The sequence below is a fragment of the Balaenoptera borealis genome (genome assembly GCF_965194805.1).
Source record: "Balaenoptera borealis genome assembly, chromosome: 20".
NCBI classification, from domain to species: domain Eukaryota; kingdom Metazoa; phylum Chordata; class Mammalia; order Artiodactyla; family Balaenopteridae; genus Balaenoptera; species Balaenoptera borealis.
The window spans coordinates 20,723,901-20,828,751 of NC_138879.1; the positions used below are offsets into that span (position 1 = coordinate 20,723,901).

General features: G+C 47.2%; 5 protein-coding genes and 1 pseudogene across 24 annotated transcripts; 5 read left to right on the forward strand and 1 right to left on the reverse strand.

Annotated features, from left to right (window-relative positions):
- The first annotated feature begins 12,927 nt into the window (after positions 1 to 12,927).
- ATP6V0A1 (ATPase H+ transporting V0 subunit a1) lies at positions 12,928 to 68,608 on the forward strand. Of its 9 annotated transcripts, none has more exons than XR_014238318.1 (23): positions 12,928 to 13,083; positions 14,977 to 15,140; positions 26,165 to 26,243; positions 27,712 to 27,809; positions 28,764 to 28,892; positions 34,619 to 34,722; positions 35,037 to 35,163; positions 37,031 to 37,113; positions 37,737 to 37,830; positions 40,052 to 40,264; positions 42,699 to 42,849; positions 43,754 to 43,893; positions 44,721 to 44,878; positions 45,991 to 46,081; positions 48,169 to 48,287; positions 48,826 to 49,042; positions 49,992 to 50,099; positions 55,345 to 55,452; positions 56,417 to 56,434; positions 60,792 to 60,909; positions 61,206 to 61,377; positions 66,974 to 67,119; positions 68,514 to 68,608. XR_014238318.1 is itself a non-coding variant. In XM_082371367.1 (23 exons), the coding sequence occupies exons 2-23, from the start codon at positions 15,024 to 15,026 to the stop codon at positions 67,065 to 67,067; spliced, it is 2,592 nt and encodes an 863-aa protein (XP_082227493.1). In that variant the 5' UTR covers positions 12,928 to 13,083; positions 14,977 to 15,023; the 3' UTR covers positions 67,068 to 68,608. The 9 variants fall into 9 exon arrangements, 8 of the variants coding, with proteins under 8 accessions (XP_082227493.1, XP_082227486.1, XP_082227488.1 ...); XM_082371367.1 differs by adding an exon at positions 50,935 to 51,009 and having other exon boundaries at positions 34,640 to 34,722; positions 66,974 to 68,608; XM_082371360.1 differs by having other exon boundaries at positions 66,974 to 68,608.
- LOC309618127 (large ribosomal subunit protein uL15 pseudogene) lies at positions 51,159 to 54,049 on the reverse strand (annotated as a pseudogene). Its single transcript has one exon. The product of its transcript is annotated as a large ribosomal subunit protein uL15 pseudogene (transcript).
- Positions 68,609 to 73,469: 4,861 nt separating the features above from the next.
- On the forward strand, positions 73,470 to 81,230 carry NAGLU (N-acetyl-alpha-glucosaminidase). Of its 5 annotated transcripts, XM_082371379.1 has the most exons (6): positions 73,491 to 74,858; positions 75,708 to 75,855; positions 77,117 to 77,263; positions 77,449 to 77,534; positions 78,542 to 78,798; positions 79,786 to 81,230. In XM_082371379.1, the coding sequence occupies exons 1-6, from the start codon at positions 74,473 to 74,475 to the stop codon at positions 80,994 to 80,996; spliced, it is 2,235 nt and encodes a 744-aa protein (XP_082227505.1). In that variant the 5' UTR covers positions 73,491 to 74,472; the 3' UTR covers positions 80,997 to 81,230. The 5 variants fall into 5 exon arrangements, with proteins under 5 accessions (XP_082227506.1, XP_082227505.1, XP_082227509.1 ...); XM_082371381.1 differs by lacking the exon at positions 75,708 to 75,855 and having other exon boundaries at positions 74,737 to 74,858; XM_082371383.1 differs by lacking the exons at positions 75,708 to 75,855; positions 77,449 to 77,534 and having other exon boundaries at positions 74,731 to 74,858.
- Positions 81,231 to 81,369: 139 nt separating this feature from the next.
- Positions 81,370 to 85,345, forward strand: HSD17B1 (hydroxysteroid 17-beta dehydrogenase 1). 2 transcript variants are annotated; one of them, XM_082371429.1, is made up of 6 exons: positions 81,370 to 83,496; positions 83,606 to 83,773; positions 83,918 to 84,097; positions 84,265 to 84,358; positions 84,823 to 85,000; positions 85,089 to 85,345. In XM_082371429.1, exons 1-6 carry the CDS (start codon positions 83,400 to 83,402, stop codon positions 85,326 to 85,328), a joined length of 957 nt encoding a protein of 318 aa, XP_082227555.1. In that variant the 5' UTR covers positions 81,370 to 83,399; the 3' UTR covers positions 85,329 to 85,345. The 2 variants fall into 2 exon arrangements, with proteins under 2 accessions (XP_082227555.1, XP_082227554.1); XM_082371428.1 differs by having other exon boundaries at positions 84,823 to 85,345.
- Positions 85,346 to 93,202: 7,857 nt separating this feature from the next.
- Positions 93,203 to 97,332, forward strand: COASY (Coenzyme A synthase). 3 transcript variants are annotated; one of them, XM_082371470.1, is made up of 10 exons: positions 93,203 to 93,341; positions 93,733 to 94,440; positions 94,999 to 95,213; positions 95,459 to 95,590; positions 95,734 to 95,923; positions 96,008 to 96,072; positions 96,264 to 96,348; positions 96,509 to 96,606; positions 96,695 to 96,841; positions 96,943 to 97,332. In XM_082371470.1, exons 2-10 carry the CDS (start codon positions 93,744 to 93,746, stop codon positions 97,000 to 97,002), a joined length of 1,689 nt encoding a protein of 562 aa, XP_082227596.1. In that variant the 5' UTR covers positions 93,203 to 93,341; positions 93,733 to 93,743; the 3' UTR covers positions 97,003 to 97,332. The 3 variants fall into 3 exon arrangements, with proteins under 3 accessions (XP_082227596.1, XP_082227598.1, XP_082227597.1); XM_082371471.1 differs by having other exon boundaries at positions 93,259 to 93,341; positions 94,046 to 94,440; XM_082371472.1 differs by lacking the exons at positions 96,509 to 96,606; positions 96,943 to 97,332 and having other exon boundaries at positions 96,645 to 96,796.
- Positions 97,333 to 98,026: 694 nt separating this feature from the next.
- On the forward strand, positions 98,027 to 101,729 carry MLX (MAX dimerization protein MLX). Of its 4 annotated transcripts, none has more exons than XM_082371476.1 (7): positions 98,027 to 98,183; positions 98,594 to 98,630; positions 99,125 to 99,214; positions 99,495 to 99,601; positions 99,853 to 99,952; positions 100,140 to 100,239; positions 100,609 to 101,716. In XM_082371476.1, exons 1-7 carry the CDS (start codon positions 98,142 to 98,144, stop codon positions 100,904 to 100,906), a joined length of 774 nt encoding a protein of 257 aa, XP_082227602.1. In that variant the 5' UTR covers positions 98,027 to 98,141; the 3' UTR covers positions 100,907 to 101,716. The 4 variants fall into 4 exon arrangements, with proteins under 4 accessions (XP_082227602.1, XP_082227600.1, XP_082227601.1 ...); XM_082371475.1 differs by having other exon boundaries at positions 98,060 to 98,345; positions 100,609 to 101,723; XM_082371474.1 differs by lacking the exon at positions 99,125 to 99,214 and having other exon boundaries at positions 98,040 to 98,183; positions 100,609 to 101,722.
- The last annotated feature ends 3,122 nt before the right edge of the window (positions 101,730 to 104,851 follow it).

Genomic DNA, 104,851 nt, shown 5'->3' on the forward strand with positions numbered 1-104,851 from the left:
CGGGGAAAAAGATCCCACATGCCGTGGGGTAGCCAAGCCCGCACGCCACAACTAGAGAGAAACCCACGCTCCACAATGGAGAGTAGCCCCCGCTCGCCGCACTAGCGAAAGCCCACCTGCAGCAACGAAGACCCAACACAGTCAATAAATAAATTAATTTAAAAACATGCTGAGAGAGGAGTGGCCAAGATGGCAGAGTAGGAAGACCCTGAGTTCACCTCTTCTCATGGGTGGACCAAAATTATAAAGATTTACAGAACAACTATTGATGAGAAAGACCAGAAGACTAGTAGAAAAGATCTTCTACAATTAAAGATATAAAGAAAGAATCACAGTGAGACGGGTAGGAGGGGCAGAGACACAGTATAGTCAAGACCCATACACCTGGGTGGGTGACCCACAAACGGGAGGATAGTTACAATTGCAGAGGTTCTCTCCAAGGAGCGAGGGGTCCAGGCCCCACATTGTGCTCCCCAGTCCAGGGTTCCTGCACTGGGAAGATGAGCCCCTGGAACTTTTCGCTTTGAAGACCAACGGGGTTTACTTTTGGGAGAGCCAGAGGACTGTAGGAAATAGAGTCGCCACTCTTAAAGGGTGCACACAAAATCTTACACCCTCCAAGACACAGGGAAGAAGCAGTAATTTGAAAGGAGCCTGGGTCAGAACCACCTACTGATCCTGGAGAGCCTCCCAGAGAAGCAGGAGGCATCTGTAACTCACCCCATGGACATAGACACTGGCGGCAGCCATTTGGGGAACTCATTCTCCCATGAGGACCCCAGTGCTGGCAAGATCCATTTTGGAATCCTCTCTCTAGCTTATTAGCACTAAAACCTCGACCCACCCATCAGTGTGTCCGCACCAGTACTGGGACAACTCAGACCAAACAGCTAGCCAGAAGACATAGACCCACCCACCAGCAGGCCAGCTTCCTTAAGACCCTCTGACCCCCATATGCCCCAGAACCCAGCCCTGACCCCGGTGGGCCGGCACTAGCCCCAGGACCAGCCTCATCCACCAATGAGCAGGCATCAGCCCCAGGACCCCTGGGCCCTGGCCCCGCCCACCAGTGGGCCAACACCAACTCTGGGACCCACAGGACCCTGCAGTCAGAGACCCCAGGACCAGCTCCACACACCAGCAGGCTGGCAGTAGCCCAGTACCCCCGGGCTGATGCTCAAAGATGCTCAAATAACTCAGGAAGGGGACTTCCCTGATGGTCCAGTGGCTAAGACTCCGAGCTCCCAATGCAGGGGGCCCGGGTTTGATCCTGGGTCAGGGAACTAGATCCCACATGCATGCCGTAACTAAGAGTTCACATGCCACAACTAAAGATCCCACACTCAGCAACAAAGATCCCACGTGCTGCAGCTAAGACCTCGCACAGCCAAATAAGTAAAACAAAACAAAACAAACTCAGGAGAAGTAAGAATGAACAGAGTGAGAAGTTAGAAATTTTTAACAAAGAGTTAGAAAATATAAAGAAGAACCAAATAGAGATGAAGAAGATAATATAAAGAAGAACCAAATAGAGATGAAGAAAACAATAGCTGAAATTTTAAAAATACGCCAGAAGGAATCAACAGTAGGTTAGATGATACAGAGGAATGAATCAGCGAACTGGAAGACAGAGTACTGGAAGTCACTTAAACTGAACAGAAAAAAGAATTTTTAATAAATGAGGGCAGATTAAGAGATCTCTGGGACCATAGCAAGCCTACTAACATTCACATTATAGGAGTCCCAGAAAGAGAAGAGAGAGAGAAAGGGTCAGAGAACATATTTGTTCAACGTTACTAATCATCAGGGAAATGCAAAGCAAAACCACAATGAAATATCATGTCACACCTGTGAGAATGGCTATTATCAAAAAGGCAACAGATAACAAGTGTTGGTGAGGATGTGAAGAAAAGAGAACCCTCATGCACTGCTGGTGGAAATGTAAATGTAAATGCAACCACTATGAAAAACAGTATGGAGATTCCTCAAAAAGTTAAAAAATAGGGACTTCCCTGGCCGTCCAGTGGTTAAGACTCCACACTTCCACTGCAGGGGGCACAGGTTCAATCTCTGGTCAGGGAAATAAGATCCCACATGCCGCACAGTGCGGCCAAAAAAAAAAAAAAAAAAAAAGGGACTACCACACAATCCAGCAATTCCTCTCCTGGATATTTATTTGAAAAAAATGAAAACACTAATTAGCAAAGATCACACCCCCTACATTCATTGTAGCATTATTTACAATAGCCAAGATATGGAAGTGCCCATCAACAGATGAATGGATAAAGAAGATGTGAGATATATATATATGTCAATCATATATGTTATATCTATATAGATATATATAGATACATAGCTCAGCCATAAAAAAGAATGAAACCTTGCCAGTTTGCCACAGCATGGATGGACATAGAGGGTATTATGCAAGTGAAATAAATCAGACAGAGAAAGACAAATACTGTATGATTTCACTGATATGTGGAATCTGAAAAACAAAACAAATGAACAAACATAATATAACGGAAGCAGAGTCACAGATACAGAGAACAAACAGGTGGTTTCCAGAGGGGAAGAGGGTATGGGGAGGAAAGAAATAGGTGAGGGAGATTAAGAGGAACAAACTTTCAGTTGCAAAATAAATGAGTCACGGGTATGAAATGTAGTGTGGGGAACATAGTCAATAATGATGTGATATATTTGTATGGTGACAGATCCTAACTAGACTTATCGTGGTGATCATTTTGAAATATACTAAACTATTGAGCCATTATGTTGTGTAACAGGAACTAACATAGTGTTGTAGGTCAGTTATATTTCAAAAACAAACAAACTTATAGAACCACAAAAATAATTTGTGGTTACCAGAGGTGGGGGCTGAAAGGAGGGGGAATTGGATGAAGGCAGTCAAAAGTATAAACTTTCAGTTATAAGATAAATAAGTGCTAGGGATGTAATGTACAACAGGATAAATATAGTTAACACTGCTGTATGCTATATATGAAAGTTGTTGAGAGTATATCCTGAGTTCTCATCACAAGGAAAAAATTTTTTTCTATTTCTTTAATTTTGTATCTATATGAGATGTTCACTAAACTTATTGTGATAATCATTTCATGGTGTATGTAAGTAAATCATCATGCTATATACCTTAAAGTTATACAGTGCTGTATGTCAATTATATCTCAATAAAACTGCAAGGAAAAAGCATGTTGAGTTATGCTTATTTAATTTACTTTAATTTGTTCTTGTTTAATAAGCACGCTTAAAGCTATAATTATTTTTCTCGTTCTCTGAGTGCAACTTTAGTGATATCTCATGCAATTTCATATGTAGTGTTGTCATTATTGAAAGATTGATCTTTAACTCAGTCTTGAAGGAAACGATTTGCAGAGAAGTGGTGGAATCACTCCCAATGCAGGCAGAGAACAGACCAGGTTCATAGTCTGTTCACAGGCAAACACCTGCTCATCCTTTAAGACAACTCAAATTTCATCTCCTCTGTAAAGGTTTCAAAGCATACTTAGTGATACCTTTATCAGTGCATCCATAGGACTATCTATATATTACTAATAAAATCTGTATTGTATTATAGATTATGAGCTCCTTCAGGTTAGGGCCCTTGTCCAATTTCCTATATCTAGGCCTGGGTCATATCAAGCACAAAACCTTGTACTGAATGAAAGAATAGAAGAGAGGCATATAGAAGTTGACTGGAAAGCTCCTAAACTTCACTTACCTTGAAGATTTTACTCAAATGCAGTGTTGTCAATAGCTATTCATATTGCCAGAATATTTTAAGGGCCCAAAGTATATTTTTTTAAACAGGAATAATTGTTCACTTGTATTCAGAATCTCTAAAACTCTAAGCAAAAAGAAACTTGTAATGAAAATACAGCTCAAGGCAATATCCAACTGAAGGTTCCCTCTTGGATAACTTTCTGCTTCCCCTAAAAAGACTTTCTCCTCTGAAGATGACTCCTTTATACATCCTCCCTACAAGTTTCCTGCAGGCTCCCTTCCTCACCATTCTCCCTCCTTGAAAATACCACAAAAGCCTGGTAAGCTGCTTTTATAAAACAAAAACAACTGAAGTGTAAAGCATAGCAATCTCCAGCCTTAAATAAGTACATGATTGCAAATAACCTACATCAGTTTGTCACAAGTTAAGAAAAGAAATTCCACAGTATGGAGGTTCCTTAAAAAACTAAAAATAGAACTACCATACGACCCAGCAATCCCACTACTGGGCATATACCCTGAGAAAACCATGATTCAAAAAGAGTCATGTACCACAATGTTCATTGCAGCTCTATTTACAATAGCCAGGACATGGAAGCAACCTGTGTCCATCGACAGATGAATGGACAAAGAAGATGTAGCACATATATACAACGGAATATTACTCATCCATAAAAAGAAAAGAAATTGAGTTATTTGTAGTGAGGTGGATGGAACTAGAGTCTGTCATACAGAGTGAAGTAAGTCAGAAAGAGAAAGGGAAATACCGTATGCTAACACATATATATGGAATCTAAAAAAAAAAAAAAAAAAGGTTCTGAAGAACCTAGGGGCAGGACAGGAATAAAGACGCAGACGTAGAGAATGAACTTGAGGACATGGGGAGGAGGAAGGGTAAACTGGGACGAACTGAGAGAGTGGCATGGATATATATACACTACCAAATGTAAAATAGATAGCTAGTGGGAAGCAGCCGCATAGCACAGGGAGACCAACTTGGTGCTTTGTGACCACCTAGAGGGGTGGGATAGGGAGGGTGGGAGGGAGACGCAAGAGGGAGGGGATATGGGGATATATGTATACGTATAGCTGATTCACTTTGTTATGCAGCAGAAACTAACACACCATTGTAAAGCAATTATCCTCCAATAAAGATATTAAAAAAATAAATTAAAAATAAATAAATAAATTAATAGAAAAATTCCCAGTTTTGCTTTCTTTCAAAAATATTAAGTGTAGGGGCTTCCTGGTGGGGCAGTGGTTAAGACCCCGCCTGCCAATGCAGGGGACACAGGTTCGAGCCCTGCTCCGGGAAGATCCCACATGCCACGGAGCAGCTAAGCCTGTGTGCCACAACTACTGAGCCTGCACTCTAGAGCCCACGGCCACAACTGCTGAACCAGCGTGCCACAACTACTGAAGCCCGTGTGCCTAGAGCCCGTGCTCTGCAACAGGAGAAGCCACCGCAATGAAGCCCGTGCACCCCAAGGAACAGTAGCCCCCGCGAGCCACAACTAGAGAAAGCCCACGGGCAGCAACGAAGACCCAACGCAGCCAAAAATAAATAAATAAATAAATTTATTTATTTTTTAAAATCTCATTTATAAAAAAATATATTAAGTGTATATTGAATGCCATGCACCAAGATAAGCAGTGGGAATACAAAAGTTCAAGGTGAATCTTTCCCTTGACCATTAAATCAACCAGATTCAATGAACCTACTGGAATTTTCCCATGTATTTCTTTACTACAGATCTCACCTCCTATCTCCGAATCACTAGAAACTCAATACAGAAGCATTTGCTAGATTCTCCGCTTCAGCAATCTTGAGCCTGTTTCTTGTTTACCTGGGCAAATACTTCAGGTCTAATGTCACAGAGAGGTGTCTCTGCTCTCTGTCACTCAATCCTTCCCCTCCTTCCCATCTCCAGTTTTCTCAATTTGATTTCTTTAAGAAGACTCTTTCCATGGCATTCTTAACTCCCACAAGTTAAGAGGCTTTTTGCCTCGTGTTGGTCACAAGAGTCTTAAGGGTTGCATAAAATGTCACATGCCTTAGGCTCATTCATATCCCCTTGTGGATGTAATCATTACCAGAGCTAAAGGAAGCTGACATTGCCTGAGCTTCAAAGGGAGCCTCAAGATCTATTATGAATAGATTTTTACTTAAAGACTTTTATTTGAAACATTGACAGGCTTTGCAAGTAAAAGCACAGTGTTATGTTGAGGAACTCAGAGTGAAACTGCAAAAGTAATTACATGTTTCTGTGGAGACAAAATGCTAATCAGTATTTCAAGAACAATAGTCAAGGTCATGCCAGGTCACCTAAAGGTTGTGCAGGAGAAATCTCTCATCCAACACTCAAATCAGATCTTTGGTAGAATAGTTTAAGAATTAGAGTTCATTTTTATGTAAAAGGGAAAAACAAAAAATTATTTGACTGGACACATACAATCATTACACTGCACTGCTGTCACCTCAATGGATGAAGACAAGCAGAATTAACTTTTATTTATTTATTTTTATTTTTAATTTTTAAAATAAATTAATTTTATTTATTTATTTTTGGCTGTGTTGGGTCTTCGTTGCTGCGCGCGGGCCTTCTCTAGTTGCAGCAAATGGGGGCTACTCTTTGTTGCGGTGCGCAGGCTTCTCATTGCAGTGGCTTCTCTTGTTGTGGAGCACGGGCTCTAGGCACGTGGGCTTCAGTAGCTGTGGCTTGCAGGCTCTAGAGCACAGGCTCAGTAGTTGTGGCACATGGGCTTCGTTGCTCCTCAGCATGTGGGATCTTCCTGGACCAAGGGTCGAACCCATGTCTCCTGCAATGGCAGACGGACTCTTAACCACTGCACCACCAGGGAAGCCCAGAATTAACTTTTAAATCAAAATTTTAGCTGCTAACTGCTTGCACTATTATGCAGAGCAAAATTTCCTTCCCCAAATTGGTAAGGGAAGTGTACTGGGTTGAATAGTGCTCCCCCCAAATTTATGTCCACCTGGAACAGGTGAATATGTCCTTATTTGGAAACAGTATATTTGCAGATGTGGCCAAGTTAAGATGAAGTCATACTGGATTAAGGTGGGCACTGATCCAATGACTGGTGTCCTTATCAGAAGAGGGAAATGTGGATGCAGATACAGACACACAGAAGGAAAAATGCCATGTGAAGATGAAGGCAGCCATTGGAGTGATGTATCCCTAAGCCAAAGAATGCCGGGAATTTTGGACAACCACCAGAAGCTAGATAGAGGGAATGAAGGATTCTTCCCTAGAGCCTTTAGAAATATCATGGCCCTGTGGACACCTTGATTTCAGACTGCTGTCCTCCAGAACTATGAGAGAATAAATTTCTGTTGTTTTAGGCCACTCGGTTTGTGGTAATTTGTATGGCAGTTCTAGGAAATTAATTAATTAATTAATTAATTAATTAAGCATATGGCAGAAAGAGACACGAGCAAATATGTTTTTCAACACACTTTGTTTAACTTTAACACTCCCATCTAGGAATCTAAGTTGGATGAGCCACCATGAGCTGACCTTTCACGGGTGGAAATTTAGACAATTGCTGTGCATTCATTCGAACTAAAAAAGGAAGGAAGAAAAAGGAGAAAAAACCATTTGTTTTAGTCATTTCACTACAGTGACAATTCTTGTAACTTTTTGAGACTCGGTTAGATCATTGCCTCTGTTCTCTCTTTTGTCTTGGTAGTAGAACTGATTTTTGTAACTATTGTTTAGACATTTTCACAGATGCTAAGAGATAGCTCAGTTTAGACACCCAGAATTGCATTAGTGGCTACGCCTCATATGGAATTTCTCACGTCTTCTAAGGCTGTGTGGCAACAACCTGTTTATACTGGATCTTGTTGGACATATGCTGTACTTGTTCAAATTACAGAAAGGCATAAGCACAACTTATTTCTTCCCTAGAGAAGCAAACAGGTAACTCTAGATAAAATCAACATAAATGCCTGATTATTCTGTATCAAAATATTTTAGTCAGTTTTGGGCTAAGTTGTTGTATTTGCTGACTGTGATGAAAACAAAATCTGAATTTAGTTTGATATTAGTACTATTTCTGTTCTGTTAGCCTTTGCCTCCTCCTCCGACCAAACTTCTATTAATCCTTTAATACCCATTGCAAATGTCATGTCTTCTTAAAGCCTCCTGCAAGGCCAAACAGGATTAATAACTCTTTTCTCTGGGCTTACATAGACTTCTACTTCAATTGCTGCTATATCATGTATGTTATATCACAGTTAGCTGTTTGTCTCTCTCTCCTGATGGACTGTGAGCTCCTTGCTCCTCTTTGCATTTCCAGTTTCTAACATTATGCCTGGTATAAAGTGTGCACTTAATAGATATTTGCTGAAGGAATGATGGATTTTTGATGACTAAAAGCTATTTATTAAAGTACCCATCATTGGGGAATTCCCTGGTGGTCCAGTGGTTAAGACTTGGCACTTTCACTGCCGTGGATCTGGGTTCGATCCCTGATCGGGGAACTAAGATCCCGCATGCCACAGGGTGAGGCCTCCCCGCCCCCCAAAAAAAGTACTCATCATTGAAGTTAGAGTATTTTCCTTATAGGAATGTTCCAATGTAGAATAACTTTGAGAACTGTACATGGAATACAAGCATCGGCACTATTAGTGTACTGAACTTGATGACTCTGCAAAGTTTTCACTGACTTCACACAGTTTCTGATTCTAGCTTCTGCTTGGAACCTTTCCCTCATATCTCTGTTACAAGAATACAAGCATCTGTCACAAACTCTCTTGCCCACAGATAATGAAGTCCATAAAACGAAGGGGACAGAAAAAAGGCAGGATGTGATCATATTCCTTTTTGTCTGATAGCTGTGTTCTTTTGTTGATAGTAGATTTCTATTAGGAGGTCCCTGTTTATTTCAGGATCATCTACCCATTCACCCATTCATTCAAGAAATGGTACTTACCATTGAATGAGTAGGCTCAGTGCTAGGGGAGAAAAATCAGGTAGAAACTACTGTGTTTGGGGGAATCCCCTGGCAGTCCAGTGGTTAGGACTCTGCGCTTCTACTGCAGGGGGCACGGGTTCGATCCCTGGATGGGGAACTAAGATCCCGCATGCTGCAGGGCACGGCCAAAACAAAACAAAACCAAAAAAGCTCAGTGCTCTGTAGTGACCTAAAGGGAAGCAAACCCCAAACAGAGGGGATATATGTATACATATGGCTGATTCACTTTGCTGTACAGCAGAAACTGACACAGCAGTGTAAAGCAACTATACTCCAATTTTTTTAAAAAAAAGGAGAACACACTGCCACGAGGACCCCACTACTGACCCTGTACAAACCTTCTAGGCCTCTGTACAAACCTCAGAAGACAGACTTAGGGCAGATTTATTTATTTATTTATTTATTAAAATTTTTATTTATTTATTTTTATATTTATGGCTGTGCTGGGTCTTCGTTTCTGTGCGAGGGCTTTCTCCAGTTGCGGCAAGCGGGGGGGCCACTCTTCACCGCGGTGCGCGGGCCTCCCACTGTCGCGGCCTCTCTTGTTGCGGAGCACAGGCTCCAGACGCGCTGGCTCAGTAATTGTGGCTCACGGGCCTACTTGCTCCGCGGCATGTGGGATCTTCCCAGATCAGGGCTCGAACCCGTGTCCCCTGAATTGGCAGGCAGACTCTCAACCACTGCGCCACCAGGGAAGCCCTAGGGCAGATTTATTTTTAAGCTTAATATCTATTCATACTTATTTAAAGTTTTATACTCTCTATACAAATTTTGTTCAAGAGAAAACTTAAGGGCTTCCCTGTGGCACAGTGCTTAAGAATCCACCTGCCAATGCAGGGGACACAGTTTTGAGCCCTGGTCCAGGAAGATCCCACATGCCGCGGAGCAACTAAGCCTGTGTGCCACAACTACTGAGCCTGTGCTCTAGACGTCGCAAGCCACAACTTCTGAGCCCGCGTGCCTAGAGTCCGTGCTCCGCAACAAGAGAAGCCACCGCAATGAGAAGCCTGCGCACCGCAACGAAGAGTAGCCCCCGCTCGCCGCGGCTATAGAAAGCCGCGTGCAGCAACGAAGACCCAACGCAGCCAAAAATAAATAAATAAAATAAATAAATTTTTTTTTTTAAAAAGAGAAAACTCAATACATAATGTTGACCAATTAGACATTCTTAGACAATTATTAGAAGAAAACATTAAACTGAAAGTGAAATTTTTACAAATTATAGAGTGGTTGCTTGATTTTTCACAATATAAATAGTAGAAATTGTTCTCAGAGATATTTTAATATCCAACTTGTGTTAATTTAGCTTGTGTTAAGTAAACAATGTTAGATAGAAAAAAAAGGAAAAAAAAGGATGGCTTAAGCTTGGAGCCTGGGTAACTAGGAAAACAATATGATGCCATTAGCAGGATTAAGGATCTCAGAGGAAGAGACAGTTTTTATTCAGTGAGAACTCTAAGTCTTCAAAACTCGTGTCACCACCTCAATGTAAACTTTTTGGACATCCTCAGGTCCAATACTGAGATATAGTATTTCGTATCTCAACAATAATAATGATGATGTTGATGGCTAACAGTTTTTGAATGCAGACTGAGTGCCAAGCATGTGCTAAGTTCCTTTTCTTCCTTACAATAAACATATAAGGCAAGTACTATTATTAACCCTATTTTATAGAGGAGGAAACTAGGGCTTAGAGAGTCGTAAAGTGAGAGATATTAAATGACAGATCAAGATTTGAATTCAGGTTGGACTCAGAGACAGCACTCTTAACAGAGTCAGAACAGTGCAACACTCAAGAGCACAAGAAATGGGGCCAAACTGGCTGAGTTTGAATCCTGCTCTGCTATTTATTAGCTGAGTGACTTTTGGCAAATTATTGTACCTCAATTTCACCATAACATCTGTTAAATGAAGACAATAATAGTGTCTGCCTCCTAGTATCGTTGTGAGGATTAAATGAGTTCATATTTATAAAGCACTTAGAAAAGTGCCTGGCACATGGGAAGTATTAATCTCATCTCACCTTTCTCTCTCTCTCTCTCTCATAATTGTTGGAACTTTATTTCTCACTGAGCTGTGAGCTCCTCTAGGATAGGAAGAGTGTCTGTTTCATTTTACTATCTCCAGCACCTAGCACCATGTCTCCGATATAGCAGACTGCCTCAGCAAACGTTTATTGCCTGAATAGCATTATTCAGGCAGCTTGAAATTCCATTTCTGAGCCTTGGAGGAATGAGGTGGATGGAAAAATAGGTATGTCTTACACATAGACATTTAAGCCTAACAATAGGCAAGACTTCCAAGGAAGAGAGCATGGAGGGAAAAGAAATAGAACACTGGAGAAAGATTGATGGCAGGAGATGAAAGGAGACAGAAAAGGAGCTCCGAGAGAATATACTTTCAAGGAAGCTGTGAAAAAAAGGTAATTCAAGGGAATTGATATGAGTCCAGATGAAAGGCTGTCTTAAAGGTAAGAGTATGAAAATTTGTGGTTAGTGAGCAGCTGACCCTGAGGTTAAAAAAATAACTTTTTTTTAAGTCTCAAAGGAAGGAAATGAGTCATTGTGTAATAGTTTATAAAACTTGGCAGGCTTTCAAATGTGGGTCCTTATCCGCCTTGCGGGGAAAGTTGAGAGAACTAGGGAGCAATTAAGCTCACAGGGAAAGGGAGGGCCTGGGGCTCTCCAAGGTGCTACTTCTCAACAAAATCGTAACGAAGTCTTTATATCTTCATTCACAATGTGAGATGAAAAATGCAAATTAAACGTTGGTATTTGCCCTTCATTATTTCCTTTAGGCTGGTAAAGCAAGATTAATGATGTTTTTGCCAGGTAGACATATCTCCGTCATTACATTTGAATCTCAATAGGGTTCCACCACCCACGAAGTATGAATAACCAGTTTTCTGAGTTTTCTAGATACGGTTCTGGTTATGACAAACAATTTGGGATCCCCACTCTTCCTTAAAAGAAGGGCAAGAAAAGGGAATCGACATCAATAGTTGAGAAAGGCGTTTTTATAAATAATAGGTAGACGTCACTTAACGCGTTTTTTAAAACTTATTCTTTTACAAATTTTGAGGAATAGAAAACTTTTAAGTGGTCAAATGGGCACACAGGAATCCATCAAACAAGATTCGAAATTAACTTTCACAACACCTGGTCTAATAAGGTTTCTGTCGAGGTCCGAACGCGGGTTGGAAAAGAATTTCCAGACACAAGCCAGACTGTAAAGAAGATAGAATTTATTAGAGGGAAGGGTCACTGCCAGAACAGCGGGCCAACTTCCTAATGGCCTGGGAGAGTCAAGCCCGAACATGTGCTATTGATCAGTTTTTATAGCCAGAAAACAAAGGAAATGGTCCGAGGTGAAAATTTCCTTTACTGATTGGTCAAGGCACATATACCTTCCTTCTTAGGGTGGGAGTGGGACAGGTCCTGTTGCCCAGGTGGGCATCGCCCAGGTGGTCTCACAAATTTCGTAACCATCGCAACATGGTGGGGAGGGCGATTAGGAGTCCGGTAGGGAGTGTAACGCTGAAACTTTTTCAGGCAGGGTCGTTCTTTGTCTTTGAAGCACCAGTTTCTCCCACTGTTAACTGGAGAAAAGTAGAACCTGGACAGTTGCTGGAAGGACTGAAGCAAATACCTTTTTAAAGAGGGGTTCTCTATTCTTAAATGAATGAGCCCCCTGATCAAGACTCCTCTACAGGATCTAGCACCTTTAGCAAGTCGCTCCCCACTCTAGGGCTCAAATTTTTTCCCCTGCATAATAAGGAAAAAGCATGTGTGTGTGCGTGCGCGCAGAATAGACTGGGGCTGGAAGCCCTTTAAAGCTCCGCTCGAGCTCTCCAGTCATTTCATGATAATCTCTCCTTCATGCTACTTCCCTCGAGGAGGAAGAAGTTGTGAATTAATTCTTTGGGTATGAAAATAAGGAAAGCAGGCAGCCTGGCCTCAAGGAAACATATTAGTGAGAAGGGATTCTGAAGGGCTCAAGGATTTAAGGCTTCGAGCACCTGCGCCGCCCGCCCCACACAACCGCCCTCCCGGGGCCGGCAGCGGAGGCTGCGGGAACAAGATGGCGTCAGCACGCAGGGTCTCGCCCACGCCCCCGCGACTCCGCAATGCGGCCTCCGGCCGAGGCCTCACCCCATTGGCCAACGGCAATGAGGTCATCGTGGGGGCGGAGGCCGGCGGCGGCGCGGGGGCGGGGCTTTGCGGACGCACGCACGTCGAGGTGCTGCTGCCGGGAGCTGCGGAGGCTGCGGGTTTGAGCTTCGGAGGCTGTGGGGTTGGTCTGCGGCGGCTGCATTGGCTGCGGCTGGCCCGCCCGCGGCTGGAGGTGAGCTGGGGCTGTAGGTACAGCGCGGCAGGGAGCGGCCTCCGAGGGGCACAGCAAACCCTTCTAACGGCCCCCTCGGTTGTCAAAGAAATTAGCAGGGGCTTCAGGTCTCAGAGGAGATGGGGGTTCACCCCTCTTCGGGCACCCCTCCTCTGGGCAGAGAAACAGGAGGTGTACTCCCTTTTGGAGGCCCCGATCCCTTCCCCCATTTAAGTGGAAGGAGGAGGAACTGAAGGTTATTGGGTAGGCTGAAGAATTGGGGGGCTTCTTAAAGGGGCTCTCCATTTGAGGATTATCCCCTTTTATTCCCCACTCCAGGAGGTAGGTGTGCCTGGGCTCAGAGAATTCCTCCTTCTCACTAGGTAGACAGGAAATGAGGCAGGTGAATTTGAACACCTCGTTAGGAGGCGAGGACTGGATGACAGTCGTGAGGCAGGGCTCGGGAGCACCTTATTTGTACTCCTCTTGCGCAGGATTACTGTTTCTTCATATTTTTTTTGCGACCCCCACGCGCCCGAATTGATGTGGCCTTTTTAGTTTTCTCTTTGGTTCCAGTGGGATAGAGATGTTCTAGGGAGACTTGTAATCATTAAAGAACAGAAACAGGGAGGCAACTCATTGGAGGCTGTCATTATCGGCAGCCTGTGAACTATGCTGATCTGGCATAATTTTATGTGTTTAGAGGTTGTGGAATCTATTCTTGTTGAGGGTAGTGTGGAATCTGATAACAGCTGTTTTGGATGATTCAGGTGTAGGCAGTCTTAAAGTCAAGCTACATGATCTCTTGAGAAATTCTTGCTTATATCTGAATGCGTGGTTTTGCTGCCTTGAACGTCAAATGCACAAAGGTTTTGTCATTCACATTTCTCAAAATGTCTCCCAGGCTTCCGGAAGAATAGCTCTTCCTTTGATGCCAGTTTCACCTATCATTAGGGATGCCCTCATGATACTAAAAATACCGTACATTTTGTTGAGTTTAGATTCTGTACAGCCTGTGCCTTACAATAGCTGATTGAGAATAAATAATTGCAGTTTCAGGACCACTGATAGCGCCAATTGTCTTTCCTACCCGGTAACGGTAAGACCGACTGAAAAGGAAATCTTTATTGGCTCATTCACGCGAAGCTTTAACAGATGGAAGAATGTAGTTAATCTTGACGGTGGGGATAAGAAACAGAAAGCTGCGGAGGTCCAAAGCTTATTCTCTGTGACTTAAAATTGCTTTGTCATTACCACGTATTCCTGTCATGCTTGACTTGAAATTGAGCTTAATGTGTAAGCTGTTTCTGTGTTTTTCTGTTTTTGTTTTTTAAGTTAATGCTTATGTGTTTAGATTCTTTTGGGAGAAAATGGTGTTTTCTGAGGAGTTTGGAAAGTTAAACCCTTTAAGGTAGCCGTACCTTTAGGGCAGTGCTGGCTGTTAGAAATTAGCAGTAGAGGATAGAAAACTAGATGCAACAGAGACATGCTTTATGACAGGGTAACCGAGGTCTCTTCTGTTTGTTTCCTGACACAGGAAAAAAAAAAAATGTCAGCTGCCTCATAATATTGTGTCCAAGGTATTTAAAGAGCTGATTCGGATTGCCAGTTCCTGTTTTTAATCTGAATACGTTCTTATGTATTGAGATGTCCCAAATTATTGTCATTCAATCCTGACGTCGACTGCAAAGGAAGTGACTGTTCATCAGACAGTCTTTGGGAGAAGATTCCGTAACAGCAGTTGCAATTTCTCCTTTCTGTCTTTCTAAGAAGGATGTCAAAACAGTTGTTAAAGACCTGTCAGCATGGAGTGGAAGAAATGAAATGCAAAACGGAAGAGGCTTCCTGGGGTGTTGTTTGCTCTCAGTCCTCTTGATAATTCCAAGGTCATATAATTTTCTCTTTTTGCCTTAGGTTGGAGAGAAATCCAGGTACTCAGTTGACCGGTCCTTTCTGCTGCCATGGGGGAGCTTTTCCGGAGTGAGGAGATGACACTGGCCCAGCTTTTTCTACAGTCAGAAGCTGCTTATTGTTGTGTCAGTGAGTTAGGAGAACTCGGAAAGGTTCAGTTTCGTGATGTAAGTAGTTATGGGGCTGCTTTTTTTTGTTTCGTTTTGTTTTTTATTTATTTTTGGCTGTGTTGGGTCTCCGTTTCTGTGCGAGGGCTTTCTCTAGTTTCGGCAAGCGGGGGCCACCCTCCATCGCGGTGCGCGGGCCACCCACCACCGCGGCCTCTCCCGTTGCAGAGCACAGGCTCCAGACGCGCAGACTCAGCAGTTGTGGCTCACGGGCCCAGCCGCTCCGCGGCATGTGGGATCTTCCCAGACCAGGGCCTGAACCCGCGTCCCCTGCATTGGCAGGCAGACTCCCAACCACTGCACCACCAGGGAAGCCCCCGAAACTCTTTTCTTTGCTCTCTCTGGCTAAGCTTCTCCGTACCCACATCTTCCCTATCACTTTTTTTTTTTTTCTTTTGGTGATCTCATCTGTCCTCAAATCTTCCATCTTTACTCAGTGAGTCCCAAATCTGTGTCTCTGGTCCTGACCTCCGAAACACCATCCCTGAATTAACAACTCTCTAAGATTTCTGTCTAACACTACATTGTAAATTAACTGTACTTCAATTAAAAAAAAATAAAATAAAATAGCTCAGAAGGCCTTTGTCCCCCCATCCCACCTCCCCCCGAAAAAGATTTTTGTCATCTCTGCTTCTCAAGCTGGTTATGTCTAAATCCCAGCACCTTGCCTTTTTAACAAACTATTTCTTCATCCTGACTTTCTAAAGATGAGCTAATGCATCAATATTCTTCCAGTTTTCTAGACTTGAAACCTAAATCAAACCGAAGTCATCCTTAATTTGCAATCCTTTATCTGGTACTATGGTGTCTCCCTACCTAACACCCATTGTGTCTATTCAGTGTTCTTAACTTTTACTTATGTTGTATTTCAATCATACAAAACATTATAGGGACTAATACAATGAATATTTATTTTTGTTCCAGACCACTACAGTAAAGTGAGTATCTCAATAAAGCGAGTCACACAAATTTTTTGGTTTCCAGTGCATATAAAAGTTATGTTGGGAATTCCCTGGTGGTGCAGTGGTTAGGACTCCACGCTTTCACTGCCGAGGGCACAGGTTCAATCCCTGGTCGGGGAACTAAGATTCCCACAAGTTATGTTTATACTGTAGGCTATAGACTATACTATAGTCTATTAAGTGTGCAGTAGCCTTATGTCTAAAAAAAAAATGTGCATATATTAATTAAAAAATAGTTTGTTGCTAAAAAATGCTAACCATCATCTGAGACTTCAGCAAGTCGTAATCTTTTTGCAATAAAAAGATCACTGATCACCGTAACAGATATAATACTGGAAAAGTTTGAAATACTCAGAGAATTACCAAAATGTGACACAGAGACACGAAGTGAGCAAATGCTGTTGGAATAATGGTGCTGATCAACCCTTCCTCAGTGCAGGGTTGCCACAAACCTTCAATTTGTAAAACAAAGTGATAGCTGCAAAGTGCAATAATGTGAAATACAGTAAAACGAGTTATGCCTGTAACTATGTTTCTACTATCTAATTAAGAGAAACATTCCACAAATAATTGAAAGCTCCTGTGTATCCTTCTTCCCTGCCATTCATTTCTCTCTCCTCCCCCACAAAGGTAATCTCTTCAATGATCTTTGCTTTTATCATTCCCTTGGGTTTTTTTTTCCACTTTTGCTGTGTATGTATGTATGTATCACTAAATAATATATAGTATAATTTTATATGTTTTAAAACTATGTATATGGTTTCATGTTGTGTGTATCCTTCAGCAAGTACTTTTTAAATTTAATGTTTGTAAGATTTAACCATGTTGATACAGATAGTGCTAGTTCATTCCTTTAAATTGCTATATAGTTATTGTAAGAATATACAGTTTATCATTTTTTCCTTTTGATGAACATTTTGGTTGATTGCAGTTCTTTGCTCTACAGTGGTGCAAGGAAGATTCATATATATGTCTTGTGGTATACATGTGTGATAGTTTCTCCAGGGCAGTGGTTCTCAAACTTTTTGGTCTAAGGACCTCTTTAGACTCTTGAAACATTGAGGACCCCAGACGGCTTTTATAAGAGTTACAGTTAGCGATATTATTGTACTGGAAATTAAAACTGAGAAATGTTTGGAGTATTTACTTATTAAATCATTTAAAAATTATAATAATAAACCTACTACGTGTTATCATAACATTTTTATGAAAAATAGCTATGTTTTCCAAAACAAAAAAATAGTTTCGAGAAGAGGGATATTGCTTTTACACTTTTGAAAATCTTTTAGTGTCTGAATTAGCAGAAAGCTGGATTCTCATTTGCTTCTGCAGTCGGTCTGCTGTGATGTATCTCATGAGCCTCTGGAAAGCTTCACTGAACACTCATGAGAGAATGAGAATGAAAAAGGCAAATGATGTCCTAGTGTTACAAGAAAATGGTGTTGATCTCATGGACCTGCTGCTGCTCCAGGGATTATAACCAGGAGGCGCGTTGCTGAGCGTCGTGTGCATCCCTAACTGTTAGATGTTATCCGAGTGAACTTCAGGGTGAATGCACCTGTTCGTGCTCCCATCGCTGGTTGAGAGTACCTGTCGTTCCACAATTGTGTCAACGCCTCTGTGCTCAGACAGAAAGAAATTGGCCAGTCTGATGGTTACCAAGTGGTATCTTGTTGTTTTAATTTGCATTTTCTAGATTAGTACATTTAGTATCTTCTTATTTGTTTATCGGACATAATGGGTTTCATTTTCCATGAATGTCTGTCCATATTATCTGCCTGTTTTTCTATTGGGTTTGCATATCTTCTGTATTGACTTGTAGGATTTTTTTTTCAAGTTCTTCATGTACTCTGGAAGCTAATCTTTTTTCTAATCCTCTACTGATAACTTCTTCCAGGCTGTGGCTTGTCTTTTCCCTCTGTTTTTGGTATATTTTGTCATATATATAAAGTTTATTTTTCTTTTTTTGTTATCAGTATTTTCTGTTTTCCTAAATTTTTTTTTTTTAATTTATTTTTGGCTGTGTTGGGTCTTTGTTGCTGTGCACAGGCTTTCTCTAGTTGCGGCGAGCAGGGGCTACTCTTTGTTGCAGTACGCAGGCTTCTCATTGTGGTGGCTTCTCTTGGTGCAGAGCACAGGCTCTAGATGCACGGGCTTCAGTAGTTGTGGCATGTGGGCTCAGTAGTTGTGGCTCGCGGGCTCTAGAGCGCAGGCTCAGTAGTTGGGGCTCATGGGCTTAGTTGCTCTGCGGCATGTGGGATCTTCCTGGACGAGGGATCGAACCCACGTCCCCTGCATTGGCAGGTGGATTCTTAACCACTGTGCCACCAGGGAAGTCCCTCCTAAATTTTTATCTTGAAAAATTTCAAGCCTGAATACTCTAATGTAGATTCACCAGTTGTTAACATTTTGCTACATTTGATATAATCTTTTTTACTGCACTGTCAGAGAGTGAACTGTTTCTTTCAAATCCTTTTCCTTTTCTTTCTCTTATTTTACTGTATCCATTGGGACCTTTAATAACATAACTTTTTTTAAATTTATTTTTTAATATTTATTTATTTGTTTATTTTGTCTGCGCCAGGTCTCAGTTGTGGCATGCAGCGGGATCTTCCTTGTGGCATGCGGGATTTTTAGTTGTGACATGTAGGCTCATAGTTGCAGCATGCAGCCTTCTTAGTTGCGGCATGCAGACTCTTAGTTGTGGCACGCATGTGGGATCCAGTTCCCCGACCAGGGATTGAACCTGGGCCCCCTGCAGTGGGAGCTCGGAGTCCTACCCACTAGACCACCAGAGAAGTCCCAGTAACATAACGTGTTGATGAAGAGTAAGAGCAAGCTAATACTGTTTAGGATTGTGTTTAGCTGTATGTAACCGAAAACCCAAATGTTAGGGGTGTACTTTTCTCATGTAACATGAAGCCCAGCTTCACACTGTCATCAGTGTCCTAAGATCATTCTATGTTTCTTTTTGGCCATCCTTGAGCATTTGGCTTTTGTCCTTATAGACGACCACCACAGCTCCCAGCATTTCTTCCATATTCTAGGCAGGAAGAAAGAAGTGCAAGGAGGAGGGGGAAGTACTTACATATGGAGGAAAACAACTTTCCCAGAAACCCTCAGCAGACTTTGCTAATTTATCATTGGCCAAAATTATGGCATACTCTAGCTGCAAGGGAGTCTGGGAAATGTGGTGGTTTTCTTTTTTTTTCAGCTGAGCAGTTGCTTCCCTAAACAAAATTGGGATTATTGTTAATAAGGAAATAGGGCAAAATGCTTTGTATCTATCATGTAGTATGCCTGTCTTGCTTCTAACTTTAAGGGGAATCTTTTAAATTTTTTATAATTTAAATAAGATGTTTATTCTTAATTTTTTGGAAAATTCTATTAGATTATGCAGATTCCTTTCAATTTCTGATTTTCTGAAGTTACTGTCACAAATGGTTGTGGAATTCTATTGAATGTCTTTCCTTATTGAGGTTGCCATGTTTTTTTCTCCTTTAATCCGTTAATTTGGTGAATTACATAGTCATATTTTTTCCTACTAATTTTTTTTAACAGCTTTACTGAGATATAATTCACATACCGTACAATTTATCCATTTAAAGTGTACAATTTAATGACTTATAGTATATTCACAGAATTGTACAACCATCACCACAGTCAATTTTAGAACATTTTCATCACCCCAGTAAGAAACCCTGTAGCCATTAACAGTCACTCCCCATTTCCTCCCAACCCCACTCCCCACCCCCAGCCCCTGGTAACCACTAATCTTCATTGTTGTTTCTGTGGATTTGCCTATTCTTGGACATTTCATGTGAGTGGAGTCATACAATATGTAGTCTTTTGTGTCTGGCTTCTTTCATTTAACATAATGTTTTCAAGGTTCATCTATATTGTAGCATGTATCTGTACTTTGCTTTCTATCTTTTTTTAAGTACGAAAATATGCAGCATATTAAAATGAGTGGTTTCAGTATAAGAAGTGGTTTCAGTATAGAGCTAGTTGTTACTTATCTTCTATACAAAAGATATTGCCCTGGGTTTTAGAGAGACAAGACATGTTTCGTTGCTCGACTTGTTCAAAATCTTCTGTGGCTTATCTGTCCCCTCATTCATTCTTCTCTTTGACATACTTCTTGTCTATTCTTCAGTCCCTTACTGTCTAACATGTAGGATCATAAGGACAATTTACATTTTTTGAATAGATGTCATGTTGAACATTTTACATTATTACTGCAGGCATTCCTACAGCAACCTGAGAAGTAGAACCTCCTTTTGAATAGTGGAACCTACCACTGTCATTTTACAGTTTAGGAACCTGCAGCACAGATGAAAATACCCCAGGGATACACAGATTTGAATCCAGGATTGTCTGATTCCACTGCCTATGTTTTTTTCAATTGAGATATACCAAAAAAGTCACCCTTTTACAGTGTACAGTTCAGTGGTATTTAGTGCATTCACATGGTTGTGTAACCATCACCACCATCTAATTCCGGAACATTTAATCGCCCCTGCAAAGAAACCCTGTACCCATAGCAGTCACTCCCCATCTCTCCCTCGCCCCAGCTCTTGGCAATCACTTAATCTACCGCTGTCTTTCTGGATTTCCCTATTCTGGATGGACATTATATATGAATGGAATCATATGATACATTGCCTTTTGTATCTTGCTTCTTTTGCTTAACCTGTTGTTTTCAGGATTCATCCTGTTGTAGCATGTATCAGTGCTCACTCCATTTTGTGGCTGAATATTTTCCATTGTATGTATATACCAACTTTTGTTTATTCATTCATTAGTTGCTGAACATATTTGAGTTGTTTTCACATTTTGGCTATTGTGAATAATGTTGCTATATAAACATTCATGTACAGGTATTTGTTTGAGTGCCTATTTTCACTTCTTTTGGGTATATACCCGAAGAAGTATATACTGGAGTATACTGGAGTATATATACTCCGGTACCCAAGAGTATGTACCCGGAATTGCTGGGTCATCTGGTAATGCTAACACTTTGAAAAACCTCCACACTGCTTTCCACAGCAGCCACACCACTTTACATTCCTACCAGCAATGTATGAGGGTTCCAGTTCCTTCACATCCTCACCAACACTTGTTATTTTCCTTTTTTTTTTTATTACAGCCATCCTAATGGGTGTGAAGTGGTATCTCACAGTGGTTTTTATTTGCATTTCCCTCATGGCTAATGATGTGGAGTCTTTTTCATATCCTTACAGACCATTTGTATAGATTTTTTTAAACGTAAAATCATCCTTGTAAGCCTGGGAAACTCGGTCATGAGGTGTATTCAGAAGAATTTTAGGGTTCAATTTCCTAATAATTTTATTAGGACTTTTTCATTTATATTTATAAATGATATTGGTCTGTAATTATCCTTTCTCAAACTATTCTTATCTTATTTTGGTATAAAGATTATACTGGCCAATCTCACTTACTGGTTGAGGAATGTTCCTTTCATTTGTCTCCTCATTGGAATAGTTTTTCTAAGCTTTGGGCTTATCTAGTCTTTGAAAGAACCTATCTTTAAACCTTCTAGGCCTGGTGTTTCTAGATGGGTATATTTTAACTGTTGAAATTTCTATCTGTAGTGAACTTTTTTTATTCTTATGTTTATTTATGCCTTCTCTCAGTCTTACAAAAATTTGGTCCATTTTGTCTTTTCAAATAACCAGCTTTTAGGAAAAAATGATAACAAATAAAATGATAAAGAAGAATAAAAGAAAAAAATCAGCTTTTGACTTTGTTTTGTTCAGGAACTTTTATTCATTTCTGCTCTTTTTTTTTTTTCTTTAAGTCTTTTTATTGAATTTGTTACAATATTGCTTCTGTTTTATGTTTTTTGGTTTTTTGGCCCAAGGCATGTGGGATCTTAGCTCCCCAACCAGGGATCAAATCTGCACCCCCTGCATTGGAAGGCGGAGTCTTAACCACTGGACCACCAGGGAAGTCCCAATTTCTGCTCTTTGTTGTTTTCTACTTCCTGTTATCTCTTTTTTAACTTCTTGAACACTTGACACATTAATTTTTTAGTCTTTTCTATTTGCATTTAAGTCTATAAAGTTCCCTTTAAATACCACTTTAACAGCATCCTACAAAGTTTGATCTTTAGCATTTTCATTATCATTCCATTCTAAATATTTTAAGATATTTCAGGGAATTCCCTGGCAGTCCAGTGATTAGGACTGTGTGCTCTCACTGCCGAGGGCCTGGGTTTGATCCCCGGCTGGGGAACTGAGATCCCGCAAGCCACGTGGCATGGCCACAGGAAAAAAAAAAAGAGAGAGAGAGATTTTCATTATGACTTTTTCTTTGTGCTGTGAATTACTTAGGGCTATTTTAGAATTTCCAAATATGTTAAGTTGTATTTTTGATATGGATTTCTAACTTAATTGCATGATAGAGAACATTTTATGGTACCAATTCTGTACTGAGACTTGCTGTGTGACCTATTTTGTGGTCAGTTTTTATAAATGAACTCTTGAAGAGAGAACTATTGGATGCAGTGTTAGAAAATGTGTGTGAGTGTTAGATTAAGCTGATTATGTTGTTCAAATGTTCTCTGTCCTTTATAATATTTGGTGGACTTGATGTATCAATAGTTTTAAAATTATATTAAAATTTCCCACTACGTAGACAGATTTGTCAGTTTTTTCTTGTAGTTCTGTTAATGTTTGTTTGAAATATTTTGAGAATGCCTTGCCCACATATTTCAGGACTCCTTACCCAAAGCAGGCCATGGTGTGGCTGCAGTTGAACCTTGACTCCTGATTATGAAACCAGTAAAGTTACCATGAGTCTTGTGGCTACTTTCACTTCAGAATGTCTTGTTTATTGAAGTGGAAATTTCTGAATGAGAGGCTGAGTACTGCCTGCTCAGTGAAAAAAAACAAAACAAAAGAAAAACAAATAAGCATTTTATTAGGGACACACAAGTTTGGAATTGTTTCATTTTCCTGGGAATTGTTCTTATTATCATTATGTAGTGATTCTCTTAATCTCTAATCATGGTTTTTACTATAGATTCCATCTGTCTAATATTAATGTAATACATAATGCCAATAATTTCCTTACTAGGTTCTCTGTTACCAGTCTCTCTCTCTCTCACAGTTCATTCTTTTTTAAAAAATTTATTTATTTATTTATTTATTTATGGCTGCATTGTGATTTTTTTGAATTTTTAAACTTTATTTAATCTATTTTTTAATAAATTTATTTATTTTATTTATTTATTTTTGGCTGTGTTGGGTCCTCGTTGCTGCTCATGGGTTCTCCCCAGCTGCAGCGAGCGGGGGCCACTCCTCACTGCGGTGCGCGGGCCTCCCACTGCAGTGGCCTCTCCCGTTGCAGAGCACGGGCGCTAGGCGTGTGTGCTCAGTAGTTGTGGCACATGGGCTCAGCAGTTGTGGCTCACGGGCTCTAGAGCACAGGCTCAGTAGTTGTGGCGCACGGGCTCAGCCGCTCTGTGGCATGTGGGATCCTCCTGGACCAGGGCTTGAACCCGTGTCCCCTGCATTGGCAGGTGGACTCTCCACCACTGCGCCACCGGGGAAGCCCTATTTATTTTTTTATACAGCAGGTTCTTATTAGTCATCCATTTTATACACATCAGTGTATACATGTCAATCCCAGTCTCCCAATTCATCCCACCACCACCATCACCCACTGCTGCTTTTCCCCCTTGGTGTCCATATGTTTGTTCTCTACTTCTGTGTCTCAATTTCTGCCCTGCAAACCGGTCCATCTGTACCATTTTTTTAGGTTCCACATATATGCATTAATATGCGATATTTGTTTTTCTCTTTCTGACTTACTTCATTCTATATGACAGTCTCTAGACTCATCCACGTCTCTACAAATGACCCAATTTCGTTCCTTTTTATGGCTGGGTAATATTCCATTGTGTATATATACCACATCTTCTTTATCCATTTGTGTGTCGATGGGCATTTAGGTTGCTCCATGACCTGGCTATTGTAAATAGTGCTGCAATGAACATTGGGGTGCATGTGTCTTTTTGAATTATGGTTTTCTCTGGGTATATGCCCAGTAGTGGGATTGCTGGGTCATATGGTAATTCTAATTCTAATTCTAATTCTTCATTGCTGCGCTCAGCTTTCTCTAGTTGCAGTGAGCGGGGGCTACTCTTTGTTGCTGTGTGTGGGCTTCTCATTGTGGTGGCTTCCCTTGCTGCAGAGCACAGGCTCAAGAGCGCAGGCTCAGTAGTTGTGGCTCATAGGCTTAGTTGCTCCACAGCATGTGGTATCTTCCCGGACCAGGGCTTGAACCCATGTCTCTTGCATTGGCAGGCAGGTTCTTAACCACTGCGCCACCAGGGAAGCCCCCCTCTTCTTTTTTATGGAGGTAAACTTTATCTTCAGTGAAATACATAGATCTTAGGAGTACAGGTTGATGATTTTGGTAAATTTATATACCCTTATAACCACCACCCCAGTCAAGATACAGAATATTTCCAGCAGCCCAGAAAGTTATCTCGAACACACATCTGGTCAGTCCCTACCCATCATAGGTAACCACTGTTTTGATTTCTACCATCATAGATTAGTTTTGCCTGTTTTTGAACTTTAGGTAAATGAATGATACATTACAGACTCTTATGTCTGACTTCTTTCACTCAACCTCGTATTTTTGAGATTTAATCTCATTTTGTGCATATCTGTAGTTGATTCTTTTTTATTACTGAATAGCATTCTATGGTACGAACATATCACAGTGTCTTTATCCAGTCTCCTGTTGATGGCATTTGGATCATTGCCATTCGGGGTCGATTATGAATAAAGCTGCTGTAAACATTCTTTTACAAATTTCTGTGGACATGTTTTCATTCCTCTTAAGCAGGTGCCTAGCAGTAGAATGCTCAGTCATGAGGTAGGTAGCTATATGTTTAACTGTATAGGAAACTGCCAACAATATTTTGCTTACTCTTTTTTTTTTTTTTTTTTAATTTTTATTTATTTATTTTTATTTATTTATGGCTGTGTCGGGTCTTCGTTTCTGTGCGAGGGCTTTTTCTAGTTGTGGCAAGCGGGGGCCACTCTTCATCGCGGTGCGCGGGCCTCTCACTATCGCGGCCTCTCTTGTTGCGGAGCACAGGCTCCAGACGCGCAGGCTCAGTAGTTGTGGCTCACGGGCCCAGTTGCTCCGCGGCATGTGGGATCTTCCCAGACCAGGGCTCGAACCCGTGTCCCCTGCATTGGCAGGCAGATTCTCAACCACTGCGCCACCAGGGAAGCCCTTGCTTACTCTTTAATAACGTTTATCACAAAAGTTGTATTGATTGGTTTGTGTCTCTCTTCTGTGGGGCTGATAGCTCTTCAAAGCTAGGATATCTCGTATTCTTTATATTTATGCCAGTGCCTAATACAGTGTCTGGGACATATTTGGTGCTCCGCAAATGTTGAGTAACTATAATTCTTTCTTTGTATTGCTTTTATGGAATTTATCACATGCTCTCTTATTGGTTGTATTCATCTTTCTTCTCTATTAGTTTGCAGGCGTCTTAATGAGTAGGAACTTGTTTTATTCTTATTTGCATTTCCCGGAATATCTGTCACATTGCTTTGAAAATTACTTGTGATGTATGATTGAATAAACCAGCCTATCACCTAGAAGGTGAAGACCCTGGGGCAAAAGAACAAGAGAAGTTTGCCTTCTGTCTCTTCTGATTGGGAAGAAGGAGAGAAGGAAAACCAGGCAGAGCTTCTATTATATCCATTGCCCAAATGTGGGAGGTGGTTGTGCTCACTGAGACTTTTGACCCGGGAAGAACATTTTGTGCCACTGTGCTTTGTCTAATTTGCCTCCATTCCAGGAATATGTTGCAGCAGTGAGGGAGGGGATTTTACTTTTCGTTGGTGTGACTGGTCCCAAAGCAGGTTGTGTGGATCAGTAGAAAGTTTTTATTAGTGTCGCATCATACATTGACAGTAAATTAGGTTTTCACTTTGCAGATGTGTTGCTTATGAAAGAGGGGAAATGTAGTATTTGAATATTTGGTATTCTGTTCTTATTTTGCAGTTAAATCCAGATGTGAACGTTTTCCAGCGGAAATTTGTGAATGAAGTTAGAAGATGTGAAGAAATGGATCGAAAGCTTCGTATGTGCATTTTGGCCTTGTCTGATGTTCCTCTAGTGAGCCATTTGTCTTAAATTAGAGTCCTCTTAATAAAGGAAGAAAATACTACAGGAGGAAAAGAAGAGAGGAAAAATCTTGCAATCTGATGTAAAGATGAATTTCTTGTGCATGAGTAGACGTGTGGTGTTTGGGCTAGGTGGTGCTTAATAGAAACTTTGTTTGAGATGACAAGGCTGCAAGCTGAAAAATACTGGTTGTTTTTTTATGGGAAGGGTTTTATGGCAGTACTACACTGTAGAATTCTGAGAGGTAGGACCCAGAGCACCATCAATTTTAGATCTCAGCATAGCCACCTTTTAATTTGAGCTATTTATGAGGGAAGAATCTAACATTTATTAAGGTCCTGTTGAGCGTTAGGGTGTTCATATACTTTATTTTGTTCATTCCCCACAACATTCCTTCAAGATGGGTGATTTAGTACCCATATTTAGTAAACGAAGAAACCAAAGATCAGAGAGGTTAAGTGACTTGCCCAAGAACGTAAGCTGTCATGATGGGATCAGTGTTTGAATCCAGGTTGTCTGTCTTCAAAATCCAAGATCTTGCTACTATACTATGCCAGCTTTCAGTTAGCTGTTAGGTGAATTTAGTCCCCGTGCTAAAAACTAAGTCAGTAGTTATCACCTGAAACACTTTTCTCTTCTGGTGTTTTGGGGCCTTATTCTGTGCGTTGTTTTTTGTATTTTTTAAGTCAAAACTGACCTGTTTTCACATTTAATGAAACCCATGTAGGCTGGAGTTGTCTCACTAGTGTGCTAAGTTTCAAATATTCTACTGAATCGCACTCTTCTGTAGCTCTTCTCTGCCAACAGTATCTGTGACCAGAACCGTCATACAGTAGAAGTCACAAAGGGTAGAGAGCTGACACAGATGAGGACCAGTTTTAATATCAGAAGAGGGAAAGAAGACAGTAGTGGGATGATAAGCCAGTTTGGGGTAGCTATGCTTTAGAGAACTAGGGTAGGAGGAAGAGGAATGTGGAGAAAAAAGGATTTACACGATCTGCCTTTTTTATGTAAAAGTGGCTTTCTTAGAACGAAGCTCTTTTTAGCCAGGTTTGGGGTCTTATTATTTTTTTCCTCAAGTATTTTTTTTTTTTGGCTGTGTTGGGTCTTCGTTTCTGTGCGAGGGCTTCCTCTAGTTGCGGCAAGCGGGGGCCACTTTTCATCGCGGTGCACAGGCCTCTCACTATCGCAGCCTCTCTTGTTGCCGAGCACAGGCTCTAGACGCGCAGGCTCAGTAGTTGTGGCTCACGGGCCTAGTTGCTCCGCGGCATGTGGGATCCTCCCAGACCAGGGCTCAAACCCGTGTCCCCTGCATTAGCAGGCAGATTCTCAACCACTGCGCCACCAGGGAAGCCCTTTCCTCAAGTATTGGCAATTCCAGACATGTGCAGCTAGACATGAATGTTTTGATTCTGTCGTTCTAGGATTTGTTGAGAAAGAGATAAGGAAAGCCAATATCCCAATTATGGACACTGGCGAAAACCCAGAGGTGCCCTTCCCCCGGGACATGATTGACTTAGAGGTAAACAATTCTTCTGAGGAAGCAGATAAGTTTCTTTCTATTTAAATGCATAAAGTAATTTCCTGAGTAGTTGGAGAGTAGAATAATTCTTGCTGTCCTTGTCTGTTGATTGCAACAGCATTGTCTATTAATTGCAAGTTTCTTGTGGATGGGATTAAAATGAATTTGCTTTTATATGGTATAAAAAACACTGTGGTATCTCAAATACTATCGCATGTGACTAAATAAATGTTTATTGGCTTATTGAAACTTTATTGGATCAATGTTAATTTATCCAGTAATTTATTAATCTCATAGGCTAAATGAATAGCCTTTCATTAACTTTTCAATAATTATTTTATCTATCCGAAGTCCCCTGAGGAATTTAACCAAGTGTACAACAGAATCTATAGACAAAGACGGTTTTAAGCAAAAAAGTTTTCATAAAGAAAATTGCCCTGGTAAAAACACAATACAGTTGTCCCTCAGTATCTGAGGGGGATTGGTTCCAGGCCTTCCCTCGGATACCAAAATCTGCCGATGCTCAAGTCCCTTATATAAAATAGCTGTAGTATTTGCATATAACCTATGCACATCCTCTCGTATACTTTAAATCATCTCTGGATTACTTATAATACCTAATACAATGTAAATGCTATGTAAGTAGTTGTAAATACAATGTAGATGCTGGGTAAATAGTTGCTGGTGGGCAGCAGATTCAAGTTTTGCTCTTTGGAACTTTCTGGAAAATTTTTTTCCCCAAATATTTTCGAACCATGGTTAGTTGAATCCGCAGGTATGGAACCCAAGGATACGGAGGGCTGACTGTACTTGCTGTGTTGTTCAAAGATACCTTTGAACCGTTTGGGTGGCGAGCGTTCCCTGGGATGGATGAATTCATCTGTCTTTCAGAGCAAGCATTTTGAGCTTCCTTTGAGTAAATTCGTTTTTTTGTTGTTGTTGTTGTTTCTGTAGGCCAATTTTGAGAAGATTGAAAATGAACTGAAGGAAATCAACACAAACCAGGAAGCTCTGAAGAGAAATTTCCTGGAACTGACTGAATTAAAATTTATACTTCGCAAAACTCAACAGTTTTTCGATGAGGTCAGACTATTGTTTCTTTTAATATTTGAGCAGCTGATATTACACCAGCACAAGTGGGCCATATTTTTATTCCAATAATTATTTTAATTTGCTAGTTTGAAAGCAATACCATTTCTACACCCTGTTTTAGTTGAAGAAATGTCAGATTATGTTCCATTTTTCATGCAGTACACAGCCAGCCATGGTTTTGTATATTTTCGCATTTTCAGCAATTTTTCATCTCAAGATGGGGAAAGGAACCCTAAAGTAGTTGTATAAACATAGTTAGATGAAATTTTTACATTTTAAGGTAAGTATATGCTTAAAGTTGAAGCAACAGGAAACAGTTAAACATGAAATTATAACAAAGGTTTAATCTCCAAACCTTTTATCGTTAAATTTTAATTTTTATCCTCTATGTTTGCTTGTCAACCTTTGAGCACATTTTTAAGTACTCCAGATTGCACATCACACTTAATTTTTCAAGAGCTTTTCTTTATGTTGTTTGGAAAATTGGTAGGATGCCTGTTTGAAATTCCTGGATTTTCATATAAACTCAACTTTATTACCTTGTAGGGAAAAAATGTTAATAAGTTCCTGGATTAAAAATGTAGGTGACTAAGTTGCCAGGTGACAGCTTGCTGAGGTGATCCCATGGAAAGGATTGGAATAAGGCTTTCAGAAGGCTTCCTTCTCCTAATTAAACCTGGGGAGGAGTCTTAGCTTTCAGCCTGGACATGCTTTTTCTGATGGCCTAAAATAAGGGTAACTCTCTTTTCAGTAGGCGTCTTTGCCACCAGATTAACAACATCAGACATTTCAGAGATTGTCGCAGTCACTCTTCAGTGTACCTTCCCCTAAGTTCTTTATTTCCTTTGCTCAACAACAACAAAAATTAGCAAAGCTTTTGAAAAATAGAAGGCCCATTTTAGTTAGCATCTTATATGTCCTCAGTTTTACTTTTAATTTCTGTCTTTTGAGGAAAGAATAACTCTCACTAGTTCTTTAGCCTGGAGCAGGGGGTTGCCAACTAGCAACGTCAGCCTCACCTGGGAACTTGTCAGAATACAAATTTTCAGTCCTCACGCGAGACTTTTTCAATCAGAAACTCTGAGGGTGGTACCCAGCCCAGCAGTCTGTTTTCACAAGGTGATTCTGAAGCATGCTAGTGTGAGAACCACGGGGCTAGAGAAAGTCAGCTGAAATGTGATACATTCCTTAGTAACTAAGGATTTGACTCAGAGAAGCCATGCTAATTAAAAGGCTCTGTTGGAGCCAGGGGAAGGAGAAAAGCTCATAGGAATTTAATTGCCCAGTCTTCCTGAGAATCAGGATCTGGCTACATACCAGGAGAGGGTTGGTGTGAATATTCAGTTTGCTCACTGAGTTGAGAATTTTGAGACTGATGGTAACTTCTTTCACCAGTCCCCGATATCACATTAAAGGGTGTGGGACGGTGTGATTAACTCTTTCCAGGTGTTTCAGGTCTTTTGCAACAGGCATGGCCACTTATGCCCAATGGTTTTGATGAACAAATAATCTGGAATTCCAGTGTACTCACTGTGAAAACATTATTGTGTTTATACTCATTAATTCACAGAGCATTTGAGGAGCACCTACTGTTTGTAAAGCATAAGATGGGTAAGACATGGTCCCTGTGTTCAAGAAATATGTCACTTACTCGTATAAGGAAACATCCCTGAACACAGTGCCTCCCTATGCACACAGATGTGTGCTTTTCTATACATGTCCGAGCTGCTGCCCACAGATCCAAAGTAAATCTGGCCTCAAGGTCAAAGCTCAGTTACTTTTATCATTATTTGGGACTTAATTCTTTTACCCTCTCCCCTCTTTCTTTCCCTTTTGATATAGCCTTTAGTTTACTGCCGGGTTTTTGCTGAGATGTATGAAAATGTTTTTCATAACCTCCTGAGTTTAAGGATTGGGATAGGCTTCCTAGTCTAGTTCATTCTGGTAGAAATTCTGAATAAAGACTGACAAATGGACTCCCTTAATGGAAATAGTTTTTTAAACTGTTAATTTTATAATTAAAAAAATAGTAAAGACAAAATAAGAGGATATATAAAATAGATAACTAATAAGGACCTACTGTATTGCACAGGGAACTCTTCTCAGTACTCTGTAATGACCTGTATGGGAAAAGAATCTTAAAAAGAGTGGATACATGTATGTGTATAACTGATACACTTTGCTGTACAGCAGAAACTAACACAACATTGTAAATCAACTATACTCCAATAAAAATTTTTTTAAAAAATAAGAGGAACCACTTGGAAAGATGATATAAGATTTTTTTTTTTTTTTTTTAAGATTTTTAAATTGTAGCTATGGGTTTAGGAATTTTCTTTGTGATTAATAGGTCTAAACATGAAATAGCCATCCTGAGAAGGCAGACATGACCTTCACGCCCTATCCATTTTGCATTGTTTTCCCCCTCCTACTCATGCAGAACATTTGTTTTTAATCTCTGGAAGTACTTTTGAGCACGAGGCCTTGGCTGTGAGCGGTTCTTCTGTTGCTTTCGTCATCAGTCCCTGCCACTCCCCTGTGAGGAGTCTTCCGGCAAGCACCACTCCTCCTCTTCTCTACTAGTGCCCAGTCAGTGTCTTGCCCACTCTTACCATTAGCTCTTAGTCTCAGCCAGGTCCCTTTCACTAGCCCCTGCCCTGCTGTGGCCATACAGCAGGCTCAGCTGTCACTGCCATGATAGGAGACAAGGCCTCACAGAGTTAAGCACGTCTGCACATGCGAGTGCACGCTTTACTTAATGCAAGAGATAAGGAAACTTGGGGCCCTCAAATCTCAGAGATGTAGAATTTCATGAGACTTTCTTCCATGCCTGAGATTATAATGTTTGCAAATGGCCTGAAACACTACCAATTTTAAACCCTTCTTTTTAATGTAATTTGGTGAATATGATCAGTAATTTACAATAATGAATTAGCAGAAAATGGCTAAATCAGAAGATGATTCTTTGCATCTCCAGGCATAGGGGTTATGATTGGCCAAGTGTGTAGAAAGGGAGAAGTAAACATATATTGAATATTCTTATGATTTACAATAATTACAAATTTGATTTAGCCATTTCTTATCCAGAGCATTTAAAATGACTTGTTAATGATTATCCTTTTCTCAGTCTTCTTGCTTATGAAGAACTGTAAGAGCTGGAGAGATTTCTCTGCATCTTTTACCATAAGCACCATAACATATGAGAGCGTAAAGAAGACTGGAAAAGTAATGGTTAATGGCATGCAGATCCCTGCCTTCCTTTCCTTCTGAGTTTTCCATCCATCTGCTTTCTTTACTTTTCTTTCCCATCTGCCATCTCCTTTGGGGCTCGAGTGAATACCTTAGGTGAAGAAATGTAATTTCTTTCTCAATGTAGATGGAAACGGAAGTGTTTGCTCTTGGTAATGTAGCTTGAACTGGATGTGCTGCTTATACTGAAGTGTAGAAATAGAACTACTGAAGTTCTGCTACTTCCTTTTTCAAGGCATGGTTTTAGTATTCTGATTGGGGGAAGGGGTAAATCAGAGGGCATAGCAAGTAATTTAGAAGAACCTTGGCAGTACTTTTATTAGAGAACCCAGATTAGTATTTAGATACTTGATAACATGGTTTTCAATATTGCTTTAAAGGCCCTCAGTTATTGGTTGTGGACATCTAGTTTCTCATCAGGCACAATTATTTCATTTGAAAAATTTTAACTTTCATCTCTAAGACTTAGGATTCTTAAGTATGAAATAGTGAAATTATTAATTAGAATATTATTGCAAATTTCTATTTAATTTTAATTCTGCTGGGTTTTTTTTTTGTTTTTTTAATTCCCAGAGAATTCTGGATATACTCTTTGGAGTAGTCTAGTTGCTAAACACTACTTGCTGTTCCATCAGTTTTCCCCTTTAGAGCACATATGTTTGCACCGAGTCTGATCTTTATGGTTTACGTAAACCAGGTCTTGTGAATCATGTAGGGAAGTAGACAGGAGGCTTGTGGGTAGTAGTCAGTTTCACTGGTTTTTGGCAAGGGACATCCTAAGAGCAAGTTGAAATGCAGTAGTCACCTGGATCCTCAAAACAAGTTGCCTGTGGCTTGCAGTCAGCTGATCTGATTTTAAGTAGAAACAAAAAGAGCCCCCTAAGCTTCCATTTGAGAGCAAGTGGTAACCTGTGCCCCCATTATCTCATCTTAAAGTTTTCCAAATCTCATGACAGTATTTCTCTGCACTTCTGGTGTACCCAGTGCCTATCCTTCCTTTTTTTTTTTTTTTTTTCCTTTTGGTTGTTGAGAGTAGATCCTGCTTCTAGAATTTACTTCCCAAACAATTGCTTTCACTTGTTTAGACTTTCAGACTTATCATCTGGTTTATACTCAGTTCCCCACCCCCCCACCCTTTGACTTTACATTTATGGTCCTATGACTTCATCAAGAGGGGTTCCCACGTGGCATTTTTTTTGATAGTGGGGTTGACAGAAATAGAATCAAATTGAAATTTAGAGTGAAAATGATAGAGAAAAATTCTCCTGATTTTTTGTTTAGTTTTGCTTTTGAAAAGGAAGATTATTCTGGCTTACTTCTAATCTTTGGTCAAACACGTAGTGCATGGATATTGAAGTTGGGGAGGTCAGTCAGCGAAGTCAGTTGGCCTTCATTTTTTAGGGTAGCTTCTCCTTCCTGATGAGAGGAAAGGTGGTAAGATGTATTATGAAGAGAGAGGCTAGGAAATGTAGACCTACATCTGAGAAGGTCCTGCTCCTCCTTCATTTTATTGTATAAACTGTCATGGTGGAAATCATTTTAAATCTAAACAGTCAAACTAGTCCACGTGCTCTATATTGGCTTATTGTCTGTCACTTTTTCTTCACTTGATTTAGATTGTTGGCTTAAGCTATGTTCTCAAGAATCCTTAAACTGTAAAGCCTACGTGAACTTTTTAATATTCCTAGATTCCTGGTCAGAAACTAGGACATTCAGATATGTTTTCACTTTTCCTTCCCTTTATTGATGCAATGGAGGCTCATGCCTGCCCAGCTGTTGTGCTTCTTATCCTTTTGGACAAAGAAATACTCTTTAAATCCCATGGTTTGGAGCATTTTTTACAGTGGTCATGCTGAAAGTTCTCATGTTCTGAATTTTTAAGAGCATAGAAGACTTAGAAATCTGGAGATGCCCCTTCTATCTTTCTCCTGTTCAAGACGGTGACAACGCCTTGCTTTCTTCCTTAGAAAGAGAGTCTCCATCTTTTGCATTCTTACCCAGAGAAAATTCTAGCTTGTAGCTGCCTGGAAAGTTAGTGTTGAATGTATCTGCAGAGCTGCCTTGTTTTTGCTCAAAAGGAAGAAACACTTCAGCTCCTATCCATATGCAAAGGTATTTCTTGGTACTTTCATGGCTCATTCAGGGAAACATAAGAGAAAAAATGGTTTCCACCAAGTAACAGATTTATACAGGTGTTACCATCATTGAATGTTTTTTCCTTTATTCCTTATTTCTAAAACCATTTCCCCAGATGCTTTACTGGGGCAATTCTGCTTCCTTTACCTCTTGTTTCTTTCGTTTGTTTTCTTCCCCTGTTCTTTTTGTCTTCTTTTTGTAGGTATGTCTTCTCTTTTGGTGTTTTTTTTTTTTTTTTTTTCATCTTTATTTTCTGAACTTATCTCCTGGTTCCTCGTTCCCTGCATGCCACTAACTATTTTCATTAGATATTAATTGATTTGTGAATTCAGGCTGAATTGCATCATCAGCAGATGGCGGATCCAGACCTGTTGGAAGAATCCTCATCCCTCTTGGAGCCAAGTGAGATGGGAAGAGGCACGCCTTTAAGACTTGGGTATGTACCACTTCAATCCTCTGTACTCAGTGGGGTCATGTTCATTTTTGCTTTTCAAAAGAGCAGTGAGGCTGGGCATTCACTGCTTCCAGGATGCCCTCTCTTCTGAACCCATTGCGAAATGTTGCTGAGTCGCTTTGGATTCGGTTCCTGAGTTGTTCTGTGAACCCTCTGCTGAGTCCAGGAATCAGACTTTGGCAGCCCTTTTGACATAGCAATGCATATTCTCCTGTTTGGCGTCTTTGCCCCCTGCTCTCACTTTCCTCCCATACCGTGGCGTGGAATAGTTCCCAATCTGGCTCTTCTCCCCACAGCTTCGTGGCTGGTGTGATTAACCGGGAGCGCATCCCTACTTTTGAGCGCATGCTTTGGCGGGTGTGCCGGGGGAATGTGTTCCTGCGGCAGGCTGAAATCGAGAACCCCCTGGAGGATCCTGTGACTGTAAGACAAGGAAATTGCATCTCATGGAGTAGGTCTTGTAAAGGGAGCTCAGAGTAGTAATGCAGCAGGTGCCACCTGAATCTGACCCTCCCATGGAGGAGCCCTTAGGTTTACTCTGCTTTGATCTATGAATTTGAAGGACTGCTCTTTTCCTCTTTACCTCCATCATATGTGTACATACAATGTATATGTGACGTGTACATATATATTTTCAAGCTTTACCCATGTAGGTATTATTTTGATTAGAAGTATGTTTTTTCCAGTTATTTTAAACTTTAGCTTTATATGTTTTCTGTTACTTATCTGGGACCAAAAGAAATTTAACTTTCTATGAAAATTAACTTAAAGCAAGACATCTAGTTCCAAGTCTGGTAACATCTATATGTAAAAAGAGGAGAGATTTCCTAAACTGTGATCTTTATAAGTTGATGAAACTTTAATTGGTAAGGTTTTTTGTCTACTTGTTTGTTGGGAGTTTTAGGAACTTAGTTTAAAGATTTATATTGTACAAGATGGGATGATCTTCCCCACCCAATGCTTTGGAAAGTAGGAATAGCTTAGCATCTTGGCATTTGACATAATGGGACAGAGTTCTTAGCATAAACCTACATTTAGAATGGTGAGTCCTAATTTCAGGGGTGACAAGCAAAGAAGATTAAATGTTCTGCAAAAAATTTATTTCACTTTGGTATTAGTATTATTTAGAAACCTGGAGTTGGTTTTTATGTTCTCAAGTGTCTTTTGGGTTTCTTAAATTAGTATTCTTTTTTCTACCTAAGAAGAGAGGTTGAATTATGAGGCTTCTCAGAGTCGGTGGGTCATACAACTAGAAATGATCCTGGTAAATGGATCTTCTCCTCGGTACCGAGTAGGAGTGTGGTGACACTTAGGTTACGGTGAGTGTCTCCTTACACTGAGGAGCAGTGTTATAGTCTTACTGAAGGCTGTCCTTGGGTTGTAGAGACATTGTAGTCAGCAATCACACCTAGTGTGGAGCTGTTCTCAGGAATATTCAGCCAAGTTCCTGGGCAACAGAAACATTATTTTATCAACAAATTGAGTAAGGGAGGGTCTGGATATCTACAGCAGAGCAGCTGCACAAAGAATGTGCTCCAGTTTATTCCTAGAGAACTTAGGAATTTCAGACTCTTGAGCCTTACTTTCTTCACTCCTTCACTCTTCTTCCCTCTTTATCCTTCTGTAATTTTGTTTGTTTTCCTGTAATAAAAGCTCTATAGGAATAGGAGAAAATACAGGCAACCAGAGACAATCCTGGCTGACACCCACTATAGCTTATTTTCCTGATCTTTCCTTCTAGTCTTTGCCTCATACTTCAGGTATAAACTTGGTATTTGGAATGGATTGCCTTCCTCCCTGCCCCCTAAGGTGTAAATTGGCATGAATCATGAGATTCTACATCAACATTCTTCCCAACTACTCAGTTCCTTGTAGTTATTCAGTCCCCTTTATCTGGAGTTTCTAAGCATGGGAATAGGCAGGAATGGCTTCCTTCTCTTTCCTCTTCTCTGTACTTACGTCATTTAGGCAATATAAGATTTATTCAGTTTAAAGTTGAATTGGTAAGTAGGGCTAAATTCTGCTAAGAGGAGAATCATCTTTGCATCCGTGTCAGTCTCCTGGTTGAGTTGAAAAACAAGTACAGAAAGATTTTTGCGAATCAGAGATTACAGGGCAAATGTTCTCGTAGTGGAGCTTAAGAAATGGTTTGAGGATAATGGTTAAAATACACAGTTGCCATACCCTTAAAAGATGCCAGTTGTTTCTATATCACCAAGAAAGTAAGTTACTTAAGAAGTTTTCTTCTGGATTATAAGTCTGAATTCTTGGTTTTTGGTTTGGGGCCTAGGGAGACTACGTGCACAAGTCTGTGTTCATCATTTTCTTCCAAGGCGATCAGCTGAAAAACAGAGTCAAGAAGATCTGTGAAGGGTAAGAGGAAGGCGCCTCCCCCGAGGGTGCATCCAAGCCACCTAACTATTGTTAAGCCTAGAGAATAGAGAAACACAAACCCTGTTAGTCCACCTTGACACGGTGAATATATCTTTTAATAATGTTAAGGTTATTTTAAACAATGAGAAATGGCCTAAGTTTATTTTTTTAGGCTGTCAAAATCACAATTTCCTTTTCTTAGAAAAAGTAATTAGGACTCATGATTTATAAATTCTACATTGTTCTGGGACAATGGGTCTTCATACCTAGCAGTGTACCATAGGCACTGTGCCCTTAAACTCTTCTGAAATTCTGCCCATGAGATCTTTTTTCCATGCCATTTTTCTCCAGCAATTTATAATGTAATTTGTATCACCGTTTCTTTTTCTTTTTTTTTTTTTAATCTAAAGGAATTTAATAGCTACACAGAATGTCAAAACAGTTCAAATGTTGCTGCTCTATCTGTAGGCTCCTTCCCATAAATAATTATTATTGATTAGTGCATCAGTCTGAACTAATCCGGTTTGGGTCCTTCTAGTAAGTTAACATTACTTTCTGAGATTACTTAAATTGGCTACGTTAAGGAATTTCAGTGTTTCTCAGGCTGTGTCTGCACATTCCAGGTTCCGGGCCTCACTCTATCCCTGTCCTGAGACGCCACAGGAGAGGAAGGAGATGGCTTCTGGAGTTAATACCAGGATTGACGATCTCCAAATGGTACACAGAGGCCTGGAGGGAATTTGTTTTTGTGAAATACTACGGTAGAAGACCATTCTTCTTCCTTGAAACACGAACAGTTAGTTTTTTAGGCACCTGCAGCAGCCCAGGATACATTTCTTTTTTTGCTATTTTTAATTCATTCCCTGAAACTTTTCCCCAGCTCTCATGGGGAATGACTTAAAAATGGCATGAATCATCTTCAAATAAGACAGGGGTGCTATGCATCTGAAATCGTTGTTGCCTAGAGTATTCAGTCCCCCTCCTCATGAGTCTGAGATATTTCTATAGTAAAGTATGCTTAGTTAAGAAAAAAATCAAATAACATAGGAGTACATATCAAGTCAATTCTGCCTCACACACACTGTCTCCAGAGCAGCCACTCTTAACAGCTTGGTGTGTATCCTTCTGGTCACCTTGAATCTGAACCACAGAGTCTAGCCAGTGAGTCCTGGTATAAGTCTTGTACCCAAGAAGAAACGTTTACCAAATTGCAGTGTGTGTGGTTTGCACACACCATGGTTGTCACGGGGTTCTAAGTAGGGAGTCGTGATTTATGCACACATGGAAGGAAAAGGGTGCCCAGTTGGAGCTTTGCTCCCTATTGAAAGGATGTGATGATTGCCCCCTTGAAACATTAGTAAACATACTTAATCCCAAAGGCAGTTCTTTCCAGCAGTGGCAAATTGTCAAGAGATACGTTGTAACTTCCATTTCAGCATCCTTTCTCATCTTTTCCTCCGACCCCCTTTGTACATGACCCACCGACTTGACCTGTTGCCAGCTCCTTTCAGATACACTTACCTGTTTAACCAAGGGAAGAGATTTTTTAGAACTGCTGGTGGGTGATAAACCATACTAGTACATTCTGGGTTCTAGGACTGTTCTACCCCCGCCTTATGAGGTAGGCTTGTGGTAGATTTTGAAGAGCATGTGCAATAGTCGTTATAAATGACTAGAATCTGATTTTTAAAACACCAAACTGTGTGAAGTAAAATTTTAAAAGGGATTGAATACCAAGGAATGAGATGTGTGGGCGTGGGCTGGTGGGGAAAGAGAAAAGCAAATAGAACATTGCTTGCAAGTCTATTTAGCATCCTTCCAGAAGTTTAAATAGTAATTGTGAAATTGTCAACAACCAGGAAAGAAAGTAGCTTTGTTCCTTTATTCTCAAGTGATACAAGAGTTTCCCTAGCATAACATGGCTTTTTTTTTTTTTTAAAAAAAAACCTCTCCTGGAAGTTACTTTCTACGGCCCAAGACAGTTTCTCAGGGAGCAGTGGCGACTTCTTTCCCATACTGACTTGAAAAGCCAGCTATGATGGAGACTTGAGCTAAAATGATTAACGTATAGTTTTTTCCTCTTCAAACAAATGTGGAGATTTAAGGTAGATTCTCATGCGCAAGTGTGAATGGTGGGGTGCTTGCCCAATTTTGGCTTAGCCCCTCTTCTGCTATAGAAATCTTAAATACTTGGTGATAAACAAGGCAGTGGAATGTAAAGTGTTTGTTCCTGGCCCTTCCTCCCACTCTATTCTTGGCAATGTGATTCCTCCGAGGGAACTCTGTACTGGTTTCCAAAGGATCAGGCTTCTTGGGGGGAAAAGAAGCCTGACAGAAGAATCAAGCCTTATCTGCTCCGTGCCGACTGTGGTATGTGGCGGTGTAAATCCCCTCTAAAGGCCGTGGTGTCTCCTCCCCCCGGCAGGCAGCCTCTCTCAGCAGAGGCAAATGCTGGTGTTCAGCAGTGCCTCTGTCCCCCCAGTCCCTGAGGCTGGCTCATGTTCAGGGCGTTCTGCAGCTTGCTGTTCTTAAGTAGGGATTTGACAGCTTGGTCAGCTCCTGGGCCTGTGATGCTGACTTCTTTGACAGGCTCCACATGGAAGGTCATTGCTCTTTCGTGAGCCAGATAAAAGCCGGTGACCTACATTGTTCTGCTGTGGATTTCGTGGTAAGATTAAATTTAGAGAGAAAAGCTAAAAACCATTTTCTCAGGTTTCGCTTCAGCTTGAAGCTAAATGAATATGAATGTTAGTCATTGGAACTCTAATTTCTTATAATTTGGCCAAAAAAAAAAAAAAAGAGAAAATTCTAGCCAGAGGAAGAAAAAACCCAGATCCCCACCTGCCCTTCTCAGAAAGCTGTGCCTCTTTGCCTTCATATCCTGAAATCTAAGACTGGTGTTAGAAGGGTCCCTGTCTGCTCCTTTCTCTCCCAAAAGGTTCTGAATCAAACGGAGGATCACCGCCAGAGGGTTCTGCAGGCAGCTGCTAAGAACATCCGCGTCTGGTTCATCAAAGTGCGGAAGATGAAGGCCATCTACCACACTTTGAACCTGTGCAACATAGATGTGACCCAGAAGTGCCTGATTGCGGAGGTCTGGTGCCCCGTCACTGACCTTGACTCCATCCAGTTTGCGCTCAGAAGGGGCACGGTGAGTCCCCCACAGCTAGCAGTGCAGCCTACGGCCAGGAAGAGCGGTTCCCGTCCATAGTAACATGAACCAATTACATTTTTAGTCTCAGAGTTCTTTAATATACTCATCTTGTATCCTGACAATACATTTCGTATATGCTTATTTTCCAAATGTAGAAATTGCAGTTGAAAAAGAGATTAAATGATTTGGTCACATACCCATGATCCTTCAGGGTGGCTCAACATCAGAACATCAATTTCCTGATCCACTCTCTCTGTCCATTAGACTAGTTCCATAATATATCCCTCGCAGTTCCATTTAGTAGTTAATTAGAGCTACTGCCCTATCCAAAGCACTGATCTAGGGTCCAGGAGGTACAGAGATGTAAAAAATAGGCCTTCAAGTATCTTACGACTTATTCTAAGAGGCTGATGTGCATACAACACAGTCTGGGCTAAGAGTAGTTTATGTGTGTGGAGGGAAGGAAGGCGCTAGCTTTTCCAACTAGGATGATCAGAAAAAGCTTCAAGAAGGTGGCATTTACTCAGGGCTTTGAAGAATGGGTAAGATGTCGACTGGCAACAATGAGAAGAAAACAGTATGGACAAAGGCAGGAAATACAGTGTGACCATGTGTGGTTGGGCCAGAACAGGGATCGTAATGGGTGAGCCGAAAGAGCAGGAGGCAAACCTAGATCAGGGAGACTGGAACCTAATTGTCAAGGGTTGTTTTTTTCTGTTTTGTTTTTTTAATAAATTTATTTATTCATTTATTTTTTGGCTCTGTTGAGTCTTCGTTGCTGCGTGCGGGCTTTTCTCTAGTTGCGGCGAGCAGGGTCTACTCTTCGTGTGGTGCGTGGGCTTCTCACTGCGGTGGCTTCTCTTGTTGCGGAGCACGGGCTCTAGGCGCGTGGGCTTCAGTACTTGTGGCACACGGGCTCAGTAGTTGTGGCTCGCGGGCTCTAGAGCGCAGGCTCAGTAGTTGTGGCGCACAGGCTTAGTTGCTCCGCGGCATGTGGGATCTTCCCGGACCAGGGCTCGAATCCGTGTCCCCTGCATTGGCAGGCGGATTCTTAACCACTGCGCCACCAGGAAAGTCCCATGAAGGGTTTTTAATACCAGGTTAGTGGGTTTAAATTTTATCCCAGAGGGAGTGGAGAGACATTGGAAGTTATTTAGCAGTGAAGGGACATGATCAAAACGGTTTTAAAAGAGTAATCCAGGGACTTCCCTGGCGGTCCAGTGGTTAGGACTCTATGCTTCCACTGCAGGGGGCCCAGGTTTGATTCCTGGTCAGGGAACTAAGATACCATATCCCACATGCCTCGAGGCATGGCCAAATAAATAAATAAATAAAATAAAATGAGTAATCCATTGATAGCATCTGGGTTGGATTGGGGAGTAGAGGGAGTCTACAAGTGGGGGTTCAGTTAGGAGGTTATTGTAAACACAGAGCAGTAAGTGATAATGACCCCTGCCGTAAGACTTGGCAATGGGCAAAGCAAATAATGATGAATTTGCGAGATACTCTGAAGGAGGTATCAATTGGTATATTTGGTATTTAGCAATATGCGGGAGAAATACAAGGAGAAAAAATTAAAAATGTTTCTGAGGCATCAAAGCTGGGTGGCTGGTAGAATAATAGTTTCATTGATGGAAGTAAAAGTTCAGCAAGAGAAACTTATTGATAGGAGAAAGATGATAAGTTCAGTTTCAGTCACATTGAGGGGCTGGACAGAAATCCACATGGAAATCTCAAGCAGAAAATGGGATAGGTTCTCAAAAGAAAAGGCAACATGAAAGAAATGGGATGCATGAGGTTGGAAGGGCATGAGACCTCCAAGAGAGAAAATAAGGAGCTAATAATAGAAGGTTGGGGGCCCTGCAGTGTTACAGGCAGGGGAGGAAGAGCCAGCAAAGAGACAGGAAAGGCATGGTTGGTAAGCAGAAGAGGTAGCTCTCCAGTGTCAGGGGCTTGCATATAAGAGAAAAGACCTTTGGATCCGGTGATGAGCCAGCCACTTTGGCTAAGCGTGCTCTGCTAGACTACAAGGATTAGGGAGTTAAGAGTAGGTGGCGAAGGAAGAAAGTCAGAGAATAACTTTGCTTCCTCCATAAAAGGAGAAGAGAACAATGACACTTGTAGACAGGCAGATAAGGATGTCTCCAGAGGAGGTACCACATTTTCTTTGGTTACATATTTTAGAATTAATTTTTTTTTCATGGTGAGGATAGTTTTCCCGAGACTTCATTTAAATCCTTCATTGTAAATTTTATAGCTAGTTCCAGTTTCCCCAAAGACCGGAAAGCTTGAGATGTAATTTACATAAAAGAAAATACACATATTTTATGTGTACTGTTCGATGAGTTTTGGTAAATACATATGCCTGTGTAACCACCATCACAATTAGGAGGGTGACCTGATTCTGAAATATGTGCTTTATGTTTCCCAGGAACACAGTGGCTCCACCGTGCCCTCCATCCTGAACAGGATGCAGACAAACCAGACTCCCCCAACCTACAACAAAACCAACAAGTTCACATGTGGCTTTCAGAACATAGTGGATGCTTATGGAATTGGAACTTACCGAGAGATAAATCCAGGTAGAAAAGCTTGAATCTTTTCCCTCTTAGAGGTTTTATCCTTTGTTATTTCTTTCAGTGCCTCACTCTGAATGCAATTGAACACAATTGGCTTAAAACTAAAGATGTCGTCAAGGCCTCAGCTGTTGTGTATTTCCTGTGAGGAGGTGCCTGTTTGGACGCAGGGAGTGAGGTTTATCGCTGGGTGGCACCCCTTTAGGAGGTGGTTTTATAGGAGTTTTATAGGAATGAGCTCCATGGATTGGGTTCCTCTCTTTGCCCTCGCGGCTGTACAGCACCTGGCTTTCTCTTGCACACCATTTGCTGGAACTGCTTTAAGCAAAAAGTTTTTTCCAAGGTAATTGATATTTTAAAATAGCTTCCCTGTTCCGGGTTAGACAGAGAAAATATAGCAGTTGTTGACCATTTTAGGCACAAGGCAGATTTCTCCTCCGTTCAGAGAGCTAATGATTAAATCCAGAGTCTGAGAATTCATTTTCAGTGGGAGCCTTCTGCAGGACCTGCTTTGCTCCAGGTTCTGGGCTTTCTCCCACTCACCCAGTGGCTTTTTTCAGCTGGTTACTATACAAGGGAGGAAAGCTGGCCTGCCCCAGGAGCAGTGTCCCAGGGGTGAGAGAAAGGAATCAAAGAACAAACCACACTGGTGCCAAGGCTAGAGACAGAACTTTCATTTCCTGTGTGGTTCTTTGTTGAAAATGCTGGCAGTAGCTGGGATGCCACCAGAGCTGCTTTGTGAGGCTGTGCAGATCCTGCTGTGAAAGTTATCCCCTGCGAGTCCCTCTGACCAGCAGCTTGGGAATAAGTCACCTTATATTGATCTTAGATGATGGAGAGGGATGTGATATGTTCGGAATTGCTGCGGTTTTCTGTACTTGGTCTTTTTCCTTCTTCGGTTTCTTTATAGCTCCATATACCATCATCACTTTCCCTTTCCTATTTGCTGTGATGTTTGGGGACTTTGGCCACGGCATTTTGATGACCCTTTTTGCTGTATGGATGGTGTTAAGGGAGAGCCGGATCCTCTCCCAGAAGAATGAGAATGAGGTAATGTTTTGTTTATTTTTGATAGAAACTCAGAAACGTAAGATAATTTTATTATTTTCTTGACATATTTCTAATATTTTTCTCCTATAATCTTTGGCTGCTTACTATCATCATCTCTTCCTAGGGCAACACATTTATAATAATTTTGTACAGACAGAAGGATAATTCAGTCTTTCCTCTAGCATGATTGATGGAAGTGTATTTATTATATTTTTATTTTTTATTTATTGAGATATAGTTGATTTGCAATATCATATTAGTTTCAGGTGTACAACATAGTGATTCAAAAATTTTATAGATTATACTCCACTTATAATTATTATAAAATATTGGCTCTGTTCCCTGTGCTGTACAATATATCCTTGTAGCTTATTTATTTTATACATAATAGTTTGTACCTCTTAATCCCTTACCCCTATCGTGTCCCTCCCCCCTTGCCTCTCCCCACTGGTGACCACTAGTTTAATTCAAGAACGAGGTAATGTTTAAGTTACATCTGTGTTGGTCTGAAACTTTATAATTTCTCAAGCATTCATTATGAAAATTATGATCTGGAAATCTTTGATCCATGAATTTATAGAGAAGTTATAGAGACTATTTAGAGAATAGAGAAGTTATTTTCATTTTAACACTAAAGAGGTCACGTGCTGTGAAAGTAAATTTCTTGTTAGCGTTGTATTTTGGTCTTTACTTCAAGCTCTCTGATGACCCAGAATGGGGTAAGAGCGGTGTGAGAGGAAGGGTCTAGTATGTTCTAAATAACACTGTCATGACATTAGCTGCAGCTAATGAGTACATTTCATTGACCTCTTTCTCCTGGCTCCCAGATGTTTAGCACTGTGTTCAGCGGACGGTACATTATTCTGCTGATGGGAGTGTTCTCCATCTACACTGGCCTCATCTACAATGATTGCTTTTCCAAGTCTCTTAATATCTTCGGGTCATCCTGGAGTGTGCGGCCAATGTTTACTTTATACAATTGGACGTAAGTTGCAAAGAAGCTGAAAGTCTAAGCTTATTCCTTTTGTGTTCAGCTCTGGTTTTCCAGACAAGTGGTAAACTAACACTTCTTTAGGAAGCTGTTGACACTGTCTCTATTCCAAAAGAATGTAGTGTCTCCTCTTATTTATGCTGCAGCCTGGGAAGTGCTTTGTGATTTGTTCAGCAGTGTTAAGGAACTGAAACTGTAAATTAGGCACATTGATTCTTTTTGTAAGTTAAAAGCGGGTTCCCCGATTTCCCTATCTGGTCTTGTATGTGTGTTTTTTTTTTGTTTTTTTTTTTTAAAGATTAGTTGTTGTTGTTTTTTTTAATACTTTATTTATTTATTTATTTATTTATTTATGGCTGTGTTGGGTCTCTTATTTTTCGTGTGAGGGCTTTCTCTAGTTGCGGCAAGTGGGGGCCACTCTTCATCGCGGTGCGCGGGCCTTTCACTATTGCGGCCCCTCCCGTTGCGGGGCACAGGCTCCAGATGCGCAGGCTCAGTAGTTGTGGCTCACGGGCCCAGTTGCTCTGCGGCATGTGGGATCTTCCCAGACCAGGGCTCGAACCCGTGTCCCCTGCATTAGCAGGCAGATTCTCAACCACTGCGCCACCAGGGAAGCCCATGTTTTTTTTTTTTTTTTAATTTTATTTATTTATTTATGGCCGGGTTGGGTCTTCGTTTCTGTGAGAGGGCTTTCTCTAGTTGCGGCAAGTGGGGGCCACTCTTCATCGCGGTGCGCGGGCCTCTCACCATCGCGGCCTCTCTTGTTGCGGAGCACAGGCTCCGGACGCGCTCAGTAATTGTGGCTCACCGGCCTAGTTGCTCCGTGGCATGTGGGATCCTCCCAGACCAGGGCTCGAACCCGTGTCCCCTGCATTGGCAGGCAGATTCTCAACCACTGCGCCACCAGGGAAGCCCTGTACGTGTGTTTAATTTTTCTTTTTGTTATCTCTGATCCCTTCTCACTCTGTGATGCTAATCCCTCCTCTTTTATTGAAGAGACAAAATAGCTATAGTATCAGTGGTTTCTTTGGGAATCAGTTTCTGGACCCCAGTAATTTCCCTCTCTTGAATAAAAACTAAATGCAGCTTTTCTCCTAACGTGGTAGGGAAGAGACGGTTCGGGGGAACCCTGTCCTCCAGCTGAACCCAGCTGTCCGTGGAGTTTTCGGTGGACCATATCCTTTTGGCATCGATCCAGTAAGAGCACTTCTTTTCTGTATGTCTGACACCAAATGTTTTAACTGAAACCCAAAAGTGAGAGAATGAAAATGAAGATAAATAGTTATTTGGGTTTTAGTTAACATATTTTTAGAAAGCCTCAGTGTATCTGTCCAGAGCACTTTCAAGCCGCAAGAGATCCAGATGCCTTGGGGAGCCAAGTAATTTTTCCTGCACTACTTATTTTAGAAGTGGCTAATAATACTGACTCTGGGAAGATTGATTTTCAAGACTCCTTCCCAGTTTATTTTTGTTTAACTTAGTTTGGTTTTTATTTTTAGCAGATGTTTTAACAGAAAAATAGCTCTTTTCTATGGATTTTAGATTTCCATTCTTATCTTTACATACTTAGACAAAAACTTATCCCAGAATTTTATTGTTTTTCAAATACTTAGGCAAGTAAAGTGTGATCAAGTCTTTTGTGTTATGTGCTTAAACAGGGGAGGAGGGGGCGGGGGTGTGTGTGGAATTTAAGCCTAAACGTTAGATTGTAAGGATTACAAAATTCCAGAGGAAAAGCAGATCATTATGGACCAGAAAGATTAAAGTTTCTTGTAAAAAAATGGGAATTAATCTAGCCTTTGAAAAATATTTCAGATTGTTACAGGTGAAGAGAAGTGTGTGCAAAAGCATAGACATAGGGAGATACAAAGTTAATTATTTTTATTATTATAGAAATTAATGTTACTGAAATGCTTACTGTGGCTCAGAGACTGTACTGAGCCCTCAGCATGTCTGATTTATACCCAAACAATTCTATCAGGTAGGTACTGCTATCTGTATTATACAGATAAGGAAACTAAGGCTTGGAGATACTTAATAAGATTTCATATGTGCATTTAACAGATGTTTACTGAATCCCTATTGTCTGCAAGGCATAGCGCCTGCTGGGGGAAACACATAATTCTAACACACAGCCCCTGCCCTCAAGTAACTTGGAATCTAATAATAATATTATCTCACATGCAGTGTTCTGTAGTTACAGAGTTTTTTTTGCAGACATCTCATTTGGTGCTTACAGGGTAGATACTGAGTTTAAAGTGCCTGTGGGACACCCGGGTATAAATGTCCATCAGGCAGTTGGAGTTGCAGAACGTCAGGCAAGACTGGGGGCTGCAGAGAGAACCAGCCACAAGTTGTCAGGTTACAGGTCACCGAGGATGAGCTCTTCATGAGGAGGCCAGTTCAGAAAAAAAGATGCCGGGCTAGATGGTGGAAGATCTGGCTTATCAGGGTACAGAGTTTGCACTTTATCGTAGAGATGACAGTAGGGGTTCTGGGAGGTTTTAGCACAGGGAATGACTGCCTCGGAGTCACGATTTAGGAAACATAATCTGATGGCCAAGTGGAGGCAGAACTGTCAGGAAAATTTTACAGGCATCCAAGCCTTAGGTGACAAAGCATAAGGCAATTAATGTTTAAAAATAGATGGAAGGACAGCACCACTGGATTTCAGTCAGCAAAATACAGATTGTGGGAGCATCTACAAGATAAACGTCCCAATTTCTTCAACAAATCTTTTGTAATGAATAAAAAAGGAGAGCTGGAGGGAGAACCTATAGAGACTTAAAAGCTGTATCAAGCAATCATGGTGTATAGACCTTGTCTGGACCCCACTTTGAATAAATGAATTATTTTAAAAAGTATGGATACAACTGGGGAAATTTGAATACTAACGATTCCGTGGTATTACAGAAACATTGTTAATGCTTTGGGGTATGATAACAGTATTGTGGTCATGTTTTAAAAATGAGTTCTTACCTTTTAGAGATCCATACTGAAATATTTACAGGTAAAATGACATAGTATCTGGACTTTGCCTCAAAATAATATGGAGGTGGGGAGTGGGTTGGGGATATGATGAACATGATTGACGAGGAGTCAACAAATAATCGTTGAAGCTGGGCCATAGGCACACGGGAGTTTGTTGTGTTATTCTCTCTGCTTACGTATATGTTTAGAATTTTCCGTAATTAAAAAAAACACAACTATTTTTTAGAATAGGTGAATATTTTTCCATTTGAGAACTCTTTGTAATGCCTTTTTGTTTTCTTGGGTTGTGACAGATTTGGAACATTGCTACCAATAAACTGACCTTCCTCAACTCCTTTAAGATGAAGATGTCTGTTATCCTTGGTATCATCCACATGATGTTTGGAGTCAGCCTGAGCCTTTTCAACCATACGTGAGTCACTCTGTTTCATCATAAGAATGCACTTAGTTCAGACAGTGTTTTGCCTAAAGAAATCATAACACCTCTAAGGAGGGATTAATAACTCAGAACACTGTTCTGTGTTAAAGAAATGCTTTTATAAAAATCTCATGTGTTTGAATGAAGCTTGCTTAATATTAGTCCCTTAACAACGTACAGTCATACTCAAGATCTTTAAAAAAACCTTGTGTAATTTTCATCAAAATGAGAGTTATGTTCTTTTCGCTTGACGTGTAACTCACATAAACTTATGAACTGTGGTCTCAGAATGTATTAGATTTTCCCATCTCTTCCTCATGAGAGATTGATAGGGGAGCTGTTCACGGTCCAAAAGTTTGGTAGTCATAGTTAATCCTGCTTGTTTCTGTTGCCTCCAGTTCTTCTGGCTTTTGCTTCTTCACATGATAAACGTAGAGTTGAGGGCGCATTAGGTAGAAAATCTAGTATACTTGGTATAGGGGTGACCCTGGGTCTGTTCACCTTTAACATTTTTTTCTCTCTTACTTTTTAGCTATTTCAAGAAGCCCCTGAATATCTACTTTGGATTTATTCCGGAAATAATCTTCATGACCTCTTTGTTTGGCTACTTGGTCATCCTTATTTTTTACAAGTGGACGGCCTATGATGCTCACACATCTGAGAAAGCGCCAAGCCTTCTGATCCATTTCATAAACATGTTCCTCTTTTCCTACGGGGACTCTGGTAATTCGATGCTGTATTCTGGACAGGTGCGTCAACCCAGAGGTAGACTGTCTTAGGTGGTTTTCCTAGGTCAGGAAGCCAGATGTTTCTGTGACCCTGAAAAAGCCTTAGGGACTTCCCTGGCGGTCCAGTGGTTAAGACTTTGCCTTCCAGTGCAGGGGGGTTGTGGGTTCGACGCCTGGTCGGGGAGCTGAGATGCCACGTGCCTCACGGCCAAAAAACCAAAACATAAAACAGAAGCAATATTGTAACAAATTCAATAAAGACTTTAAAAATTGTCCACATCAGGGCTTCCCTGGTGGCGCAGCGGTTGAGAATCTGCCTGCCGATGCAGGGGACACGGGTTGGAGCCCTGGTCTGGGAAGATCCCACATGCCGCAGAGCAGCTAGGCCCGTGAGCCACAACTACTGAGCCTGCGTGTCTGGAGCCTGTGCTCCGCAACGGGAGAGGCCGTGATAGTGAGAGGCCCGCGCATCGCGATGAAGAGTGGCCCCCGCTTGCCCCAACTAGAGAAAGCCCTCGCACAGAAACGAAGACCCAACATGGCCAAAAATAAATAATAAATAAATAATTAAAAAATTGCACCTCAGAATGACAATCAGCCAAAAAAATGTATTAAAAAAAGAAAAAATTGTCCACATCAAAAAAAAAAAAAAAAAAACCTTTAAAAAAAAAAAAAAAGCCTTAAAAAAAAATCCCCATCAGCCCACACATCCAAATCTAAATTCAGCCCATCCTCCTCCTTTGGGAGGGTGAACTGTAACTTGTGTATGTAGAAAGGGTAGAATTTATAACTCTCATCCTATGGGACGGTCCTGGGCTTTGCCACAACATCTGCTAATTATTTTGAGGAACTGGATTGTGTTATTTATTCATAAATTGGCAGGAAAGTACTATTTTAGAGGGAATTTGTGCCGGAGTTGGAAACTGCACATTTGATTAATGTGATGTGCCTTGTCCTTCTTACTTTGCAGAAAGGAATTCAGTGTTTCCTGGTAGTGGTTGCACTGCTGTGTGTCCCTTGGATGCTGCTGTTTAAACCACTGGTCCTTCGCCATCAATATTTGAGGAGGAAGCATTTGGTGGGTGTATTTCTGTTGCTGAAAGTTACTAGATTTTTTTTTAAGATCAAGGCAATTCCTCATGGGATATAATGAGTTGTGCATAACCTGTATTCTCTTAAAATGCATTTGTGTTGTATCCCAGCATGAACACTAGACCTGCTGAAATGAAAAAAATGAAAAACAAACATGTAATTGCTGCTCAGACATCCAGATTCAGTTTTGAGTAGCCCAGGTAGCGAGAACAAGTCATAAGTTTTTACCTTTCCTGATCACGCTTTGCTCATGTTGTGCTCAGCAAAATCCAGGTCTGGGCCTGTCTCGATGCAGCATCAGCCAAAGCAAGGCTGCAAGAGCTGCAGACAGGTGAACCCACTCATGTGGTTTGCCTAGGCAACCACAGGGCTGACGCTGAGACATTTTCTTTTAAAAGGAGACCGTGATACTTTCACCAACCAAAACATCCGGGGCGGGGAAAGATTTGGTTTAAAGCACATTAACTTTTTTTCTTTTTAAGAAACAGCATACATACTTGTGTTTACTTAATGTATGTATGTGTGCATCTGAATTACACACACACATACACACACACACACTTAAGATGCCAGATGTCCATTTCTGGCTATGCAATAATGCTTACTTATTACATTGCCTGGTAAAGACCAAAAGATCTTGTTGCATGACTCATGCGGCTGTTAGATTGTTACTCCTGTTGGAGAGCAGCTGAGTTACAAGACCTGCCTTCTCCCTTTTCTGACCATCTTCATCCTTCCATGTGCCCTCATTCAGTCTCCCCTTTCACTCCCTCCCTCCTTTGTTTCCTTCTCCCTTCCTCTTTTCTTCCATTCACTATCAGGAAGGGCAACCTGTGGAGGCCCCAGTCAGCCCAACCCCAAGCCAATGGGGACTAGTGGCAGCAGCGGCTGCAACAGTGAGTGAATTAAAACCAGCAAACCATCACGTTTTGTTTAAAGAGGTGGCAAACAGTGCAGCAGAATTCTTTTTAACTGTATCGAGAGCATGGGACATGTGTGCTCTTGGGAAGTATGTCCTTGTTACTCATTGAGAGGATGACAGAAAAGATTTCCACCTCTTAGGAATAGATTCTGATATCATCTTTACCATTGGTCCACTAAGTTTCCATTCAGTATGTAAGTACAGGCCTGTCTATGTAAGTACAGGCCTGTCTATGGAAGCAGGGCGGTTGTTGTACCCTCTCCAAGTCCCATCATCTTAATCCAAGAAGGCAGCTCTTGGACGCATCCACTTTCATGTCTGTATTTTGTGACCATGTATTGGATGGGTTTTTTTTAGCATGGAGTGAGAACATCTCTGTGATTCTTGAATTGATTTCCCTGCACTTTAAAGTTCTGCTTCAGAGTGATGCTTGGACATTTGGTCCATTTTAGCTGTAATTTACTCTCTTTCCAGTGGAAGCTTATATGTGTCTACTTTTATGTGAGAGACTCAGAAGCCCTCATGTCCTCAGCTGTTCATTGAGACCTCCACCCTGCCATGTGTCTCGTGTGTACTCTGCATCTGGTGTAATAACCAAAGTCATCTTCTGTTTTGATCTTTCCTTCTTCCAGTACTAGCTCATGATTCGGTAACAGCACTTTGAATGTTAAGCATTTCAATATTTGTCCTTAAAACATCTCTTAACCAAAATCTTATAATGCACTAATATCAGATTAGCCCAATCTATTCTAGGTAATGAATCTATGAAATTTTTTAAATCTCACCAGTAGTGATTACTCATATACTATTGTGTTCTGGTAGCATCATACTCCTTTAGATAAATGAAATGTTTAGATGATGACTGTTTCCTTCATTAGGTGTTCCTGATCATTTTAACTCAGAAAATTGCTATAATTATCCTTCTAGGACTAGTCTAAAAAGGCTGATATTTTGGATCAGAAGATACTTAAATGTTGCTACTTAAAATTATTTTCAAATGGGGACTTACTCTCTTCTTTCTAATGAGAGGAAAAAAAAAAAAAACCCCTTAAAGCATATACTGTCCACATATTGGCGTTCTTTCCATGTGCTCTTCTTTCTGCTAGTCTTAGTTTATTTAAGATGTGCTTCTGCTGCATCAGTCTTGATGCTTTTAAGTCTGGCATCCTCTTTTATGATACTATCCAAGTTAAAAGTCCCTGGTCTGGAAACCTGCACATTCAGAGGGACTTCTTAGCGCCCTGGTTCTTTAGCCAAACATCTGTTTCTGGAGGGCAGCCCGAAGGCATCAGGATGATCATTCTACCACGGGGGTCCTAGATTCCTGACCCCAAGGGCTGAGGACATGAACACTGATCTGTTTTTGTTCTGTTTTCTGTCCTCTTGGTTGTCTGTAAGCAGTGTATCACAATTGAATATTTTCTTTTCTTCTTCCTGCTGATGTGTGTCTCATCCCCCTTCCTGTAACTCACATCCCCTCTGTTCTGAAGGGACACTTATTCGTGTCTGGCTGGGAGGTTTAACCTGTCTGCCCCTCACTTCATCTGCTGATTGGGGAAAGCTTCAGAAATGGCTTTCTGCTTTAGGCCTTAAAGCCTAAAGCCTGCCTCCTCGACCCTGGGATCCATCCCAAGATACTCTGGAGTCCTCTCCTGTCACCAGTGTGGTGCAGAAAGTGCTGCAGAAAAGTGCACCTGTGTTGCACCTTTAGTCCACCTTTTGTGGGTTGTCAGGTGTAATATTTGCATGACCTGGAGGTGCCAGGCGCTTCAGTGGTTCCCAGATCTGACTATACATCAGAATCACCTGGTGAACTTTAAATCTGTTTCTTAGGGCATTAAGACAGAACAGACAAGTGGAGGAAGACATAAAGATTGCCTGTAATGCCATGATCCAGACAACCCCCTACTGACATTAAAAACTAAAATCAAAGCAATAGGTGCACTTGGTTAGAGATGCAAATAGTACTGACAGTGAAAGCCTCCCCATCCCCAGCCCTTCTCCCCCACCTTCTCCTCCAGGGTATTGTTAACAGGTGGGGAAGTTTGCCTTAAAAATTTTTTCTGCAGATATCAGCATATATCTATCATCTATTGATAAAAATATGTATATGTGTATGTACATATATATTTAAAACACATTAGCAATTGTATATTAAATTGTAGCACTCTGCTGTCCCTTGATTAGGTTTTTTAAAATTTAGTGTCCTTAGAGATTGTTTCGTAGTGATACTCTTATAGTTGCCTAGCATTCCATAGAACATTCTGTTGGATGTGCTTAAATCATGTAATTGTTCTCTTGTTGATGGCTCTGTTGGTTGTTCCCAGTTCTTTGCTATTCCAGATAACACAGGGCACGTCCTTGTCCTTGTATCTTGATAAAACTTCACAGGCAAAGATGTTCCCAGCAGTGGACTTGCTGTCTCAAAGGGTGCATGCATTTTTTTGTGCGTGCCTTTTTTTTTTTTTCTACTTGTTATCATTTAATGAATCTCCCACCATGTGGCTTCAAGCTACCAGGACACAAGCCCCACCGACACCCTTAATCTTCTCCTCAGCTCTTCTGCTGAAGAATTTGGCCTTCACGATGACAGCCTGCCGTGGGAGCTTTCCCTTCCTCAGAACTTTGTAGTAGCCTGATGGAACCACATCAGTGATAGGAGCAGCTCCAGTCTTGTTCTTGGCGGCATTTACCCGTGTCTGCTCACTGACCAAGGTCCACAATTTATCCAGGTTGACAGCTGGGCAGAAGCTCTGGTCCCTCTTGAAGTGGTAATGCCTCATACCAACTTTCCCAAAGTATCCTGGGTGATATTTGTCGAAGTTGATCCTGTGGTGATGCATGCCACCAGCATTACCACGGCCTCCCGGGTGCTTCCGGTGTTTGCCGATGCGGCCGTGGCCGTGGCTCACGTGGCCCCTAAGTTTCCGGGTCTTCCTTAGTCTGGGTGGCATGTCGGCGGCCGAGACCAAAGAGCTGTGCATGCCTTTTCCATTTTGATAGACCCTCGAAATGATCATACAGTTTGTACTTGGGGAAATATTTTTTAAAATACAGATTTTCTAGGCCCCACCCCAGACCTACTAAATTTACAACTTCTGGGGGTGGTATTTGAGAATCTCTGCTTAATGAAATGCAACTTTCAACGTGATTCTGATGCAGCTGATTCTCTGACCACTGCTAGAAGAAGAGAGAGAATCTGCCCAAACCCTGAGGGTTGATGGTCGCAGGCTGCGGCCATAGGTGCACACCAGAGGTGAAGCTGCGAGTAGGGACCTTGGGGCAATTGACCGAAGCTGCGTGCACGTTCTGTGTGCTGCTGCTCAGGGGCCATTTTGCAGGAGAGCAGTCTTTGAACTCTTGCCTTGTTTGACTCCCCTGACAGAAACCACACGAAGTGGGTCTTGGAGCTGTTTCTTCAGCTCCTTTTCACTCTGTGGCAGGTTAGCACTAAGTGGTATCCGTCAGACTTAACCCCAGTTCTGCCTGGTTTTCGTACCCAAAAAGTCCTTTTGCCTCAGTAAACCCAAACTTTTCCACATCAGGTTGACTTAGAAATCCTGGTCCTGGGGACCCTGCTGAAAACTGCTTGGGGAGTGAGAGACAGCAAGCACGCAGTCAGCACCTGCCCACCTGCCTGTGGAAGAGTTGTGCTAACACTCCAGAATCCTCCACGGAAGGATAGGATCAGGTGTTTTTTTGTTTTTGTTTTATTTTAAGTCAGTATTCTCTAGCTACAAGCTAATGTACATTAAGTTTTTTTTTCTTCTGTGACCTGGGAAGTCCTTTGTTCCTGGGCAGGGACCCGGTACGTTTCGGGGAGAGGTTGCTGGAAGTCTCGGGCTCCTGTTGAAATCTTAACAGACTGGGTTGCAATCACCATGTCATTTGGCTCTCCTCCCTCTTAGAAAGTCTAATCTTTAGTTCCAGAAAAACTTAGGCCATTGAACTCTTTACAGGTAGAGCTGCGCTTGTTAGGAGACTTTGTCCGTATTAAGCTTTTCACTCAAGCAGGACTCTGTCGGCGTTGGCCAAGGCAAGGTTGGTGTCTCTTGGTGCAGCAGGAACTGCCTGTTGCCTCTGATCAGGATGAGGTGGTAAATGTAGTTCGGGCTGGGCCTGGGCGGTGGTAGTTGGGCTGGGAACAGTGGCTTGGTTTTACTTAGCTGTTCGATCAGTGGGTTTTGTTTTTGTTGTTAGAATATATGCTTTTCTGAGGTTTGTATGTACTAACCATCGCCCTTCCCCACGTCACAGAATGTCACATTAAAGCCCAGGCAAATTCTACTCTTTCTGTTCATCTGTGTAGGGAACTCTCAACTTTGGTGGGATCAGGGTGGGCAACGGACCGACAGAGGAGGATGCTGAGATTATTCAGCATGACCAGCTCTCCACCCATTCAGAGGACGCAGAGGAGGTAAGATCAGTGGTGCGGGCTTCCTCTCCTCCCACCTCGGGTCAGCCCTAGTCTTGTGTCCCTAAGTGGCCTCACTCCTGTCCGCTCCTCGAAAAAATGAAAAGACTAATACTGAGGATCAGCTTGCTTTCTGGACCTCTTAGGGCACTACAGCTTTTTCCAGTGGTCCCTGCTCTAAACTCCAGGTGTTGCCTGCAGAGCCCGCAGCAGTTTTGTTCTGTTGTCCGGCTTCCTGAGTTCCAAGCGGCCCACAGTACCCTGCACGCAGATCTCAGTTATTGACTGCTCTCCTCGGGGCCGAGGCAGAGCTGGCCTCAGCGCCCCAGCTCTTACTACCAGAAACCCAGGCCTCTTACAGCGGCTCCTTCATCCCTTGCCCCTCCCCAGAATGGTTCCCGTTGGAACTTTAATCACTGGGACTTTTGAAGTCCTGTTCCACTAATGTGCTCTTGTTGCAGACATTTTATTGAGCCTTTAAAAAATGTGACTTGCCTACTTTTTAGCCAAGTTTAGTCTAGTTTAGCCAAGCTAGACTTTTCCTTAAACCACCATTGGATTTTTTAAAATCCAATCTCCTTGCCTGACCGTTCGTACCACAAAGCCTCTGAGCTGAACTTTTGAACCTCATCTATTCAGTATATTCTTTTTAAAACAAACAGAAAAGGAGTTGAGGACCCAGGGGACTGGACTTTGCATTCTGACTGACCGCGTCTGCTATGTGTATGACTTTAAAAAAAAAATTGCAAGGCCTGGGATGCCTTTTAAAGATTAAGTATCAACACTCTTGGCCCTGCTGACTTTGCTCTCCGTTTATGCTGAGGAGGCTTGCCTCCAATGTCAGACCATTTAACATTCACAGTCCCCACGCCCCCGCCCCCAAGAAGCAACCAGTAGCTTTGTGCTCATGACTTGTGACCTTGTGTGTGGCATGGCTTCCCACTAAGTGTAAATTTGTGTTTTCAAGCCTACCGAGGATGAAGTGGTAAGAAACAAGCTGGCTTTAGCTTCATGTTTATCTGGGGCTTCTCTTCCCGTCCTTGTGATCACTCTGCTGTCCCTGCTGCATCCTGGGGCCACACATGACACCCATGTATTCTGCATCTCACTGGCCATTTCTAACCAGTTTGTGAACCCGTGTTCTGAGAAAGCTCATCTCCATTAACTGCATCTCATGTCAGTCACCTCTGTCTTTGTTTCATTGACTTTGCTGATCTAATGCCTTGAGAATGGCTTTAAAGGAGCTACAAGTAATGTCTGCATTGGCATTCTTGAAGTGACTCCCCTTGGGAGTTAAATCCCATTGGCCCCTGCCTTCCTCTCCTGTGTTGTTATGTATGGTCGCTCTGCCCCCTGGGAATAACTGTTTCCTCCCTGCTCCTCTGAGTGCTTATGGGAAAGCTCGCCCTTCCTCCCTGTCTGAGATGCAGCCAACCTCTTCCTGCTGCCCTCATCGGCTTGATGATGCTTGGAGTGAGAATGCTGGACGTTCGCTTGGGGTCAGCTTTACCTCCACGTGACCCAGTTGGGAGGTAGACAGTTTTCAAAAGGAGGCTTTGCCTCTCAGATGCATCCCAGAAAAAACAATCCATCTGTGTGAAAGGAGTTCATATTATACTAGTCACACATAGAGGACAACAGAGAGTAGAAAGAAAGTTGGCTAAATATTCTGGCCACAGCCAGAGTAGAAGGCCTTCTAGCTCAGCAGCAGTTCATTTAGCAATATACAAGTTTTGAATTGGGTTTTTAATAGGCCTTGCTGCACTGTTTGCATCTTCCCCCCAAATTTCTCTCTAAAATACCCAGACCTGTGAACCTTTCCCTTTCCTGGCTTTCCTGGTCCTCTCAAAGGGGGCAGTGGGATGGGAATGGGAAAAACCTTTGCTGTTCTGTGTGAAAGCAGACAGTTGTCGGTCTTCCAGAAGGCCGGAGAGGCTCCTTTGCTGGCATCTAGGAGCTTCCGTGTTCCTCTGGACCACTCATCTGTGCAGAGCCACAGGCTGAGCTGCCTGGAAGGTCCCTGTCAGCGTAGACCTCACTTGCAGCCACGTCCCAGGGGAGTTGACATCCAAACAAGATGGACTGGAATTCCGCCTCCCCAGTCTCTGGCCCCCCAGCTCCCTCAGAGGTTCAGTTTCCCACAGCGTCCTAAGTAGTGAGGACATTTTACCATCGTCAGGTACATACACAGTCTAGTTCTCTACAGCCAGATTTAGATAACTGTCTCAGTTACCTAAATACGTCACAGGTGGAAGCAGCAGTCCCGCTCCCTGGGGGATGAACAGTCCAGCTGCAAACCAGAGCCAGGCTCGTCAATTGTCTGGGAAATCTTTGAAGGCTGTAACCACTCAGCAAGGGTCAGTGGGACCTCTCCCCACTGTGTCATCTCGCCAGGTACATTCATCCAACCCATCCATTCATTCACCCTCCATGTGCCAAGCACTCTGTTTAAAGCTGCAGGAACTGAGAGAAGAAAAACAAGTCCTTGCCTTCAAGGAACTCCCAAATTTAGGACACGGTCTGGGTGACCGATGCTGTGATCAAGGTGTGCCCAGGATGCTGTGGGAGCACAGGAAGGGGGCACCTGACAAACACTGGGGTGGGGTAGGGAAGAGGAGACCCGGAAAGGATTCCCTAAGGAAATTATTGCTGAGGTTAGTTTGGTCAAGCCGGCGTCTCTGTGGAGGGAGAGAGGGAGGGAATGTGGATGCATCAGTATGTATAGTTATCATAAAGATACAGAGGCCTGCGTCATAAAGACACATTTTGGGGATAAACAAGTATTCAGACTGGCTGGAGCTTGAAGTCAGGAGTTGAGGGACTGGTGAGAAGTGAGGCTAGAGGTTGGCAGACACCAGCCATAGTAGAGTGTTTAGGTAAGAAGGAGCGTCAGAGGGCAGTGAAGCTGGAAGTGACACAGCGCATGCCATTGCTGAAATACCCTACTGGAGGGTAGGGGGTGTATTGGATGGGGGAGGGGCACAGCCTGAGAGGAGTCAGGAAAGAACTGGGAGGCCTGAAGGCATTTGCAGTGGGAGTTGGAAAGGAAGGGACCAATATGAGATGAAGGCAGTAAAAGCTGCGGGCCCCAGTGCCTTCATGAATATAGGCAGTGAGAGTGAGTGAAAAGTCAAGCTCGACTTCCAGGCTTGGGTGCCTGGGGCACTAGTAGTGACCCCCTGTTAGACATGGGACGAGGAGTAGAAGTAGGTCTTGGTGGGTCAGAGGAGAGCAATCAATGAGTTTAGTTTGGGTGGCGTCGAGTTTGAAGCACCTGTGCTGCAGCAAGAGGAGATGTGGCACAGCTGGTTGGAAACAGGCAACAGGGAAATAGAGGTGTCCATTTGTAAGCCCCTCCCGGGGTGGCCGCTGAAGGCCCGAGTGGCAGTGCTACAGGAGAGACGTAAGGGCTGAGGCAGGAACTCCAGCACTTAAGGAGGAACCAGGAAGGAGGCCGAGAAGGCACATCCAGAGGTAGGAGGAGAACCAAGAGGAGGTGAGCGTCCTCAAGAGGGAGGCGGACAAGGCAGTAGTGACGGACACTGCAGAGGCTCAGGTCACAGGATGTCTGTTAGACCTCCTGGCTGGGCGGTAAGGGGAGCGTGCGAAGGAGGTGTGTGGAGCCGAGGGCGCCGGAGGTGAGGAGCAGGTGTGGTGCGGCGGAGCAGGCGTGGTGCGGCGGCGGGGAGGTAGGTAGAGAGTTAGGGCGGCGGCGGCAGTTCCTGGTCAGTCGTAGCTGACTCACACGGGGCAGTGACAGACTTCTAAGCGCTTGCCTGGGTTTCTCACTTAACTTCTCGTCCCACTTAATATCTCCCTCCAATACGTAGATAAGAAAAGTTACCCAAGGTTGCAAAGCAGGAAGTTGGGAGTGGAGGAGAGGAAAAAGCGAGAGCAATGCCTGGCAGGGAAGCTGTTCATGGGAGAAACTCAAGGTGGAATAAAAATGCTGCACGGGGCTGGTTCTGAGGGAGCCCCGCACCCGCTTCTTTCTCAGAGCTCTTAGTTAAAGCCCTGCGCTCCTTGGAGCTGGGGGCCCGTCCTTCCTCAGAACGTGGGCTTTGGTGCGACGGCCAGCAGTGGTGGCAGAGAGCTCTTAACAGCACGTTGGGGTTCCGGTGACTGTGATTACCCTAGTTTTCAGGGTAACTAGGAGACTTGGAAGAGCCTGTTTCAGAAGAAAAGCCCAGAAGTACTCTGGGTGTAGATAGTCAGAGGTGAGAGAAAATGAGATGATGGCGAGTTGGAGCTGGCCCCTCTCCCCACTGGCCATGCCTGTGAGGCCTGGGCCGTTAGCGCCTTACCAGCCAGCTCTCCTCTCCTGGCCCCATGTGATTTCTCAAGACAGTTCTGGTATCTTTTGGGGGTGAAGTCATGTGAGTCTGCAAAGAAACTGGTGAAAAATAGACTCTGACCTGTGTGCAGGCAAGCTGGGGAGGCCCACTGGGCAGTGGCCCTGCGCTCCTGGAGTCTGGTCTGGACCACGTGGGGAGGGGCGGGGAGGCCCCCGGGAGGGGAATGGCCCACCTCCTGGCCTTCAGTGGCTGTGGCCCCACCCAGGAGAGTGAGGCCCGGAAGCGTGCCTGCAGCTTCTCAAGCAGCCTGGCTTGGAGCAGCCCTAACGGGAAGCTCCCGGAAGCTCGCTCCAGCCCCTCCGCTTTATGCTGCAGATAATTTTTGATGTTGAGACAAAAACTGGAAGAAAGGGAGTGTGAGGAAAACAGAAACGACAATACACGTTCTGTTCAGTCTTCATCATGTGTCCAAGTAGGAATTTGTAAAACTTTTGCCAAAACGTCCCTGTGTGATCTTTTCAGAAGTCTCAAAAGTAAAAGGAGGTTATCTTGCCGCCAACGTGTTGTGAAAATAAGAAGTGGCTGCAGAGGTTTAGTCTTCTCCAGGCGGTTTCCGGCCTGGTGGCCTGTCCCCTGACGTACGACCCGGGGCAGAGCCCTTCCTGCCCTCCTGGCTCGTTCGGAGGAGGGCGCTCGGCTCTCAGGCTCCGTGAGGTGGAAGTCAGCCAGAGCGGGTGCTCCCAGACAGCTCTTAGCTCGACGTGCAGCCCACTCCGGAGCTGACAGCCTAGTGGGGAGAGAGAGCAGATGTGTTGAGAAGAGTCTCATGAAGACGTAGTTCATTAAAATGTGATGTATTGAGGGGCATGGGGTGTCCCAGTCGGGGGCTCAGCCAGGCAGGATTTCTGGGGACGGCACAGCTGAAATCCCCACCAGGAGTTCAGCAGCGGGGGCTCCAGGCCCATGTAGCCGTTCGTGCCAGCGCTCAGAGCCCTGCACACTCCCCTCCCAGCCTTATATCTTCTCTCTGGTTTCCTCCCATGACAGTTTGATTTTGGGGACACCATGGTCCACCAGGCCATCCACACCATTGAGTACTGCCTGGGCTGCATCTCCAACACCGCCTCCTACCTGCGGCTCTGGGCCCTCAGCCTCGCTCATGCACGTGAGTGTATTTCTCTCAGGTCAAAAACTACGTTTCTCCCCTTCTCCGGGCACTCCCTCAGGTGGGGGCTTAAAGAGAGTGGACATTATGTAAAGCCTCTGGAATTACTGACTCCTGAATCCAGAGAGAATGATGTCCAGATGGGAGGATCAGTGCTTCTGCCAGGTTAGCTGGTGAGGTCGCAGAAAGCCAGGGGGCAGGGAAGACTGCGGTTGAGGGATGGCAGAGCAAAACGCAAGGCCTGCAGCACCCCTGGCCCAACTGAACCGGATGTCATGTCTCTCCCCGTTCCGCAGAGCTGTCGGAGGTGCTTTGGACCATGGTGATCCACATCGGCCTAAGCGTGAAGAGCTTGGCGGGAGGTTTGGCGCTGTTCTTCATCTTCGCCGCCTTCGCCACCCTGACTGTGGCCATCCTCCTGATCATGGAGGGCCTCTCAGCCTTCCTCCACGCGCTGCGGTTACACTGGTGAGGGGCAGCGCGGGGCCGAGGGTGGGGACGTGTCCTTAGCGGCACTGAGGGCAGTCTTACTCCTGTCCAGAATCCAGAGACACTAGGAAGTATCTGCTTTCACATCCTCATACCCCAGGACATACTTGGTAGTGAGCCTCAGGAAATGTCCACAGAAAAGCACAGCTCGCTCTCACAGCCGCCAGGGAGGACTCTCTGGTGAGTGCTGTCACAGTTGCTCTCCCTGTCTCCAGCCTTCTTCAGCGCTCTTGATGATGGCTTAAAAGATCTGCTGGGGTTTTTTGTTTGTTTGGGGGTTTTTCGCACTGGCATATAACTCTCTCCTGTCTTCAGAGCAATGAAAGAGCTCTGGAATAGATTCTACGTCCAGGAAAGTGCTAGAGCACACTGTGCCCTCATTTCGTCCCCCTTATTCTGTCATCGTGCCAGTGTCTTTGGGTAGGACCCCTGGCAGCTCTATGTGAGCAGGGGGATTCTTGACCCCGTAGCACACTAGCTCAGTACACTGAAGCAGCTTCTTCGGAAGGGCAGGTTTTGGATTTGTTAGTTTTCTTTAATGTCGTTTTTGGCTCTTAATGGCTCTGCATGGAGATAGCTCAGCCCCAGGCAGTGGGAGATCTGGGGTCTGGTCTGGACCGTGACTCCATGACCTCAAAGTAAGGTTGCCAGGTTTAGCAAGTAAAATTACAGAGCACTCAGTTACGTTTGGATTTCAGGTAAACGATGAATATTTTTTTACTGTATTTCCCGAATGTCCGTGGGACATACTTACACTAAAAACTGGGCATCCCATACTTTATCTGGCTACCCTACCTCAAACCCTACATCTTCGAGTCTCCACTTCCGCCTTCACATTATGATTCTCCCTCTCTTTTGGGGTCCAGTGGCTCTGGAAGCTCCAGACCCTCTCCTCAGAGAAACACCCCCTCAATGTGTGCACACACAGTTTTACCAGTTTAGGGGCTCACAAACTCACTGACCCTACCTTAGGACTCCCTAGACGAGATGATCTGTGGTGTTAATGACCTCAAGGTCAGAAGAGGGCCGTGACTGTCTCTTTCCATCACTTCTCGAAACCTGAAGAAAACCAAAATCTGAAGCTGAGAAACCTCTTCCCCACTCCCTTTATCTTTGACTTTTCTCCTGGCTTGGTTACAGCTGAGCCTGCTCAAAGATTCCACCGTTTGTTGTTCTGAATTACAGAGGTGGGACGTGAGGCATGTAAGGGTGAGCCGTGGCCGGGACTTACCCTTCTCTCAAAAGCTCCTCTAGAAGACTCTGTCCTGCTGCGTCAGTACACGGTGCTTTCTCAGGCCTAGCCCTCTCCTCCCGCCTCCCGTCCCCTCCCCGCCCAGCTGCTGTTTACTGGGAGCCGGGAGGCTGGCCACGCCACCGGCTCTCAGCTTATCAGCGCACGCTCACCCGGGCACACTTCCTACCACTCAGTGCGAGGGGACGTCTGCGCTGCCACCCTGGGGTGACTCACTTTTTCTTGCCCTCTCGGCTTCCTTTCCTGTTCCCTTCCCGTCTCCTGAGCCCTGGGCTTGAGGGAGCAGTTACCACGCCACCTTGACTGCAGCCCAAGTGGGGAGCCTGTCGCATCCTCCCTGGGTGGTGGGAGCAGCCAAGGAGCTGGAACAGACCTGTCAGAGCAGTGAGCCAGGCACACCGCGGAGCACGGAGGGCCGCCTGCGCTCAGGCCTGTTGTCCAGAATGAGCTGAGGCGATTGGGAGGTCATGCTTTGCTACCTGCAGGATTACTTCTTCCTCGGGCTCACCTGCGGCCTTCGAGTGAAGGTGTCTTCCCACGTCCTCGTGAACGAGCCCAGGGAAGTGGCAGGTGGCGAGAGAGCAGGCTTCAGAATCGGGTGACCCGAGTTTAAATTCCAGCTCTGCCCGTGCTGGCTGGGTGACCCTGAGGAAAGCACTTAACCTCTCTGAACCTCACTTGCTCTCGTGTGAAAAGAGAGGATAATGTACACGTGACAAGGTTGCTGTGATTAAGTAGGAAATAATGCACAGACCAAGTGACTGCCGCGGTGCCCTGGCACACCGTAAACCTGTGTTCAGTTGCAGACGCGGCTGCCCTGCGGAGAGGGCTGTGGCCCCTGTAGAGATCTGCTTCCGGTCTGTTAGAGAGAAGGGAGACCCCAGGGGGATGCACGTGATACCACTTGAATGCCTCGCAGATGCAGTTTGCAAGGAGTACTTGCAGGGTGGTGGGTGGATGCTGTTGTTTGATAGTGGAAATATTGGGTAGAAGAGAAAAAACAGTGAAAACTCCTTTGTGCAGCTTTCAGAATCCCGTCACTGGGAGCCTGTTTGGAGCATCTCCCCCACCACCAGAAAGGAGTGAATGAAATTGGTGCTCATGCACCCCCTCCTGGCCGAGTGTGGATATGCCTCAAGGGTTCCTGGGTCTTAGTCCAGCAGGACTGCAGGAATTCTGTGTTGAGGCCATCCTCTTGGGGGTGGGAATAGCTGGGCCCACTGAAAATGGCTGCAGGGACACTGCTGCGATTTTTCCTGGCGTCCGGCCTGGGCATCTTCATACCTGTCACTTTACCCCTGGTGCTCAGCTGGGGTTTCTTGATTCTGATGCAAGGGCTGCCCCATTACACAAGTTCTGGGTCTTTTTGGTGGGGACAAGAAGAAAAACATGTGATTTGAAAGCAAGGATAAACCACAGGTCTGAGGTTCATGTAGGGGCATGAGGAGGCAAGTGACATCTGGAAACAGCAGTGAGCGGGTTCATGCGCCTGCTAATTCTGTCTCCTCCTGAGTCACGTCCGTCTCTTTTCCTCCTACCAACTGTGTGTACTGTGCTTGGTCTTCTTGGCTACCATAATGAGATGTCTTTTCTTCCTCAGAAAAGGCAAAGGCAGGGGTGTGAGTTGTGGTTTTCACTGTGGACACCGGAGTGCTATTAGCAGAAAGACTGCTGCCCCATGGCCTGCCTTCACAGGAAGCTCATCCCTTCCTAGCTAACAGATTCCACGTGAACACTCACAGACTGGGGGCTAACGGGACAGATTTGGGGACCAGTGTGGTGTAAGGAACTCAGTGGCACCACAGCAGGACCCCACGGGGTGGCTGAAGGAGTGGCCGCTCAGGAGCATGAGAACACCTGAAATGTGACCTCATGGCCCCGGCACTGCGCAGAGAGGGACAGAGCCATCTTTCTAAAACTGCCTCCCCTCGGTCACATCGCCACAGGCAAGGGAAGAGGCCCAGGCTTTCCCCCTTCATTCACTTGAGAAGACATGGCTTCTGTCACGTAGTAGGAGAACTCTCTCTCTGGACTTCCAGTTAGTCCTTCTGGGCCACTGGGTTGCCTTTTCCAGGTGCGGGAGCTGGCAGGGGTGACAGAGAACCCCATCTGACTGCCTGAGGCTCTCCTCACATCTGCTGAATCCTGAGATGCGTTTTAGTGGCCTGGGGCGTGGCAAGGTCCATGGAGGCGCCCCGAGCAGAGCCCCTCAAGAAGGAAGAACTTGGAGGGCAGCCAGCGGGGCCCCGCTGTGCCCCGGCACAGAGAACTTCATGTTTATACTTTCTCAGGAAGCACACAGTTCCCTGGCTGGGAGGGAGGAGAGGGCGGGGAGACCAACAGGGAAACTGCTTTCCAGCTTTGTGCTGGGAGGTTAGGATGAGCACGGATGAGAAGGGAGGCGAAGTCAGGCTGATGCTGAGATACCCAAGATGTCCCTGGTGGGGGCCACCCTAAGTCCCTAACCTCGAGCAGCAGCTGGTGGGCGAGGTGGTGTCAGGTGGTGTGTCAGAGGGACCGCCCATCTGCTCACACAGCAGAATTTATGTGCCCCCATCCCAGGCGCGTGTCCCCTGAAGTAGATGAGGCAGGCAGGGTGATGCCAAGAGAAGGGTGGTGATCCCTCAGGCGTCTGAGAACGTCTGCAGCTTCTCCATTCACCCAGTCTGGAGTTAGCATTGTTTGTGTGATGAGCCAGCCAGAGGTCAAAGTTCCGGATACCTCACAGACCCCAAGGTGAGCTGCCCACCGGCTGGCCGTACACTATTGAACAAAGTGAAATACCATTGCCGCGCGTGCAGACACAGCCTACCCAGCGTGGAGGATTCAGTCGTCACCGCAGGGGGCAGGAAGCAGGAACCTGCCCCCATCCCCACCGCATTCCCCCAGAGGAGGCCTCAGGAGCTGGGCCCTCTTCTCCAGGTGTTGGGACACAGGGCTGAGTTCTGTGACCGACTGCAGTTTGAAATACCCCCTCCTGGATCCCATTTTCTCTGAGGGAGGCTTGGCCGAGACACTGATGGGAATCCTCCAGGGGCCGGGAGGCTTTGGGGGCCTTGGTGCGGCCCCCGGAATGCGGGGTCGGGGAGAAGGCTGCCTGTTCTTACGGCCGCACAGAAAATTCTGTTCCCCTCTTCTCCCCAGCGGGTGGAGCTGGCGGCTCTGCAGTCAGGGTCCTCAGCCAGCGCCCCAGGGCTGAAGGGGCCTCTGAGGACCTCTCAGGGCCACCAGCAGACAGTCCTCTTCCCACTCCCTTTTCACTGATTCCTCCCTTATCTTGGAGGGAGGCCGCCCTGGCTGAAGGCTGAAGGCTGAAGGCTGAGTGAGGGGCATGAAGGTGGAGAGCGTCTTGGCGCCCTGCTGTGCAGTCAAACCGCTGCCTGCAGCCTGCCCTGGGCCCAGCGCAGCCTGCTGTCGCAGGGATCTCGGGCCCCCAGGGTCACACAGCACTGAGTGGAAACTATTCCTCAGGGCAGCTCTCCTTGGCTTTTTTACCCTCTGAATCATGCATTTTTCTGCCCATATTTGGTGGGGATTTGGTTGCTGGGCAGACATCCGGGCGAGCTCGCAGCCTGGCTCTGCATACAGGCGTGGACGCCTTCCTGCCCCCCAGAGTCCGAAGGGCCCAGAGAGACCGTCAGGGATGGGTGCTGGGCTGCCGGGGAAGGGAGCTAAAGCTGTTTCTCCTTTCAGTCCCCAAGAGAAGAATTCTTTCTTAGATGTTTTTGTAGTTGGAGAATATTTTTGCCATTGCTTTGAGAAGACTTCCCCTCCTAACTTCCCCCTTTCCTGGGAATTTCCTCCCTAAAGTCGAAAGCCTCCACCGTTCACTAGCAACCCTCCCTTCTCCTTCCTCCCCCGAGAAGAGAAATAAACAAGAAAACAGTGGCGCCTGCCAGGGTTCCTTGCGCTGAACTGGTGGCTACTCAGGCTTCCCTTGGAGGTCCGCTGCAGGCCCTGCCAGGAAGCGGGTGTTGGGGGGACTCTTCTTCATCGTTAGAGACTCAGGCCAACTGAACGTTTTTTGCACGTGGCCCTCTGCAGAGAGTTTTGCATAAACACACTCTCTGCTGAGCAGGACGGAGCAGGAACTGAGGCCAAACCGTTGCACTGGTGTGCACTCTTGCCGCGGGCAGGCCCTGGGCGTCACGAGTGGGAGGTTGTGTTAGGATTAGGGTCGTGTGCGCCATGAGCAGGACGAGGTCTGGGCTTTGTGGGCGGCAGGAGGCTCGGGGAGCTTGGGGTTGGGTCATCATTCTGGCCCAACTGTGGAGTCCCAGAAGGTTTCTGTGGAATGATGACTCTCCTCTTCTCTTTCTCCAGGGTGGAATTCCAGAATAAATTCTACAGCGGGACGGGTTTCAAGTTCCTACCCTTCTCCTTCGAGCACATCCGAGAAGGGAAGTTTGACGAATGAGCCCCTCCCTCAGGGGCGCTGTGCGCCCTCTGCCCTCCCCGCTCCCTCCACGGTGATTAGCTGTGCTCCGCTTTCCTGTTGGTTGTGAGCCCTGGGTATCAGGGCATCTGAGTCATCCCTGCCACCCTTCCCCCAGCCACCTGTGAGTCATTTAGACAGACCCAGCCCTTCCTGGGTCCCCCGCCACCTCCAGCTTTGTGTGTTGTAGTGCAGTGATTTTCTGGAGAGAAGCGGGCCCGAGCGAGCGGTCACACTAACCCACTCCCGCTGGGCACCCTTCTTGCCCTCCCAGCCTCTGTCCAGCCCTTCCTGTGCCCCCTGGTGGTGAAGCAGTTTGTGCATTTACACAGGAGCCCAGAGCGCTTGGAGGGAGCGCCTTCACCGTCCACACCCAGACTCTGAGCTCCCTGCTCCTGCCACTCTCCTTCCCGGTGGGGGATGGGGTGCTCTTTAACACTCCCCACTCTTGGATTAGCAGGGGTGGGTCCAGGAAGATGGTGTTTCTGTCCTCTGCCCACCCCCTCTGGTCTTCAGTGCGCTCGTTAATCAGGAATTCAGCTGGACCCAACTGTGCCAGCGTGCGTGGCTTCTCCCTGGCAGCCCCAAGGGTCCCCGGATACCCTGCACCACCTTCCTGACCCCCACCCTAAACTCAACACCCTCTCCTCCTCCTTCCCAGAATGCCCTTTTAGCACCCAGCATAACATGCGCAGCGGGGAGGACCCAAAGCAGAGGTCCTGGCTGGCTCTGGTGACTGCTCCTCAGGCCGTGCATGGGCCGCAAGCACGCCCTCGGGGCAGAGGGTCCAAGTCCATGCTCTTTCCTGGTGCAGACCCGGAGACCTTTCCCCACCCCCAATCACGAGTCTTGAGTACAGAACTGTAGTCATTAGGGGTGGTTCTGCCTGCAGACCAGCCTTGCTCTGCCCACCGGTGCCCCTCCCCACTTCCACACCGACCCCAAGTGGAGCAAGTGGGTCCTGGGCAGGGAAAGTCAACGTCATTTACCATTTGCTGATTGGAGGCGGCTGGCAGGGCCGCCAGTGCGTGCAGTTGTGAGAGCTGCGTGGCCCTGGCCTGTGGGCTGGTGGGGAGCGCCCCCAAAGGGCCGCCGCCCCGTCACCCCCACACCAGGATGTGGATCTTGGGGCCTTTTAATCATGCGTTGGCACAGCAGCCCTGGCTGCTTCAGCTAAATTGATCCCCGTGCCTTCAGTGGGCGAGAGGACCCCCTCAATTGGTCGGCCCCTTCCCACCCCACCCCACCCCTACCCCCTGCTTGTCTGGGAGCTGCTTAGCACTGCTCACTGGACTCTCCCAGGCTGGGCCACCGCCCCAGCTTCACCCGCAGTAGCCGGTGTGACCGACCCAGCCCTTGTGCAGAGCCCCCTCCCGTCCGGTCCCTCCCTCCCCGTGGTTTACGTGATGATCTTTGCTCTGTTTACAGCGGCAGGAGTTTGAAGCAGAGTTCTTTATCAGGAATCCTGCCCAAGGCCCTTCTGTTCAGACATTCCCATGCGGAATAAAGTGTGTTTGACTCTATCAGGGAGGCTGCTTGTCTGCGTGCCCACAGCCCCTAGCCCCTGCGTCACTCAAGGCTCAGCCCTCCTGAGCCCACCTAGTATCCTTACACCTGCCACTTCCCTCTGTCAGCATTTCTGCTTTTTCCTCTGATCAAAGACCGCAGTTGCAGTGGCCCTGGCCAGGCAGTTAGTGAAATTCTCACCTTATCTCAAGTTTCCCAGGGGCCTTCCCACTCCCTGAGCCAAGGCAGCTTTTCAGACACTACCCATGTAGGGGAGGGGACTTGGGGACCCATCTCCGTCCCGCTTTCTGCACCACACACCCAAACAGCCGGGGGAAGCAGGGACCTGGACGTCTGCCCACCCTCCTCTCCCTCTTCTGCGAGCGTGCTCTCCAAGGCTCAGCAGCCTGGCTATTTTGAGCCCTGATTGCCTTTGGCCTTGGTGTAGGCGGAGGCTCAGCGTAAGGTTGGTTCCTCAGGGCAGCTGGAAAATTCGAGGTGCTGAGGCAGGCAGCCCAAGAGCCCAACGGGATGTCCTGGCAGGCGGGCTGGGCAGGGCGGGCGCCTTCTCCCTCCTCACTGCCATGTAAGGTGACCGCATTCTTTCTCAGCCCTCCCTCTCCATTCCTCCCTCTTGGGGCCTCCAGGGCAGGGGCTGCCCAGGAATGTGAGCAGCAGGCCACCAACTGCTGCTCCAGGAGGGGCGGGAACACCCCGTTCATTCCATGCTCCGCAAACCCTCTCCTCCCTGACGGGCCACCTGCCCTGGAGCAGCCCTGGGTACAACACCCAGCATCCACTCCTCAAAAAGTTGCGGGTGGACATTCAGGAAAATGAGCCCTTTTAACCTCTTCTCTGTTACTGACTCAGATAGATAACTAGGAATCAATGGACTAGAATTGAGAGTTCAGAAACAAACCCTAACGTGTATAGTCCACTGGTTTTCCACACAGGGGCCAAGATAATTCACTGGGGAAGAAACAGTCTTTTCAACAGATGGTGTTAGTACAACTGGGTACCCACATGGAAACGAACAAATTTGGACTGCTATCCACTGTATACAAAAATTAACTCAAAATGGATCACTGACCTAAACGTAAGAGAAGTCTTAGAGGAAATCATAGGAGTACATCTTCCTGACCCTGGGTTAGGCAGTGGTTTTTAGATATGACGTCAGAAGCACGAGTGATAAAAAAGAAGATAAAAGATAAGTTCGGTTAGCAAAATTAAAAACTTTTGTGCTTCGAAGGACAGGATCAAGACAACCCTCACACTGGAAGAAAATATTTGCAAAGCATGTATCTCATAAGGAACTTGTATCTGGAATATATACAGAACTTTTACAACTCAGTAATAAAGACAAATACCTCAGTTTTTAAAAGGACAAAGGATCTGAACAGGCATTTCTCCAAAGAAAACACGAATAGCCAATAAGCCCATGAAAAGGTACTCAGTATCATTAGTCATTAGGAAAACGCAAATCAAAACCACGAGGAGACACCACATCACACCCACTAAAAAGGCAATAATTTTAAAAAGACAATTAAGTTTAGGGACTTCCCTGGTGGCGCAGTGGTTAAGAATCCACCTGGCAATGCAGGGGACATGGGTTCAAGCCCTGGTCCGGGAAGATCCCACATGCCGCAGAGCAACTAAGCCCATGAACCACAACTACTGAGCCTGCACTCTAGAGCCCACGAGGCACAACTACTGAGCCCGTGTGCCACAACTACTGAAGCCAGTATGCCTAGAGCCTGTGCTCCGCAACAAGAGAAGCCACCACAATGAGAAGCCCATGCACCACAACTAGAGAAAGCCCGTGCACAGCAACAAAGACCCAACGCAGCCAAAGATTAAAAAAAAAAAAAAAAATTACAAGTGTTGACAAGAATGTGGAGAAACTGGAACCCCATCCACTGCTGGTGGGACTGTAAAATGGTGCAGCAGCTTTGGAAAGCAGCCTGGCAGTTTCTCAAAATGTTAAACGTAGGATTAACTTAGGACCCAGCAACTTGACTTCTAGATTTCTACTCAAGAAAAATGAAAAAATGTGCACACAAACTTGTGCACAAGTGTTCATAGGGGCATTATTCATAATAGCCCTAAATGGAAACAACCCAAATGTTTATCAGCTGATGAATGGGTAAACAAAAGGCAGTATATCCATACAATGGGTATTATTCTACAATAAAAAGGAATGACGTACTGATACATGCTGCAACAAGAATGGACCTCAGACACAAGGCCACATAATGTATAATTCCATTTATGTGAAATGTCTAGAATGGGCATATGTGTAGAGACAGAAAGTAGATGGGTGGTTGCCTAGGACCAGCTGCTGGATGGGGTTGGGGGCAGGGTTTCTTTTGGGGGATGATGAAATGTAAAATTAGATTATGGTGGCAGTTGCACAACTCTGTGGCCATACTAAAAAACTATTGAGTTGTACATTTTAAACTGGTAAACTTTCTGGTATAGATCAATAAAATGGGGCTGGGGAGGGAGGACTAGGACCTCCCCGGGAAGAAATTCCTCCCTAGCCTGGATGAGAAGACCTGGGCCAGTGGGTCATTGGCTAAGCTGAGCTTCCAGGATCTAGGGCCTTGGGCTGCTTCCAGCCCAGCCAGCTAAAGATGGGACCAACTGGGAACTGAGCCCTGGAGGGTGTGGGAATTCCCAGGAGCCCTGGGGTGGGGGTGGGGAACAGGATGGCTCCATTGCTCCTATTTTTAAGAGTCTTGGCCTTTACCCTGATCCCCTCCTGTGGAATTCCTGGACCCCAGGCATCTGCTTAGTGAGTCTGTGCCCCCAACCAGCGAATTCTTCCCATCCTAGAACCAATGTGGAGAGGGTGACTTTGGGCCTGCTCAGTATTATAAAGATAGGGGACAATTCCATCACCACCTTCCGAACCCCTCCCCCCTTTCCTGTCCCTCACTGGGGACCTGGGTAGTACTGTGCCTCTTTCTACCCAGGAGCCCTGGGTGGAAAGGGCATTGGAGCTCCCCTCAGATCTGAGCCTGTTTGCCTGCCCTTCCCTCTCCAGCCTACCCAAGGCAAGGCGTAGGCTGCCCCCTGGTGGCCAGACAGGGAAGGACTCGTTCCTCCCCACAGGTAAGATGGGTGGGACCCTAGCAGGGCTGTGACAGGCAGGCAACTGGATTGGCAGGGCAGAGGGACAAGGGATCTGGAGGGATTCTGGGGTGCCTAGACAGAGGGGAGGCTGGCAGGAACGAAAAAGATGAGATAGGAGCGGAGAGAAAAAGTAATAAAATATATCACGTGGTAAAAGGATCAAACAGTACAAAAGGCCCTATTATAAAAGTAAGTCTTGTGCTCCAGCGTCCCAGTACCTCATCCGAAGCGAACACTATTTATATAGCCTTAAAAAAAAACAACAACAAATGGGATGTACTATACCCAGTGATTTGACATCTTTTTTTTTATAAACTCAATATTTAGCTGGTTTTTAAAAATATTTTATTTATTTATTTAGGCTGCATCGAGTCTTAGTTGCGGCATGTGGTATCTTTGTTGCGACATGTTTAGTTGCGGCATGCAGGCTTTTAGTTGCCGCATGAGAACTCTTAGTTGCAGCATGCGTGCAGGGTCTAGCTCCCCGACCAGGGATCGAACCTGGTCGAACTACCCTGCATTGGGAGTGCGGAGTCTCACCCACTAGACCACCAGGGAAGTCCTGATTTGACATCTTTTTAATTTTTTTTTTTTTTTTTTTTTTTGGCCTTGCGGCTTGTGAGATCTTAGTTCCCCGACCAGGGATTGAACCCCGGGCCCTCGGCAGTGAAAGTGCTGAGTCTTAACCACTCGACCACCAGGGAATTCCTTGCCCTCTTTTTAAAAAATATACTTTGCAGAACATTCCGAATCAGCACCAACACATCTTCCTCACTTTTCTTTTTTTTTTAGCAAATGCTTGGTATTTCATCCTATTGATGCAACTTAATTTCTTCAACCAGCCCCCTATTGTCCTCAAAGAGTTCCCAGCTTGGTGGGGAAGATGAGAAAGACAGTGTGACACACTCGGAGTAATCGGTGACACTCTTGCCAAGCATCCATGAGCTCAGGCTGTGAATGTGCTACCAACCCCCCGGGATGGTGTCCCCAACCTGCTGCCCCTGCCAGCAGCCGTCTGCCATTCTGGATGAATCCAGACCCCACAGAGAGGCACCCTGAGCCTGACGGTGGACCTGCAGCCCAATTCCCCCAAGCAATGTGTTCCCTAAGATCCAAATTGCTGGTAAAACAGGTCCTGGGAGGAGGAGAGTCCGACAAATCTCACCTGAAGCCAGAGGTGTTTGGAAGGGGGTGTTGGAGGGAGTGTAGAGAGGCCTGGGGGGCCACAAGCTATAGCTCCATGAGGGCCCATCTCTCTGGGCAGGTCTAGGAGCTGCTCTCTGGGAAAAGCTGAGAACCTTCTGATATTAGGAACTGGGTGGAACAGGGTTGCACCTCCTGAACTAGCTGCTCGCTGAGCTGGGAACAAGGCAGGGGGCACTGCAGCTTGAGTCTGCAGCTGGGGGCAGGGGGCGGAGGGGCAGAGCAAGCTCAGTGGACTCCCATGTTCTCTTTCAGTCCAGGCTCTGGATTTCCTGGCTTGGCAACCCTCCTCTGACCCCTTCCCTGTCTCTAAGCAGCTGCACTCAGGCCTGACAATCTGGAAAAATCTACACCTGCCTCCAAAAGGACTCAGAATCCCTTTAGAAAGTGCAGTCTTTATAAAAGGGCCCACCACTCCTGGCCACCACACAGCCCCACTTAAACCCTCCCTGCTGGTAAGCAGCCTGAAAAGTTGCATCTCTTGGGGGATAGTGGCAAAAACACTTATCTGAGAGTTAAGAGTTCCTGCTTCTAGTCCCAGACCTGCTGTCTTACTGGTCACTGAGCTTCGCAGAGTCACTTCCTATCTCTGGCCCTCAGTTTCCCAGGATGTAAAATGAAGATAACTCCCATCCTGTTCAGCTGCTGCTACCGCTTACAGATCCCATGAGAGCCCTTGTCACACCCACTAGGCCCTGCCCCATGGCCAGTCCAGGCTCACATGGCGCATCCCTCCTCCAACTTCCCGACCTTTTAGTTCCTCAGATCTGCTCAGCTCTTTCTTTACCCTTCCTGGGTCTTCATATATGCATTTTTTTCTTCACGGAATGGTATTCCCCTCCCTCTTCTCCTAGTCAATCCCAACTTAATTCAGATTAAATGTCACTTCCTTTTGGAAGCCTTTGGCTGGGAACCGTGCACAGCATCACAAGTACAGTGGACCCCTGAACAATACGGGTTTGAACTGCCCGGGTCCACTTATACAGGAATTTTTTCCCATAAATACGTGCTGCAGTACTACATGGTCCGCGGATGCGGTACCCTGGATACAGGAGGGCTGACTGTAAAGTTATATTTTGGCAGCCAGAGGGTCGGCCCTCCTAACACACATGCAAAGTTTAAGGGTCAACTGCATAATGTAAATCTTTGTTTATATAAGTACTTGGTTTGTAGGTCTCCCCGGAAGAGGGGTGGCAGTGCCTGGTACAAAATCAACTTCAAATATTTATTGGATGGTAGGATGGACGGAAGGAAAGTGATCTGCATGTGAAAGCGCGTTGTACCTGAAGGCATTTGTGAAGGACTACGAGTCACATCCGGCCCCGGACTTTTGAAGTCACCAGAGTCACGCGCTCTTGCACCACGCGTGGTCAGAAAACACCCTCAGGAGCTGGTGTGGAACCCGGAAGCTGGTCTCTCAGCCGCCGGCCGGTGCTTTACCTTCAGTTCCGCGTGACCTGAGGTCCGCAGCTGATTGGACGCGGCCGTCACGCCCCTGATCCCGAGTCGCCATTGGTGCCCAGAGGGCTGAGACCGCTGTACCATGGAGGCCGTGGCGGTGGCCGCGGCCCTGGGGTTCCTGCTCCTGACCGCGGCGGGGGGCTCGGCCGGGGACGAGGCCCGGGAAGCGGCGGCCGTGAGGGAGCTGCTGGCCCGGCTTCTGGGACCCGGGCCGGCGGCTGCCTTCTCTGTGTCGGTGGAGCGCGCCCTGGCGGCCGAGTCCGGCCTGGACACCTACCGCCTGAGCGGCGGCGGCGTCGGGGCGCGGGTGCGGGTGCTCGGCTCCACGGGCGTGGCCGCCGCCGCGGGGCTGCACCGCTACCTGCGCGACTTCTGCGGCTGCCACGTGGCCTGGTCGGGCTCTCAGCTGCGCTTGCCGCAGCCGCTGCCCGCGGTGCCGGAGGAACTGACCGAGGCCACGCCCAACAGGTACCGCGGCCGGACCGCGCCCCTCGGCTCCCGTGCAGCTCCCCGCCGCCTCCACTCCCCCGGGCGCCAGCCCAAGCTGAAGTCCCCGCCCCTCCCCACCCCCAGCGCCGGGCTGCCAGCAAGCGCTGGCCTTAGGGTCGCACGACCTGGCTTCAGACCCCAGGTCTGATTCTAAAAGCCTTGTATCTTTGAGCAAGTCACTTAGCCTCTCTGAGCCTCGGCTGGCTCATCTGAAAAATGGAAATAATGTCATCTACCGTGCAGTGGTGCCGCTTTGATGGTGAGGATTTGCACGGTGCGGGGTGTAGAATTTGTGGTGCATAATCGGTGATCGGTAAATGCCATTCCTTTCCTACCCCACCCCTCTCTTTGAAGATGCTTACTGAGGAATGACCCCCAGCCCTGTCACAGGCCTCTGTTCTAGCATTTGCCCCACTGCACCGAGGTGATGCATTCACACAGCTGCCTCCCCAGTTAGACTGTGGGGAGAGGAATACCCCCCTTCAGGACAGGGGCCAACTTTGCCACATGGCACTTAAACACTGTACACAGAGTAGGAATGAAAACGGAATATGTTCTCCCAAATATCTGGGAGGCTAGGGAGCTGAGCGCTGGGCGCAGGTGGGTGGGCCCCTCAGAAGCTCAAGCTCCACGTGGAGTGGATCCTGGAGTGAAGCAGTAGAGGCCACGTCTGGAGCCACTCCTTTCTGGGTTAGATCTGGGTGCTGTGGAGAACTGTTCCAGGACCGGGCTGCCCTCCAAGTTCTTCCCCAGGCTGTGGACCCTCAGGGGTGAGGGACATCCTTTTTGCCCCCAGGGCCACGCCCCAGCTCACGTCCCTGCCTGCAGGTACCGCTATTACCAGAACGTGTGCACACAAAGCTACTCCTTCGTGTGGTGGGACTGGGCCCGTTGGGAGCAGGAGATTGACTGGATGGCACTGAACGGCATCAACCTGGCGCTGGCCTGGAGCGGCCAGGAGGCCATCTGGCAGCGGGTGCGTGCCCACCATACCCCAGGCATCCCGCCTCCCCCACATCAACGCAGTATCTGGCACACAGAGACTAGGGCTCCAGAAGCGTTGGTAGCAGGAGTGATGGCTCCAGCCTCCCAGCTTCCATGGTTGAGACAAACACACAGGAGCACTTACCCAGGGCTGGACCCCAGCACCCTACTGTAAACACTCTAAGAAGCCGGCCTCCCCTCTCTCCCCACCCCCACGTGGGTCAGTCAGCTGCTTCTGTGGATTCTGTCTCCTTAGCAGCTCTTGATCTGCCTTGTCCTCTCCATCCTTATCCGTGGCCCCAGTTCAGGCTCTCATCCCCTCTGCCTGGACCCCAGTCTGCCAGAGCCTCTGAACAGCATCAACCAAAAAATAATGCAGGAGGCTGCAAATAAGAAGAGTTCATCTGGGGTCTTTACTAATTGTAATCTGGGAAACACGGGCTCGGGTAATCCTGAAAGAGCGTTCTGAGGAAGTAAAAAGGGGCTAATTTTTTTTTTAAAGCCATGAGATTGTTAACTGCCTCGTGAGAATTGTGACTGACTCTGACGTTAGCTGGAAAATATTTGTTCATAAGGAATTGAGAGTTATTTTAGGGTAAGAGTCCAATAAGTATCTTGAATTTCTAGTAGGCTCTTTGGATAACTTGATCAGATCAAAAGGTCAGATTCCATCCAGTCTGAGACACGCAAAGTTACACTGCCTTAATGGCCTCCCGGCCATGAGAGCTTAAAGACCTCTCTAAGCAATATTTTCCTTTCAAAACAAGACTCCTGACTCTCCAAGTTCCACCAGAGTGTCCTTTCTGAATTGCAAATCTGGTGGAGACCTTCCACTATTAACACACTCAAGAGCTCCCCATCGCCTTCAGGCTTTTGCCGGCCTCGAGCTTCCATACCTGAGCCCTGAGCGCTCTGGCTGCACCTGGGGCTGCTTAAGCTCCCTGCAGAGCTGCCCTCACCCATCATTCTAGCCCTCCTTGCTCCACGAAGCCTTCTAAGGCCCCTTCCACATTTTGGGGAGAACCCCTTTGTGCCTCACCTCACCCATGCAACAAGGGTGACATATTTGCAAACTCACCTGGTCACGGATCTGTTTCTCCCAGACTTTGGGCTCCTCGCAGGCAGGGATCGGATTTTGTCTTAGTAACTCTAGGGTGCAGCCCAGAGAAGAGATGAATGTGTGTTTGTTGAGTGAATGGATCAATGAATAGAGATAAACGATTTACATGTGTGGGGCTTGGCCTCCTCCTCAGGTGTACCTGGCCTTGGGCCTGACCCAGACAGAGATCGATGAGTACTTCACTGGTCCTGCCTTCCTGGCCTGGGGGCGCATGGGCAACCTGCACACCTGGAGTGGCCCCCTGCCCCCCTCCTGGCACCTCAAGCAGCTTTACCTGCAGGTAAAAGGATGGGGAAGGGAAGGAGCAGAATTGGTGCTGGACAGTCACAGGCCTGGGGTCGGGGGTGGTGTTTGGCCCACCCCGGGGCTCTTAACTGAACGGTGGGGACTCCATGTGCTCTGAGAGAGTGAAGGCCTCCTGCCTCGGGGGGCCGTGCTCACCGCCGCCCCTCCCGTTCCTCGCAGCATCGGATCCTTGACCGGATGCGCTCGTTTGGCATGATCCCCGTGTTGCCAGCGTTCGCAGGGCATGTCCCCAAGGCTCTCACAAGGTGATGCCCCCTTCACCCTCCATTCAGCTTAGAGAATTTATGTTCCCCTGCAAGACACGATTTAAAGAAAAACTTAAGCTCTGCATGTAGGCCTGGGCTTGATTCCTGGCTCTGTTACTGACTAGCTATGTGACCTTGGACAGATTACGTGACTGCTCTGTGCCTTAGTTTCCTCACTTGTAAAATGTATATATGGCTTGGCATGGAGTCTTAGCAAATGGCAGCTCTTAGTGATGGTAGGGGTGCACTGGTCTCCTCTGTCCTTCCTGCCCCTCTGTTCCTCTGTGCTACCCACCCATCCTCTCCTGCGGCTGGCAAAATTCTTCAAGGTCCAGCTGAGACCTCCTCTCCTTCAGGAAGCCTTGCGGGGGGGCCCCCAGCATCAGTTACCACCTCCCTCATGCACATGAGCACCTGGTTCCTGCCACTGTCAGCGCTCAGCACATGTGGCCGGCCTCACTGGCCACTCCTTGGCCTCCCCAACTGGACAGCAGGAACCTCATTCGTACATTCAGCCAATGTTTGTCAGGCTCTCCGGGGCTGCCCAACCAGGCCCTGTGCTGGGGCCTGGGGATGCAGCCACAAAGGTGCACAGAGGCCCTGCCCCCAGCGGGAGATACGTTGCCAGGGGGATACAATACAGTGATAAGGACAGGAATATATGTGGGCCCAATTCTCTGTCAAGGTCACTTCTGCTTGGGGAAGGGAGGGTGCAGCAAGGGCTCAGAGCAGACGTGATGTCATTTGTTTCAGCCAGTGGGAGGGGGAGAGACAGCAAAAGCTTTCCAGACAGGTGAAACTTAAAGGATGTCGAGGAGAAGCCAGATGCATAAGCAGGGAGGGAGGAGGAAAGGGCTCCAGGCACAGGGCACAGTATGTGCAAAGGCACAGAGGCATGAACGACCCAGGAACTGCAGAAGTTAGTGAGGCTGGAGATGACTACTGTGTCAGCCTCCAGTAAATATCTGAACTGTCACACACACACACACACCCCCACCCCCAACTAGGGTGTTCCCTCAGATCAATATCACCCAGATGGGCAGTTGGGGACATTTCAACTGCTCCTACTCCTGCTCCTTCCTCCTGGCTCCGGAAGACCCCCTATTCCCCATCGTGGGGAGCCTCTTCTTGCGGGAGCTGACCAAAGAGTTTGGCACGGATCACATCTATGGGGCCGATACTTTCAACGAGATGCAGCCACCATCCTCGGAGCCCTCCTACCTGGCTGCAGCCACCGCCACTGTCTACCAGGCCATGATTGCAGGTTCGGTGCCAGGGGAGGTCGGAAAGGGGAGCCCCCCCAGACCCTCAGGGAGATGGGGGTGGCAGAGGTCAGTGGGGGGTGGGAGGAGGGACTGGGAATAATAACACCTCACAGTGATACACAGCACTTTACAGTTTACCAAGCACTTCTACACACACACATCATCTCATTTAATCACACAGTGGTAGAGAGGTGAGCTCTGGAGCCAGATACCCTGCTCCAACGCAGGCACTGCCACTTCCTGCCTGTGAGACTTGCGACGACTCACCTCCTTCCCAGTGCCTCAGCTACTTCATCTGCAAAATGGGCTACCTTATAAGTAGAATAATGCCTGGCCCAGAGTAAAGTGTCATTAAGTGCTAGCTATTGAAAATATTTAATTTGGTCTCTACCTCCATGCTGAAGTAGGTAACACAGGCCAGAGGTTAGGGGATGTGCCCCAAGCTGGTAGGTGCCCTTCTAGGTGCACAAATGTGAACCCAGCTCTCCTTCCTGCCACTTACAGGAGAAGGGCAGAGAGGGGCCAGGTCAGGAATGGCTTGGGAGGCCTCTGTGTCAGCCAGGAAGGAGCATAGGCTCAGGCTTTGAGCAGCAATGCTCCAGGTGTGACCCGGGACCAGCAGCTTCGGAATCACCCTGGAGCCCTGGATGTGCAAATCTCAGCACCTCCCCTACCTCCTGAATCAGAATGACTGGGGCTGGGGCCCAGCCCTCTGGGTAATTCTGATGCTCTGTAAAGCTTTATAGCACTACCCTGGCACTCCCAGTGGGAGGAGGAGGAGATGGGAAGGACGTGTGTTGTGGAATGCCCTTCTGGCCGCGGGGGGCGGGGGGGGGGGGGTGTGGGTTTCAGGGGAAGGAGTGTCCTGTGATAGAGTCATTTAACTTCTCTGGACCTCTGTTTCCTCATCTGTACAATGGGGTGAATGCTCTCCTGCCCCCTCTTCTCTTACCACCCTCTTTTTTGTCCCCACTGTCCCACCACAGTGGACCCTGACGCCGTATGGCTGCTCCAAGGCTGGCTCTTCCAGCACCAGCCCGAGTTCTGGGGGCCCGCCCAGGTGGGGGCCGTGCTGGGGGCCGTGCCCCGTGGCCGCCTCCTGGTTCTGGACCTGTTTGCTGAGAGCCAGCCCGTGTACGTCCGCACAGCCTCCTTCCAGGGCCAGCCCTTTATCTGGTGCATGCTGCATAACTTCGGGGGCAACCACGGCTTGTTTGGGGCCCTGGAGTCTGTGAACCGAGGCCCCACAGCCGCCCGCCTCTTCCCCAACTCCACCATGGTAGGCACGGGCATGGCCCCTGAGGGTATCGGCCAGAACGAGGTGGTCTACGCCCTCATGGCTGAGCTGGGCTGGCGGAAGGACCCAGTGGCAGATTTGGGGGCCTGGGTGACGGGCTTTGCAGCCCGGCGGTACGGGGTCTCCCATGGGGCCGCAGAGGCAGCGTGGCGGCTGCTTCTCAGGAGTGTCTACAACTGCTCTGGCGAGGGCTGCAGTGGACACAATCGCAGCCCGCTGGTCAGGCGGCCATCCCTACAGATGGCTACCGCTGTCTGGTACAACCGATCGGATGTACTGGAGGCGTGGCGGCTGCTGCTGGCAGCCACGCCTACCCTGGCCACCAGCCCGGCCTTCTGCTACGACCTGGTGGATGTCACTCGCCAGGCAGTCCAGGAGCTGGTCAGCTTGTACTACGAAGAGGCGAGGACCGCCTATCTGAACACGGAGCTGGTTCCCCTGATGAGGGCAGGAGGCGTCCTGGCCTATGAGCTCCTGCCCGCGCTGGACAAGGTGCTGGCTAGTGACAGCCACTTCCTGCTGGGCAGCTGGCTGGAGCGGGCCCGGGTGGCTGCCGTCAGTGAGACTGAGGCCCGCTTCTATGAGCAGAACAGCCGCTACCAGCTGACCCTGTGGGGGCCAGAGGGCAACATCCTAGACTACGCCAACAAGCAGCTAGCGGGACTGGTGGCCGACTACTACGCCCCCCGCTGGCGGCTCTTCATGGAGACACTGGTTGAGAGCCTGGTCCGAGGCATCCCCTTCCAACAGCACCAGTTTGACAAGAACGCCTTCCAGCTGGAACAGACCTTCGTCCTCAGCACAAGGAGGTATCCTAGCCAGCCCCAAGGAGACACAGTGGACCTGGCCAAGAAGCTCTTCCTCAAATATTACCCCCGGTGGGTGGCTGGTGCCTTGTGACAGATTAACCGCGCTTGGGCCACGTTTTCCCCAAACTCCAGGCCTGGGCAGGTTCCCAGGGCCTGGGGCTAGGCAAGCATCACAGGAGTTCCCCAGGCCTGGGTGAAGGAATTCATGCTGATGGGATCAAGCACGGAAGGTTTGGAGGGAGCCGAGCCGCCTTCCTCCACCATCCCAAATGTGGGATCAAAGTACTGTTTTAATACAACTTAATAAACTGACGAATCACCTCGACCTGTGTGTCAGAATGTCAATGCCATGATGCCGGGGAGGACTCAGGGCTATAGCATGGACACTGGTGAGGTCAGGTCTCCCTGCTCCCTTACCTCAGCTTCCTCGGGTGTTTTGTTTGTTTGTTTCATTTCATCAGTTTTATTGGTCATATATCCAAAATTCATTATATAAATCTTTCAAAATAACTAGATATTACAAGAATATCTACAATTCAGCTCTGATTGCGCAAATACTTGACACAGGAAACCTCTTTTACAAATACTTATTTTTCTTATAAGAATACTTTAGTACAACATTGCTATATTTAAAATGGATAACCAACAAGGACCTACCATATAGCACAGGGAACTCTGCTCAATGTTATGTGTCAGCCTGGATGGAAGGGGAGTTTGAGGGAGAATGGATACATGCATAGATATGGCTGAGTAGCTTTGCTATGCATCTGAAACTATCACAACATTGTTAATCGGCTATGCTCCAATATAAAATAAAAAGTTTTTAAAAAAGAATAGTACAGAAAATAAGTCTCTATATATCTTACAGCAAATTTTATGCAGTTGTTTTTTTACCAATTCAACCATCATTTCAGGTTTCCTATCATAGCACATCCATCACATCCCATAAACCAAATTATAATCTGCTGCTGCTTCTCATTTTCATTTACCACTGAGAGTCACATTGTTAAGAGTTTTTAGGCTTCTTTTCCTAATCTTTCCTGATCTGAAAGAATTCATGTATTCAGGCTAGAAGAAGTAATTTAAACAACATTCCTTCTAAATCTAACTTGTATCGGGTTAATCACTGTGCTTGGTGAAGAATCTTTTCACTCTTAGGCTAGACTGGCTAGTAGTTCACCCCTGCTGTATCAAGCAGAAGGGATAAAGTCCTAATATTCCTAAACGTTTCTAAACTGCAAAAACAAAACCCTAGAAACAAGAGTTAAATACAAATATTTAGAAAGCTAAAACATTTGCTAATGATGAGAAATAGAGAATACTTTTAGATTTGAGGTCTCTCCTAGGTTAAAGAAGACATAAAAGAAAGTATAAGGATGTGGCAGTAGTTTTATATTGATGAAATATTGAAAAACTGAAAAAAGTGAATCACTTAGGTCAGTGGTGTGGTGTTTCCATAGTGCCAGGAGATACAGGATCTTAGACTCTGTGGCTAGCTGAACTATTTGACATTCTTCGGATGCTGTGACTTTGAAATAGCCTAATAAATACCTTGGTCAGAACAAGTAATCATTTAGGCCAGGGTAACTTCACAGAATACTGACCATGTTTCCCTGAAGACACAGGACACCTCCCCAGGGGAAACATTTAGCATTCGCTAAATGTATGTCCAGTTAGCAAAAGCTTGTCTTACTTTTCATGTAGCACGAATTAAAACCAAGAGCCTGGCAGCAGTCAAGTTCCTGAGTGCCCAGCTCCAATTATCCAATATTCTTTTTTTTAATTAATTAATTAATTTGTTTGCGGCACGCCGCAAGTGGGGGCTACTCCTCGTTGCGGTGTGCGGGCTTCTCATTGCGGTGGCTTCCCTTGTTGCGGAGCACGGGTTCTAGGCGTGCGGGTTTCAGTAGTTGTGGCACATGGGCTCTAGAGTGCAGGCTCAGTACTTGTGGCGCACGGGCTTAGTTGCTCCGCGGCAGGTGGGATCTTCCCGGACCAGGGCTCGAACCCATGTCCCCTGCATTGGCAGGCGGATTCTTAACCACTGTGCCACCAGGGAAGCCCCCCTCAGTTTTAAACTAACCCCTGACCTTTGAACTGAGAACCCCCTTCCAAAACATTTACTTTCACACCCTCAGCAACAAACTTTGGCAACTATAATTGTCCCTGTGGGACAGAGGCTTGCCAGGCAAAGATCTGCCCAGGGCGCTCAGTGCCCACATGGGAGCCCACACCTCCTGTTTGCAAAGCTTCACCCTCCCTCTGACTAGCAACTTAAGAAGGGGTGTTTTAAGTAGTGGCCTCATCTCTGCCTTGACCTAGAGTAGGTTGGGAAGAGAAGGCCAGGGACCCACGGGAGGTCTCAGCCTTGAGATTGTGCTGCAGACATAACAAGGGGTGGGGACCCCGGCGGGCAGGGCGGGGCGAAGCAGGTGATATCCATCCCAGAGACCAGCGCCCAGCAGTCCCGGGGCCGCTCCCTACGCACAGCTCCATGGACCGCACCGTGGTGCTCATCACTGGCTGTTCCTCCGGCATTGGCCTACACCTGGCCCTACGCCTGGCGTCCGACCCATCCCAGAGCTTCAAAGGTACATGAGGGGACTTGGGTGGAGAGACCAGCTCCTTCCTGGTCCAAGGGGGCCTAAGTAGGATTGTAAGCCCGAAATTCAGAGCCTCGTCCTCTCCCTGAACCTCCAGTGTACGCCACGCTGAGGGACCTGACGACACAGGGCCCACTTTGGGAGGCTGCCCGGTCCCGAGGGTGCCCTCCCGGCTCCCTGGAGATGTTGCAGCTGGACGTGAGGGACGCAGATTCCATAGCCGCTGCCCGGGCACGCGTGACCGAGGGCCGCGTGGACGTGCTGGGTGAGTCTCCCTGCAAAACTAGTGCAGGAGCCTTCCTCACCCTGTGTCCAAACCAAGACGTCCCGAGGCCCAGGGAGCACGAGGGGACAGGCGGGGAGGAGGGCCGTGCGTGAGGCGGGCGGAGTCCGGTCTCTCTCCCCGCAGTATGTAACGCAGGCCGGGGCCTGGTGGGGCCGCTGGAGGCACACGAGGAGGGCACCGTGGGCTCCGTGCTGGACGTGAACCTGACCGGGACCGTGCGGATGCTGCAGGCCTTCCTGCCGGACATGAAGCGGCGACGCTCGGGACGCATATTGGTGACCGGGAGCATGGGAGGCTTGATGGGTGAGTGGAAGCCGGGGAAGAACCAGAGGCGCGCAGGAGGCGGGGCTCAACGGGAGAGTCGGGGGTCTAATAAAAGGGGTGGGACCTGGTGAAACTGCCCCGGGCCCCTCCCGCTCCCCGCGGCTCCCCTCCCCGACGCGCCTCAGCAGCCTCCTGTCGCCTCCAAGCTCTTCCCTTCAACGCCGTTTACTGCGCCAGCAAGTTTGCAATCGAGGGTTTGTGCGAGAGTCTGGCGATTCTGCTGCAGCCCTTCGGGGTCCAGTGAGTCACCGCCCCGCCCCCGGGACCCTCTGAACCCTGACTGTGGGAACCCCAGCACCCTGTTTTGTTGGAACCGCTCTCAGGCGTTCTCCCTGGCCCCTCCTTAGTGCGGCTCCCGTTTGTTGTGTGCCAGGCACAGTACTGGGCGTTTGGCACCCGCCCTCTCACTCCACCTGCCGACCTAGCTGGTGAGGTGTCGGTATTGTTAGTGGGAAGCTCAGGCCCAGAGAGGTTCGGTGACTGGCCCAAGGTCACACAGCTGTAAGTGACCCAGCCAGGGTGGCATAATGACGCCAGAGCCTCTCTCACACCCTCCAAGGGACGTGGGGGCGCTTTTCCGGCAGTAAACCGCTTTCAAACGCTCGGGTTACCCTAAGCGCCCGCCAGCCGGGCGCAGCCCCCCTCCGGCCCTCCCTCCCGGACTCGCATTCGCCCCCGCCCACTCGCCGCTCTCCCGCCGGCAGCTTGAGCCTCATCGAGTGCGGCCCGGTGCACACCGCCTTCCCCGAGAAGCTGGAGGGCGGCCTGGGCGGGGTGCTGGACCGCGCGGACGCCGAGACCCGCGACCTCTTCTCCCGCTACCTGAGCCACTCCGAGCAGATCTTTTTTGAGGCGGGGCAGGACCCGGAGGACGTGACCGAGGTGAGCGCCGGGCCGGACTGCGGGAGCGGGGGCAGCGCTCCGGTTCCCCAGCCCAGCCCCGGCCAGCGCGCCTCTCCCGCCGCTGCAGGTCTTCCTCCAGGCGCTGCGCGCCCCGCGCCCGGCCCTGCGCTACTTCACCACCGAGCGCTTCCTGCCCCTGATACAGCTGCGCTTCTCCGACCCCAGCGGCTGCAGTTATGTCGCTGCTGCGCACCAAGCAGTGTTCGGCGACCAGGCCGCCGAGGGCTCAGACGGCGCCGGGGCGGAGGCCGGAGCCGGAGAACTGGGGGCACCTGAGCTCGGAGCTCCTCTTGCCGCCCCGAAATAAAGGCCTGGTTCGCCGCTGTCTCCCGCGCTCTCCTTTGCGGCCCCGGGGTGTGCGGTTTGGGGATGAAAAGGGACTTTTCACTGCACCGCACTTGTGTGATCACTGGCGCGCGCGGCGGGTGGATGATCAGGAAAGAAGGTGTTAACCCAGGTTATACCTACGGAAACCGAGGTCCAGAAAGGGAAGGAGCTAGCCCAAGGTCACGCCTCAAGCGCGCCTCAGGGCAGGGAGAGTGGTCCCTGGATTCCCGAGGGGTGTCTGCAGCAGTAGGAGTTAGGTGGACTTGGGTGCGGGGAGGGTCGGCTTGTGACTTGGCTCCCACGAGTCATGGGACCTTAGGCAACGTCCTACCCTCTCCGAGTCCGTTTTTTTACCTGCAAAACGGGTATAATACCTGTGTCGTGGATTGTGATAAGAATTAATTGAGATAATGCCCAAAAGTGCTGGTATAGAAGTCTTAATAGCAGGCCCTGACTATTATTATTACTACTAGTGGTATTACTATTGTAATTGTGTTCCCATGTGGAAGCCAGATGTGTAAGGAAGAAACAAGGCTAAATGAGCCAAAAGGAGACAGCCCCACTCACCCCCCTCCTTGCCCCCTGCCCTAAGACAACACTCAGCAGGAGAGATCCCCACTCGCCCAGAAGCTGCCTCTCACCAGGGGGTCAAGCTGAGGCTCCAGATCTGCCCTGCGGTCCACGTCCTCCTTCCAGAAGCCAGCAGAAGGAGCTGGAGTGGCAGCAGCCACTTAAAGGGCCTGCAGGGTTGCAGAGCCAATCTCCCTCTAACTTGCTCTGAGGTTGGGTGCTGGAGGAGGGGTGGAGATAGAGACTAGGTGAGGAGGCTGCAGGCTGACGAAGGCAGTAGGGGTGCCGCAGGAGGGGCTTAGTAAAGAACATACATTAGCGGACTCATCAGGTACACAACACTCTGGATAATGGCACAGGTGCCTCCTTGCGTGGCAGTAATAATGTCCGAAGGCATCCTGTTTTGGAGGACAGCTTTCTCATTAGAGACCTAAGGACGGGCTTTGTTGGTTATCATTTAAGGCTTGCTGGATGCAGTCAGTTAGTAAGGGCACCTGTGTGTGCTGTAACATTCCCCCAGGCCAATGGAGGGAAACAAGACAGCGGCCAAATGACTGCAACAGTGGAAAACAGAACGTGCCCACCCGGCCTTGAGGAGAGGGAGGTGGCAGCTTTAGGCACTTGACCTGGTTGTGCACACCATACATGTTGGCTGGGGAGACAACACCGTCAGTTGTGAGGATGGGGGCGGGGGCGGGGGCCACGTGGTGGGATATGCCAGGCCAGACCTTCACCTTCTCTCCTCTTTTTTTTTTTTTTTGGCCGCATGGCTTGCGGAACCTTAATTCCTCAACCAGGGATGGAACCCATGCCCTCAGCAGTGAAAGCTCAAAGTCCTAACCACTGGACCACCAGGGAATTCCCACCTTCTCCCCTCTTTTAATGGTGCATGTTCTATTCCAAGTGTAGCATGTTTCAACAGCCAATCCCTCACTGGTTGGGAACTCCGATGCATACCCCCAGACTCCTTTGGCAGTTGCTTCGGGCATTGTTCAGAACACATAGGTCATGATGTTACTGCATTAACCAAGTCACCATATTTCAAGGGCAATCAGGTATCCTTGGCAATATGCCATCCCACCCAGGCTTTACAGTGGCTGCTTTTTCAATGCACCCAATCTGCTGTATCTACTGAAGGGTCAGTTGCTAGGGCTTGTACCCTGGCTAGGGCATCAGCTTTCTGATTGCCAGGGGATGTCAGTGCCTTATGAGCCAGGATGTGGAAGACAGTGAGGACTGCCTCAGACTCTTGCAGATGAACTCAAATGTCTTTTCACACATCTTGTACAAGGGCTGATTTCTGGATCATCCATCTCTCAGCTTCCCTTTGTCCAAGCCATAGGGTTAATCCCTTTAGAACAGCCCAACTGTTCTGAGTTCAGCCCATTGGCTGCTGCAGTTCGTTCCTGTTTCCATCCAGATGGTGTCAGTGTTGGGCAGAATAGCAACTGCAGTCCATGTGGGTGGGTTGCCCTGACTAGACCCAACTGTATACCAGGCATCAGCGGGGATCCCTGCCCCCACTCCGCCTCTCTACAGGCTGCAGGGGCCACCCCAGGTACAGAGGCAGGGGAATTTGGAGGATCTAGATACTCTTCAGGGCCTAGTAGCACTTGAATTTCTAGAGACAGTGGGCTGGCAGGCAGGGTGCCCCTCTGTTGCAATTGGGCCACTTAGTCAACGTGGGGGTTGAGCCATGGCAGAGGTGGGTCCATAGAACGTAGTCTCAACCCCGCCCTTGATAGGAAGGGACGTTCTTACCATGATATGCTGTTCTTTCGTGAGAGGCTATAGCTGGTGGGGTGTTCTGTGTACGTTGCTAGGAGTATGAGGGGTGCATTGGGGTTTCTGTCCCCCCCCCCCCCAGAGCTGGGACCAAAATCCTAAGGGTGCTCTCCTCTCCTTCTGTTGTCTCTGCCACAGTGTGTTCCGGAGTCACAGACACATCTAACTTAAACGGTTGCCCTGCTTGGGAGGTGCCCAGAGCTGCCATCTGCTTCACTAGTATTTTTTCCATCTCAAAGGCAGCTTGCTGCCCTGATCCCCAGTTCCACGTGCGCCTTCTCTTCATCAGGCGGCATAAGGGATGGAGGCACTGTGCCAGGGGGGGAATAAAAGTCCCCCCAAACCCCAAAATCCCTGCAAAAGCTTGCACCTCTTTCTTTTTTTTTAAATATAAATTTATTTATTTATTTACTTATTTTTGGCTGCGTTGGGTCTTCGTTGCAGCATGGGGGCTTTCTCTAGTTGCGGAGAGCGGGGGCTACTCTTCGTTGCAGTGCGCAGGCTTCTCATTGTGGTGGCTTCTCTTGTTGTGGAGCATGAGCTCTAGGCGCGCAGGCTTCAGTAGTTGTGGCAGGCAGGCTCAGTAGTTGTGGCTCGCGGGCTCTAGAGCGCAGGCTCAGTAGTTGTGGTGCACGGGCTTAGTTGCTCCGCGGCATGTGGGCTATTCCCGGACCAGGGCTCGAACCCGTGTCCCCTGCATTGGCAGGCGGCCTCTTAACCACTGCGCCGCCAGGGAACTCCCGCTTGCACCTCTTTCATATTCTTAGGGGTTGGATAGGCTTGTACCTTATCAATCACAGCTTCTGGAACAATGCGTGTCTTACCCCACCAAACAACTCCCCAAAACTTTACGGGGGTGCCTGGGCCTTGAATTTTCTGAGGGCTCACCACCCATCCTCGTCCTCACAGATGTTCCAGCAAAGTCTGCAGAAGGTCCTGCAGCAGAGGCAAGTCTTCACATGTTAACATCACCTCATCAATGTAATGAGCCCATTTTACTGATGTGGGGAAGGAGAATAGGGACAGGTCTTAGGCTACCATCCCATGATATGTGGTGGGGCTGTGCAGGTGGCCTTGAGGAAGCACTTGGAAGGTCCATTGTTGCTCCTCCCACATGAAGGCAAATTGATGTTGTGACTCAGTGGCCAGGTGTAGACTGAAAAAAGCATTCACTAAGTCATGGTACGTTCCTAGGACGGCGGCCAAGGTATAGAAGACGGTGGCACTGTTGGGCACAGACACATGGATGGGGGCTTGTTCAACTCTCCGTAGTCCACGGTTATCCGCCATGAGCCATCTGGCTTTTTTACCAGCCATACCAGGCTGTTGAACGTACTATGGGCAGAACGTACCATTCCCACTCAGTGCAGTTCTGGAATAGTTTCTTCTATTTCCTTAAGCCCCACCCACCCAGGCAATTTATATTGTTTGACAGTTTCCACTCTTCCCCGGGGGTGGCAGGCTTACCGTTCCCAGTTGGTGTTCCCCTCATCATTGGTTTGATTACTCTAACCCAGAGGCAGATTCGCAGACATAGGTTTGCAGAGCTTGACCTTGTAGGATATCAATGCCCACTATATTCTCTGGTATTAGAGTGATAAAACTCTCATATTCTCCCTAGAAAAATAGTGCAGATGAACCGGTCTGCAGGGCAGAAATAGAGACACAGATGTAGAGCACAAACATATGGACACCAAGGGGGGAAAGTGGTGGGGGAGGTGGTGGTGGGATGAATTGGGAGATTAGGATTGACATGTATACACTAATATGTATAAAATGGATAACTAATAAGAACCTGCTGTATAAAAAATAAAATAAAATTCAAAAAAATATCTCATATTCTCGGGGTGTGGAGGGGCAGGGAGAACACGCAATTTGCTGTATGAAAAGGACCTTCCTGACTATAACCATTTGTGCTCTATAATTCAGTGGCGCTGAGGGGGCCAGAAAACTTCTGAGGGTGACCGTGTATTACAGTACATCTGGGGAAATTCCCTGGTGGTCCAGTGGTTAGGACTCGGTGCTTTCACTGCTGTGGCCCGGGTTCAGTGATAAGTTGGAGACATTACTGTGCGGTTTACAAAGCTAGCAGCTCGAGAGCTGCTTCAAATTAAGGTCCAAACGCTTTTGACAAAGCCCGACTGGACGCTAAGAGGTGGAATCCCCAGGAAAGTGAAGAGAGGGAAGGGGAGGGTGTGGAACTAAGATCCAGCAAGCTGTGCGGCACAGCCAAAAAAAAAAAAAGGAAGGAAGAAAAAAAAGAAATTAGAGTACATCCGGCTCCAGTATCCACCAGAGCTGTACTTTAAAAAAAAAAAAAAAAATTTATTTATTTATTTGGCTGCACCGGGTCTTAGTTGTGGTATGCAGGGTCTAGCTCCCTGACCAGGGATTGAACCTGGGCCCCCTGCATTGGGAGCGTGGAGTCTTAATCACTGGACCACAGGGAAGTCCCCAGAGCTGTCACCTTTTGTTTATTTCTGGAAGGTCAACCAGTAGTGAGCTCCACAGGAGGCCTCCGATTGCCTCCAGTGGGCCTCACCTGGAAGCAGTCTTGCCCTGCATCCTATAACCTGGGCACGTGGAAAGCACCCACCTCAAACAGGAGAATCCCTGAGGCCTCTGCTGGAGCGGGCAGGGCGTCAGGGATGGTAGGGCCAAGTGGGCAGTTCTGAAATGTTATGCAGGTTTTAAGGCTTTCCACAGGCCAACCAACACAGCACTGGATGGCCGATGTATCTTTTCAGTTGCGTTCCCAGCAGCAATGAGGTCAAACCACATTTGTTTCCGGGTTACTTTAACCAAACCCTTTACAGCCCTTCAGGATAGCCTTTTGGCTTTTCGAGCTCCCTCTCTGTCTTGGGTCTTTCCTGCAGGCCAGTATTTAACTGTTCCTGGGATTTGTTGGTTTCCTCTAGATCAGCAATGGATTGCCCAACATCACGAATGTCTTGTCCCGCAACTGGGCTCAGCGTGGATATTAGTGTCCCATACCAGGTGATGGGGGCGGACTGGAGTATCTTGGCTTTCATTCCTGCAGTGAATGTGGCCTGATCAGGCCCTTCAAAGATAGGAGCATAGATGGCCTGTCGCATTCTCAACTCCCTAAGGAGTTGTTGCACCTCCTCTATAGACTTCCAGGGTCCCACATGCCCAGGGAGACCCCCCATATTGGGACAAGTCTCCCTGCAGGTTAGAATAATCCAATCTATAAGGAAGTGAGGACCTCGAGCCCCCAAGTCCTATGCAGATGCTTCAGGAGGGCAGGCTGTGTGGTGATGTTGCTCATTTTCTCTGCCTCCTGCCCAGCCAGGGAAATCATCCCCACGCCCCCCAACCCCATAGCCACACTAACCATGCTTGGATACTTTCCCTGGCCTTTTGCTGGAATTTGGCAGCTGTATCACTAATCTCAGTGGACGTTTATTCTCTCATCATGAACGTTTCCTGAATGGGGGCTGCCCCGCTGGCTGGGCTGGTCATCGCCTGGTTTTTGTTTTCTTCTGCATAGGGGTCCTGTGGCGTGGGGTGTTTCGTGTGTTTTACTGTCAATCACCACAACACCCTCCCCTTCCCTCTCTTCACTTTCCTGGGGATTCCACCGCTTAGCATCCAGTCGGGCTTTGTCAAAAGCGTTTGGACCTTAATTTGAGGCAGCTCTCGAGCTGCTAGCTTTGTAAACCGCACAGTAATGTCTCCAATTTATCATCCTGCTGCCCCACCCCGCCTGCCAGCCCCGAAGTGAGCAGAACAGTGGACACTGCACGTCATTCTCTAACCTCAGCTCTTCTTCCAGGTTTCCAACTTGAGTTTCAGCCTCTAGTTGGGCATCAGTGGCCAGCGACCTGCCCACAGCAGTGGCCAGCCCACCCTGCAGACATTCATCTCCCGTCTTCGCCGCGGTTCGCCCTGCACAGTTCCTCAAACAAGCACATTAGACCAGCCTGCGTTTCCCAAGATTGCCCATGCAGGTGCCTCTTTCCCAAGGCCCATTTCTTCGGTCTCCTGGCAGCCTTGCCAATGCTGATTTGTAAACTGGCCCCATACACGGAGGGCAAAGAGAGACTGAAGAAAGAGACAGCCACTCCAGATTGATAGGTGGCCAGTTTAATAAGCAAGGGAACTTACGTACGAGGCTTGTCCTGGGCGGTGCTAGAAGAGTAGATCTCTGCACCTGCCCACCAGAATCTTCAAGTTTCTACAGAGGCCTTAACTGGGTTCAGTCACGTAAACCATCCAGTTGGTCGCCAACAACACATTGCCCTCTCAAGTCTGTGTCCTTGAAACAGCTCTCACTGTGGGAATCGTGGGCAGACTACATTCCAAGGACACGGAAGGGGTGAGCAGCCTCTGACTGCCTGTGTCCAGCTCAAGGGTCAACTGGCAGTCACGTCCTCCAGATGACCTCCTCCAACAACGTCTCCGTAGGCATGCGAGACTGTGTGTCCAGATGTTTCAGGGAATTTCCTGACCGTCTTCGCCGTTTGCTTCTTCAACTGGTCCTCTCTTTAAAACCCAACTTAAGATGTCTTTGCAAGAATCCTGGTCTCAAGGCCTTTGTGGCACTAAAACTCTTCCATCCTTGACTCCAGGACCAAATGCAGGTTCTGTGGAGCCAGAGGCTTATACGCTTTGGGAGACCTCTTTAGGAATACAAAAACCACAAAATTAAGTATGAAAGTGAGCATTTATTTAGTTTGGGAAAAGAAACTACAGCACATTACTGTAGTGGAATCCTGGACATTGGTTTCCCTCCTTTTTGAGATCGTCCTGAATAATTTACCCGAAATGTTTCCTGATGGCAACCTGGCTTTGTCCTCCCACCGAGACTACGAATTCCAGCCTCTCCAGCACTCATTAGTTTCACGTTAAACCCTCGGCACTAAGTCCCACCCCTCTCCCCCCCACCCCCGCCGCCCCCTTTTCTCCCGTCCATAGGGACCATTCTCTGGCAGCTCTACTGAGCTCACACGCAGAGCTCTCCTCCTCCTCCTCTCTCTCCGTAAAAAACGGTCATATCACTGGTGGAGAGCACTGCACAGGAGCCACGACACATGGCCTCTATCCTTACCTCCCCAGATGTCCCTGGAACACACAGGGCGTCAATTTTTCCATCTGTGAAATGGGGGCTTGGACAGAATTGTCCTGTGACCTCCCACATGAGGCTCCTCAGACTGGGAGGGCGCCAGGAGGGCTCTGGGGACGCCGAGCCCTAATTTAAGTGCTACCCTACGACCCCCACCTCCGTCCCCGCGATTTACGCAGGTGTTAGTTCCGCCTTTGCCGCTGTCTCCTGAGGGACCTGGCTGAAGCCAATCTCTTCTCTCAGAGTCTGAAGGGCACCCGTGAAACGGGCTTTCAAGTCCGCCTTGCCCTACTCGGCCCAGGTCCCGTGACGCTCGGTTTTGGAAATAAGTTTCCGCGGATCTCCCTAAGCCCCCGACCTCTGCTCCTTAGCAATGCAGGCGCCCCACCCCATGAGAAATCTCGCGAGAATCCCTAGCCGAACCGAAGTTGAGATGTTTGGCCTTTCTCAGGTTCCGTAGCTCGGAGTCGCAGCACCGGAACTAATGTTAACTGGTCGCGGCTGGGGAAGCCTTCGCGGTGGTGCAAGCGGAACCAAGGCCAGGAGGTCTCAGTAAGTAGGACCCGAGCCTGAGCGTCCCCCTTTAGTACCCTCCTCCGATTCCTTGAAGATCCTGGTGCCGCTCAGCAAGAGCGCCCAGGATTTCTGGATCCCCAGCTTTATGACTCAGGGGCTCCTGCCGAGTTTTCCCCTCCCAGGATTTCGATGCAATTCAGTGAATTCACCGCTGCCTCTGAGAAATGATAAAACCGAGATTTAGAGCACAGGCCCGAGGCGCCGTTTGCCAGGTCCTGTCCCCTCCCCCGGGTTCCTCTCGATCCGCACTGGGAACGCCATCCCTGCTCCAGGTCTCCCTCTCTGGGGTCCGAGTCCCCCCTACAGTCTTCGGCCTCAGACACATACCACTCAGTCACCCTCGCCTCGTCTCCCTGACTGTCCGCAGGCCTGGGCAGCATGGCCGTATTCCGGTCGGGCCTCCTGGTGTTGACAACGCCGCTGACCTCCCTGGCCCCTCGCCTGGCCCCCATCCTGACCTCGGCGGCCCGATTGGTGAATCACACGCTTTATGTACACCTGCAACCGGGCATGAGCCTGGGGGGCCCGGCTCAGCCCCAGTCCAGCCCCGTGCAGGCCACGTTTGAAGTTATCGATTTCATCACGCACCTCTATGCTGGCGCCGACGTCCACAGGCACCTGGACGTTAGAATTCTGCTGACCAATATCCGAACCAAGAGCTTTCTCCCTCCCCTGACCAGCTCAGTCCAGAACCTGGCCCACCCGCCGGAAGTGGTGCTGACCGATTTCCAGACCCTGGATGGAAGCCAGTACAACCCAGCCAAGCAACAGCTAGAGCGTTATGCTACCAGTTGTTACAGCTGTTGTCCGCAACTGTCTTCGGTGCTGCTATACCCCGATTATGGGCCTGGAGTTCTGCCCGTGGGGTCCCTGGACGTCCCCTTACCCTCCACCATCAGCCCAGCCTCCCCCGTGGGCAGGTCTGCCAAGCAGCCAGTGCGTGGCCACCAGCGCGGTGCTGTGGGTGGCACCTTTGACCGCCTGCACAATGCCCACAAGGTGTTGCTCAGCGTCGCATGCCTCCTGGCTCAGGAGCAGCTTGTGGTGGGAGTAGCAGACAAAGACCTGTTGAAGAGTGAGTGAGACTGAGTTAGGGCAGTCTTACCCTCCCCCCAGGCCAAGACTGAGGAAGGGTGGGGCCATCCGTTACTTCCCACCCCTCCCAAATGTCACAGAGCCTGGCACTCAGTTGGCACTGAGGGAATTTTGTTAAATGAATAAATGCAGCTTTCTAGGTGTGTGGTCTAGTCACCATTCAATCAGGATCCCCCAAATATGTAGCCAAGGAACCTGCACTTTTAAACATATTCTCCAGGTGATGAATCCTAAAGTTTGAGTCCCTGGGAATAAATGGATGAGTAAGTTGTAGGTAGCAGTGCCATAGGCAGTCAGAGGAGCCTCTCAGAATTCTCTGGCTCTTGGAATTCTCCATCTGACTCTGATGCCTCCTGACACTGCTAGTTCTCTGCACACGCGCCAGCCCTTGCAGCACTATTGTGCTTGCCTGCTGCCTCCTCATAGCTCCCAGCTCCCCTCTGGAGATATGATGCTTAGGGACACTCTCCCCTAAACTGGCCCACACTCTTCCTCCCCAGTAAAAAGATCTCACTGTTCTTCTGGGCTCCTTCCCCAGGCAAGTTGCTCCCTGAGCTGCTCCAACCGTACGCAGAACGCGTGGAACATCTGAGTGAGTTCCTGGTGGACATCAAGCCCTCCTTGACTTTTGATATCATCCCCCTGCTGGACCCCTATGGGCCCGCTGGCTCTGACCCCTCTCTGGAGTTCCTGGTGGTCAGCGAGGAGACCTATCGTGGGGGGATGGCCGTCAACCGCTTCCGCCTTGAGAATGTAACCCCTGAGGGAGACTGGCAGAGGGAGTGGATGGGGATGGGGAAGGCCACTGGGGGCTGTTGGAAGTACATGACCCCAGAGGAGGGAAGAGAGGGCTCAAGGTGGCGGGAAGAGGCAAGGAGGAACTTCCCAGCTTGCCCTCCGAGGCAAGCTTTACCTCTGGGTAGGCAAGGAAGGATAAGGCGATAGATCTGTCCTCATCTCACTCCTCCTTCTCTCTCCTCACTCTTCCTTTGCCTCAGGACCTGGAGGAGCTCACCTTGTACCAGATCCAGCTGCTGAAGGACCTAAACCACAAGGAAAACGAAGAGGACAAAGTCAGCTCCTCCAGCTTCCGCCAACAAATGCTGGGAAACCTGCTCCGGCCTCCACACGTAAGCCTAACTCACCCGCCTCCCACCCCTTCCCCCGGCATGGGTGGGCTGGGAATGCTGGAGAGGAGAGACTGAAGGGTTCAGCCTCAAACCTGAGTCTGGGGACCCTAGTAACTGTGAGGTTCCCTCTTATCTACCCGTAGAAGAGGCCAGAGCTCCCCCCAGGTTTCTACGTGATTGGGCTGACGGGCATCAGTGGCTCTGGGAAGAGCTCAGTAGCTCAGCGGCTGAAGGGCCTGGGGGCATATGTTATCGACAGTGACCACCTGGGCCACCGGGCCTATGCCCCGGGCGGTCCTGCCTACCAGCCGGTTGTGGAAGCCTTCGGAACAGGTAATAACTGGGGAGGGCTGGAGGTGGCCTGAAGTGAGGAGGTGGCCTGGCCTTCTTGCCCAATCCTCTGTCTCTGTCATCCAGATATTCTCCATAAAGATGGCATTATCAACAGGAAGGTCCTAGGGAGCCGGGTGTTTGGGAACAAGGTAAACACACACCTCTCCAAGGGCTCTGCAGCTGCTACTAGACCCAGAGGTTGGGACCCAGTGGACCTCTCTGGTCTGGCCCAGAATGCCAGTTTCCACTCAACTGTTCCTAACTACCTCCTCCCTCGGGCTGGCTCCATCTCCTCCGGGGGAGGGTAAACTCTGCCCACCCCTTCCATTCCCTTTCTCAGAAGCAGCTGAAGATACTCACGGACATTATGTGGCCAGTTATCGCAAAGCTGGCCAGAGAGGAAATGGAGCAGGCCATGGCTGAGGGTGAGTGAGCAGCCCAAGGGAACGGCTGAGCAGAATCTCCCCCGGGAGCTTCCCCACCCTAAATCAGACCATCCACTTTCCCTGGGATTGTGTTTCCTTGGCTCTCTGACTGGTAGCAAGTGGCAAGGTGCTGCTGGTAGTGACTGGGGTCTCCCCACAGGAAAGCATGTGTGCGTGATTGATGCCGCCATGCTGCTTGAAGCAGGCTGGCAGAACATGGTCCATGAGGTGTGGACTGTTGTCATCCCTGAGACTGAGGTATCTGGATCCCATCCCCCACTCTATCCCCATTGTAGCCCGCATCCTGCTCTGAACCAGTGGGCTGATGAATGCCTTGTCTGCCCAGGCTGTACGACGCATTGTGGAGAGGGATGGCCTGAGTGAGGATGCGGCTCAAAGCCGGCTGCAGAGCCAGATGAGTGGGCAGCAGCTTGTGGACCAGAGCCACGTGGTGCTGAGCACCTTGTGGGAGCCACATGTCACCCAGCGCCAGGTTGGTGCCCAGGGAAAGGCTGGGTTGTGGGGAGGGAGTCTCCAGTGGATGCTTGTATGACCCTGTCCTCTTTTCTTCCCAACATTCTGGCCTGTCCAAAGGTGGAGAAAGCCTGGGCCCTCCTGCAGAAGCGCATCTCCGAGGCACCATCAGGCCCATGACTGACAATGAGTTCTCTGTGGGGCCAAACTGACCCCTGGAGCTGACAAGAGATCCAGTGATGACGGCGAATTGGGGCCTTGAAGCTCACCCTAGTTTGGGCCTAGAGGGCTCTGTGCTAAGCTGGGCAGGGCAGGGCTGGGCCTGCTGGACACAGGAAGCCTACCCAGCTTGCCAGTGTCTGGCCAACACTGAGAATGTGGCTCATGGGGGAGCAGGCCCCCTAGCGTTGTTCCATCCTCGCTCTTGCCCACACGTCTGTGGCACCCATGGTGGGCTGGGGCCGGGGCAAACACTGAAACTTGTTACAGAATTAAAGGTGAATGTTGCCAGGTGCTGCCTGTATGGTGTTTACTTCCTGCTCCAATGCCTCTGGGTATCTTTGCGACCCTTTAGCCACAAGTGCAGGGCCCAGGCCTGAGCTGGAAGCCAGGAATGCAGTGGTTAAGAGCGTGGCTTTTGAAGCTAGCCGGACTGAGACCAGTCTTGGCCCTATCACTGACTAGCTGTTTGCTTTTGGATACGTTCTGTACTTTGTAGGTACCTCAGTTTGCTTAGCTTACAAAGTAGCATGACTTGGCTAACAGGCTCTTTGAAAGCGTCAATTCCACAACTATCCTGCCAGACTCTGGGCTGGGCGTTGGAGGAGCATCCTGCAACAAGCCACGCGGGGCCTCTGGCCTCACAGAGGTTGCACCCCGGAGGGGTAGGACGAGGTGACCAAGACTGCAGGTCCGGGAAACTCGTCCCGGTCCTCCGGAGCTGGCTGGCCTCGGCAGTGCGCGTGCGCGCAACTCTGCGACACTGTGCGGACAAGCCTTTTGAGGGGACCCCGTTTCACCGAATGTGCTTCATGTCGCGGCGGCTGGGACGCCTGCCCTGAGGAAGCGCAGGGACGGGCGGGTAGGACGGCCCCAAGACCGCCGGTGTCAACCCCGCCACCAAGCCGGACTCCAGGTCTCCACCGGCCGCGGCAGGGGTGTCCGGGGGCGTTTTCCGGGTCGCGCATGCGCTGCCGCCCCGCCCCGCCCCCCGCCTCTGGGCCGCGGGTTGGTGGGTTTGGGTCACGTGGGCGCGCCTCGCCGCTTCCTCGCCGCAGGGGGCCAGCCCGCGGGCAGGTTTCCGGTTCGGTGGGTCGGAGATGACGGAGCCGGGCGCCTCTCCGGAGGACCCCTGGGTCAAGGCAAGCCCCGTGGGCGCGCACGCCGGCGAGGGGAGGGCGGGTCGGGCTCGTGCACGTAGGGGGTCCGGAAGACGAGGGGACTCCCTGAAGTCCCCAGAGCTACTCCCGCTCTCCGGGCCCCGGGGCTGCAGAGAAGACAGCTCTCACCCCGCGTGTGCCAAGGTGGGAAGACAACTGAGGCGTGTGCGCGTGGGTGTGAGGGGACGGGGCTGGAGGGCTGGGGGTGTGGAGTGGGCGGACGGCGTCCTGCCGAGGGGCGGCGCTCCCGCGGCCTAGCCACTCTTGGCTCTGGGGGAATCCTGCGGCTGCTCGCGCACCCCAGGGGTGTGTGGGTGTGTGTGTGTGTGTACGTGTACACACGCGCGCAGGGGCGGAGGTCTGACGGGCTTCTCCCTTGCTCGGTGCCGCAGGTCGAGTATGCGTACAGCGACAACAGCCTGGACCCCGGTGAGTGCCTCCCCCACCGTCTTCAGCTCTGGAGGGACACTCCCACCTCAGCCCTATAGATTTAAGTGGCCTTGCCAGTCACACCTGAGCACAGTCCACTGCCCTTGAGCTGAGCGGGCCTGAGCAGCGAGGGAGGAGGAGCTGAAGGACAGGGGCAGGAAGCATCCGAGGGTAACACCTAGTTCCCTATGTCCTGGAGCAGGGATGTGATGGAAGTAGTGACAGCTGGTCACTCACCATCATCACGCCCAGATGCCACTTTGTGAGCCAGGAGGTATCACTGCAGGTCTGTGGAGCAGTGTAGACACTAGAGACTGGAGCACTGTGGAATGGCACGACAGGAAGTGGGTGTCCCAGTATGGCTGGCTTTTGGGTTGATGGGGAGAGGTCAGTATTTAAGGCCCAGGAAGCCATTATGCCCACAGGTGTCTGAGGGCCTAGCGGGGCCCCTCCCTCTATCCTACCCCTTAGTGATTGGGGCTTCTCTTTTCCAGGGCTTTTTGTAGAAAGCACCCGCAAGGGGAGTGTAGTGTCCAGAGCTAATAGCATCGGTTCCACCAGTGCCTCTTCTGTCCCCAACACAGGTAGGCAGCAACGTCCCCCCCCAACTCGGGGGAACCAGATATGCCTTCATTTTAGTATCTTTCCTAGACGGGGCAGCTCCAGCCATCCACGTGGAGGCGCTGGAACCCTAGTGCTAGAAGCAGGGTATCGCCGTCTCTCACCTCATCTGGGATATTAGGTTCTTGTATCTGTCTGCCATCTCTGGGTACCAGGTTCTTCTTCCCAGCTGGGGAAAAGTGGGCTAGATGGGCCCCACTGGGCCCCAGAATGACCTCTTCCTGCCCCCAACTCTGAGCGTAGATGACGAGGACAGCGATTACCACCAGGAATCCTACAAGGAGTCCTACAAGGACCGCCGGCGGCGAGCACACACTCAGGCTGAGCAGAAGAGGAGGGATGCCATCAAGGTGATTGGGGAGGCCTGCACCTCAGCCAGCGCAGGAGGGCGCTGCACACTTCAGATCCACTCTGCCCTGACCCCGTCAGGCAGTCCCAAGCAGGCTTGGGGGCAGCTAGTCTAGGCCCTGGACATGAACTTCTCCCTCCTTCCCACCCCCCTTTGAGTGAGCATGGAACTTGGTATCATGGAGGAAAAACTTTGTGCCCATTTGCCTTAACCCCTCAGTTAAGGAACCCATGTCCCCTGCTCTCTCCACAGAGAGGCTATGATGACCTACAGACCATCGTTCCCACCTGCCAGCAGCAGGACTTCTCCATTGGCTCCCAAAAGCTCAGCAAGGCCATCGTTCTGCAGAAGAGTATGGCCAGGAGAGCAGTGGAGGGCTTGGAGCCAAGGGGGCTGTGAAGGCTAGCGCCTCAGAGCCGCTTTTGGCCTGGCCCTGGTGGGGTGGTTGTAACAGGAGAGGTGGGGTCTGGGGGAAGGGGAAACACAATCAGCCTGGTCCTTCTGGTTGTGCCCACCCCCTCTTCCCTCCCCCACTCCAGCCATTGACTACATCCAGTTTTTGCACAAGGAGAAGAAAAAGCAGGAGGAGGAGGTATCCACGCTACGCAAGGACGTCATGGCCCTAAAGATCATGAAAGTGTAAGGGGGGTGCTGGGCTGGGGGAACCAGGGCTTCTGGTTCTGAGGGGACTCTGAGGCCTCTTCAGTTCGCGCCCTTCCCTTTGTTCAAAGGCCACGTCAGATAATATTCTCACTGTCTCATGTGGTAGGCAGGACTCTATCCCAACTGTAGCAGATACTCTGGAAACGCCTGTGGGATTAATGAAGGGAAGGTTGGAGAGGGTGGGTCACCACTTCTGACCTAGAAGCAGTATCTAGCTGATGTTGAATACCTCCCCGAGGCTCTCTGGGAATCTCCTTCCCAGGGGAGTACGTAGGGTAGCGCTGTTATTCTTCCTGGGCCGGCAGAGCTGCTGCAGCCCCTTAGGCCTGGCCTGTTCGCTTTCAGGAACTATGAGCAGATTGTGAAGGCACACCAGGACAACCCCCATGAGGGGGAGGACCAGGTCTCTGACCAGGTGAAGTTCAATGTGTTTCAAGGCATCATGGACTCCCTCTTCCAGTCCTTCAATGCCTCTATCTCCGTGGCCAGCTTCCAGGAGCTGTCGGCCTGTGTCTTCAGCTGGATTGAGGAGCACTGTAAGCCTCAGGTATGGGGCAGCAGTGGACACGGGGTTGAGGGTCTTCCCTCAGGCACAGTGGCCCAAGCCATTGTTTGTTCAGAGAGACAGGGTAGCAGGTTTTAGGTTTCTTGAGGATATTTCTACAACTTTCAGTATTCTTGTTTCCCCCTTTGCTTTCTAGCCCAGTTTTTCCTGTTAAGGTTTCATTTGGCAAGAAGGATTTGAGCACTCACTAATGCAAGGCCTAGCTCTTGGCCTTTGTTTAGCCCACATAGTGGCAAGTAATGGCAGCCTCAGGCACTCCTCCTCGGCCCCCCAGCATGTAAGCCCCAATCACTTGCTGCACACTTACTTGCGGTTTTTGGAAAGATTCCTGGCCCCCACCCCCAGGCCCACTAAAGTAGCTTTCCATGGGGTTTCTAATTATTATTTGTAATGGAGAGTGTGTTAATGGTTGCACTGAGTCTTCCATTTTTGAGGCCTGGTTGCTTTTTCTGAGGCTTGACTTGTATCTGAGATTCTCACTTTTTTGTTTCCCAACATTTTTTTAAATGTAGTTTTTAAAAGTTACACTGCATTTACAGTTATTACAAAAAACATTGGCTACATTCCCCGTGTTGTACAATATTTCCTTGCAGACTTACACCCAGTAGTTTGTACCTCCCACTCCCCCACCCCAATATTGCCCCTCAGCCCCACCCCCCACTGGTAACCACTAGTTTGTTCTCTGTATCTGTGAGTCTGCTGCTTTTTTGTTACATTCACTAGTTTGTTGTATTTTTTTAGTTTCCACATATAAGTAATGTCATACACTTATATGTGGAATCTTTCTCTGACTTATTTCACTTAGTATAGTCCATCCATGTTGCTGCAGATGGCAAAATTTCATTTTTCTTTTTGGCTGAGGAGTATTCCATTGTGTGTGTGTGTGTGTGTGTGTGTGTGTGTTTGTGTTTGTGTGTATACTACATCTTCTTTATCCATTCATCTCAGTTTTTTGCAGGGTTTTTTTGGTACTTTTAAAAATTTTATTGAAGTACAGTTGATTTACAGTGTTGTGTTAATTTCTGCCGTACAGGAAAGTGACTCAGTTTTATATATTCTTTTTCATATTCTTTTCCATTATGGTTTGTCACAAGATATTCAATATAGTTCCCTGTGCTCTACAGTGGGACCTTGTTGTTTATGCATCCATCCTATATACAGAAGTTTGCCTCTGCTAATCCCAAACTCCCACCCCTTCCCTTCCCTACCTCCCCAACCCCCACAGCCTCAAGGCTGTTCTCTGTGTCTGAGAGTCTGTTTCTGTTTCGTAGAGATGTTGATTTGTGTCATACTTAGATTCCACATATAAGTGATATCATATGGTATTTGTTTTTCTCTTTCTGACCTACTTTGCTTAGTATGATAATCTCTAGGTCCATCCATGTTGCTTCAAATGGCATTATTTCATTCTTTTTTTTATGGCTGAGTAATATTACATTGTATATATATACACCACATTTTCTTTATCCATTCACCTGTTGCTGGATGCTTAGGTTGCTTCCGTATCTTGGCAGTTGTAAATAATGCTGCTGGAACATTGGGTTGCGTATATCTTTTCAAATTAGTGTTTCTGGTTTTTTTGGATATATACCTGGGAGTGGAATTGCTGGATCGTATGGTAGCTCTATTTTTAGTTTTTTGAGAAACCTCCATACTGTTTTCCACAGTGGCTGCACCAGTTTACATTCCCACCAACAGGGTGCAAGGGTCCCCTTTCCTCCATATCCCCACCAACATTTGTTATTTGTGTTCTTTTTGATGATCGCCATTCTCACAGACGTGAGGTGATATCTCATTGAGGTTTTTTTTTTTCTAGCTGCGCTGGGTCCATTGCAGCACGCGGGTTCTTCTTCATTGCAGCGCATGGGCTCAAGCTCACGGGCTCAGTAGTTGTGGCGCTTGGGCTTAGTTGCCCTGTGGCATGTGGGATCTTAGTTCCCCGACCAGATCTTACCCGCGTCCTCTGCATTGGAAGGCGGATTCTTTTTTTTTTTTTTTTTTCCACACACACACACACACACACACACACTGTATTTTATTTTTACAAGAGAGAAATAGACTGACACCAAGCATTGTACATGGATGACCACAACAAAAGCAACAATGATTGCAATTACCAAACATGAAACACACTCATACTATGTCATAATATTGACATTCAGTCCAGTAATCCTCCACTGTAACAGCTGGAAGGCAGATTCTTAACCACTGGACCATCAGGGAAGTCCCTCATTGTGGTTTTGATTTGCATTTCTCTGATGATTAGCGATGTTGAGCATCTTTTCTTGTGCCTGTTGGCCATCTGCATTTCCTCTTTGGAAAAATGTCTATTCAGTTCTGCCCATTTTAATCGGGTTGTTTTTTGTTTTTTGGCCACACCGTGTGGCTCGCGGGATCTTAAGTTCCCCAACCAGGGATAGAACCCGGGCCACGGCAGTGAAAGTGCCGAGTCCTAACCACTGGACTGCCAGGGAATTCCTTGGTTATTTTCTTGTTGTTGAGTTGTATGAGCTGTTTATATACGTTGGATATTAACCCCTTATCAGTCATATCATTTGCCAGTATTTTCTCCCATTCAGTAGATTGTCCTTTCGTTTTGTCAATGGTTTCCTTTGCAGTGCAAAAGCTTTTAAGTTTAATTAGGTCCCATTTGTTTATTTTCACTTTTATTTCCTTTAGGAGATGGATCCAAAAAATATTGCTGCAGTTTATGTCCTGAGTGTTCTGCATATGTTTCCCTTTAGGAGTTTTATAGTATCCAGTCTTACATTTAGATCTTTAATCTATTTTACTTTTGTATATGGTGTGAGAAAATGGTCTAATTTCATTCTTTTACATGTAGCTGTCCAGTTTTCCCAGCACCACTTATTGAACAGGCTTTTTCTCCATTGCATTTTCTTGCCTCCTTTGTTGTAGATGAATTGACCATGAGTGTGTGGGTTTATTTCTGAGCTCTGTATTCTGTTCCATTGATCTCTGTGTTTTTGTGCCAGTACCATACTGTTTTTTTTGGTTTTTTAAATTTTATTTATTTTTGGCTGCTTTGGGTCTTTGTTGCTGCGCGTGGGCTTTCTCTAGTTGCGGCGAGCGGGGGCTACTCTTCATTGCGGTGTGCGGGCTTCTCATTGCGGTGGCTTCTCTTGTTGCGGAGCGTGGGCTCTAGGCGCACAGGCTTCAGGAGTTGTGGCACACAGGCTCAGTAGTTGTGGCTCACGGGCTCTAGAGCGCAGGCTCACTAGTTGTGGCACACAAGCTTAGTTGCTCTGCGGCATGTGGGATCTTCCTGGACCAGGGATCGAACCTGTGTCCCCTGCATTGGCAGGCGGATTCTTAACCACTGTGCCACCAGGGAAGCCCACCATACTGTTTTGATTACTGTAGCTTTGTAGTATAGTCTGAAGCCAGGGAGCATGATACCTCCAGCTCTGTTCTTCTTTCTCAAGATTATATTGCCTATTTGGGTTCTTTTGTCTTTCCATACAAATTTTAAAATTATTTGTTCTAGTTCTGTGAAAAATGCCATTGGTATTTTGACCGGGATTGCAATGAATCTGTAGATTGCCTTGGGTAGTATGGTCGTTGTAACAATATCGATTCTTCCAATCAAAGAACATGGTATATCTTTCTATCTGTTTGTGTCATCTTCAATTTCTATCAGAGTACAGGTCTTTTACCTCCTTAGGTAGGTTTATTCCTAGGTATTTTATTCTTTTTAATGTGATGGTAAATGGGATTTTTTCTTAATTTTTCTTTGATACTTAAATGCAAGAGATTTCTGTACATTAATTTTATACCCTGCAACTTTACCAAATTCGTTGCTGAGCTTTAGTAGTTTTCTGCTGGCGTCTTTAGGACTTTCCATGTTTAGTATTGTGTCATCTGCAAACAGTGATATTTTATTTCTTCCTTTCCAATTTGGATTCCTTTTTTTTTTTTTTCTTTTTCTTTTTCTGGATTCCTTTTATTTCTTCTTCTCTGATTGCCATGGCTAGGGCTTCCAAAACTATGTTGAATAAAAGTGGT

What these genes read in the sequence shown, in the direction of transcription:
- ATP6V0A1 (XM_082371366.1), top strand. Translation starts at nt 15,024, where the DNA reads ATGGGGGAGCTTTTCCGGAGTGAGGAGATGACACTGGCCCAGCTTTTT. An exon ending in GAAAGGTTCAGTTTCGTGAT is followed by an intron (nt 15,141 to 26,164) that starts GTAAGTAGTTAT and finishes CTTATTTTGCAG; the next exon opens with TTAAATCCAGATGTGAACGT. An exon ending in CTGAGCCTTTTCAACCATAC is followed by an intron (nt 48,288 to 48,825) that starts GTGAGTCACTCT and finishes CTTACTTTTTAG; the next exon opens with CTATTTCAAGAAGCCCCTGA.
- NAGLU (XM_082371379.1), top strand. Translation starts at nt 74,473, where the DNA reads ATGGAGGCCGTGGCGGTGGCCGCGGCCCTGGGGTTCCTGCTCCTGACC. An exon ending in ACCGAGGCCACGCCCAACAG is followed by an intron (nt 74,859 to 75,707) that starts GTACCGCGGCCG and finishes CCCTGCCTGCAG; the next exon opens with GTACCGCTATTACCAGAACG. An exon ending in CTACCAGGCCATGATTGCAG is followed by an intron (nt 78,799 to 79,785) that starts GTTCGGTGCCAG and finishes GTCCCACCACAG; the next exon opens with TGGACCCTGACGCCGTATGG.
- HSD17B1 (XM_082371428.1), top strand. Translation starts at nt 83,400, where the DNA reads ATGGACCGCACCGTGGTGCTCATCACTGGCTGTTCCTCCGGCATTGGC. An exon ending in CCCATCCCAGAGCTTCAAAG is followed by an intron (nt 83,497 to 83,605) that starts GTACATGAGGGG and finishes CTGAACCTCCAG; the next exon opens with TGTACGCCACGCTGAGGGAC. An exon ending in GAGCATGGGAGGCTTGATGG is followed by an intron (nt 84,098 to 84,264) that starts GTGAGTGGAAGC and finishes GTCGCCTCCAAG; the next exon opens with CTCTTCCCTTCAACGCCGTT.
- COASY (XM_082371470.1), top strand. Translation starts at nt 93,744, where the DNA reads ATGGCCGTATTCCGGTCGGGCCTCCTGGTGTTGACAACGCCGCTGACC. An exon ending in GGAGCAGGCCATGGCTGAGG is followed by an intron (nt 96,349 to 96,508) that starts GTGAGTGAGCAG and finishes GTCTCCCCACAG; the next exon opens with GAAAGCATGTGTGCGTGATT. An exon ending in TTGTCATCCCTGAGACTGAG is followed by an intron (nt 96,607 to 96,694) that starts GTATCTGGATCC and finishes TTGTCTGCCCAG; the next exon opens with GCTGTACGACGCATTGTGGA.
- MLX (XM_082371475.1), top strand. Translation starts at nt 98,142, where the DNA reads ATGACGGAGCCGGGCGCCTCTCCGGAGGACCCCTGGGTCAAGGCAAGC. An exon ending in CGACAACAGCCTGGACCCCG is followed by an intron (nt 98,631 to 99,124) that starts GTGAGTGCCTCC and finishes TCTCTTTTCCAG; the next exon opens with GGCTTTTTGTAGAAAGCACC. An exon ending in GGCCATCGTTCTGCAGAAGA is followed by an intron (nt 99,953 to 100,139) that starts GTATGGCCAGGA and finishes CCCCCACTCCAG; the next exon opens with CCATTGACTACATCCAGTTT.